At 41.3% G+C, this 129020-nt stretch overlaps 4 protein-coding genes and 3 long non-coding RNA genes across 12 annotated transcripts; 4 read left to right on the forward strand and 3 right to left on the reverse strand.

Annotated features, from left to right (window-relative positions):
* The first annotated feature begins 450 nt into the window (after positions 1-450).
* On the forward strand, positions 451-34204 carry LOC308485819 (cilia- and flagella-associated protein 337-like). 4 transcript variants are annotated; one of them, XM_081021934.1, is made up of 26 exons: positions 451-551; positions 2280-2468; positions 4805-4899; positions 5800-5892; positions 6889-6934; positions 7625-7671; positions 8716-8833; positions 9177-9246; positions 10949-11192; positions 12115-12220; positions 13847-13998; positions 14963-15065; positions 15938-16044; positions 17088-17167; positions 17252-17309; positions 18337-18382; positions 19406-19465; positions 19760-19922; positions 20982-21071; positions 22386-22444; positions 23645-23786; positions 23889-23928; positions 24637-24728; positions 26570-26724; positions 27769-27857; positions 28300-34204. In XM_081021934.1, exons 2-26 carry the CDS (start codon positions 2304-2306, stop codon positions 28454-28456), a joined length of 2577 nt encoding a protein of 858 aa, XP_080878060.1. In that variant the 5' UTR covers positions 451-551; positions 2280-2303; the 3' UTR covers positions 28457-34204. The 4 variants fall into 4 exon arrangements, with proteins under 4 accessions (XP_080878060.1, XP_080878061.1, XP_080878062.1 ...); XM_081021935.1 differs by having other exon boundaries at positions 24640-24728; XM_081021936.1 differs by lacking the exon at positions 20982-21071.
* Positions 34205-34683: 479 nt separating this feature from the next.
* On the reverse strand, positions 34684-62864 carry HSPA4L (heat shock protein family A (Hsp70) member 4 like). The gene is made up of 19 exons (XM_081021938.1): positions 62620-62864; positions 56797-56854; positions 56536-56676; positions 55650-55772; positions 53388-53487; positions 52272-52405; positions 50326-50570; positions 50162-50238; positions 49291-49442; positions 48783-48889; positions 47268-47401; positions 44905-45104; positions 42531-42632; positions 41873-42010; positions 41447-41572; positions 38145-38252; positions 36535-36654; positions 35738-35899; positions 34684-34907 (listed from the first exon to the last, which is right to left on the reverse strand). The coding sequence occupies exons 1-19, from the start codon at positions 62724-62726 to the stop codon at positions 34725-34727; spliced, it is 2517 nt and encodes an 838-aa protein (XP_080878064.1). The 5' UTR covers positions 62727-62864; the 3' UTR covers positions 34684-34724.
* A 32-nt stretch (positions 62865-62896) lies between these two features.
* Positions 62897-64442, forward strand: LOC308485894. Its single transcript, XR_013990826.1, has 2 exons — positions 62897-63037; positions 64019-64442. It is a non-coding gene; the product is annotated as an uncharacterized lncRNA (long non-coding RNA).
* A 717-nt stretch (positions 64443-65159) lies between these two features.
* LOC308485913 lies at positions 65160-75824 on the forward strand. Its single transcript, XR_013990854.1, has 2 exons — positions 65160-65384; positions 75666-75824. It is a non-coding gene; the product is annotated as an uncharacterized lncRNA (long non-coding RNA).
* Positions 74549-90477, reverse strand: SLC25A31 (solute carrier family 25 member 31). Its single transcript, XM_081022047.1, has 6 exons — positions 90138-90477; positions 86414-86541; positions 82939-83056; positions 77413-77567; positions 76233-76358; positions 74549-74919 (listed from the first exon to the last, which is right to left on the reverse strand). The coding sequence occupies exons 1-6, from the start codon at positions 90352-90354 to the stop codon at positions 74719-74721; spliced, it is 945 nt and encodes a 314-aa protein (XP_080878173.1). The 5' UTR covers positions 90355-90477; the 3' UTR covers positions 74549-74718.
* Positions 90478-91503: 1026 nt separating this feature from the next.
* Positions 91504-123980, reverse strand: INTU (inturned planar cell polarity protein). Of its 3 annotated transcripts, none has more exons than XM_081021915.1 (16): positions 123563-123980; positions 115272-115858; positions 108318-108403; positions 107172-107375; positions 105301-105419; positions 104785-104874; positions 104414-104491; positions 102882-103071; positions 100825-100878; positions 98794-98856; positions 98147-98365; positions 97249-97704; positions 96164-96261; positions 94742-94931; positions 92813-92967; positions 91504-92461 (listed from the first exon to the last, which is right to left on the reverse strand). In XM_081021915.1, exons 1-16 carry the CDS (start codon positions 123649-123651, stop codon positions 92350-92352), a joined length of 2790 nt encoding a protein of 929 aa, XP_080878041.1. In that variant the 5' UTR covers positions 123652-123980; the 3' UTR covers positions 91504-92349. The 3 variants fall into 3 exon arrangements, 2 of the variants coding, with proteins under 2 accessions (XP_080878041.1, XP_080878040.1); XM_081021914.1 differs by lacking the exon at positions 123563-123980 and adding an exon at positions 120604-120806; XR_013990781.1 differs by lacking the exons at positions 91504-92461; positions 123563-123980 and adding an exon at positions 120604-120808 and having other exon boundaries at positions 92827-92967; positions 94742-94884.
* Positions 105427-115496, forward strand: LOC308485919. The gene is made up of 3 exons (XR_013990863.1): positions 105427-106652; positions 112081-112232; positions 115383-115496. It is a non-coding gene; the product is annotated as an uncharacterized lncRNA (long non-coding RNA).
* Positions 123981-129020: the final 5040 nt, after the last annotated feature.

Raw genomic sequence — 129020 nt, forward strand, 5'->3', positions numbered from 1 at the left:
GGGCGGGGGGGGGGCGGTCAGCTCAGAGACCAGGGACAGCAGCAGCTGCTGCCTGGAAGACTCCCAAGGAGAGGGGAGAGGAGAAGAGGCTGAGGGGAGACTCCACAAGGGAGGGAGTTTGAAAAAGGGTGAGAGGCTGCCAGCTCTGCTGGCAAGGGGTGGCATAACTGGGTTCCTGAGCCTCATAGGGTTGACAGAGATTGGATAAAGAAGCCGTGGACTCAAAAAGGTTGAAAACCTCTGATCTATGCCCATAATCCTCAAAGCATTTGGTGGGCATGATAATTACTGAACTCAATATAGGAGCATGCTTGAACTTATTCACACTCTGTATCGTCAAGGAAGCCTGAAACTGTTACTAGCATTAGCAGTTCTTTGTTTTGATGTTGCTGCATTGCGTCACCATAACAACTTCAGCATTACAAAATACAGTAGTCCTTTCGGATCATAGTTTACTGGCGAAACAGATTGGAGAGCCCATAAATAAACCTTGCATTGTTTTCCAAAAGAGGCAAAGTCAGTGCTACAGCAGGTGGGATTGCATCCAGAAAGTGAGTGCTTTGCATATACAATTACTCATGAGAAATAAGTCTGATTTTGTTCCCGCTTATTTGCACATAGCAACATAACATTTTCAATCAAAGGCACTGGACCACAAACTCTTGAACAACGAGAAAGATTTATAGCTGACTTAATTTGTTTGGTTTCCAGTCAGGCAGTAATGCTTCTTTTTCAGTTCAAAATCTGTGTGGATCTTATCTAAAGCTTTAAAAAGTGAGCAAACAACATCTGTTGATACCAAAGTGGTACATGTTTTCTATAAACTGTCTGTTGTGGGGAGGAATCATTTTTAAAGAAAGGTTTGCACTAGTGATTAAGGAAGCTTGCAAGTGTGTTTACTGTATTAAAAAGTAATTTCTTTACCAGTGAACAATTAATTGCATTTTCTGTCAATATATGTTCTTAATATTGGTTCATATGTAGCTGCATGTACATATGAAATAATGAATTTGACAGTAAAACATCAGAGAAGTGAAATATAATGGGAGGAGATAAATGAGTGACAAATGAGCCCACTATGTTCTCTTACCAGGTGCAAGGAGTTTTAAAGGAGCCCAGTATAAAAAGCACTCCAAGTTGTATCTAGACTTATAGTGCAATCCCATCCATGTCTATTCAGTAGCAAGTTCCACTGAATTCACTGGGGTAACTTTAAGGGAATCCTTAAATGTTTATGAATTTAACTGCAAACAATGCAGTTAAGCAATCAGGTAATGTGGCTAGGTAGGCAGCAAGTTAACTAAGATGCCTTGCTCCAAGGCTACTATCTGGAAATGAAAGTTGTATTGAAAACCAGGACGTTTTCTTCTGAGTAAACATGCTTATTATGACCAGTGATGATACTACATTGGCTGCCTATTTGTTTCCAAGCACCATTCAAAGTGCTAGCTTTGACCTATAAAACCCATACTCACACCCACACCACACATTAAAAACCTTTCCTCAAAGAATCCTGGGAACTGTAGTTTGCCCTGGGCACTGGGCACTGTAGCTCTTGTGGGCAAACTAGTTTTCAGGGGGAGTGTTATCCAGAATGCCTTGTTTATTCAGATCATCTATTAAGTCCCTACCAATCTGGAAGTGCAATGCACTTCCCATAGAAATCAGTGGCCAAGCTTCCACTGACACGAATGGATACACATTTACCCAATTCTATCTTTTCCTCTGATCTATTTCATCATTTAATGCACTACAATCTCTTATTGCCTCACTGAAGTTTCTTAAGCAATGTTATCAATGATTCTGATCAACAAAATATACTTTGCAAGAGCTTTTATTGCTAGATTAAAGCAAGTCTCCATGTGAGAGGACAGCATTAATTAATGTCAGTAAGAGCCAAACTAGATGCAACACAGGAGGTGTATAATCAGATCTCCTGATGTCTTTCTTTGTTGCTTAAGAGCAGCTGTGTGAGAGCAACAGAACTCAGATTTGAGCTGTAGCATGACGGAGTGAGGGATTTATGCATCTCTTTGCGCTGTTTGTTCACTTTAAATTGTCCTGTAATTAACCAGGGTGCAAGCAGGGAGACCAATATCCATATTTTACAGCTACCCATGTTGTACAAAAGAAATGAGTGTATTAAGCGCCACAGAACAAAATATACTGTATATTGTACAATGAGCATACTAAGGAAAGTAGCTCACAACCCGTACATGTTCCTTTGCCTCAGTTTGTGTGTGTGGCCTTAACCCAAACTTGAATTCTGCTTTGTTTAGCTGGAAGAGCACCACCTAAGGCAAATGTCATCACTTCTCCATCCATCCAGAGTGACAGAAACACCTCACAGAGAGCCACTCCTTTACGTCTCCTCAACAGTGGATGGTCACATCTTATGTGTTGGCCAAGACGGATTGGTTTCCATTTGGAGTGCAAACTTAAAACTGAAGAAAACCTCTCTGATTCTTGTGAGTTTAAGAAGTGAGGTATTATTTAAAGACTGTGATATTTACTAATAATAGGTGTAAGATCTTCCTACTGAGGCTAAAATGAAAAGGAGATTGCTTTTCTGCTGTCCTAACAATCATTATCATTCTCTCCCAACACATTCACTCATGACTGTATTTCTCAAAATGATGTCAGCCAAGTATAACTGTGATGAAATTAACTCTGATAAATGTATATATGCTTGTCTCTACACCGAACCAGATGGATTAAAGGATGATATGAGTTATGTGGGTCTATGGTATCGTCTAAGGCAGCCTTTCTCAACCTTCGGTCCTCAGATGTTGTTGGACTACAGCTCCCATCATCCCTGAGCGCTGGTCATGCTAGCTTGGGATGATGGGAATTGTAGTACAACAACATCTGGGTTGAAAAAGTCTGGTTTAAGGAGCCAAAAGGTTGAACTCTATGAAATACGAGAAGTATTTTAGCAGACCCTGAACTGGTAAATCCACAAAGGTTTGGGAGCATACCACTTATGTTCTTAACGTTCTGCCAAAGGATCAAGTCAAACACATGCATGCACAGAGGCTGACATGCAGAAGGGTTCATATGCCTGTTGCTAACAAAAGGTGCTGCCTTCATTCTGAAAATTGTGGGATAACCAGCCTCATATAACCACCATGCTTAAATGTAATTAATGCATCAAGGGGTTAAGGCCATTGACTAAGTGGTCCTGCCAGACTTAGCTCACCTTGGGAGGGACTAGGTAATCAAGCCTTTGTTCCCCCTCACTCTACCTGAGAAGCACAGCATGTGAAGAGGCTAAGCTGGGGCGATCATTGGCTCTAACAAGCCACTCAAGTTCCTATACCAATAATTTAGGAACTTTCACTACTGTAACCAAGCCAAGTTTTACTGCCTGTGCAACTTTTTCTGAATGCTGTATAGAAAAGTACACAAATCTGACCTTTGGAGAGTTTGTAAGTAAACCATTTATAATTCACCAAACATGTGGTCTTTTTCTATACTAGGGGAAGTTTTGAAACTCACAAAAGAATATCAGCCTATATTTTCACACTTTACTTTGCTGCATGTTTAGTGATTTTAAACTTCAGCTGAGGTTCTGTCACCAAATAATACTTGCCCCAAACCTGGACCCTGGCATCCAAGGAATTCTCCTTTATGTATTTATTTTTTCCACAGCACAAAAAAAGACAATGGGCATTTGTTTCAGAAGGATTAATAAAAGGCAGAAAAGAAGAAAAAGTGAGGAAACGGGGGGGGGGGGAGATGCATATAAAATAGGAAACAGAACGATAAATTATCAAGCAAGTCAGAAAGCAATTTTTTAAAATCCCAGGGACATTAATGAGGAACTCCACAGCGTGAAACATTTTGTGTGTATTTCCATAAGTGAATAGATTATGAACATATGGAATTAATGGGCAATCTCTGTTTAGCTAAATAAATCAATGCATTTTAAAATTCAGTTGGCCAAGAGGGCAGCCGACACCTGGCTGCCCCCTTAAGTGGGCTGGGGGTGGGCTGCTCGCAGCTCCAAGCCCCAGCCTGTGATTGTGTGACCGGCTACTGCCTGCCCTTACCCGAGGGTCCAATGCAGCTGGAGGTGGGCAGTGTCAGCCATCCCCTCCCCCAGCAACGCCTGGAAGATGGCAGCCTCCCTGAACCCACCACGGCTGCGCCATGCGGGAATGGCTGCCCAGCCAGACCCCCAGGTGAACAGATATTTTATTCTGTTAAAAGTAGCAATTACTCCCAGTAAGTTTTTGAACTATTTTCTTATTTATTTGGAGATTTCCTTATTTGGAGTTTGAGAGTTCCTTGTTCGATTAACATTTTTATGTGCCCATTGTAAGCTGCAACTGCTTTTAACTTGGTTGTTGGTTACAACCACACCAACAAATCACAAGTTTTTTCATAGGTTGTTATAGTCAGGGCTTTCTTATTGCTGCTGCTTCCATTAGAACAGCCTCTGGCCTGGTTCAAATACAATGCTAAACCACAGTGTGATTGAGTCAGGGGGAAGAGGCATGTTAAAGCACTATAGTCTGTTAATTTGGCTGTATTTTGGGGAGCGCCAGGCTATTTTTTCCGCTGGATTCTGCCCCAAAGCTTATCAGACTTGGCAGCTGAATGATGCACATCTGCTGATAAATGAGAAGGTGGCAGCACATCCCCAGGCCCCTGCTCCAGTGGCTGACACATGGTTTTAGTAAACTGTATTTTATTAAACCATGACTTTGTGTTCTATGCGAACCTAGCCCAGCGGCTTAACTATGGTTGATATATTTCAGTTTAGATCAGACTTTTGACCATGTTCTCTTTTGGAGTCTAGGATGAAAATGAAAACAAACTACAAAACAGGAGGCTAAAGTGGGTTTCCGACTCTATTTTAATGGCCCATTACAACAAGCTAATTATTGGAACCTGGTATGTAGTCAATTTCTGTGTTTCTAAGTATGATGAATATGCTACTACCGTTTGAAAAGTGTCACAGAAATTTCACAAATTTGTTCATATTTATATAACATGTGAACAGCAAACAAGGAAGAGAAAATTGTAGGCAACACACCTTGTTTGTGTTGATGTTTTCTTGTTTCATTATGGTTAATGCAAACTATTTATAGTTTGCGTGGAGTAAATAGGCAGTAAACTATAAGGTGCTGTTCCAGGTACAAGCCACAGGACTCAGCTATACAGCTGCAAAGAAAACGTTTTGAATGTGTTGTAAATTGCAATATACAATTGTGATACTAGATGGAGATGGTGAGCTATAGCAAATTCAATGCATTTTTCAAAACGATAAAAAAAAAGATTTTCACAATGTTTTAAACGTGTGTAGATTCCACCCGAGTCTCTGTGAGTCTGCTTCAGAATAAGTGTCCTGTAGGTATTTCAGTGTTAATTCACTGCAGGAGCATACCTGTGGTGCTAGTGCTGACATTTTGGATTTTTCTGTGGTTGATTTCAATATGGCAGCACCCATTTCAGAAACATGGAGATTCAGGAGAGAAATGGTATTGGAGTCTCTTGGAGTTCTGTGGCAAACCAGGAATCTTTTCTCATCCACACTCCTTGCTCTTTAGACATCTATATAATTCAGCTGATGTCAAGTAAAGAAAACAAATTATTGTTGTTTAATCAATGCTTAATCTGAATCCACCATAAAATGCAAAATGAATCTGTTGAGTTTTGTCTAACGCAAGAACTAAAACAAGCTGTTTTTAAATCAAAGGTGGAGTGAAAATTGTAGTTTATTAACATCAACTGGCGTTAAAAAGCAACATTTACTGGGCTTTAAAAGTGTTTAATTAACATTGTGTTTTACAGTAACAGAGAGATACGACTCTATGAGCTCTCCAACTTGGAACCGTATTGCCAAATTGTGGCCCTTGAAACAATGCCTCTGTGTTTGGATTACAGGTATAGTTTGGACTCAACAGTCTTACCCAAATTACATCCACCCATTCCCCAGTTTAAATACCTTTCCCGTGAATATAGAAGAAAGAAGACATATAGTTATTTTTTATTTCTAACATTTCCTATATTATATTGAGCTCAGATGAGACTAAAACCTATTTAGGAGCAGAAATACAGAATTAACGCCATCAGATTAACTGCAGTTCTTACTCTGTTGTAATAGCAATGGAAAAACATACTGTTAAATTGTGGGTGAACATGTCAGACGACACAGCGATTCTTTAAACAGCTCTTCTTTATTCAGATGCCAGAACAGAACTAGGCTGAGGAGCTCAGTCAGCCTGCTTATATAGAGCTCCAGAACAATGCAACTGTTTCCATTTTCTAAAACTATCCAATCACTGAACGTCACTTTTCGATCCTTCATTTGCATAACTATCTATAGTATCCCCCTGCTGGCCCAGGGTGAGAACTTCAGTACATAACACATACAATCCAACTGCCTCTGTTTACCAGGGACAGCCTGTCCTTTCTTATGCTTGTCCCAGTTTTTCTCCTCTTTTATGCTTCTGGGGACTCTGCTATACAGCTGCAAATAAAATGTTTTAAGTGTGTTGTAAAGTGCAATATACAAATGTGACACTAGATGACGATGGTGAGGTATGGCAAATTCAGTACATTTTTTCAAAACGTTTTTTAAAAAAGCATTTTCACTGCTTTTTTTAAAATACGTGTGTGGATTCCACCATGGAGATGCCTTGTTTAAAATTTCATTCATGGAAGCTCTTCAGGGTTCAGCTCTGCCCCGCCAGCATTTCTAGAAGTTAGACCTCAGAGCGGGGGAATAGACCTATCTTGGCTTTTGTACACATGTATTATTCATTGTATTTGTATTCTTCCTTTTCTCCAAGGAGCTATGTATTAGCTATGATCAGCGTAGAAGCTTTATTTGAACAAATTACAGACAGGTTGTATAATGCTTTTTCTTCCTGTTTAAAGTGTTCGGGGAGAAGGTGAATGCGTGATATCATATGGTGACGAGCAGGTATGTTGATAAGGTCTGGTATGTTTTAATTCAGATATAAACTGAGAAAATGGCACAGCTAGAACTTTCTGAGTTTTGCAGTTTGTTTCTAAGAAAGGTATCCACAACTTGTAAAAGTGAAACACGCAAAATATAGGTTTAAATATAATCAGAGATATTTTTTGCTGTTGGGCATTCGCTGCAGGATATAGACTACCCTCCTCCTCCTCCTGTTCTTTTAAAAGGTAAAGGTAAAGGTACCCTGACCGTTAGGTCCAGTCGCGGACGACTCTGGGGTTGCGGCACTCATCTCACTTTATTGGCCAAGGGAGCCAGTGTTTGTCCGCAGACAGCTTCCGGGTCATGTGGCCAGCATGACTAAGCTGCTTTTGGTGAAACCAGAGCAGCGCACGGAAACACCGTTTACCTTCCCGCCGGACCGGTACCTGTTTATCTACTTGCACTTTTTGGTGTGCTTTCGAACTGCTAGGTGGGCAGGAGCTGGAACCAAACAACGGGAGCTCACCCCGTCGTGGGGATTCGAACCGCCGACCTTCTGATTGGCAAGCCCTAGGCTCAGTGGTTTAGACCACAGCGCCACCTGCTGTTCTTTTAACCAATAGTTAAAAATGACCTTAGGCATATGTTGTAGTGGTAATAATGCTGATTATAAATCTGGGTACTGATATGGTGGCATTCTGTTAAATACAGGGCTGTGTTAATATCCTGTTGATCAGTTCTGTGGCAGAAACACTGAGGTACGTGACAGTTTGACCAGGCCTATGTGGATTTCAACACAAAGTGTTACCCTATTCCCAGGCAATCTTTCATCATCTCTGGCATCTCCAGAGATGGGAAAGACTGGGAAAGACTGTAGTCTAAAATGCTGGAGAGCCTCTACCAAACTGTGTGGACAATACTGAGGTAGATGCACCATGCCTTGCTTCAGAAATGGCTTCCCTGTAGTCCTTTAAAAAAATAAAAATGGTCATATCCACACCATACATTTAAAGAAAATGACTTAACCTAAAGAACCATGGGAATTGTAGTTTCTTAAGGGTATAGGAATTGTAGCTTTGTGAACTTAACTTCCCAGGATTATTTGGAGGAAGGGGTCCATGTACTTTAAATGCCCATTAAATGTGTTTTCAATATAAGGTGTGGATGTGACCTTCCACTAACATGGCTGCAATCCACACTGGATGGGTTTGGATGATGTGGAGTCCTCAAAAAAGCATCACCAGCCTCTGCCCACAGAATGATGTCAAGTTCACTCCTCTCGTGTGCACTGGTGGAGGAAGAGGAGTGCAGGGGGAGCGCACCGCCCCTGGCAGTGCAATCCCAGTAAGGTATCATCGCGGCTGCTCCCCAGCCTGCGCTGGGCACCCCGCCCCAAGGCGTGCTCTCTGACCCTGCGGGTGGCATGCCCCACCCCCAGGATGCGCACCAGCCCCGTCCCTGCCTGCTCTCTGCCCCCCGGTGCTGAAAAATGAAGCTCCACCACTGCACGTGTGGAGCTCCCAATTCTGCCCACCCAAAATTGTGGGCAGAAGAATTCCCACCAGCGGTAGCCCATTCTGGAGGTAGGGAGAGTAACAGTTATTTGCACATTTGTTGACACACTTTCTTAAAGCTCCTTTAAAACAAAACAAAACAAAATCTATTGGGGCATTATTGCATCAAGAGAAACTTTACAAGAATAATTTCCTAGATTGCTAATTCAGAATAGTATGTTTGGTGGTGAATCCGATATTGTCTGGGTTTCATACTTCCATCCTAACAGTGTGTGTGTGTTCTGATAGGAATTGGACAAAATATCCACCCGTGGAAGAAATCCCAACCATTTCTTCCAATGCTATTTATGAGCAAGAAAGTATCACCTTCATTCGCTGGAAGGTTCATAATGACTGGGTGACAAAGGTAAGAGAACTTCAGACATTTGTGCTGTCTTCTACGTGTTCAGCTACTATCTTCTTTCTGTTAACTGTGAAGGATTCAGATAATTATTTCCCATGAGCAGGTGGGTGCAGTTGTTTGCATCTGCTTTGAAGAGGTTTTTGAGCAGTATTCTTATTTCACGATCCCACCATATTATTTGTAAGATTATTTCTGCACAGCACATCTTACCTCACCTGCTTTTGGGAAGGTTGTACTTCTCCTTCCTTTCCCAGATTTGCCTTTGTTGCTCCATGGTATTTGCCTGGGATATCCTTGGGACACTCTGAATTTCATAGGATTTTCCTTTGCACACTTGCTATTGCAGATTCAATATATCCCTTCCATGGAATCCATCATCTCTAGTTCAAATGATGATTGCACTGCACTGGTTATAGGTAAGTTGGGCATTCTCTAGCAGAATAAACATGTCAGAATTTGAAGTTGAAGTAAGATTTGCTAAAAGATAGCGGTCGTTTCTCCTTCACTTTTTTTTAAAGAGGATAGTTTATTTTAGTTGATCTCATTGTTATCCAGCCTATCTTCCAAGGAGGTCAGGGCAACAGATGTGCTTTCTTCTGCTCACTCTCTATTTTGTCTTTTCAAAAGCACTTTCTGCGTAGAGTAGCAAGAAAGATAGGGACCGACCTAAGGACTCAACCAGAGTCACATGACTCAAATGGTTGAACAATGTTTTGAACCCAGGTACTCTTGGTTGTAGTCCTCATTCCACTATGTTATTCCTCCCCAACAAATGTGCAGAAAATTTGTTCATAGAAACACAAAGAGATGCCTTATACCAAATCAGACACCTGGTCCATCTATCTCAGTATTGTCAACAGTAATTGGCAGTGGATCTCTATGGTTTCAGGTCAAGAGTGTTTCTCAGCCCTACCTGGAAGCTCCCAGCAGTGAACCTGGGAGTAGAGATGGAAGGATCAGTTCAGTCAGTTTCATTTCTCTTTGTTTCTCAGTTGCGCACCCCGGAAATGATGTCTTTCAGCTTCTGCCTTCTGGAAGAAGGTACAGGGTTATAAAGACTAGGCCATCGCCTACCCCTTCCTTTTGGGTATTCTGTTAAAGGAATCCGGCGGTCGTGGATCCTGTCCGATGCCCTGCTGTGGCTGGGGGCCATGGCATGACCCCTGGTGACATCAGGGGAGAGCTTACAGTTGTATTTGCATCAACAGGCTCCCCCTATTGGTGGTTAACCCCTGTTAGACTCGCCCCTCCTTGTGGGCGTAGTCGACCGTTGGTGTTCTTCCAATGCCTAAGCCAATACCTCTCACATGCTGTAATCAATAAAGTTGTGGCCTTTTCTAGCCCATTAACCTTTAAATCTGTGTCCGTGTGTCTTTCTTATCCACAAGCGGGGGGGAGGAGGGTCCTCGAATCGCAAACAGTTTCTATTCAAATGCAATTTTGGTTTTAAACGCAGTGTAAGGTAGTCTCTATGGGAGTATCTTGTATTTAATTATGGGGTATCAGAGTTTTTAGAGGGTTGACCAGGCTGGGATAGCAGGCTTGTTGGTTTTTGAATGTCTGATGTAGATTTTTTCAATTTCGTTGTTCTGTATGGGACAATGACAATAAAGATTATCGTATCGTATCGTATCGTATCATGTCTCCCAGTCTTAAATTCAGTTGTCCACATTTTTCAGCAATTTGCAGTTTTCCTTCTTAATTGTTTTTCATGAAAATTCATCAGCATTTTAGTATGAATTTCTCCTAATAAGCACACTTGCCCATGAAGTTTTGACTAATGTGCACATTTTTGCAAGCAAGTTCCCTAATATATGCATTTTTGTAAATATTCCTTGGTTGCAGAACTGCATTGGATCAATGCAAATTTTGAAGGATAGCTGTGTTTCAGCTTGCTTATTGTTTTGGAAAGTGTGAATTTGATAGATTTGGCTTTAAATGCACACTGAATCGAATTTCTCTTCCCTGGCGACCTGGAACTTTGCGTGGAAAGCATATTCTCTACCACCTGAGCTTACAGCCCTTTCCTAGGAATGGAATCAATTATCTCTCTACCTCGAGAGCTTTCAGTTTGTCTTCCTTCCTTTCCCATGCAACTCTTCTATTTTCTTGTCACAGGTTACGTTAGCAGAACCAAAAATGTGAAGCATCGCTTGAAAACTCTGATGGGTTCCAGCACTGTCAGCCATAACAAATTCGCCCCACCAGCTACTGCTTCTCCAGCAAGGCGCTTTCAGTGTGATGAATCTGTTTTTAAGGTGCACAAAGGAGTCAAGACCTTTGACTTCTGCAGAGAAAGCAATATTCTTGTGACTGGTGGTTTGGACCGGAATATCCGTCTATGGAACCCTTACGTCCCTGGGTAAATAAAGCTAAAATGGGTTAAAACTTGCCTATTTCTATCCTTTTGCTAGCTGATGGCTTTGAGGTATTTTTTAAAAGCTATCATTATGTTGTTTCAATGCAAACGTTCTTCACAGAGGAGCAAATCTTTAAAGAATAGTTCCAAACCGTAATGTATATATGTGCATGTGTTTGCAACTGCAGGCTCTTACGTTTCAGCCCTAAACATATGTAAAAGTGAAAATACTTTGTGGTGTGAATATAAGCCACCTCCAAATATAGACTTTACCCGTAAAATGAGACCCCTGCTTCTCTGTCTTAGCCCGATTATAGGGCTTTATATAAGCCACATTGGTGGGGGAGGGAAGTGCAGCCTATATTCAGACCAATATGGTAAGTCTTTTGGATGGATGCTGCTGTTATCTATATAGTGTGCATGTTGCTTCTACACAGAGTGCATCAGAACAGGGCCCTGCCCTGAGGAGCTTACAATTAAAAAAAAAAATAGTGGAGGTAGGGAAGCAGGTGGTTGACTCAATGACAATTAACCTTCCCCGTGACAAAGTGTTATTAGATGGATTTCACACATGCCACCCAAAAGCACTTCTGAGGCGCTCTCATGCTATTCATGAGCATACATGGCAGACAGAAATGCAGTTTTCAATGCACTTTTAAATGGATTGGTGGTTGTGCAGGAGGTATATTCACAATTGCATTTCAACCTTACTGTGAATGGAAGTGCTCATAGCTGTCAACTTTCCCCCTTTTTAAGGGAAATTCCCTTATTCCGAATAGGATTCCTCACAAGAAAAGGGAAAAGTTGACAGCTATGGGAAGTGCTTTATCTTATTAATTTTAAAGAAATCTATAGGCTCTCTGATGCTTGATTGCTGAGCAAATTACTCCTAAGTTAACCAAAAATATGTTTGCCACTACACTAGGTGGCCGATTGCAATACTGCGAGGACATACTTCCCCAATTGGTTTCCTATGCATTGCTCATGGCAGTACAAATATTTTCTCAGTTTCTCTGGACAGCACCATCAAGGTAAGGGTTTTGATCGGCAACAAACTACTTGGTTTATTACTACTACTACTAGTAGTACAGTTTGTATACCACCCTTCATCCAAAGACCCCAGGGCAGTTCACAACAGAAAGATGCAAAAAGAGAATACAAAATACATAATAAAACAAAAACAAACCAATAACCTCAACCCACAAACACATAAAAAAGCCATAGAATGTTCATCAGTCAACTAATAATAATAATAATAATAATAATAATTTATTATTTGTACCCCGCCCATCTGGCTGGGTTTCCCCAGCCACTCTGGGCGGCTTCCATAGAAACAAAAAATACACTAAAATATCACAGATTAAAAACTTCCCTGAACAGGGCTGCCTTAAGATGTCTTCTGAATGTCAGGTAGTTATTTATCGCTTTGACATCTGATGGGAGGGCGTTCCACAGGGCAGGCGCCACTACCGAGAAGGCCCTCTGCCTGGTTCCCTGTAACTTGGCTTCTCACAATGAGGGAACCGCCAGAAGGCCCTCGGCGCTGGACCTCAGCGTCCGGGCAGAACGATGGGGGTGGAGACCCTCCTTCTGGTTGAAGAGAAACATTTTTGCCTGGCACCTGAAGATATGTAATGATGGCACCAGGTGAGCCTCCCTAGGGAGAACATTCCACAAATGGGACAGAATGTCACCATATGACCACATAGCCTGGATTCTGTGGATTGTCTATAATAAGTGTGTCTAAGTATGGATCTCTGTGTGCTCTGCCACTGAACTATCATGCCTCCTCTGCTTGCATCAAACACAGAACAAAACCTGCACATCCCTGCAAAGGCTTCTTCAGTGTGGTATCATCTGCAATTGCCATGGTGTCATATGAAATTGCCAGTCATGCTTGTCTCGTGTGCCAGATGGCCTATTCATCCCAAGCAAGGAGTCACTATAATGTCCGGGGGTGGGGGCGGAGATGTCACAACTCGGGCAATCAGACACACACTGAAATATTTGCAAATGTAGGTTTGGGCTTTTCTCTCTGTGTGTGGTTTAGATTCCCAGATATAGGATTTTGCAACATACGGTCTACCTAACACCTGAAACTGGCATGGAATGTTTAGTAGTGTCAGAGTCAGTGATCACTGCTAAAAAGTAGAAGGAAGGGTGGATGGAGATAATGGTAGCCATAGAATTAAACCTCTGCACAAGCAGCTACCTCTTCCTAGAGGTACAGTTCGCACTTCCAGTGTTGCAATATGATTGCTTCTCAATTTGCTAGAAAGGAAGTAACGGCTGGAGGCTTCCTTAGGTGTTCGGTGAATCCATTTTTCTCTCACACAATTTTATCCACATGTGTTATTGAACAACCACAAAGTGCTAATAGGTCTTATCAGTCACGAAGAATGGCAAATCACTGTTTTCACTTGTAAGATTTCACTTTTCTGAAAGTTCTGCCTCATGGAGCTCAAAATCTTAATATCGTAATACCTGGGAAAGGATCAGGGGAGATATATTTATATATTGTGACAATCTCAGGAGATAACTGGGCTGATCAATTTATTTTTTCAATCATTTACCATGGGACAGTTTCTGTGCTATCAGGGCAATAGATTTGTGATATGGATGACAGCTTTTCTGAACTCGTATATTTCTTCTCAAAGGTCTGGGATATTGAAGACCATTCCTGCCTCCTCACAGTCATGCCCAAAGCCAGCCAAATCAGAGGGGAGATGGAAGCCTGCTACTTTTCACCTGACTTGCGAGCACTTTATGTTGCAGCTGAAACTTTTGGGCTCCTACAATTCCAATATAAGTAGGCAAACAATATACCAATCTGCTGTAGACATTGAGTCAAGCACAATCTATGCATAGTTCCTTCTATGGGCAGTGTGTTTGAATGTTACTATATAAAATCAAATGGGTGGTGACCAATACATTGCTCCATGTAGAAGAGACATCAAAAACACATATGTTATGCGAGCACTAACTTGAACAGCATTTTTTAAATCAAAATTTACTATAGAGCAGGGTTTCCTAAACTTGGGTCTCCATCTGTTTTTGGACTACAATTCCCATCACCCCTGTCCCGCTAGCTAGGGATGATGGAGGTTCTAGTCCAAAAACAGCTGGATACCTAAGTTCGGAAAACCCTGCTCTAGAGCAAGGCCCCCCAACGCCACTGCCTGTCATTCTCGTTTTGACACTCGAAGTGGTCAAAACATCACAAGCAAATAAGAAGTCCTAATTATGGCCCCACGTGTATCTCTCTTGGATTTAGATAAAAGCAGGGTCAGATATTTTCCTAGTCATGTAGTTCTCCAAGACATGGCATTAAAAGAACTGTAAGTGCCTGCCGTGGAAAATATACTGAGATTAAAACATGCCCATATGCAGGCCATTTTCAGATGACTGGTTTGTGAAGCCATGAAACAGTGCTCTCCTTTGCCCCTTCTCTCCTCCTGCTGCAAATCCTTGTTTGCATGAAGCCAGAGTTTTCTGTTGCATCTGAACCAGGTACTCTGGGTGAGTGTTAGTATACAAACCAGGAAAGTGAACTGTTACCTGGCATTAAGGTAGAGCGTCCCCAGTTTGGATGTAGCAGGAGACTCTGGTTTAATGCACATCAGGAGCTTCACACTAAAGCTGGGTCACCTATCCTATCCATGGCACTCATGCACAGCTTCATAAATCATGGCTTATGAACCCTGGGATAATCATCTGAACACAGCCCCAGTGTATTTCTCCTCTTCGTCATCTTGTGTTGTTTTCTTTTTCAGGGAGAATCAGAACCAAGACTCAGGCACATCCCATAATAAGCCTATCTTTTGCTGCCAGTATAACCAGCAACTGCAGCATGTGATTAGTTGCTCAGAAGACTCCGTAAGTAACCCTGAGACTATGACCCAGTTTGTGTGCAACATTCCTGGCCTTACAAACCATCATTTATTAGCCATAGAAGTAGTATCAACCCTAACCCTCTTTGCCCTTTCTTTTGCCTTGCTTTCCCCTTTGTGCTGGCTTCAGAACATTGATCCTGGCCTCTTTAAACTACAGCTTCTCACTATGTCCAAAATTGTGGTTTAATATCAAGTTACTAACTAGGCTTTTACAACTGTGGTTTAAGATCTTGATTTGTAAACCAACTTTAAGACACAGTGCATCGTTTCAGATGTCATGGAGACCTGTAACTAAAGCAGACCAGAATCAAAGTGCTGAAGTTGGCACATGAAGGGAAGCAGCATTGGTGGAGAGCATGTGGGCCTAATTCTCATTCCCAGTTTAATAAACTGTGGTTTATTAGTCCAGAAAGGCTATGTCTGAAAAGGTCCACTGTGGCAATGCTGCATGAGAACCCTTAAACAATTTAAAACTTGTTTGGTTTCTTGGATGTCAGAAATACCTGCTCTCCCTATAGGAATTAAACATATTAATAGTTGTGGCAGAAATCACCTTTCTGGGATTTCTTGCCATACCCAAGTGGCAGCAAGCAGGGCTTGAAAAGCCAGCTTTAGGAAAAAGAGGTGGGTTCTGATGCCTTTACTCCCTGCTGTCCCAGTTCAGATGAAACTTTTGCATCTTCAACAGTTAATGCTAATTTTATTCTGAATTTTAGAAATAGTTTATAGGCATCTTTTCTTGTGACCTTTAAGCTTCCTCATCTCCTCTCTTTATGTTTATTTATTTATTCAGCATGAGAGAAGAGAGATCAATCCTCAGTTCCCCATTCCTATCCCCTTTATTTCTTCTAATAGGTTATAAAAGTGTGGGATCTTAAAACTGGACAGCTGATTGTTAAAGTGTGTGAAGCTCACGGAGCAGCTGCTGTAACTTGCATGGCCTTAGATACCATTGGAAAGAGGTATTCAATATCTAGTTATCATCAGATTAACAGAATTACACCTTCTCACCTCCAAATGTCACACCTCCTCCACCAGGGTTTTGGAGGCAAGGAGGTATAATTTGTTGAGGCTGGCTTGTGTCGTATTTGTTGCTATTTTCTGTTGTTTTAATTTATGCTGTGTTTGTACCGATGTCCTAATTGATTGTAGAAATAGGTACTGGTGTGTTTTAATGCTTTGCACACCGCCTGGGGACTGTATTGTGTAGGGCAGTGTAGAAATATATATGCACATGCACTTGCATCCATGCACACTCACAGAGATAGATATACAAGAGCAGCCAGCAGGGAGGGGGCAGCAGCGCTTACCTGACCTCCCAGGATGTGTGTTGATTCAGCTTCCTGGAAGGTGGAAGAATAAGGGTGCAAGGAGGTTGAATGCATTGGTACTGCACCAATCTCCCCGCCACCTTGTCCCATTGCCTCCTGGAAAGCTGTGGAGATGCTTCTGGCAGGTAGGTACCACCAGCCACACCTGTAGATACAGGTATAGTTGAGTTGTGTTCTCCTTACACCTTATTATGATATTCTCCAGCTGTCAAACTTAAAGCTCTTTCAGAGTTAGTTTTTTTGGAGGGAGGGTAATAATATTCAGGTAGGAAAACGTTTCTGATGCATTCATGGAATGAGCAGATGTTAAGTTTATCAATGTCTGCTCTGTTATCTATGGACACCTCCCCCCACTCCCCGCCCTCAAGCCTACTTTCTCACTATTAGCAGGTCTAGGGAGTTCTTGTCAGCAGGTCCCCTGTTGGGATGGTGAGTCTTCAACAGATGCCCAACCATGCCAATACTTGATCCTGAGCATCAGAAGATTGATGTAGATATATGTGGGTGGGAAGCATCAACAATGCAGTGTTCACAGCATGATCAGCAGGAGGTACAAAGCCAGTAAGCTGAATAGACAACAGTTTTACCAACAATTTTCTATACTGTCAGTTGTCATTAATTCAATTGCCAGTTTGCAATTCCATTACAACGAACAGTTTCCTCCTGCTGTCTAGGTTGATCACTGGTGGCGCAGATGGCAGTCTGAAGAAATGGGATAGCAGCACCCTTGGATACATGCATACCATTAAGCAAGGTAGAGAGCTAATGGCCAGCCTCTTAGTTTCTCTGATATTTCGCCAGCAACTGCAACATGATCATCATTTGCTCTCTCTTTCAGCTACCAGTTCAGCTGATGAAGTCACTGCTTGCACCTATGCTGACCTTTACGACAACAGGTACAAAGGATGTTGTTGTTGTTGTTGCTATTTTAAAAATGAAAAGCATAAATGGCTAAGAAAATACAAGTAAGCTGGGAAGAGGTCTATACCGAATGATCTTATAAGAATAATTTGGACACCTGCAAGATGGACGTTTCAGACAATTCAGCCAGTTGAAACACACACAAACTCTGGCAGCATAGAAAAGTATTGAACCTAGCATGGAATCTCCTGCAGTTAAGGCAAGTTATCCAATAAGTCTTCAGGAAAGACTTTGCATATTTTGTATGTGATTTGCATGGGTGGGGAACCTGTGGCCCTGCAGATGTTGCTAGACTCCAGTTACCATCGTTCCTGACCATAGGCTATACATGCTGGGGCTAGACTTGAAGTCCAACAACATCTGGGAAGACACAGATTTCTCCTGTGCACACTTACTTGGCAGTAAGGCAAATAAAAAATAGCGAGTTTTACCTCTGAGTAAGAATTTTATGGGGCATACTTGCAGCTGAGTGTTTGGGTTTCCAACCTTAGTGTTTTAAACTTACAGTGGCACCTTGGTACTTGAACGGCTTAGTTGTCAAATAAATTGGCTCCTGAACGCTGCAAACCCAGAAGTAAGTGTTCCAGTTTTCAAACGTTTTTCGGAAGCCGGATGTCCAACACAGCTTCTGCTTGAGTGCAGGAAGCTCCTACAGCCAATTGGAAGCTGTGCCAATTGGGTTTCAAACGGTTTGGGAGTCAAACGACTCCTGGAATGGATTAAGTTCAAGAACCAAGGTACCACTGTAGTGTGTTTATAGCCCTTACACTTGCTGAAAATAAATGTAACATTTGTGAAGGTGGGTATAGGTAGATTAAGGATGATAAATCATGCCAGTCAGCGCATAATAAGCCATTGTTTAGCTTCTGGATTCTTGTATACATATGAAAATCAGTGATGCCACACTGCTTATGTAGTTGTTTCCTTTTGGGATTCAACACAAAAGGGGTTATATGAGAATTGGCTTTCCTCTTTAAATAACACGTTTCAATTTTTTAAAAGATACATCATCTCTGTTGGATGGGGCAGGAAGATCAGTATTTTCCTAGTAAGTATAAATTAATGTTAAGTTTAGTTGCTCCACTATAAGATGTTGGGAAGGCCAAAAATGGGAAATTTTAAGTGTTCCACAATGAACTCAGTAAGAAATTGGAAGTCCAGAATAACTATACCAGCATTGTGCACCGAAAGAGGACAGGCATCTAATATGGAGAATGACTTGTTCAGGATAATGGACATCTGTCTGAGCAGGTTTCTGGAATTTTTTTTGTCCAATCAGTTCATAGAGCTTTTCCTTACAGCCAATGACTTCTTTGAGTAGTAGGAACAGTTCCCATTCCCTCTTAATACTGCAGACATGAACAGAAAGTGTGGTGTCTATATGTGCATAAGTATGATTGGTTTATTGAAGGCTATTAGTAATGACAACTACATGTTCAAAGGCAGAATGCTTCTAACAAATGCCAGGGAGCACAACTGGGAGTGGGGTGTTTCCTTCAAGATATCCCATGTAGGCTTCCTCAAAGCATCTGATGGGTCACTGGAGGAAGTTTTGGGGAATGATTGTAGCTCAGGGACAGGGCACAGTCTTTATGTGCAGAAAGTCTTAGGTTCAGTCACCAAGTAGGGTTGGGAAACACTTCGGCCTGAAACCAAGGTGAGCTACTGCCACAATACACATCTGGTTGGATTGATGGTGTGGCTTGGTATTTCCTATGCTCATTTCTAGTATGATGACAGATTATATGGACCTTTGGTCTGACCCAGTTGGCTGTTATTATGTTTCTAATCTCTATTATATGGCTCCCCCCCCCAAATCAGAATTGTCTTGCGTCAACAGCTGATCCTGCCTACCCCATGGATGTAAATGAAAGGCAAAGTTGTCTGACAATATTTTTCAGTTTCTATAGCTTCAGCATTGCCTTTTTCTAGAAATATGAGTAGTACCAGTAGCACTGCTTTGACATACATTATTAACCTATGTTTAAGTAAAAAAAAATATTTTGTTTATCCATAAAAGAATTATGAATCTCTGGAACCAAAGATGGAACTGAAAAAAATTTAATTTCAGGATATTGATGATGAAGTCGTTGAAGGATCATACCCACAACTGGACTGGATTAGAAGTATGGTAAGACATTAACTTGCAGTGAGAAATGGTAGTTAAACATGAATAAAAATTGAAAAGATTTCTATATGCATTTGCTAAGAGCAGGGCAGGGCCACCCAAATGTTGCTGAACTACAACATCTGTTATCCCTGCCTATTAGCCATGCTGGATGGGACTGATGAGACTTGGGAGACCAATAACATCTGGAGAGCCAGAGATTCTCTACTCTTAGTTTAGAGCATAAGATACACCCCATGTGTGCTTGATAGGGCAATGACGGCATGATAATGACCACTTTGCCATTGCACCATGCAGGAACAGGGCCACAAGGACGATATTTTATGTGTAGCTTCGTGTCCTCCACATTTCTTGGCCACTTCTAGTTTTGATGGTGAAGTTCTCATATGGAATCTGGTATCAGGACATCTCTGCATCCGTCTTCATGCTGTAGACAGAGCAGCAAGGGAAGGAGAAACAGGTGAGCAGGATTAGACCTTTTGCTGTGCTAAAATAAACGCTTAAAAGAACTCACAAGGTGTGGTGAGAGAAGTGAAAAACAAAGAATGTACAGTGTCAGTAATGAAAATGTTTTAAAAATGGATTTCTTGTCTGTGCCACCACAAATGGTAAAAAAAAGGATCTGTGGTAACTGGAGTAAATTGCACGGTGGGCTACAACCACTGCACAAACCTAGCTGACCAGGCAATAACCACTTGGAAGACATTTAAATATTATTCTGTGTGACAGCCACAGTATGTGCAAATTCCAGCCCCCATTGCTGTTGCTACATATTTTAAAGGGGAAAGTGGCTATGTTGATACACACAGGGGTTTTTTTTATCTGGGTCTCCATTTCCAAGCGCAAAATGTTGAGTTAAAAGAACTTAGACTCCCAAGTCATTTGGTGTGTTTTCAAATCACAAGATGAACCAAGTAGATTGAGGAAGCTGTGAGCAAATTTTACTATGTGACAAGGTGCTACACCTTTACTTGACGTACGGCAACATCCTCCCACACAAAACAATTAAAGCCACTCTCCAAGGAGTGGTAATCATATGCACAGGTGGCCTCCATCTGCCTCCACTACTGACACCAGTCTCCCTGCCTGCTTCCATAGTTGGTAATGTGCACCATCTCAAGCCTGGACTGAGAGGGCTTCATGTGAGAGTTTATTGTGGGAGCGCAGAGTCCACACAATGGAAATATCACCCAATTGCCTGCCTCTGTGTACCTGCAGGTATATGTACCTGTGCCATCAATTGCGGATAACACCTCATGCATCCGATGAAGTAGCCTGTTGCCCACAAGAATGTATGCTGTAATAAATTTGCTAGTTTTGATGGTGCCACAAGACTGTGTGAGAGAGGAAGTGTCTTGTGGAGTCTCCCACTGTACCTGGGCGAGCTGGGCTTGGCTTTATAGATTACAACACTGAAATGCATTGCTGACAAATACCCTGTGCTGGTGTGAGATTGTGGAAATACTTTGTGCTGGATTGTGCTGGAAATGCTTTCATGGTTCATTTTGTCCCCTCCCAGAGGATTTAACCACCAATAAAATCATTTTCCTCTTATCAAGGCTGGAAAAGAAGAAAACAGCTGCAATGTTAGTGGCTAGTGGACCTAGAGGTAAAGACAAAAGTAAAATAAATAAAAAAGTAAAGAGTGTGGGGCTGGGGTTCAGAGGCCTGCATATGCTCAGATCCCATATTCTTTTCACGGCTCCAGGTGCTTACCAAAAACCTGCTCACAGATTGGGGAACCTTTCAAAATGGCTGCCAATGCAGTGCAAGGGCTGCAGTCCAAAGGGTGTTTCAGGGCCAGGCTAGGCAGGACACCATTCATACAACCATCAATTGTGTGAAAGGTTATTTGGGAGGCTGGGGGCTTGCATTCGTGCTGCATTCCTCACACCATACATTTAAATAACATTGTTTCCCCACCCCCCGAAATCTGGGAACTGCAGTTTACTCCTCACAGAGCTATAATTTCCAGCACCCATAACAAACTACAGTTCCTGGGATTCTTTAGGAGAAACAAAGCGTTTTAAATGTTGGTGTGGATGTGATCCGAATATTGTCATTGGGAGAAAAAAAAAACTCCCATTGCAGCCATTAGAGCTTTCCTCCCAATCCAAATATCAGGCAAGCAAGGCAGGGAGGTGGGTGGGAACACCCCGATGGCACCTGAGGCTGTCATAAGTTGCAGCACTTGTGACTTTGATGGTGCAGCACCGTGGCCAAGAGACTGAGCTACGAATCAGATGGAGCCCCCAGTCCAAAGTTCACCTCTGCCATTAACTCAATGGCTTTAGGTAAGAGTCTCTTCCTCTCTCCTTCAGTACCCCACCATTTGCAGTATGGGAGAGAATAATCCTGACTTACTTTACATGGTTACTGTAAGGATGACAATTAGCTAATGCACAGGAAGCACTTCGAAGCACCTGAAAGTGATACCCAAATACAAAATATTATTAAGAGGATGTTGTTCAACCATTGACACCATGTTATCAAAACATGGCAATGCCGCTTAAGATTAGTGCTGTTGAAAGAAGCACTCATATCAAACAGACATTTTAGCAAGAGAGATCCTTTCTTAAGAAATTCAACTCAATTTTTTTCCCTGCATATTGAGAAGAGTCTTTAGAAATGTTTAAATGACTTGCATCAGTACCTAGATTTGTGGGAGGATGTTACTCTGTAGAAGCTTTCTGAAACTGTCTTAGTATAGAACCCATTGTGTGACCATTGTAGGGTGAGAATGAACATTTCAGTACAGAGAAAAAAACCAGAGGTTTCAGAGTTTCTAACAGAAAGCCAACACTCCCCACCCCACCTCCAACCGCAGGGCAGACTTCTTCTACTTTAAGGGGGGAACACAAAAAAATCTCATTTTCATCTATGTGATACTGTTATTGATACTGTGATTGCTGTTATTTCCCAGGTTATATTGCATTCTGGAATATATATGGCCGTGGGAGCCTTTTTGCTTATTTCTCTAGTGTAAGTGCTGCTCATTTTCTGGAAAAATGTTTTACATGTTACTAATTTCCATTTGTAAGGCCTCTGTATGTTTTTATTAGTGCTGTGAGATTCCTAACAGTTTGGAAACAAACAAAATAAGAACTAGATCTTTAAATAATTCATAAGTGGAAGTGGCACACATTCATTTAGGTTGCAATCCTAAACACCAGGGCTGGGTAGGTAGTAGTCCTCCAGATGTTGCTAGATCACAACTCCCATCTTTGCAGACCACTGTCCATGCTGGAGTCCAGTAACATCTGGAATGTCATAGGTTCCCTATCCCTGCTAGCTACACTTACTGGGGGAGTAAGCCCCGTTGCATGCAGTAGGATCGACTTCTGAGTAAATATGCATAGGATTGCTCTGTGCATTAGGGCTTTGCCTGTATCCTCTTCTGACTTTTCATATGATGGTAGTCTAAGCATCAAGGTGAACCCAGAGACAGTGCTAGCCCAGGGCATTTTGCGATCAGAGACAAAGGACAAGATGCCACCCTGCTGCTTCCACATACAGAAGCTAGCTAGACTGAGAGCTGAATCTCGGTGGTATCCCTCTCTGAGGGCAACAGGTTACTTTAGGAGATACAGAGTGTGGGGCATGCACAACCCTATCCCCTCCAACAACCCTGTTTGCATAACAGAAAACCATGGATTGGTATTACATTAGAATCAACCCAGTATGTAACATAATGTGCAATCAAAATAAAGAGTAAACAATATCCTATTGATAGCTGGGCTGGATCCATGCATTTCACATGTTTGCTTGGCTTAAGGACAACCTTAAAACGTAGGCACTTCTTGCCTGCGTGTGCCGAAATTGCACTTAAAATCTCACCACATGCACCAACTGAAATGCAAAACTAATCATTCACCAAAAGTGACACAAGTAACGAAGTGCTCCTTAGGGTACAAGGAAGCTTCAATCCAACACACCCTTCTAGGCAGGGCTGGGAGTGAGTTCCATTGAATTCGGTTGAATTTATTTCTGAGAACATCATCACAGAATTATGCTGTTAGTCCTCCCTCTTGAGAGTAAAAATAAAATAATGCATCGCTTAAAAAGGACATTTCCGCCACAACTTTAGTATTGAAGCTTCTGCAATCCAGCTTATTTATTTATTTATCTATCTATCTATCTATCTATCTATCTATCTATCTATCTATCTATCCTTGCTTGCAGTCAAAAGAGAGATCCACAGTCAGTGACATGGCAGTTGATGACAAGGACTTCCTCTTGTGTGCAGGAGACCAGCTGGGCTTTCTCTATATCTGGAACATTGCAGAATATGCCATTAATGGCCCAGAAGCCAAGCCACCAGTTTGTAAGAGAAACATTTTTATTCAAAACCCAAATGTTTCATATTTGCTCCCAAGTGTACAGTATGTCCTTACCTTAGTCTCCCCTCCTCCTTCTTTTCAAATAGTACTTCACAGCTGGAACACTCACAACTGCAGCATAACCTGGTAAGACACGCTGAGAAACACAAGGCCCCTGCGGAAAGATTAGGAGCTGGCAAATCCATTGGGGACAAGCTCCCTTTACATACGTCTTAGGCCCCCTTCTCATGGTGCACTGGTGTGGCAGGAGGAACTGCTGCAGTGTAGCTCTTTTGCCTGCATTGTCTGCTTGGGTAAGAAAGCACAGACCCTGTAGAAGAGCAGTGGGGAGCTGGATTCAGCCAGTGGATTGGGTGCTTATCTCCCCCCCCCCCCATCCCCGTGGGCCAACTTTGAAAGGCACACAACATCACAACAACATTTGAAAGGCACATGACACCACAATGTCATTAGGTGACTGTTTTTCCCTAGCACCATGCAGGGTGCCTTGCAAGCCACAACAATCAGCACTGTGCTTTGCAAGTCCCGAGCATCAGCTAGTTGTCTGCGCTGGCAAAGTACTGTGTATGGCACTATGTACCGGGCTTTGTACAACCCCCCTTTTGGCTTAACTGCGTCTTTATTTGCCCCACACGTGACATCATATATGATGTCGGTTGTTGGGCATGTGGGTATGGCTTGGCATTGAGGAGTTCTACGAGTATTGCCATTCTAGCTGTGGAAAAAACTTGAGAAACAAGATGTTTAAGAGAGTAAGGAAATTCCGCAGCAGTGCCTATTTTCAGAGCAGTTGTCAATATAACAAACTAAACCCATTTTCTTTTTCCAATGGAGTAGCATCAGCCTTATGAATGAGCACCAGCTTCTCCTCACTACTTCTTTAGACTATAATGCAAAGTTGTGGAGCCTAAAAGGGGAATATATAGGTAAGATTTAATTTTAGATGGAAATACATATACATTATTACACACCACTCCAATCACCCAGCAGTGTGAGATTCCAGGCGCTTATCCAGGGTTCATGTTTCCTTTTGGTAATGAGGTACAGTGGACGCTGTGGTTTCTTTGATATATGGTTTATTTACACATATATACAACTTAAGCCTACAGTGGAGGGGTTCACAGCATCAACAACCCAAGAGAGTATTGTTTCCTCCATAGCAGCAGCCTTGAATTCAAACAGAAATCAAACATCGTGCTCTGTCTTTCTGCTTTTCTTCTCGGTCACAACACAACCAAACTCAACTCTAAACTCTAGCTTTTGGCGTTCTATCTGTGAGTTGAGGGAGGGGCCCTACCTATTTGCTGTATTGCACAGAGCCCCCTTAATCCTATGTTCTCTTAATGGCCCATCACCCAGGCAACTACCTCATCACAAAGCTAGCCTGGCTTACATTTTAACACTTGTTGGACCCAGGAATAAGGTGGTGTTGCACGCACAAACTGATAACTATACACACACACTGCATGATCTGTCTGCAACCCACATACCCCGATCCTGTTTTTGCCACATCAAACTTTCTCTGATTGCATCTGGAACGGAACCATCACCACTGCATCATCACGGAGCAGAAGTCTATCAATTGCTACTAACCATGATGGCTACTGCTTCTCCTCCACGGTTGAGGCAGTAATGCTTTTGCACACGTCGCTGGAAAGCATAGGGCTGGAAATTGCTCTTGTGCTCGGGTCTGGCTTGCAGGTCTCCCACAGGCATGCTCATAGGTGTCCACTATGCGAACAGGATGCTGGTCTAGGTGGGCCATTGGCCTGATCTTGCAAGCTCTTGTTATGTTCTTATGTGGTTGTTCATTCCCTAGGACTGTAACAGTGGTTTGGGTTTTTTGAAAGCTTTATTTTGGGTTGTATCCAATCAAGTTATTCAGTTAGCAGGTCTTCCACCTGCACAATGGGACTTCTTCTTCCTTTACTCTCCTGTTGTCCTCCCAAATCTGTCCTGTGGTTTTCTCCAACCCTTTGGAGCAGATTGGTTGGGGGAGGCAGGGAGCAGAAATTTCATTGCGCAGGCAGATGTTTTTATCTAACAGGGCAACTTGGTTGGATATAGTCCTTTGTCTACATGCAAGTAAAAATTGAATATATGCATAACAGAGAAGATTCTGAGGTAGTCAAGTATAGCATTTTAAAGTACCGTATTTTTTGCACCATAACACTCACTTTTTTCCTCCTAGAAAGTAAGGGGAAATGTCTGTGCGTGTTATGGAGGGAATGCCTATGGGTGGCGGGGGGGGGGGGGATCTGCTGCAGTCGTGAGCAGAAGATCCATGGTTCCCCTTCCTTCCCTCCTCTGTGGCTCGCTTTGAAACACCAAAGCGGGAGAAGAGCCGCTGCCGGGGATGAGTGGGGAGGAGGGAGAAAAGCAGAGCCTGCTTGCTTTAAAGGAGCAAAGTGGGAGAGGAGAGGAGCCTTCTCCCCTTATACCCCTCTTCTGCATTATTAGCAGCATCCTTCTCCACATACCCCACACGTGCTCCTTGTCCCTTGAGTGCTTTTCCTTCCCTCCCCACTTAAAATGTGGTTACAAAGCATGGATCCACATGGATCCTCAGGATTTTTGCATTGGGCTACTCCAAACTGTCAGATCACATGTCTGTGGCCACAGCATGAACCACAAAAATCATACATCCACTGTTTCATTTAGAATATTTTTTTTCTTGTTTTCCTCCTCTAAAAACTACGTCCATGTTATGGTCGGGTGCGTGTTATAGAGCGAAAAATACGGTAACTTTACTTTTTTTTTAAAAAAGGTACATTTGGTCAAAGAGAACCATGGAACATAAAAGAGAAGTCATCATGGGGACTATCAGAATCCAACCCGAGTTCAGAAACTACCTCTGACTCTTTTGGACAAGATTCTACAAGAACCTTTGACACACTGAAGAAATCCAAGATGGATGCTGAGGTAGGAATATTATCATCACTGGGCAGTATTTGAGTTTTATTTAGAGCAGACACATTGAAATTAATGAGCATGACTAAGCTAGGTCCATTAATTTCGAAAGGTCCACTATGATTAAAAATTAAGGTAGCTGAGTATCTCCCATTGTCTTGTCTTTTCATTAGCATTTGGCTTCATTGCCAACTAGCTCCTGTCCCCAAACCAGGTATATTATATTCCTGATAAGGATAACATTGCATGTATCTGATGAAGTGGCCTGCAGCCCATGAAATACTCAACAGTATACCCCCCATCCCCAAGCTCAATAGCTCTTGAGATGTGAAACTACATAGCTTTTTCAATCTGGGCAGATCTGCAATTTTTGTAAGTCTCTGATAAGTATAATGAAAAATATGAAGAATCAGAAAATGGGATAAAATTTAATGTAGTGTTCATTGAGTACTGTATTGGTCCTCTGCCTTCTTCTCAGCTCTTTTTATGGAAATGAATGCTTTATGCCTGCTTGACACGTGGAGGGACTGGAAAACAGCATAATTTTCAGAATATATATATATATTTAAAAACTATTATGTTGGCTTATCCTGGTTTTGCTACTTTTTTTGCCTGCTCCAGCAGCTTCTAGTTCTTTGTAACAAAATAAAAATAAAAAGTAAATTTGATTTGAAATTGTCTAAAAAACCCTGTTCTTTTAATATACCAAACATAATGGCTAAACACATTATACACAATACTTTGTTAGTTTCGGAACAAAAAAATAACATTTGATCTGTAATATATGTTTTATAGAAAGTAATTTACTACCTTGCAACCATTTTATTACCCTTTCTCAGTCCTACTGCTACTATCACCCTTTGCTTCGAAGCTAAAATTATACTGCACAATTGTGTCACCAACTCACCCCACAAGCTCTTTCTTCCTTCTGGGAAAGCCTTGTAATTATAGTTGCTGTTTCACCAAAAACCTTTATTTTCTGGGAAATCATTGCCCCCTGTGTACTTTGAGGGCACTTCTCTGCCCAGCCTAAATGATTGGTATGTTATCCCATAGATGATTTGGGACACTTGCACTTCAAAGATGGTAACAGATGATGAACTTGCTGAAGAACTGAAGCAAAGGCAGATAGACAGACTACACAGGTGTGTACAACTTGGATTTAAATCCTCTTTATTCACCGACAACATACTGGCCCATACTAGGTTAACTTAACAGATATGCGAGTCTTGCATGGCGTAATAGAATGCTGCACTTTATAAAAGACACAGGACAACTGAAAATTAAATTTTGTTGACAGATGAGTCCATACTCAAGTGCGCAGTCTGTGTGTTTGATACAGTAGCAACATGTATTTCAAAAAACTGCTTTTTGCATCTACCATTCCCTTTGTGTGCCTTGTTAGTAGTTTCCCAGAAATTATTGGAAGTGATCTGCAGACTCCTAGCTATCCATATAATCTATTCTCTCCCCATTCCCTCACCTAATTTCCCAAATTTAAGGAAGAAGTCTTAATTTTGTATCATTTGGAAAAGTATCCTTACAACTACTAGCCAGAAAGAAACCAGCACACCATTTACCTTTCAGATCAAAGCAGTTCCAGTGGAAACCTATTCAACATGACGCAAACCGAATGAATTCTTATCGCTCTCTTCCACTGTGTGAGTTAGCCGACACACAACTTGCCTTCCACAAACCAAATCTAGCAGCAGAACTTGACGACCCATTTCAGTTGGAAATTTAACAGCTTCTTGGACAGGCTGCAGGGCAGAGGCAGCCTTTAAGCAACCAAGCAACTTTTCTCAAATGTATGATGTGTAAAAAGCAAGCAGAATTTATAAAGTGTGCTGATGTGGTTTTTTCTGACCAAAGAACTTTGATGGCTGTTAAGAGATCAGTCCTCTTCGTGGACATTAATCCCATTGGTTAGGACAATTATTGTATTACAGTAGCAGATTAAGCTGAAACTAGTGACAATAAAAAAGTCTCAGGGGAACATCACTTCTGGTTCAAGAAGTAGATTTAAATATTTATTATAAATTTTTACACACAATCTCTGGTAAATTAGTGTTGCCACTTGGAAATCAACTGACATATTCATCCATTTGTGCATGATGTCACTATGAAGGATTCCATCCCTTTACATATAAACACTTTGCATACTTAAACACTGCTATAAGGTTATTCAAGCTGAACACACTCCTGTCCCATGGAGACACATTTACATAAGAAAACACTTGCTAAATATAAAATGTCTGTAGAACCCTGGCCATGGCAGCTGATTGACTTTAGCTTCAGCTTGTTATGGTGAACTGATTTCCCCAATTCACACCTTCATTTTTCTGTATCTTGAGGTACATTTATGAGAAAACTAAATGGAGTCACTTTGCAGCTTACAAGAATTGTACCATTTTGCTATTCACAAGTTTATCCTAACAAAATAGCAAATGGTGGTTTTTTTAATTGGACAATGCAATTTAGCAAGCTTCTGTCCTCCTCGTACATACTAATTTAATATATTCACAGGAACCCATTCCAAATTCCAAACTATGGAAATGAATTTGAAATTGCAAAGATCATTCTTCATATGATTTTACACTTCTGACTTGAACTTGCTAGCTGGCAGCCTTGGGTATTCTAACTGCTGTTTAAAGTAGCTCTTCTGAAGCAAGGCTGGAAATAAAACAGTCTTGTTTTGGAACCTTAGGTATCTCTGTGTGTGTATTGTGTCTGTGTGCAAGAAAGGAAGATAGCAGGAAAGTTTCCACTTATACAGAAAGGTAACTCAAAAAACGACAACATTTGTCTGTAGGATAACAGCTCTGTAGAGAAGCTTGTACTGCGAATTATGGCCTATTAATCTGCTGATTTTTGTAAGATACCTACTTAAATTAAGTAGCAATTAGGAATTAAAATGGAGCGGGGGTTTAGATGAAAAAATTGTGGGAAATTGCAGTCAAACATAATATGCATGATTGCTAGTTACTGCATGAATGGGTTAAGAAAATAGAGCTGTATTCCCAGACTTGGCTATGTCACACACCCTCTTCTCTGATGTGCTAGGAAGCGAAGCCTTCTCTTCCTGTTCTCTCTCTGATCAAGGAGCAAGCTTAGAGCACGAGTTTGAAGTTTTCATTCTGTACATTCTGTCTTCTCCTTGCTGCTGCTTGGATAAATGAATGAATCTGACTTTTTTGTAAGTAAAGCTTTTTAAACTAACAGTGTGTGGTTTGTTCATTGCCAGAGGGGTAAAAAGAAAGGAGTGATGTATGCAACTAAATGGGTTATGAAAAGGGTTTAATAGCCTATATTCCCATGCTATAGTGTTGCTTGACTTTTGTGAGTTTAAACTCTGCTACTGGAGGCTCTCTCCTGCTGGAGAGTTCATTCAGCCCTGCATTTTGAATCCAGGCACCCAGCCGATTCTTTTATTCATAGCCCCCCAAGGATTCATACCCCCCCCCCAAATTAGTATCAAGGCCTGCATTCCAACTCAGTTAAATAAATACCTATAATTAAATTGTAGCCAATTTAAAATTACACCAAATTTAAGTGAGAAACTAGCTGCTTAAATCAGGCATAGGCAAACTCCGGCCCTCCAGATGTTTGGGACTACAACTCCCATCATCCTTGATTTAAATGGTGGGTTCCATTTTTTTGAGGTAAGGGCCATGGAAGATGAAGGAATAACCAGTTAACATGAGCAGGCATCAATGCAGAAGGACATGACATATGGAGTGAAATTATAATTCCTGATGATTCTAAACAGGTTCAAGAAAATAATCTGATGCATTCCAGTAAAACTGGCCAAGACTTATGGGCTACTGTTTTATAGACAAGTGTGGGTGGGTGGCATGACTATGAATAATGAATCTATAAAACTATAATTACTGGTGCTAGGTGGAGATGAAAATAGGAGCTGAACAAAAGCAGGCAGTGTACCACTAATTTGCTGTTGTGAGATAAGAGATAACTCATGCATATAAACAACTGGGGGAGTAAAACAAAGTTGCTAATTAATTTTTTCCCCATCACTCATGTTCAATATCATCCACAACCAGAAGTGGGCAGAAAGTAGACAGGAGGAAAAAAAGCAGACTATGCAAAACTGCTCAGTCTGCCTTCCTGATATTCACTAAGCACTTTGCTCATGTGTTTTTCATTCTCAGTAGCATGCAAATACCCCATCCCAGACACATTTAACTACACTAACATACTGATAAATCTACTGGAGTCACAATGAACCACAGGAACATGATGGGGAAGAAATTCATCTCAGACACAAGGCACTATCCTCTATTAAGCCTAAACTGGAGAGGCCAAATCCATTCTTAAATAATGTTTTAAGAAGATACTTAGCTCTACTGGTTATGTGATACTGTGCCTCATGAGTTCTAGCACCAGTTGACATACCATTGTGACTTAGGGTACATACTGTATCAATCAGTCCATGGTCTAGTATATTAACTCGTAAAATGTACTTTAAAATTACTCAAAATGGTAAACGTAAGCCAAACGTATGAACAGTGCTTTCGTTACATATAGTCTGCAACTAAGAAATAATGTTCACTCAGAAACAGAAAGGTGTATAAAGCTAAACCCATGCCGTAAAATGTAAACAGATGCATTGAAAAATCTAGCATTTCTATCCCAAAAAGAAAGAGTCCACGTTCACAAAGAGGCTTTACATATATATCACACTTTAATAGGCTGATTTTGATTTAGCAGCTTCCCCTGCAAAGCACTCAAGCTACTTTGAAGATAAAGTGTGGAAAAGTGTGGAAAACCCCTGGGAGGCCAGCTTAGAAACTTTTTGAATGAATTCTGGGCAAACTCCATATGCCTACACTGCTAGATTACTATTAATACAAACAAGGTTCCATCTTTGTACCATTTCATTAAGGGAATATTTTTCTGCAACAAATCAAGGGATAAAGAACAATTGCAAAAGTGTACAACCTCCTTTCTCATCTGAGCAACATTTCCTTAAATAATTTGGTGGGAACCATGCTTCATCCCTGAAGATATGAGCAGGGGGTTTCTAATGCTGTAACAGACCTTTCTTTTCTGCCATACTTTTCCACATCAATATTCTAGCTTGGACATTTTATACACAGCTCTCTGTAACCAATAATCACTTTAGTATCCAGAATTCATTTGTTTAGAGTAAGTCATTACGAAGTCAGCGTGACGTACCAGAAGCTGAATTCAGAATATGCTTGAATATGCACATGAAAAGTTTACCTCACACTGAAGCTGCTGGAAGTCAAAGGAATGGTCTCATCCCATGAATGCCTGTGCTAAATTGACTGCAAGGACATCACTAGTTCCACATATAAGAGAAAAATACAGGTCAAAAGAATGTAGCAAAATTGCATAATCCATTATCCTAGGTATTGGTCATAAAAACAGTAATTGGCTGCTTATCTGTGATTTGACTTCCTTTGGGTTATCTATCAAACACTGTAAAATTGGGTTATGCTCCACTGGTATCATAAGACAGACTTATGGAGGGGCAAATAGGAGAAAGTGACTCCTAATCCCTCCCAATAAAGCAGGCTTCCAAGTATCTACCAGTGTACAAAGCCTAACACAATAATAAGTTTAATTCTTCCCTTCACATTTTTTAAAAAAACAAGCATTTTATCTAGCTGGCAGACTGGCATAAAACGGGGTAAGCACTAAGTTTTCTGCAAGCATCTCTTGGCAAGGAGGTAGGAAATCCACCACAGACCCAAGCTCAAGAAAGGATCCTGATCCATGGAAGACTGAATACTGAATGACCCCCGTCTTCTTCTCCCACCCAATCCCGTTTATTATTCAATAACAATGTCTTGAAAGATAGAATCCACAATTGCCCCTAAATGTTGAGTAATTTCAACTGGCTTCTTCCAGTTGACAAGGAATTCCACTTGCATGAGCTCTTGTTATCGGGGACAAAGAGAAAACATCTGCACCACTCATTATTAAGATGGCAGTAGATGAATTAGTTTGCTGAGGCATCTGAAAGGGGTGTGGTACACTTGGGTGCTAAAGCCTCCTCACTGTACTCAGTAAATCTTAAGAGTGTTTAAAACAAGCAAACAAAACCCCCTTTCCTTGCATTGTTCTGGTACTTCTAAACAGACCAGATGAAGATCTCTGTTATTCACCATCCTGTTTCACAGCCATCCCAAAATCAACCTATTGGTGTGAAAGTTGCAGAAAGGAGTGTACAAGAAAGCTAGGATTCCACATGTCCAACCTCATGGTCCCAAGGGAAGATCAGAAAATGGCTTAAGCAGCAACATAGCCTTCTTTCTACCCTGAAGAAAGATGGATAAAAGCCTGAAAAATGAAGTCCAGTACAGGAATGTCTGGTAAAGTCAACCGAAGTCAAAGCCTCAGAAAAAACCTGTCAAATCCTGGACAGAGAATTTTGATAGCATTCCAAAAGGGCCTCTTTTTTGTGAAGTCTGCCTATCATCCTGCAATCACTTCGGATTAGTACCACAGAAACCCTAGAGAATGCTAAAACATTTAGTAACATTATGGAGATATTGTACATTGCACAACTAAAAGAAATTCTGCCTACAATATTCACTAATCTGTTAAAATCTGAGATGTGGAGAAAAATACAAAACAGAGTGGAGAACCTTCCTGCATGGAACCTGGTGCACAAAAAACTGTAAGAAATGACTGAATAACTTGAAAAATACTGTAATAGAACTTGCATAGTAGTTGTGGAAAAAGAGAAGCAAAACTCTGCTAATGTGACAAAGGCAACATTTAAGCCAAAAACTGGGTTACTCATGAAGGATGTCTGTTCATTACGAGTTCTTTTGACCCCAATTTGCTCATATTTCAAGGTAGTTGATTTATTATCTCCTTTGATTAATTTTTAGGCTTAAAACTGTAATAGTAGAATCAAGTTTAAAGCAATGCAAATTTGGAACATTAGTTGCATGAATGTATCTTTGGGCTGAGTTTTTTATGGATGCCAAAGGATGCTTGGGACCATTGCTGACAGATTTTTGTTGTGACTTTTGTTGTGTTCCTTTTCTAAACACAGAAACAAAAATAGAAGATAATTTGGCCAAGAGAAATGGTAGAAGTATTTCAGTAAGGAACACTGACAGAGATCAATTACCAGTTAATGTGTGTGTATTTTCCACTTTTAATTCTGAGGAGGACATATTTAAAGAACATGCATAGGCAGCATTCAAAATTAAGCTAAATTAGCAAGTCTGGAGGTAATTAAGAGAAATGAAAACATGAGTGAGTCCCCAGTTATGGCCTTCAAACTTTCACTAACGTTTCATACTATTACAACTTTAAACAGTGTCCTCAGCATCAACACAGAATATGATATATAGGACTGTGTGTACACGGAGACCATGAGCTTTATTTTGAGTCATGTTGCTAAGGCTTATGACAAAGAATGCTGCTGGTATGAGCTCCTTTCAAGCCTTGGATGTTTTGTCTACAAGGTTCTTACAGTTTTCATGGTACATCAACAAGATTAACTAATTTGCCAGCTAACCTCTATTTTAATATTTAAATTAGAACAGTACAACAACTAGAAAAAGGTCAGTGCTTCAAGTGGCAATATTTAAGCCACATCAAATCCAATATCTTCCAAAATAAAGATGCAGAGATCTAGACTTCAGCATCAGTAGTGCAATACAGTGGCCTTTCCTGAATAAAGGAGCAGAGGCTTACCCACAATAAAAGCTTTAAATAAGGTAGATTGTTGTCATTTATATAGCAATTCTGCCTATTTGATATAAAATATATCGGGAAAGCTTAAACTGACTTTTACAATCTACATTCAACTAACGCTCCACATAAGCGGTATCATGGAATGAACAATGGGAATGCACTCAAATAGAAAAACACTTTCAAACCTACTGCAAAGAACAAAGGACAGAAAGTTGACTAACTGAACATCTGTAGTGTGAATCAGACATAAAAGAAAGATGGACCCTCTGATTACTTGCACTGTTTTTAATGGACTGAAAGAAATGCAAAACTTAGTCCACATCCATTTCTTCAGATGATTTAGGCTGCTGGCAACTGTCCTCTGATTTTGTGTCAGCACCACTCTGTCCATTCATTGGTCCATTGTGTTCACTAGATTTTGACTGATCTTCAGACAGTGGCTCTGCCTTGGGCTTAGGCTTGTAAATAATAGGGTTACATAAACTGTCCAGTTCCTGTTATTAAGATGAAGAGGGGAAAAATATGGTAAGTTGGCAAAAAATACGAATGTAATGGATTTCGATGTGGTATTTGGGAGGTATACCTGCGGGTAATTATTTCACTAAAGAGCTGCCCATGACTGAAAGATTCTGGTATTAAGCAACTGTTTACAAATCAGCTTGAAGAGCCTTCAGATATTGGAAACTGCTACAAATCTTGTTAGCTAAATTATTATCTGCTCCAATTGTTGAATCATCAAGCTTTCTGCAAAGTATGCTAAATGGCACACATAGGAAATTGCTTCTTGCTTATCTAGAGACAGAAATTATCCATTGCTAGTCAAAATCTGTTTACTGCTTTGCACATTTTCAATCAATCTAAATTGTTGCCAAATATCAGAACACAGGGTTTTCAAAACAGATATATGGTTTTACCTGCAATATACACAGGCATGCGCACAGACATACACAAAAACACCTATATACCCTTTATGCACATTTAGTGTAAGAAAAACAACAGATGCTCCTTCCATTGATGGAGTGAAACTTTAAGATCCAGGCCAAATCCTTCTGCATCAATCAGAGCTTTAGCTGATTTTTGGTGTCACCATACTGAGACACTGTGATTCAAAGCCCTGTGTCTACAGATGGGTGACATTATCAGTTATGGTAGATGGAGTTCACCGTGTACGGATGCTAAAGAGTAACTGTACTACTGATATCCTTTTTATTAACTTTAACAGAAATGTTTGTTATCCCCTTCTATTATTTGGAATATTCATTTATTTCTTGGTCTATCCATATTTATATTAATCCCATTTCATGCACAGAAATTTCACATTTACCTTAGATTTCGCTGTTATTTCTGCCACTTTCACAACAGGATCCTGGGTGAGACTCAGCCTGTTTTGTGCATTCATTTTTGAGTTCAACCAATTCATTGCTTCACTGGTATACTTTTCAACTTTTTCCATATCAACAGGATCAATGTGATCATATTTTTCATCCTAGAGGAGGAAAAAAATTGTTATTATTGATAAGTTATTTAAATTCAGAATTCAGAAAGGTAATGAATACATACGCTCATTTCTGAAGTCATTCCAGACTATTATTAAGGAAGCATAACTATGGTTATGTATGATGTGTGAACTGATAAATCATGATTTGCAATCAGCAAGCAAATCAGAAAAATCAGAATACCATATTCATGGGCCACATCCAATCTATGAGCCAGGAGTTCTGCATCTCTCCTCTATGCTACGGTCTTTTCCAAACAGAACAATTTTGCAAACTTGAGTAATTATATATTAAAAGGAACTCTTGGTTTGGAAATGCAATTTGTGAAAAGTCACTCCATCTTATTTACTGATGGACAAACAAAGCTTAGACATAAAATATATTATCAATTGTTACATACCACAGAAGAGATGTTTAATTGTGAATATAGTATGTTAAGGATATGAAAGAAAAAAAATCAAGACACTACAAGATAAAAAAGAAGACATATTTGTTTCTCTTTAAAGGAGACACATTTTACCCTCTTTCAAAATATTTTGTTGACAAATAATTTGTAGATTAGATAAGTTATACAGAAGTTCAATATAGTGCTATTAAAACTATCCTGTAAATCTTATGGACCTACCTTATTTTTGTATCCTTCTACAGCTTTCATAAGCAGCTGGAGTTTCTTTCCCAAATCATTTAATGCTTTAGGCCTCTCTTCATGTTCCATGTATCTATCATGAATAGGACCGCCAAATTTCTACAACAGAAGAAGCAGAAGTTGAGGTATTTAAAAAGTATTCCCTAAAAACTGGAGAAAGCATGAATAAAGGTAGCATATTTTTGGAACTATTAAGCAGAATTCCTTGTAAACCTACAGGAAAAAATAATGGCAATCTGGGGAAGCAAATGAACTAGTTACTTTGCTGGGGAAACAGAAAAGTGGCTCACATACCAGCATTAGCAAGCCTCTACTGTATTTAGAATCAAAGGGTTGAATCCAGAGTTGCAGAGCCAAGCTCTACAACCTGACTGCTCTTGTGGGTGGAAGGGGATATGCTATTTCCCTCCACAATCTGCTCCAGAGTTCAAGGCCCTCTCAAACAGCACAGGAGGTGCAAACCCCTCCCTACTGCTTGCAGGAGTGCCTAGTAGAGTGGGAGCCTCTGCTGGATCAGACTCACTTCTGTGAACAAGAGGCGGCTTTCTGTTCCTAGAACAGCAGGTCTGGAACCAATTCATGAAGTTAGAGACCATCAAATTCCAGCTAATGCTCGATACAAGAAATCCAGAGCTAGTATATCCCCAACTATAATTTCATCTTACCAACCTTGGTTTGGAAGTGTATGAGACAAATGCAGGGAAAATGAAATTAATCATCAACAAGTTGCTGTGACACACATTATCAGCACCACAGATGAGAAAGTCTTGCTCAGTGAGGGAGTAATACAAATCCTGCCTAGGTGAAGGCATAGCTGGACAGAACTTGAAAGGGGGCATTTTCTCTTGCTGCACTGAGATTATGGAACATCTTGCATTGTAAAGTGCAGCTGGTCCCCTCTCTCAATGTTTTTCACTGGTCCTTGAAGATAATTTTATTTTGGAAGGCTATTATTTTAGGAGCAAATGAAAACTCAGTTTCAATGTCATGGTAAACCATAAGCCACCTTATCAGAGCCACTCTGCTCCTTTCCTGGTGCAGGAGAAACAACCACTGGTTTAGCATTATGTCCACACTGGGAATCAAGGCTTGTTTCAGTCCAAGCAAATCATGATCTCTAGCCAAGGTTTTTTGGGGGCTGGTAGGGAGACTTGCAAATACCTATGTGCCTCTGGTCCCCTGGTTCTTCTTGCATCTTCTACCAGGAGTCACAACAAAAAACAGGCTGGGTGTAAGCCTCAACCCATGAAGGACTAACTACCTGATTGTTTTTTTAATTAATTTTAATTTTATAGTCAGTCACCATAAGGTACTTGGGTTGGCAGGAAGGTGTAATATATTTTTCTACAAGTGTACAGGTTGAAGGCTTAGTTTTTTTACTGGGAGGTATGCGAAAGAAAATGCTCAAAGTCCGTATGAAGCTATAGTACTTGCAACTACTCCATTTAATCAACTTTAATTAATGTTCTTGTGACATCTTGAATCTCTTGCTGTCTCTGGTCAAATTTCAGTGGCTTTAAGACAGCAAAGCTACTAGTCCACATATCTACGACATTCAATTATTACACTTCTTAAAATACAGGTCTTACTTTCATTTCCTGAAGTTTTTCCACATATACATGTTTTGGTTGGTCTTCTCCATCTTCATAAAGCCAGTTTTCTGTGTCCTCCAACATTAAAGTTATCTTTCTTGAATCCTAGAAAAAGCAGTACAAAAAGCCTTGCCATTTTGAATGAGTGAAAATAGAAGCTATCTGTGTAAGAATGCATTCAGCTACAAACACTGATATCCAATACTGACACTGTAACAATAATGTGTTATAGGAAATTCAGTTTTACAGAATTTTACAGAAAAGGGGGAAACAGTTCCAGCGCTTCACCTATAATGGTATTAAAAACTAAACTGGAATGCTAACTGGGTCCCATGCATTATGCTAAGGTATAGAAACAGCTAGTAGAAATTGAGTTTTGTTACAATTATTCCAAGGGCATCGTGTCCTTGCTTTACCCCTCATAATTTCTGCATAAACATTTAACTCAGCCACAGCCTGAATGACAGGACAAGGTAAAGCTAAGTAAATTAAGTCTAATGGTTAATTAGTCAAGCAATGCATGAAGGCTATAATTCCATTTAAGCTTCTCTCTGAAATACCCTGCTAATTTATTTTAGTGTTGCTGTAGTTAAAATGTAGTACATTTAAATCTATAGTCATGCAGAAAGCCAAACTAATTTATTTTTCGCCATTCCAATATATATATTCATCAAGTGATTTGTGACAAATGTAGCAATAGGAAATGCAGGAAAGTCAACAAAATGGGGGGGATGAAATTCTGAAGCTGTAGCTGAAATGCATATAGCTCAGAAACGATTTTAAATTGATAGGATTGAAAGTTAAAAGCACACCCATATATTTTGAGCTTGTATGTTATTATAAAAGAACTGGAAGCGAAAATGACATGTGGCTTTTCTCTAAAAATGAAAGATACGTTTATTGATTCTTTATTACTTCACACTTTCCCTCATATTTCAAAAAGGAACATTTATGTTTTAGGTAATATGCAAATGTATTTACACTGAATCAATACATCAAATTATCTTTCTTTTAACTAATTACTGTAGTCAACTAAAAAATCAGTTTCTGCTACTCTAAAGTATGCCATGTTAACTTTAGAATATGCTGTACAAATATTGAAAGTTATTCTCCAATAGTCCACTAAGTATTTGATCTGAAATATTTGATTGACGTTTCTTCCTAAAGCATACTTCGTATGACTTAAATGTTATATTCAAATTCAATGTTTTACCTGGAAATGATTATTAGAATATTTGTATATATTAATGTTTGTATATATTTTATGACATGATGTGATAATAGGAACTTCCCTTACATTACTTAGATTAGAATATAAGAAAAAACTGAAAGCAGTTAAAACAATAAACATACATGCTTCAGCATGCATAGGAATCTGGGTACGGTTCCTGTTAAAATTACAAATTTCATTTGTCTGCTATTTTATTCATTCAAGTTGCCCTGTTTGATTAGCATTGTGTATATTCATTATGTTACTACTTTTATGCAAAATGGATTTCTCAAAACATAAAGTCTTGTAACAGTGGGAATTTTTAATATTCTAATATAATATAACTCCAAAATCAATTTTAAGAATTAACTAATGGGACCAGTTTAAACATTACAATCCTGTATTAGAACTTCAAAAATGCAAGTAAAATGCTGATTTAGGGACCATTTGGATCCCTTCCAGTCGGGATTCAGGCCTCATCATGGGACTGAAACTGCCTTGGTCACACTGGTTGATGATCTCCGGCGGGCTAGGGACAAAGGTGAGAGCTGTTTCCTAGTTCTGCTGGATCTCTCAGCGGCGTTTGATACCATCGACCATAACATCCTTCTGGACCGTCTTGAGGGGCTGGGAGCTGGGGGCACTGTCATACAGTGATTCCGCTCTTTCCTCCTGGGCCGTGTTCAGAAAGTGGTGGTGGGGGATGAGTGTTCAGACCCCTGGGCTCTCACTTGTGGGGTGCCTCAGGGTTCTGTCCTCTCCCCCATGCTTTTCAACATTTACATGCAGCCACTGGGAGAGATCATCAGGAGGTTTGGGCTGGGTGTTCATCACTATGCGGATGATACCCAGCTCTACCTCTCTTTTAAATCAGAACCAGTGAAGGCGGTGAAGGTCCTGTGTGAGTGTCTGGAGGCGGTTGGAGGATGGATGGCGGCTAACAGATTGAGGTTGAATCCTGACAAGACAGAAGTACTGTTTTTGGGGGACAGGAGGCGGGCAGGTGTGGAGGATTCCCTGGTCCTGAATGGGGTAACTGTGCCCCTGAAGGACCAGGTGCGCAGCCTGGGAGTCATTTTGGACTCACAGCTGTCCATGGAGGCACAGGTCAAATCTGTATCCAGGGCAGCCGTTTACCAGCTCCATCTGGTACGTAGGCTGAGACCCTATCTGCCTGCAGACTGTCTCGCCAGAGTGGTGCATTCTCTGGTTATCTCCCGCTTGGACTACTGCAATGCGCTCTACGTGGGGCTACCTTTGAAGGTGACTCGGAAACTACAACTAATCCAGAATGCAGCAGCTAGACTGGTGACTGGGAGCGGCCACCGAGACCATATAACACCGGTCTTGAAAGACCTACATTGGCTCCCAGTACGTTTCCGAGCACAATTCAAAGTGTTGGTGCTGACCTTTAAAGCCCTAAACGGCCTCGGTCCAGTATATCTGAAGGAGCATCTCCACCCCCATCGTTCTGCCTGGACACTGAGGTCCAGCTCCGAGGGCCTTCTGGCGGTTCCCTCACTGCGAGAGGCCAAGTTACAGGGAACCAGGCAGAGGGCCTTCTCGGTAGTGGCGCCCGCCCTGTGGAACACCCTCCCATCAGATGTCAAAGCGATAAACAACTACCTGACATTCAGAAGACATCTGAAGGCAGCCAATGTTCAGGGAAGTTTTTAATATGTGACATTTTAGTGTATTTTTCATCTTTGTTGGAAGCCGCCCAGAGTGGCTGGGGAAACCCAGCCAGATGGGCAGGGTACAAATAATAAATTATTATTATTATTATTATTATTATTATTATTATTATTATTTAAAGAGGTGAAGGCAAAGATCTTCAAGAGCTCTGCAAGACCTATGCCAGACTAATCGCCAGAACTCTCCAATGTGACAAAGACTTATGCCTTCAAAAACTTTTCATTTTGTTATATGTGCTGTTTAATGAAAATACAGTAGGGTGAATTCAATGCTATAGTGCAGCTGTGATTTAAGGCACACTGCACTTTTCCGACATCAGCTACCCTCCTTTTCTTTCAGTATGATTTGCCAATTAAACAGATTCCTCATGTTATAAATACACAATGATTCTTACATCTTCAGTGATGAATTTTTCATAGACACCACAGAGCTTGTCTCTTAGATCATACACATACTCTTCAACAGCATTTTTGGCATCATTTTTTTCCTTCTCCAGCTTGTCTTGCATTACCATCTTCCCCTGTAAGAAAATTTTAAGTCATTTAAAATCTTGACAAGTACAGAGATGTTATTTTTTTCAAATATGTTTTTGGGAATCTTCCACAACAAACCTCTTCAGACTCTGGAATCTGTTGAACTGAACCAACCACAGTGTCATGTACTCTAAACTTGGTAAACTTATGAATAATAATAAAAAAACAATATTCCATCACTTAACTGTAATAGATTTACTATTATAACTCAGTTTCTTCTAATTATTTTATTTAATCTAGAATTGAGACATCTGCTGTACAGACATGGAATAACTCTGTATCCTTACCTCATTTTCAATGTAGCAGTTAATAACGTCCTGTCCCACCTGTCTGTATAGGTTAACCTGGATAGGTAGATCAATACTCTTGATCTTTGCTTTAGTTTTGCCAGACTGAGCTGTGTCAATCTTGTCTCCTGAAGCAGTCTGCAGAATTACACATTGAAATATATGTCAACATTCAGAATATTTGAACCCAGTGTACAAAAATGTGTCATATAAAGATTTGACGAAATACAATTTTAAGATGAAAGATCCACAGAAGGATAATATTACTGTTTAGCATCTGCGGATGCTGCAGGATTTTTTGGATGACACTTAAGTCAAGCAAGGAAGCTAGTTCAAGCAATGCTTAAATAGAAAATCCTCTTAGAAGCGCTTTAGATTAACAACCAAAGAAGAGCTACTGCATCAGTTTCTACTGAGGGTGTGTAAGGCTATCTTAATTCTCTGTGTCACAGGATGCACTTGAAGCCCATTAGCGCATGAATGAGTGTTTAATGCCTAGATAGCAAAACTCATGGCTATATTTAAGTAAGTTATTGCGGACTGATCACACAATAGTACAAGGGTATTTCCCCATCAACTTCTTAGCAGTTTTGGACAAGAGCCATTCCTATTCTAAGATTTGAGGTCCTCAAACTTATCTTTGCTATTTCATACTGACCTTTCCTTCACAGCTTATATGATCAACTTCCTCATCGCCTTGATTATGCTGCTCATGTTGGTTCTTGTGATTGCCATCATCTTGATCAACCTGCATTTTAGCCTATAAAAAAGAAAAGTTTTACCTCCACACTAAACTTTACAGGAAGGTGTACTCTAGTCATCTACATAGCAGCTTTGTGCAATCAGACAAGATGTATCAGTAAAAAAAGCACTTTACTTAACTAGTGCTTGTTTACTTGAAGCACATAACTGTTACTCTTAGCATAATGTTTAAGGCTTCTCAAGCCTTGTTTCCTTCAACATGATAAAGGCAAGGAAAACATATTCTAGATCATGAAATTCTAAATGGTGGCAATTAGATTACTCCCACAATACTGGAAAACAAATGAAAGACGACAAGAGGATGGAGTTGATTAACCCCAAATGAAGACAAAACTTTTCAGAACTATGGGTCCTGAATCCTTTCATATTCTATTAGATTCTGGTCGTTGCTCAGTGGGGTTTAACACACTAACTAGCAGGGCCACCACTGCATCCGCATTGCTGGATGTGACAGAAGAAGGGGACAGGTGGATCTCTGTATAAATCTTGAGATGATGAGGCAATCTGGTCTGGATTGAGCCTGATGCAGCCACGTGACAGGAGTGGAACCAGCCTGGAAACCAATGAATCCTAGGCCAACTCAGTCCCCTCCCATTTCAGGGCTTTCTGCTGGTTTCTGCCTGGCCATTTGGCACCTTCACCCAATCCAACTTCTTTCTCCTCTCCAAGGCCAGTGTAAAGAGGTTTAAACTGCTCTGCCAAATGCCTATCTATCTTATAAATACAACATTAGTGACAGTTTAGAAGTAATCTGATTTTTTTGACATACACTGTCACAATATATCAAAGAAGCCCAAAAATATAATATAGAAAAAAACAGCATTGCAACTAGGGACTTCCTCTAGCTTACAAAAATAAAAAGCTGAGTAGAAAAATGGGAAGATTTAAACTCAGCTATAGTGGTAAGCAGGAGTACGGCAAGAAACAGATGGTGGAAAGAACCTACGGTATAGGCCCCAAACCTAGCAAACTAATACAACAAGGAGTCACAGAGGGATACAGAAGCATAAGAACTCAGGGATAGCAGAGCATTCATCCTGTATATGAGATTTCAGTAAATAAGAAATTTAGGCAAGTATTTTTATACCGTTTACTAGTTTTGAGTGTCTACACTGGCACCAATAGCATGCTTCATTTAATAATTAGTTTTGAAGCAGTTAACCAACCACTAGATGAGAAGTAATTTTTGCTAAAGATATTGAATTATCTTATAGAATATTAAGATGTAAATATCACAATATTAAAACCAAGACTGGTAGTATTTTAATTCCGAAATGCATAGCTATTGCCAAGTACTTAAGAACTTCCTTTTCTGAAAAGATTTCTTTCATTTATGTCCCACTTTTCTCAGAAAAGGAACAAACTGAGGGGAAAGTATCTTTGCTATCTTAAAGCAAACTGAATGCTACGTATATAAACAAACCTCATCCTCAGAGTCAAGGAAGTCATCCTCAATTATGAAAGCTAATTGCTGATATGCATCATAGTAGAAACAGAAGATAATTAGTTGGTACACCACAGAAAACAAGACTTAGACATTAAAAATGGTTACTTTTTATTGAGAAAAGCATTTTTCTACTTAGTATTCAGGACATTTAAAATTTTAAAAACTAGGTTTAGCAGATATTCAGGTTACTTGTATGCCTCAAAGACAGACAAACACAAGCATCGACTGCTCACCTTCAGTAAGAATTTGTTTTAGTAAAATGTTTAAAAACTTCCAGAATGAAATTTTAAACATTGCAAGCCAAGGAGGCACTGCAAAAATTTATAAATGGGAATCTATTTGCGGAAACTGAAGTTTAATCCAAAGTGAGTATTAGTGTGCACAGCTGGGTTATCGAGCTTATATATGCATATGTGTGTTTGTGTGTGTTTGTTTGTGTGTGTGTGTGTGTGTGTGTGTGTGTGTGTATTTTCACTCCTGCTTTATTAGAGGAATCATGTATTTTGGTAAAAGGAAAATAAAAAATAGAGCTACTGAAAGCAGCTTGTATTAGTGCAGGTGAACTGCCTACAATGACAATTACAAACTGCAGCTTTATGAGCAAGTATGGATACCAGAAAAGGATCAGGAGAAGTCGGAAACGGAGTTAATGGTGGACAAAGAAAACTTCAAGGGGACAGGAACTTACATAACTTTTAAATATTACTAAAAGCTAAGGGGATACTTAAGCAAATAGATTTTTCAGTACATCATTAAAAAATAAAGTTTTAGTAAAAATTAAGTTCTACTTGTAGTTGTGAGAGGATTTCATAGTTTAACATACCAGCTCCTCTTTGCTTGGATTCTTGCAAGGCAATTCTGTGTCCATAGCAATATCGCTTGGATCACCTTCTGCATGTTGCTTCTCTATCACAGATGCATTAGCCACACTGAAGATTCCATGGACATTAACTCGAACTTTCACTTTCACTTTTGAATTGTCACCATCATGTTGGGGTCCAACGTTCTGAATAACAAAATGACCTGAACAATACAAAGCAGACATTGGACATTGGCTTGTAGACTTGTTTTTTTGTGCTAAGCCCTCATGATTACTTACATTTATTTACACATTTTTAAAAAGTTAATGTTAGCAACTAGCAACTCCTAGATTACAACTTGTTCATAAAGATGCTTTATGAAGGCTGCCTCTGATCAGAGGCACCTATATTGCTTCTGTCCCCAACAAGGACAAGATAAACTCTTGAAACAAATCTACAGCTGAAAAGAAGATGGCACAGTAGACAGAGTAGACTCACCAGCAATGTGCATTGTAATGTGATGTGCGCTATTTAACATTTCAATATTCTACAAACTCGAACCAGAAGATCTATTTTGCCAGTGCTCACAATCTAATTAAATTACTGTGGGATTATAAACACATTGAGTGACATTTGACTCAAGCTAAAGGACTTTTGCTCTTGAAATGGGTTCTGGCTCTGTATGTACTGGTTCTGTTTCTGCACTGATCAACATTTGGAAACTTCCTGAGCTATGCAGAGGCCTGTCCTAGCCTTCAGGGCACATGCACAGAGGTGCATAAGTCCCTGCCTTCCTGGTAAGCTCCTAAGAGCTCAAATGTTGATCTGCCTAGGCATACAAAAAGACCACGAAGTATTGTCTGTTACTGCACCCTGAGACAGATGAGTCAGTCATCACATACTCCTGACAGGAACTGACCTTCTGAACTTATGCAACTACACTGTAGAAAAGAAAAGCTTTAATTTAAAATAATATCAAGGTACCACTATGATTGTTTAATCTAAAAGCAATGAGCCCATGTAGGTAAGAAAAGCTGTTTCAGCTCCCAATTGTAGCTTCATCCCAGACTGGAATACTCAACGATTGCTAGGAAAAAGGAAATACACCAAGGAAGATATGCCAGAGAAGCAGAACACTTACAGATACAGGGAGAAGTCAAAATGGCCCAGAAGCAAATTATAACCTCTACCAGCAAAATTAGAAGAAAGGAGGGAAACAGCTGCATGGCTTGATGGCCTTAAGGATGTGCCACTCCACTGCATTACACAGCCAAGCCAGAACATATTAATACTGAATGGAAGCAGTCAATGGAGGCCAAACTGCATTTTAAGTGGCTTCTGCCTTTCAAATGACAGTGTTGTGCCTCTGCTTTGACAACTATTAAAAAAAGGTAAAGGACCCCTGACAGTTAAGTCCAGTCGCAGACGACTTTGGGGTTGCGGCGCTCATCTCACTTTACAGGCCAAGAGAGCCGGTGTTTGTCCGCAGACAGTTTTTCCAGGTCATGTGGCCAGCATGACTAAGCCGCTTCTGGAGCAACGGAACACCGAAACCAGAGCAGCGCACGGAAACACCATTTACCTTCCCGCCAGAGCGGTACCTATTTATCTACTTGCACTGTTTGGTGTGCTTTCGAACTGCTAGGTTGGCAGGAGCTGGGACTGAGCAATGGGAGCTCACCCCGTCACGGGGATTTGATCCGCCAACCTTCTGATCAGCAAGCCCAAGAGGCTCAGTGGTTTAGACCACAGCGCCACCAGCGTCCCTTTTGACAACTACTATATTCATGTTATTTCCCTCTGCCCACTGTAAACTCGCAGCTATCATTCCTCAGCTAAGTATTGCTAGAATTTTGCAGTACATGTTGTTTAAATTATCTGTTGAAACACTACTGAGCTTGGAATCCAAGAGCAACTTTGGGTTCACTCAGAGCCAACCCATGGAATCTTTTACTTTTAACTTTTAAATGGCAGGTACTTCTTGCCGTATCAAACTGGTTTTGAAAATTTCTCCAAGAGACTTGCAATGCAAGCCTGGCAAGACACTGTTCAAAAAACACTACAGGCAAGACACTGTTAAAAAAACCGAAATCAAAAGCTCCCCTGGGAATGAGGATTGTTACGTTGTTCTTTAAATACAGAGGCCTGGATTCAAAGGGAGAGAAATACAGTCTTAAGTAATTGAAGCAGAAAAGCTAAACATTAAATATATTTAAGGACAAAGTGTAAATGAAAGTACTGTACATGAGCGGATTCAAAGACTGATTCTGAGACTAACCATTTCTTAATTTTGTTATACTAGTATTTGAGTATTTGAAGCAATGGTTCTTTTTCAAAGTTAGAACATACTGTAATGCCATGCTCAAGAAGTAAAGAAACAAGTTACCTATTCTTGTATCAGGATAAGGAATGTCATGTGGATGGGTGTAAAATGCTTCCAGCTCAAAAGGCTCCTTCTTGTGGAAAGTAATAACTTTTGAGAATGGAGCAGCGTGGTTTTTGCAGAACACTTCACATTCACTACAAAAAATAAAATAATCTTTATACAACATACGAAAGTTTGTACACCATATAAGTTACAACAACAATAAAATATCAGACATTTCAGAGTTTCATTCATGAGTTTCGGAGGTGCAGGCATTTTTATTTGCAGGCATTTTTACAGTGGTGCCTCGCAAGACGAAATTAATCCGTTCCGCGAGAGTCTTCGTCTAGCGGTTTTTTCGTCTTGCGAAGCAACCCTATTAGCGGCTCAACGGATTAGCGCTATTAGCGGTTTAGCGGCTATTAAAGGCTTAAAGGCTTAGCGGATTAGCTGCTAAAAGGCTATTAAAGGCTATTAAAGGCTTAGCAGATTAGATAAAGGGGGGGGGGGAGCAAAAAAAAAACCTCAAGACTCGCAAGACATTTTCGTCTTGCGAAGCAAGCCCATAGGGAAATTCGTCCTGCGAAGCAACTCAAAAACGGAAAACCCTTTCGTCTAGCGGGTTTTCCGTCTTGCGAGGCATTCGTCTTGCGGGGCACCACTGTATTTGCATGTGTTGACTCAAACTCAAACTTTTTTATTTGCATATGTTGACTCTATAATTCAACTATATCCTTTCCCCAGTTCTCCTGTATATTAAGAGAGTTTGTGGAAAGAAAGAGGAGCAGATGTTATAAGAAAGTCCTTGGTAGCTGCCCAAAATTTGTTGTCACTACTAACTTTACCTAAGAGGTGCAGGATCTCATCTCAGATATCATACTGAGATTTGGAGATGCTTGTGGTACAACTCCAAAGTCCAGCACAAGGTTAAGGACAAGTCCCAATTCTCCTCCTTAGTTTGGAATCAAGAAGAAAAGAGCTTGGGGTGCTCTCTTCCCAGTGATGTTAAGCTTCAGGGGTGCTCCAAGTACCTCTGATGCCCAGGATGGCTGCATTTCCCCGTGCTCCTCTTCCCCACTATGAATACATCTCATAAGAATAAAGCTAGGGGATGGCTCTTTATGTCATCATGAGTTTCAGAGGTGCTCACACTACAAGAGAGAGGAATGCTTGCCAAGGTGAACATCGCAAATGAATCTGTATGATGTGCTCCTGTCCTAGTTTCCTTCCCTAGAGAGCTGGAGGTTAAAAAGATCCCTAGTTATCTGTATAGCATAGGTCACACAAATGTTTTCCAGCATGTGTTAACTATCTAGCTTACTATGAAAGGACACAAGACCATGTTATCAAGCAAAACAGGAAGAAAGAAAAGCTCTTCATGGGAATGTCTATGTCAAAGTGATTGTGTATCTCTGCTTTGCTTACATCCAATGCACATTTTTAGAAATTTCCCTGTATTACAAATAGCAAATCTAACTCATCTATTTACTGACCCTTTGACACACTATCGATTTGGAATGTTGCTCAAATTCTTACCCTGTCCCCTCCTCATAAGATGACTGCCACCTCAGAGTAATTGAGTATGGAACAACATCTGTGATGGAAAACTCACGGACTTTAAATGCTGGAGAAAGAATTGCACACTAGGAAAAAAGATAAAATATCACTAAGTCTTGTGATTATTACATATTTGCTTTGTGTCTGGCTTTATGACCAGCAACATACATTTAATTTCACAAAGTAATGATTTTCATGAAGACCTGTTTACACTAGCCACCAGCACAAAAAGGATATGCAAAGAACAAGAAGAGAAAGAATGGCAACTCTCTTCCCCAATAAAAAATATACTCAAAATGGAAATTACTACAAAAAAATAGTGTGAACAATTAAAATATGGCATTATACCAGTGCCTTGCAATTTTCACTATGATGGCCTGGTCCAAATCCCACTATAATTATAGCATGTCTCATTGAGGTCAAATTACCAATCCCAGAAATATTAAGTAATATTGCTGACTAATGAAATATTGTTAAGTAAACATACCTGCAACGCACAGCCTCTTGCAACAGCTTCATCAGCATTAAGTGTGGTACTTATCTCCTTGCAGAAAAATTTACTAATCTGCTCCTTCACTGCTGGAATTCGAGTTGCTCCACCTACTATTTCTATACTGTAAATATCTTCACGCTGCAGTTCTAGTAGACACATAAGCAGACAATTTGCTTCCATAGTTAGAGGAGAAGATACTGCAGTTTTTATACTGGAACTCTGTGCCTGGGGGAAAAGTACTTAGGGAGAGGAACGATGTGTCCCTTTTGCTGTTAAAACTGGCACTCCACGCCATGACTGTATACATGACTGCAGCAAATATTTCTTTATTAGGGATTGCCACTGCTGCTCACATTGCTTGCCAACCCAGCCTACCTACCCCACACTGCCACCCCCTCCCTTTACATCTAATCCAAACCCCTTCAACCTCCCATCCCTTTGACAAACCTTGTCCCACAATGTTTGCCCCTAACTCTCCCATCACCTCACATGTGTTGGGCCAATGACATGTTGGGACAGCCCCATTGTCGTCATGGCAGCCATGAAGTCCTGAGCCACCCCAGTCAGTCAGATTGGCATGGATGTTGAAATCCCCCAAAACCAGAAATCTGGGGGTCTTCAACATCACCTCTGAAACCAGCTGTCAGCTCAGGTAGGGAGACTGCTGGGCAGCAAGGTGGGCAGTAACCCAGCAGAATCCCTAATCTGTCCTGATTGCCCAATGCCAGGAACACTCTAGTGGTATATAAATTTTAAAAATAAATAATGTAATAATAAATACTGGTCAGACTGACAAACAAGAACTTTAGCTTGAAGACAAGAAGAAGACAGGTATTCATAATAAGCTGAAGCAATTTTCACTTACTTGCTTGTTCCATCACTGCTCTCAAAGGAGGTTCTACTCTGGCCAGAAGCGATGCACACAACTGTTCAAACTGAGCCCTGTTTAAAAGGGAGGAATCCATTAAATATTATGGACAGAAATGACTACTTTTTTATTTAAGCCTTATACAAAACTGAACACAATACCTGTTCATCTTACTAGAGACATCAATGTCATTCATGAAGCATTCTATGTTCATGGGAAGATCAGAGGCATTGGCACTCATAAGCTTCTTCAGTTTTTCACATTCCTGATACAGACGCAGCAGTGCTCGAGGATTGTCCTTCACGTTTAGTTTATACTTTGATCTGAACTCTTCGCAGAAGTAATCTACCAAAGCCTCATCAAAGTTTCTACCACCCAAAAATGGGTCAAATGTAGCAGCCAGTACCTGTGAAGTTAAAGATGCAGCATGATAGTGGTAAGGAAAGTAAGTTATTTAACACTTTTTAATACTGTCCTTCATACCACCACCCTTTAGGGCAGTTTAAAACACATGAGTTGCATCAAATGCTGTGTGAGTGAAGTTCTTCTTGCACCATGTGACTTCTATTCCCTCTGTTCCCTCTATGTAACCCCAAATCTGCTCCAAAGGGCCCCCCAACCCTCTGGAGCTGGTTCTGATTGTGGGGTGGGGATGGAAGGTACAGGAGAGGAAGTTATGTTATAGAGCAGTCTGTTGCACAACTGGAGCTGCAGCATTGGATACAGACTGTAAATACCAATACAATAAAAATAGTCAATTAAAATCTAATATATACAGTAAAAACAGCAAGAACCACAGTAGCCAGACAATTCTCAAAGGCTTGGGCTCAATGACCAGCAAAGACCCAGTTGAATAAATATTTTAGGAGGTGCCAAACATGTTAAGTTTATGCCTCCCAGGAAGTTAGTATCGTGCAGTAAGTTTAATGCAATGCTTACTATAAACATCTTTTAGTAGCAGTCCAAAAAATGTTAACTGTTTTGCAAAGATGGCAGAGATTAAAGCTATGATTTGCTTCTAAACCTCTTAAACCAAACAATTGGTATCCATGGATAAAGAAACAGATAGCTGATATTTCAGCTTCTGTTGCCTTCGTGAAAGTTGGATCAAACATGTATGAATCTCTTTGTGGCTTTAAGATTTAGTCTTCACTATCCTCTGCCAAAAAGCTGCAGTAATAAGAGATAAATGGTGTCCCTGTGTGGTTATGGAATGGACTTATGGTTTGTGCAATGGGACTTCACCTTTTCCCTGTCCCTGTAGCCTCCTGTGCATTCCTAAAATTTAAGGAGGGTGTGAGGGAACAGGAGAGAAGTCCTGTCACATAAGTGAAAATTGACTTGCATTATGCTGGATTTTGCCCAATATATTGACATTTCAAACTGCTTTTGGCTCACTTATTTTCTAAGAAGTTTTGAAGATGCTTGTTACTCTAATGGGAAATACAAGCATTTTAATGTCTAAAATGCTTACTAATACACTTAACTATTTATAAGCTAGGGACAACTTATTCAGCTACATAAAGAGTGAAATGCATTCAAGTTAGATACCAAGCCTCTAAAGCAGGGTGGTAAAAGTATTTTAATCTAGGGCTGCATTCCTATGTGGGTAATCTGTTGGGAGTCACATGTCAGCAGTGTTTGGAGTCTGAGCAAGTGTTGGCAAAGTTTATGGCATGAATAGCTTTCCCTCCCTGCCCCTGCCAATGTGGTATGATAGGATTCAAAACCAAGATTTGCACCTGAATAAGAGGGGATGGACATATTTTGACTGCCACAAAGTAATACGAGGATGAGTAGATGGTTTATATCCTGATGCACTGGTACTAAGGACAGGATTTTGGAAAAAATGTTATACAGCCTCCTTCAGAAAAGAAGTTTTTGTTATTGTCATGCCACAATAACAAAAAAACTAGGTTAGGATGAAGTAGTAGGCAAATCATATTTCTTTATATGCCTTTCAGAAAGGACTGCCTGATCTAAAGGAATGGTCATAATACCAGACACTGATTTGCAGCAGCCCATTATAGATATGAATTACTGGTAACTGTGATAATTTCCTATGCTTCTTTACTTTTCTGAATCACATATGAGTTCAATATTTTACCTTTAATTTTCCTTTGTTAAAAGCACAAACAGAAATTTGGTATGCAGAGTGTCCCATATCAACAAAAACCACATTCCTTGGTCTCTCCTCTGGGGTTGGTAGATCCTGTTTATAAATTCCATAGGCCAGTGCAACTGCAAGACAGTAAAGAATAAATTTTGTGAAACTTAAGTAGCATTAGAATACTATTATGAAATACATTATAGAATCATGAAAAAACTAAAAAGGCATTAGGTATATATCTTCAGGCTCTTCCAAGAAGTCTGCTTTACTTGCATTAGAATAATCTATTATCTTCTCTAACAGAAAAAGGGACTGTATTCAGTGTTATTTGTGTGGAGTTCTGTTTCCTGCTCCCAGCATACCCTCAAAATCTTATCTGGAGGGTCTGCCAAACCTTTGGACAGAGGAGGGGAAAGCTTCATTGTGCAAGCAGGTATCTGTTGTGCTAGCAGAACAACAGCAATGGATAAGATCCAAACCATTTTATATCTAAATACAATCAGTGTCTGAATTATCCAATTATGGTGTTTTGCACTTGATTTCAAACATGCAAAGACAGAAAGAACAAACGATTCAGTGTAGGCTCCTATATTCCAATGTCCTGCTGGAATCAAAAGGCTAGGTAACCACTGAAGCCAGAATCCACACATGATCAGCAATTTTGTCTAGCTACTATTATTAAAACAGACTGAATGTGTCATCAATAGCTTTATGATGGTAACTGTAACAACTTAGAAAGTTCTGTGTATTAAGATCTATCCAAAAGTACATGTAAGTATTTAAGTGGCATTTTGGATAGTGCCAAATTAAAAGCCATCATGAAGAAGTGACATTTTAAACACTCATCTTCAAAATGTTTTGATTAAAAACGTGAAAGGAGTTAAATGAGACATCTCAGAGTAAGATTAAAAACTATGATGGATTTGCATATACATTGCCTTAACCTCCCACCTCTACTATAGATTGGTTTACTTGTAAACAGGCTGCCCTAGGGGGTGATGATGTAGTGCACCATTTCAGCAATTGCTCTGGTTTACATCTTGACACTCAATGTAAATTTGATTCTAAACTAAGCTGTATGCTATATAGTAATAATCAAAGCCACAAGTTTACCTGCTGTAGTTTCATTCATTAACCTCAGGCAGTTTAAACCTGCTACTTGCGCAGCTGCCATTACTGACCTTCTTTCAGCATCAGTAAAGAAACTTGGGATCTGTTGAAAAAATGTTTTATTAGCTTCACTGCATTCCTTTTTTGCTAATGAATTTCACACAAGGCATATTCCAAACATCTTATTGTATTGTAAAACTCAAAAATACTCCATTTAAGCAGATATAAGTCTATTAACGCATAGTACTTAAATAGTTCAATTCACATTCCAATTAAGTAGAAATGCTGAAATCACTACAGTTTTAGGTTTTCAGCATTAGTAAGTACAGGAAGACTGGTCCTTATCCTGAAAAACTTATCCATAGTCCAGCACAAGGGAGACAAAAGAAGGACAAGACAATAGGTGTAAATAGGGAAAGAATATCCATTTATTTCAGTTGCATATACTCAGGTTTAGGGTATAGGGACATTTGGTGTGTGCCAAAAGCCTAATGAAATATGGGTTTTGAATTTCAAGGTAGCTTAACTGAGGTGTTTGGGAAGCAGTTCAAGGTATAAAGAGCTGAGGAAGGAAGAGTCCTTTGGACCACAGAGGGCAATGGAGCTTAAAGAGTAAAGAACACAGTCAGAGGTGCATCAGGTTATTAGAATGGAGAAATATAGAGGGACGGACAAGGATGTGAAGGGCTTTGATAGAAGGGACATGGAATGGGCAGAAAAAGTAAGGACTTAAGAAAGTGAGTCACAGAAGGAGTGACAAGAGAAGAGAATAATGGTTGCAAAGTGCTGGATAGAAGTCTTTTTGATGGTGCTCATGCTGGTGTTATGTTATGACTATGCATGGAAATTTATTAAAGGAATCAAGTTTGTTTCTTAAATATTTCTGTTCGAACTGAATCTAGATTCAAAATGAAAATTACTACCAAGCCAAGTTCAAGGTTATTGTATTAATTTACAAATTAGGTCCAGAGTAGCTCAGGGACTGCTTGAACCCTTACATCCCAGCTTGATCACTGAGAACATCTACAGGAGTGTTGTTGGTCATTTTCCCAGTTGGTGAGGCTCATTTGACAACAACAACAAAATCAAGCCTTTAATGTTAGCCTATACATTCCTTTACATTCTTTCTAGTCAAATGTAACACAAAGTGACAAGAGTGTTGTAATCTAATAGTGATATTTGCAGAAGTGGTATATTATGGAAGGTAATATCATGTACACATCCAGTCAGATTCTAAAAGCTTGGTTCCTGGTTGAATTCAGATTTCTTACTTTTTATCCAAAGCTGCATGAAATACTTGATTCTAGTGGTTACCAATTTACTAAACAAAAAAGTACAGCTTCTATCAATCTGTCACACTAAAACTACTTCTTGTCCATGCATTTTGATGCTTCTTCTATATCAAAGGCTGGTTAACTTGACTCCCTGAACCTGGACTCCTTTCCCACTGAAAAGAGGAAGCAGCCGTGCACCATGTCAGATATTGGCTTCATTTAACACTTAATGCTAAGCCACAATTTATTCAACAACTCAGGAATCATCTTGCAGATGAGCAAACAAGCAACAGCTTGTTTCTCCAAAGCTTGACTTGTTTTCTAGCTGTTCTTGCCTTGAGCCCTTTTATCAGAGAGCATCTGGAGTGGAATGGTTAAAAAAACCCCAAAGTTTAAGCAAGGCTGCTGGGTTCATCATTGTTAAAACAAGCCATGGTTCTAAAACCAAGAGAAAAAAACCCAATGGCTTCACAGTATGGTTTGTTGACAGAAAAGAAACCATAGTTAATCTGTTGGGCTGGGCTCACATATTCAAACAAATCACACTGGTTAACCAAACCATGGTGTATCATTTTGTGTGAACAAGATCTGTCTGTCTACCAAGTTAAGTATTAGCTACTCAGGCTGCCCAAGGTTTCTAAGATTGCAACATGTGACTTACCACCGAGCTAGTCTCTCCCTCTTGCATCCTTGTTCATAGAGAACACAGTAAAACTAAGTAGGTCAACCTTCAACTTTACCTGAAGCCTGTCTTTGAAAAGATTTTACAGCACTGAATACAACAGTAAATGAAAGGACTTCTGTTGCTCACATTTCTATAAGTGTTACCAGCTGGAAAAACTCAGAGAAATTATGGTAAATATTCTGCAAAGCATAACCATCTTAGCATATTTATGTTTCCTTTTAAGCAATATGTTTCATTTTGATATTCCCCAATAGAATACAACACAATTGATGTTAAGCATATTAAAGTCATAAAATGCCAACTTACTGAAATTACACAATCTGCTACAGGTTTCTTAAGTGCACTTTCTGACGTATCTTTAAGCTTAACCAAGAGCATGCCTGTAACCTGTTCAATTGCAAAGGGTCTCTCCTCATCCAAGTATCGTACCTGCAACAAAAGGAAAACAGTATCCATTAAAGCACACAGTGCCCCAGAAGTGTTACATTTTATCATAATGTGTTTCCAATAAATGTTTAATGCAATCTTCCAAAATATTGCCATAACATTTAATAACCCTCTGAACTACAATATAAAATGCCCCATGGACGTATCAGATATCCACTCAAGATATTTTGTATGCATACCTAAAGGTAAATCATGCATGTGACTAACATGTCATGAAGGTACATTAGGCAGATGAGACTAAATGTACACTGCACAGGAATCGACAACCAATCACAATATGGGAATTCTGACTTACAGTGTTACAGATATATACACTTACAGTGTTCACACACACACACACAGAACATTTTAAATAAATAAAACAAAAGAACAAAAACCACAGATAAGTCTTTCTTTGCTGCCAAGAGGATCTTAAAGTAGGCATTAGGAAAGGTTCCTTAGGGAAATATTCCACAGGTGACACACAACAATCAGAAAGGCCCTCTTCCAGTTGCCATCTGCCTCATCTCCCATTTGAGGAGTGCCTCCAAAGATGCACAGACAGGTTTACGTGAGCAGGTTCAGTATCTCCATTATACCGTCTGCAAATATTCAGATCTATCTCATCAAATCATCAACACTGCCCTGTTTTGGCATTAAACATTCTGGCAAGTCAAACTGAAGGGATCATTTGATAGGATGCACAAAACACCATAAATATTAACAGTTTAAATGTAGATATTGCAAGACGGGCTGGAACACTCACCTTTACTCCAACACTCCCATTAGGCAACTTCTGAAGCTCATAGGGCAGTTTGGCTCTTTCAGCTTTTATAAAAGGATCATCAAATGCTCTCCCATGCAGTTTTTTGAACCCATGCAATGTATTCTTAATATTTGTGATAATCTGTTGAAGTATAAAATTGCCATTACTAATTTCCAATGTTTATAAATTCTCATGAGAATCAAGAACTGCTGCTTGGAATGACAACAGCTTTCACTAAAGTACTAATAATTTAACGTTTACCTGGCTCTTTGCTGCATTTCCAATAGTCCGGGCTTTAGCTCCTAGTGATATACAAGCTCTGAAATATAAAAGATATTCAATTTTCAAATGAGTCCAGAAAAGAATAAACAGTCAGTTGGGGAGACTTATTTCTGAAACAATCAGATTTTCTTTCCATCACACACGATTAAAGTTGTGTCATTAGTTATCTTAGTAGCAAAACCATGCAAGTAAACCACTGTGGTACTAGAACAAATAGCAATCACACAAACAGACTGAACTCACACCTGCATCTCAAAAACTCAACCATTAGCATAATTTGCAAAGCAGAACCTTGAACTATCATCTTGACACTCTCCACATGTATTCAAATTCAGCCAACTTGCTTTATTCATCCATCCTTAAAAGGACAGATGGTCTTAATCTCAAGAATCTATCTCAGAAATTGGTGAGCTAACATATGGAGAATTCTATGTAATGCATTCTAGTAAGATTGTCAAATTTACATCTTTTTCTAACAAAAACACAGCTCCTTTGGAGATGTCACAAACAAAGGAACTGGGTAATACTGTTAGTTTAAAGTACACATTTGCCTGATAGTATAATGTTAGTTAACGACTGCCTCAGTTCTGTTGTATATATTGACTTTCTTCAGCCAGAAAAGTAAGTATATGCCCAAGACTGACTAATTCCAGCCTTAGCCTTTTTTCATTTTTTCCACATGGAGTGATGCACCACCCTCCATTTTTTCAAAGAGGCACAGTTGCACTTCATAGCCAAGAACATGGATACCCCCTGGTGTGCAACCCAAAGCTAATTCTTGTTTTAATTGCAGACAGTAGTTTTTCAGCAATGTGGGATAGGAAATTAGAGACAGTCTTTGCCCACAGTACATTTTGCTTGCATATTGCATGGCATGATTTAAATTAAAAAAAAATAAAAAACTTGTACATATTATTTTCCACAGTTGTTTTCTTGCTGCCCATTACTAAGAATAATTATAGTCTCAGCTATATATGCCCCAATAATGCCTTTTAAGCACTTCCTAATCAATTCATGTCTAGTTAATTTACAGCTCCTTATCAGCCTAAAGAGCAGAAGTCATTCTTATCCTACATGTATGATCATTGTAAGGTTTATAATAAGGGTTTTTAAAACTCTTGACCACTTTAAAGTTGGTGCAAATGAGGTCCTGAAATCATTGTTTATTATTTCCATTTATTATATTTCTATCCCACCCTTCCTCCCAAAGCACTCAAATGACTGGGAAATTACAAATATCTTGTTTATTACAGTTATTTGGTTCACTGGATGTACTGCACCATGGGATGCATTGCATCAATCTACAGCAACTTCATTTCACATGCATTGATTATTTGTGCAGGTAATCATCCTCCTTCACAATTGTCAAATCCTTAAATGATAGGGAGTTTTAGGAGCAGATTTTTACAGGGTTACTTCCTTGTGAAGAGCATTCCCAGTTTTCAGCACTACCAAGCCTTCCAATGCAGCTTCAAAACAGCAATTGCAAACAGTATCTTACTTCTGTCATTCCAAGTGTCACAACAAGAATGAAGCCATAAAACCTAAACATCCAAAACCAGCCTTATACTAAAAAGATCTGATACATCATTTGGGACTTTCTTCTTTAGAGTAGCTCCTTGAATGTTTGTATAACTATGAAAAGGCCAAAGTGCTAAATTTTAGGAAACCTAAGGTCGAGATGCAGAATACCAATAACTGTATGTTCTCCAGGAGCTAGACTACATCATCAGGTCTAATACAAATCAGAAAATTTTGGGCTTCTTTGACCTCAATGAACTGCATAAGGCTCGAAATAGAAAACATGGCATTTTGAGTTAGTTTAGGAATACCCCACTTCAATTATCTTTTGATCAGGCATGTTTCCCAAGATTATGGAAGCTCATTTTGTATTATCAATTTAGTGGACTAGGATTCTTAGGATATAAGCAGAGATTGGCTAAATTTTATCTCCAGGAGCTGGGTTCTCCCATTGTACTAGGGCAACCCAGATCATGAGCTTCCTACCATGGTACTTACACTGTTAAGTTTAAATTATGATTTTACAAGAGCTATATAAGAGAGCTTGGAAACTTCATAGCATGAGAGATCTGTTCCTTTAATGGTTCCAACAGTAAGACATATTTCGGTGCTTTCCTTGGCTAGAATTCCAACAGCCTTGAATAGCTGCATCTAGCAAGTCCTTTACATACAAAAGTTTGAAGAGTGGGTATTGGTTAAGAAACAGGAAGCAAAGAATGGGAATACAGTGGTGCCTCGCAAGACGAAATTAATCCGTTCCGCGAGAGTCTTCGTCTAGCGGTTTTTTCGTCTTGCGAAGCAACCCTATTAGCGGTTTAACGGATTAGCGCTATTAGCGGTTTAGTGGCTATTAAAGGCTTAAAGGCTTAGCAGATTAGCTGCTAAAAGGCTATTAAAGGCTATTAAAGGCTTAGCGGATTAGATAAAGGGGGGGGGAAAGCGGGAAAAAAATCTCAAGACTCGCAAGACATTTTCGTCTTGCGAAGCAAGCCCATAGGGAAATTCGTCCTGCGAAGCAACTCAAAAACGGAAAACCCTTTCGTCTAGCGGGTTTTCCGTCTTGCGAGGCATTCGTCTTGCGGGGCACCACTGTAAATGGACAGCTCTGCCAATGAAGGAATGTAGAAAGTGTCATTCCCCAAGAATCTGTATTGAGACCTGTGTTTTTTAACTTGTTCATGAATTTTTTAGGGATAGAGTAGTGTGGTAGTCAGGCTTGCTGACTAAATTGTTCAGGGAGACTAAAACAAAAAAGGACTGAGAAGAGCTCCAAACTGAATTAATGGGCAGTAAAACAGCAAATGCAGGTCAAGGGAATATATCAACTTCCCAGTGAGGAAATATTACAATATTTGGGGCTTTTTAGTTTAGAGAACCAAACTGCGGGAGGCAGTGGAAGACAGGAGTGCCTGGCGTGCTCAGGTCCATGGGGTCACGAAGAGTTGGACACGACTAAACAACAAGTTTAGAGAAAAGCTAAGAGGAGACATGATAGAAGTTTATAAAATTATGCATGGTGTGGAAGAAGTGGAGAAAGAAAGGTTTTTCTCCCTCTTTCATTAACATCAGAAGTGATGGGTAATCCAATGAAGGTGAATGTTGAAGGATTTAAGACAGACTAAAGGAAGAATAAATTATTCACAGAACTCATAACTAAAGTATGGAACATGCTCCTCCAAGAAGTAGTGATGACCACCAAATTGGATGGCTTTAAAAGAAAATCAGACAAATTCATGGGAGATGCTGCTAGCCATGATGGCTGTTCTACTTTCACTGCTAGAAGCAGTATACCCCTGGGAATCACTGCAAGAACGGGATGCTGGACTAGACTTGCCACAGGCCTGATCCAGCAGGTTCTTATGTTTTTCATCTGATAACTAAGCTACCTTAGTATTATTATTATTTATTGAATTTATATACCGCCCTATACCCAGAGGTCTCAGGGCGGTTCACAGAAAAGTATTCGATGGAGAGAGGAGGAGCAGAAAGGGACTATTCAGCATTTGTCCACATACATTATTTCTTATAATAGTCATTAAAAATTTATGGTAAATTTTCTGTGAAACCTTTCTAGTAGCCATGTAATACACTTATTAAAAAGTAAAGCTATTCCTTAACCTTTAGCTTTTATCCTCAACAGCAATGAAGTCTAGGTATAGATGCAATGCTAAACCATAGTTTAGCACTATGAAAACAAGCCTGAGCAAACGTTGGGCTCACATGCTCCCTACTTCTCCAGAACAGACACCACCAAGAGACTGGAATTGATGGGCATTTAAAAACAAACGGATTCATTTAAATTTCAGATTTTTAAAACAATTCAGGAGCAAACTATGCTTTATGGTCCTAGTATGCTTCAACAAAAGCTGTGAAGGAGGAGAGAGAAGGGTTTGGAGTGCATAAACCCAGGGCCTGCAAGCCAAGGTTCTCCCCAGTAATTGCTAAACTATAATTTAGCACTGTTTGCAAACAGGACCCTAGTATAACTGCTTTTACTCATGTCCACCCCTTATTACTTTTGCTTTCCCATTATTTCAATCCCATCCCATCTGTTTCAGAGGCAGTATCTCAAAGGAGCAAAATGCTGAAAAGAAATATCTTTGTGACCTGGCTGTGAGCATTCAAATACTGAACTTTTGGTCTGATCCAACAAAAAAGTTCTTGCATGAACATTCTAACCTTTCCTATAATCATGTTTTCACATCCTCACTACATTTATGCTATATTTAAGTGATTAATGAATAGTTATAAGCTTTCCTAGCAATAAGCTTGCTTTTCAAAGAGACAGAAAGCCAGCAATTACAGATCCCCTGCTTTTTGTTATGTGAATCCCTAGTTTGTGCTAGAATAACTACACAGAGATACTGCTCATTTACCACTTCTAGCTGTAACCCATGGAAACAAGGGAGAATGAGGAATCTCCACCTACTCTTGCATACTCTGTTATTATACGTACAGCACACCAACTATTCACTGACATCACCTTCCATGCCCTACATCCAGGTGAGGGAACTGAACAAGTAGTAACAGGTCAGACAGAAGGGTGTGGGGTGTAAAAAGAGAAGAAGAGCTGCGTCAACTTTTATCCCTTCTATCCCGCCTTTCCTTTTTATCCACACAACTCCAATATGGTGAATTCAGAGGGTGGACTGTAAATGTTGCACATTGCTGCAATCAGAATTACCCCTAAACTGAGTATTTTATTTTGTTCATGTAAAGTATTATAGCCACCTTTCAAGCTTCTGGAAAGACTGTGTCAACATTGAAACCTTGGGGTTATTTTTGTTGTCGTTTAGTCGTGTCCGACTCTTTGTGACCCCATGGACCAAAACATGCCAGGCACTCCTGTCTTCCACTGCCTCCCGGAGTTTGATCAAACTCATGTTGGTAGCTTTGAGAACACTATCCAACCATCTGGGGTTATTTACCAAGTAGGAAAATGCTTTATTCTTTCCCCCCGTCCAAACTTAATTAAGTCGTATAGTGAAGAGCTCACAAAAAGAACAGAACACTGAGTAATGCACAAAATAATTCCCTCGGGATTATTTGATGCTGTAACCTGCAAGACACAGGGTTTCAACCACGGGGTTGTGATCGAGTTGCACACCAATACTTCTACCATTTAAAAAAATGGAGAGGGGGATTATTTTCAAAGAGAAGTAAAATTCAGAAGGACGATGAGATGGCAAAAGACCCCCCCCCCCCAGGAAAGATATAAGCACGGTTTCTAAAACAGTAAGTAGGAAGAGGGTCCACAGTCCCTATGATAGGTTGAGGCTAAAAGTGGGTTCCAAGCCCTTAAAGGCTGAAGGAGATCCAGACCTGTCATCATAGTGATTAATTTCCGAGGGAGGTTAAAACAACAACAACCCCCAGACCGTTCTCTTACGGAGAATCGGGGGTGCGGAGCATCACCCATTTAAGCGAGATGAATGCAATCAATCCTTGGGAGGGGGGAAATTAAAAGGACGGGGGTGCGGCGAAGAGAGCAAGGGGTACATGAATGAAAATGGAGGCGCCCGGCCGTCGCGGGCAGCGGCTGAAGGAGAGAGAGGAGAGACACCGGCGCCCGGCCGTTTCTCATTCGAAGCTCATTATGCGGTGTGGAGATGGCCGGTAGTTGCTGCGTAAGGTGAGGAAGCCGGTAGTTATTTGGGGCGGGGGCGGGGGAAGCGTGCCGGGAGCGGTAGTTGGAGGGGGGCCGCTTTCCTTCTCGGGGCCTAAGACCAAATGACGGTTGGGAGGCCGGCGGCGGCGGCGGCGAGAAGGCCGGTTACTCACGGGGTGCAGCGGTCGCTGTATTCGTTGGCGATGGTCTCGATGCCGCCGCTCCTCGCCACCGCGATGTAGCAGTTCTGGAAGCCCAGGTCGATGCCCACCACAGACATGGCTGCGCCGGGTGTGGTCCCCTTTCTTCCTCCCCCCGCTTGCCCGCTGCTGTGGCGGCGGTGCCTCGTCGGGCGGGCGCTGCTGTCGGCTGCGGCTGTTGCTGCGACGCGGTTCCTCGCTCGCTCTCTCACTCACTGCGGAGCAACAGCCACCAACCGGCACTTCCTCGCCTCTGCGCACGCGCGCCCACACGCGCCCGAGGCCGCCAAGCGGGGACGCCGCGAAACTCCGGCTGCGGCATTCGGCTCTTTCCGCACAGGCTCTCCGGCAAGCCTCCCCGAGTTCGAGAAAGATCTGGAAAGGGGGCAAGGTGAGCAGCGGAGAGGGGAGCAGCGCGCGCAGGGAGGGGGGGGGGGGCGGTGGCCTCGGTCGCCATCTTGTGGCCAGATGTCAGTACTGCTGTTGCTGCTGCTAAGGTGGTTTGGTCGCGCGGCAGGAACATGTGACTTTGGAAAAAGTATTTCTGGGTGTGGCCTAACATGACAGAGGCCAGCCCAGCAGCCCTAGATATTGTTATGCAGAAATAAATTAAGCAACGAATTGAAAATCCAGAGAGAGAGATTGGTTAATTATTAAAATGGCGCTCCCAGGCACCTGATGAGCAAATAATAGCAAAAGGGAAAAAAATTAAGAGAAACACTAGAACTCAATCGTGTTGCATAAGCAAACAGATGTTAAGTGTTCCTATTGTCCAAAAATATATATTACTTACACAATAGTAATAATTAAATTTTGCATCTTGGGAAAACATGTTTGTTAGTCGGGCGACAGGGTGGAGGTGGCAGTTGCTATGCAAAGTATACATTATGGTGTGAAGCCTTTGGCCTACAATTTACTCTGACCAGAAACATTTATGGAGTGTCATGGATGAGGTTTTAAGTGAAAACAGTTCAGGGAACATGGGCATAGCTAGGATTCCAAGGTTGTTGAGCTTTTTTGAGAAATCATGGGTAAATATACCGCTCAAAATAGGACATTATGGGGGGAAGGCTTTGGGCTTTGGTTGGGGGGGGGGGCAGAACCTCAGTTAATTGAGTACTTTCGATGCTTTTCAATATTTTTTTTGTGGATCTGGGGGGGGGGGGCAGCTGGTCCCCCCTGCTCTCCCTTGTCAGGGGATGACAGTGGAGGTTGGTTTGTTAGGTTGGGTGGGATGCTGCTCCACCATTGCCCATATATCGAGTCCAGCTTCCTGGACTTCTTTTTTATAGGCAGTTCTGATTGAAACAGTATGAGGTTATTTCCCGCTGCTGCATTTCCAATTTACTTCCTTCTTCTGTTCACACCACAGCCGGCTGGGTGTGTCTTCACCCAATTATTGCTTTTCCTGCTCTGAACACCCGTCAGTGAAGCTTTCGTTTGTGCATGTGCCATTATTTGTGTGCACGTATCCTGAACTGTTCACACCAATTGTGGCTTCCATTTTCAAATCACACTGAAGCTCGTTTGAGGAAAACGTGTATGGAAGAGGAGCATTTCTCCAAAAGCTGCAGGATACAGATGGATTGGGTCCAACATCATGTGAACCCGGCTTAAAAATCCGGGGTTGGGAGTGCACTGGAGCCACAGTAAATGGAAATGTGGTCACACCCTGTGATTGTAAGTCTCCACCCCAGAGTAGTCCTGGAAATTTCCACAGGACAACTGTGACATAAGTCCTTGAGGATTTGAAGCTCAATGAGTCATTATTTCATTAAACCATGATTGCTTCTTAACTTATCATTTTCTGTAATTACACAGATTGACATAGCTAAGCATATCTTATTTCATGTGGGTGTTATATATTATTCTTCATGTTGTAAATCTGAAGACATGAAAGGGTTTTCCCATTATTAAACAGCATAAATATGTTGCAAGGCAATGGAAGGATCTGTATTTCAATAAAAAGGTAATACAAGAAAGGGGGAGGGGAACTACGTTTTTATTACTGTTTTTTATTGTTATGTATTTTGCTGCATATTTACAATAAAATCACTTTTTTTAAAAAGGGCCAACAATGTATTTTAAGAAGAACGGAATAAAAACAAACATCTTCGCACTACAGAAAAAGCACATTGCCCTGATTTTCAGTGATGAGTTAATTTATACATGTAACCTGAACTCACTACATGCACCAGCACTGCTAGATATTAATGAAAACTAAATTCCAATGATAAGAGGCTATACAAATGTTTTGTTATAAAAAGACACTGGCTGATAGCAAAAATTAATTGGACAATAATATAAATTAATAGATTATCCATTCAATTCATGTCTTGATTGTTCACACTCAACCCCCATCCTCAATACATGAGCAACAAAGATCGCACAGAAATCTTATAGATCTTATCAAAAACTTCTGTGATGTGTTTTGGGGAAGATGTCATACCATTGTGACATGAAACATGGTAACATTCTGACACATGCAGTGTATCACTGCCTCATGAACTAGACTCCCTTTGCAGGTGGGGGGAAATAACCTTTACAATGAGCAAACCAGAAAGGTATTTCAGGTGTAGTTTTATTTCAGTCATCACCTTCCTTGTCTATATGTTATTACTTCAGGACTTTGCATAGCACTTTTCTGATCAAGGAGACCTGAATCCCACATCACTTAGAGGTTGAGGGCAGTTTTGTTCTATTGATTCCACGCCCTTTAGAATCTTCCACACTGTTAGGTAAGCAGCCAAAGGAATGCAGAATAAGGAATGTTCAAGGCTCACTGCTGTCATAGCAGCAGAAGTATTTGCTTATTATGGTTTCCCTAATTCAGGTATGGGGAACCTTTGGCCCTCCAGATGTTACTGAACCACAACTTCCATCATCCCTGGCCATTGGGGACATATGGGGGTTGTAGTTCAACACCATCTGGAGGGCCAAAGGTTCCCCTCACATGCCCTGATTAATCACAGCATGGTCTCTTCCTGACAGCAGGACCAGACAAGCTCTTGCCCCTTTTACAGCTATTCAGGCCAGAATCACAAAAAAGTATATATCTGGTAATTGTTCTATGCACACACAAACCCTACTCCCATTTGTAACTGATGGACTATGTATTTAATTTACTTTATTAAAAAAAATTACCTGCCCTTCACCAGGCCCTTCACACAGTGGCGACAATTACAATATATGAATGTAATGAAGCTGCATTCTATTGAGTTAGACTATTGGGAAATCTAGCCCAGCTCTGCCAACTCTGACTAAAAATAACGGCGGTTTTTGGAGGTCTGCGCAAATGCACTCTGCTGGACCCTCTGTTATGCTGGTGGGCCATCTCAGGCTCACTTGGGAATGGTCATAGGCGCCATCTATGTGGGGCTGTTGGGGCCCCGGCACCCACAAATTTTCAGTGAAGGGGCTGCCCCCCAAGTTCTACTCAGCAGCACATGCATGCCATGGGGCGGGCGTGTGTGACGTCAGCACACCTCAGGCGCCCTGGTGCACTTGGCAGTGGTGGTGCGGCAACACTCAAAGAGAGACCTGGAAGTGGAGCTGCCATTTTAATTTACTATTATGCTCAAAGAGTGCCTAGGGTAGTGACACTCTAGAGCACTTGAAGTGTCTTGAAGACCCAGAAATCCAATGTGGTCTCAGAACAGTCTGCATTACTCAAATGCTCTTGTGTCATCCAGAGTATGTCACAAGTAACTATGTCATAGAAATCTATTGTGAAGAAAACAATTAAAAGTGTAAACTAGAGAGAGAGAGAGAGAGAGAGAGACAGAGAGAGAGAGAGACAGAGAGACAGAGAGACAGAGAGAGAAGAAAAGAAATTTCCACACCCGGTGATCTAGCAAAGCAGCGATTACTAGTCAGGGCATGTGTCAGAGGGATTTCTGTAAAACATGCCGTCTGCATCAAAGGAACAGGTTTTACTTCCAGTACTATCTTGTAGCAGTTACCTACACTGCATAGCAAACCAAATACTAAATGATCAGGCCTGAAATCAAGAGGTGATTAAAGGAGTAGTCACTAGATTTCCATCATTAAATCATTATTTTCCCTTTTCTGATACATATGTCAATGAACTAAAGTGGCCTCTAAGTGTTGCTGCACTGAATAAAATTAAAATGCAGTGTTTACAGATTTATAGATGTGTATGAGAAGTGCCAGCAAGGGAATAAGGAGGCTAAGCTCACCAGAAAATGTCATGTTGGGAGGGGCAGCTACATGATGCTGATAGTTTCCCCAAAAACATTGCTTTAGGGACCATCATAGGTAGCTGGGTATCTTACTTGTATTTGTCATTTTCTAGATACATTTTTCGTGATAATATTTGTTGCACCAGGTTGCTCACAGACCAGAACCCTTTTTACAACAGTTGAGGCATTGCTTGTTCATAATCAGGCGGAAACTGAATGAAAATGGAGGTTCAATGCAGCACTTAATGCTCTTATCCATGACAAAGGTATTTCTGTCATGTTTATTCACAGGTCTTATTTTAGCAAATGTCCTTTCCAGTGCTAATTGGAAGTGTACTGGTAAGCGGGTCCTGCCTGCTTGAGAGTTTCTAGTTGATCTCAATGGGAGGAGTCATGAAGAATTATCCAAGTATCAGTTTTTCTTCCTATTGGTTTCCTTGATCCAACTTTTTATAGTCTATAGTGAAATACCACTGTTTCACTATAGACATAGACCAGCACCATCAGGCTTCTTCCCCTTTAGCTGTTATCTAGGGCAGCCATTCCATCAAACTTCCTCAGTGGGAGAGCTGTGAAGCAGAGTTAATTTCATCCCAGCTCCATCAGGCACTTCCTGCCCATGTGAACTGTGCAGGCTGGTCACATACCCTCCAAGTGTCCCGATTTTCCCAGGACAGTCCTGGAAATACAGATTACTTGGTCATATATACTACAGTGGTACCTCGGATTAAGAATTTAATTCGTTCTGGAAGTCCGTTCTTAACCTGAAACTGTTCTTAACCTGAGGTACCACTTTAGCTAATGGGGCCTCCCGCTGCCACCGTGCAATTTCTGTTCTCATCCTGAAGCAAAGCTCTTAACCCGAGGTACTATTCCTGGGTTAGCAGAGTCTGTAACCTGAAACATCTGTGACCTGAAGCGTCTGTAACCCGGGGCACCACTGTAATTGTGTATTTACACATGGGGTACATGGGATGTTAAAGGAGGGGTAGTACCTCTGGTGGGAGACACATCTGGGATAATTTGTCCACCTTTGGTCTCCACCCTGCATTCAGCTCTCAGCAGTGGCTCCTAGAAGCCGTCATGTGCGGCAGTCGCCACACCCTGAGAATGGCTTAGATTGGCTGGCTAAACCAAGGGAGGGTAGACAATGGGTCTCAAACCCTGGATAAATTAGGAACTTCCCTTTGCATGCGGCAGTCTCCAGCAGATTGAGCAGATGAGACCAATAGTGGGTCCAATGACAAAGACAGTTTCTGCCTGTGCTGCAGAGGGAAGTGAGGGACAGATGGGGTTCATTAACCTGGGAGGGTAGCCCATCTAAGAGAAGGAAAACTCTGATCCTAAACCTCTGCTGCCTTGCGGAATATCTCCAGGAGAAGAAAACGCTAAGGAGTAAACCCTACATAAATTGGAGTGAAGTCCCTAAGACTGTTGGATGGAGCCTTCTACATAAATTGTAGTGGAGTCCCTAAGACTGTTGGATGGTGCCTTATATGTTTTCTTCTGGCAACTCCTGCAGCCCAGCTGGTGCCAAATGTACTGCTCTGCTTTACTTTAAACCACATCAGTGAGGCCAAGATGGGGGTCTTATTGTCTTGGCATCCCAGGACCTCCATACACACTGCCCAGGTTTGCACCTCGAGGTCACTTTGGTACTGCTAACACAGAGGTTTGATTTCAAGTACTATAAGACACTAAAAGATTACTTGATACAACCTTTGATGGAGGTCAGCAACGAAATTATGGAGGGGAAGAGGGCGCCGGAGTCGTGGAAGGAAGCGTTTATCACATTGATACCAAAGTCGGAAGCTGAAAAGACACAACTTAAGAACTATCGTCCCATCTCTCTTTTAAATGTGGATTACAAAATATTTGCAGACATTTTGGCAAGTAGACTTAAAAAAGTTTTAAATGAAGTAATTCACAAGGACCAGGCAGGCTTTCTCCCAGGTAGACACTTGTTTGCTAATACAAGGAACATTATTGACATTTTGGAACTTTTGCAAACAGATATAAACACAAAAGCAGTTTTAATCTTTATAGATGCGGAGAAGGCCTTTGACAACATTTCCTGGAAATTTATGAAGGGAAATTTAAAAGAAATGGGAGTGGGACGGGGTTTTGAGAATGGGATTGAGGCGATATATTCAGAGCAGAAAGCTAAATTGATAGTTAACAATGTGGTTACAGAAGAGTTTAAAATTGAAAAAGGAACATGACAAGGCTGCCCTTTTCCCCTTTGTTATTTATCTCGGTTCTGGAAGTGCTCCTGAATATGATTAGAGGGGACCGGTTGGTGGAAGGAATTCAGGTCGGAGAGAAACAATATAAGCTTAAAGCTTTTGCAGATGACTTGGTTTTGACCCTGCAGGAGCCAGAGTCTAGTACGAAAAGAGTATTACAACTGATTCATGATTTTGGTCGGGTGGCGGGATTCAAATTAAATAAACAGAAAACTAAGGTTTTGGGGAAAAATTTGACAGATACAGAGTCAGAACGGTTTCAGAAAGAGACAGAATTAAATGTGGTTAAAAAAGTTAAGTACCTAGGGGTAAACATAACAGCAAAAAATCTAAGTCTATTTAAGGATAACTATGAAAAGTGTTGGGCAGAAATTAAGAGAGATTTAGACAGTTGGACAAAATTGAAACTTTCTTTGCTAGGCCGAATTGCTGCTATTAAGATGAATGTATTGCCAAAGATGTTGTTTTTGTTTCAAACACTTCAGGTTTTGGATAAGACGGAGTGTTTTCAGAAGTGGCAGAGAGATATTTCTAAGTTTGTCTGGCAGGGCAAAAAGCCCAGAATTAAGTTTAAAATATTAACTGATGCGAAAGAAAGAGGGGGCTTTGCCCTGCCAGATTTAAAGTTGTACTATGAGGCCGTAGCTTTCTGCTGGCTAAAAGACTGGCTACTTCTTGAAGACACTGATGTGTTGGATTTGGAAGGGTTTAACAATACTTTTGGATGGCATGCATACTTATGGTACGACAAGGTTAAAATCAATAAGGCCTTTAAGAACCATATTGTCAGAAAATCACTGTTTAATGTCTGGACAAAATATAAAGACTTGCTGGAAAATAAAACTCCAAGGTGGCTTTCACCTTTGGAAGCTAAGGCCCGAAAAAGATCCAATATGGAGGCCAAATGGCCAAAATATTGGGAAATACTAGAAAAAGATGGAGACAACTGGAAATTGCAGAGTTTGGAGAAAATGAAGGATAAAGTGCGAGACTGGTTACATTACGCTCAGATTAAAGAAGTTTTTAAAAATGACAAGAAACTAGGGTTCCAGGTGGAGAAATCGAAACTAGAAACAGAACTGTTAGAACCAAAGACTAAGGTACTTTCAAGGATGTATAACTTGCTGTTAAAATGGAATACACAAGATGAAATGGTTAAATCGGCTATGATAAGGTGGGCGCAGGACATTGGGTATAATATCATGTTTGAGGACTGGGAAAGGCTGTGGAGTACTGGGTTGAACTTTACTGCATGCAATGCTTTGAAAGAAAATGTAATGAAAATGATATATAGATGGTATATGACCCCAGTCAAACTTGCAAAAATATACCACCTGTCTGATAATAAGTGTTGGAAATGTAAAGAGAGTGAAGGAACATTCTTCCACCTCTGGTGGACCTGCCCTAAAGTGAAGGCGTTCTGGGAAATGATTTATAATGAACTGAAAAAGGTATTTAAGTATACCTTCACAAAGAAGCCAGAGGCCTTTCTTTTGGGTATTGTCGGCCAAGGGGTGGTAAAGAAGGATCGGACATTTTTTATGTACGCAACAACAGCAGCAAGGATACTGCTTGCAAAGCACTGGAAAGCTCAAGATCTACCCACACTGGAAGAATGGCAGATGCAACTGATAGACTATATGGAACTGGCTGAGATGACCGGCAGAATCCGTGACCTGGGAGAGGAGAGGATGGAGGAGGACTGGAAGAAATTCAAGATTTATCTACAAAAATACTGTAATTTGAGTGAATGTTAAGCAGGATGCTAGATCATAAACAATTGAGCACCACTAAATTAGATGATTTAAGATGATAAGTGAGATTGAGAAAATATAAACTCTTTTGAGAATTACAAGATTAAAATAAACAGATGGGACATAAGATTACAAACAAGATGATAAATTGCTGGCAAAAAGTTATAACGATGAAAGTGGGAGCGGGAGATGTGAGGGAGTCCAAAGAAGATGTGAAACTGTGTTAAGACATATGTTATATTGTCTATTATATCTATTTGTATTTTAAACCCTAATAAACATTTATTAAAAAAAAAAAAAAAAAAGATTTCACAGCCGGAGGTGCACTCCATTGTCTCTCGAGACATACGGATGCCAACAAGACTGACACTTATACATACACTTTTTTAAAAAGTTCCAGTATAATGTTATAAATGCACAAGCAAATGAAATTGCATTCTCCTCTTTTAAAGCAGGAAAATCTACACTGTTAATGAGAAAGCGCCTTTAAAGGCTGTCCTAGAACTGCATAGAAAAACAAATGTTCTTATCTCTTGACAAATACAGCCTATTCTGTGAGAAAAGCTGCCTTTCTGAGGGCTTCACTAGGGAAGACTATAGATATAATGTGCCTTGCAACCTCATCTCTGCCTGTGCAGCAGGCTGTAAACCATTTTACCAGCATATTCAGTTCCAAACATTATGCCTCCCTTAAGAGCCACAACTGAGTAGCAGTGCTTATGAAAAACAAACCACTGAACATAACACCTCGTACGCTCATATACAATTCATTCCCAAGGAAAACAAGTAGGCTTTTGGTGTGTTGCCATGGTAACCATCCTGTAGAATTTCTGGACCTTTTGCCCTTAATGGTGGTCATGCTATTGCATCAACGTATTACTGCTGCTTTCATATTTTGTGGTTCCTTCTCTCCTCCAATGTCCTATAAAGGTTGCCACTGAACTGTTATGGTTTACATGAGATTTAAAAAAATGTAAGAAATACTTTCCAAGGTCCACAAAGGTAGGCAAGGGGGGGGGCGTTTTCAGAGGAGATGGAGGGAAAGGGAATCTGGGCGTCCAGATTCTTAAATGGTGGACCAGGGCCCACAACTGATCCTCATGCCATAGCCTACCCAGTGCCTCCTCACACACTCAACCAGCCCTCTGGCCATGCCATAATTTTGGGTTGAACTGAAGCCTGCACCAGCAACTCCCCACACACTGAGCAAGGGTTGTTGGTGAATTTGGGAGGGGTGAAGGCAGGTGCTTCCTTCCTCTGAAGGGAAAGGGCCATAGGATGTGCTAAAGGAAATAGTGAGTGCGTACAATTGTTAATAATGTAAAGCTGCTTTAGGAGGAAGGACAGAGAGATTAAAGGAATTGACAGTCTGGGTGTGGAGAAATAAGGTACAAATTGAGAGTGAAAAGAAAAAGGGGAAAGAAATTATATTTGAGTAAAAATACTTTTGAAAGGCATAAGGGATACAGAATAAAAAACTCTGTCCAGATAGAGACATTAGATGAGTAAGGTGTCCCTAAAATGAGCATGTCACACTACAATCAGGGCTAATGCCCATTCTTGGCGTGAGGAAAAATTAGTTATGAAATTTTGCCAAAATTAACAATTTACAAAGAGGGATTAATTATCAACAGAATTTGATGTCCATAACTGGTGCTTATGCCAAACTCCTCCTCTACCCAACACTATTTGGCTCCACCCTTTCCTTGCCATTTTGCCACTTAGTGGGTTCCAATAATTTCCACCCCTCTCAAGTGTGTCCTGGAGGGTAGAAACTTTGAGAACCTCTGCTCTGCTAGATTCTTCTGCAGTTCTACCACCTTTCATGTCAAAGAACCTTGTGGTTTTCTAAACGATGGAACAGGAAATAATGACCCATTATTTCCAGGAGGAACGAGAGTGCCATCACCTAAACCCCACGTTCCAAGACCTCTTTTGGACTTCCTCTGAAAGTAGGCATATGCAAACGTGGCATACTGAAGTTTTGTCCTCTCTGAAACACGCTTTCAGGGTGCTGCCAACTGAGCATCTGTTATCGCCGCAGGTTTCTTCTGCAAGCGTGAAAGGAATACACCAGGGGAAAGGATTCTCCTGCAAGCTTGTTGGCTAGTAGTATAAGAATTAACACACTCCCACCATCTGTTGAATGAGAAGCAGATTTTTTTTTCTTCCTTAATTTTCTATTTCAATGTGGTGGAAGTCAGCCATTCAGCTGGCAACCCTGAGTGCTTTTTTACATTTGATTTGGTGAAGGAGTGGGAACCCAACCAGCCTCGATTTCACATTGACTTAATGGTCAAATGTTGTTTTGTATATCCCCAAGGTCGGTCAGGGTTACATATCAAGCTGGGCAAATCAATGTTGTTTTCTTGGGCATGACTAAATAATAGTAGCTTTCAACTCTTTCTCAAATTCTTCAAGGCATGTTCTCTAAGGTATTCTCTGGCCTGTCCTTCTCAGACTGGTAACACCCGGGTTACAATACTGTAACGCACCACTTGTAAAGCAGCCTCTGAAAAGCACCATGGAAGCTTCAACTGGTGCAGAATGCCATCCCTAGACTATTTACTGAAGCTAACTGCTAAGGATACATCACTTCAGTATGAATATTTTTCACTGGCTCCCATTTTGCTTGTTTATGGGCTCAATTCAAAGTGCTGTTTTTGCTCTTTATACTCTGTGGCAGGGATATATAAAGGACGGTCTTCTTCCACATGAACCAGACAGATCTTTTTCTAAGGCCCTTATTTTGGGGGCCCAACCACAGTAGGCATGTGGCTACTGGAGAAAAGGGCAACTCCCTTCACAGGCATATCTTCCTGGCACCTTCTTTGTAATCTTTTAAGTGTCAGATGAAGTTTGTCATGTTCTTTGTGCCTTTAATGACTCATAGTTTCTTCTCACTTCTGTTTATGTTGTCTTTATCTGAGTTTCTAATTACCCTCTCTATTGTTTTATCTGCTGTTTTAGTTAGCTATCTCTTGTTGTTATGTTTATTGCATTTTACTACTTCACATTGTTAGCCGCCTTAAGGCTATTTGGCAAAAGGCCGGATAGAAGTGCTATAAATACGTATGCAAGCAAGCTGTCTACTAAGTACCATAAGCTACATCTATTCATAGCCATTTGCTTTCCTCCACATATCTGTAATTTACACCAGAGCAATTCTATTAACTTGGAAGGGATTAGTGTGGAGTTAAAGATTTGAAAATTACAACTTTTGCAAGAGCTCTGCTACCTTGATGGCTGTGGATATTAAACTGCCTCATAAAAACAGACGGATGTGTGTCTTGTCAGGAAAAGCACCTCATTTCTGACTGCACTAATTAAAAAAAATCTAAAATCTGGTGCATGGATAGGGAATCTGTGGCCCTCCAGATGTTGTGGGACTACAACTCCTATTATCTCTGATCATTGGCCATGCTGGTTTGGGCTGAAGAAAATTTGGACATCTGAAGGGCTGCATGTTCCCCAATGCTCTCTAGTGACTGGTGCTGACCTTGCCTCATGGAAATCTAGGTTCCAACCTCAGCTCATTCATGAACTCAACAGGGTTTTGTCACTATAAGTTGCCCAATTGTTAGATGAAAATAGCAGCAACCTTGGTTTTGACTTGGTAGTGAAAATGAGTGACACAACAAATACAAGTGAAAAAACGAAAGCCAGGCATTTGAAAGGAATGCACACACACAAAAACAAGTAAATGCAACTCTTTATGAAAGGAAACAAATCACGCTTTAGCTGCCTTCAAATCATTAGTGTAAATGATTAGCAGACCCATGCAAAACTTTTGATTGTTCTTACAGTACTCATCATATAATAATGAATGACATTTTTAACAGTAGGGACAGGTGACTATTATCAGTGACTTTAGTCAGATGATCGGCCTATTGATGGATCAATATTAAGAAACTCCTTAATTTTGTCATATAGGACCAACACCAAGGCACCGCCTGTCCCACGAAGTACATTTGAAAAGGCTCCCCGAAAAAAGGCATTTAATCCTTCCTGGTTGTATATCTTGAAAAAGCAGTCAATGGTTCCTTTGTACTGACGTTCAGCCTCTCCACTCTGTGTTAAAATAATTTTAAACAAAGACAGATGATTGGAAAATGTACATGCTTACTATGTGGCAAGGGACTAATCTGGCATTTGGTATTTTTATAATTTTCAGACTAAGGTCTGATATATAGTATTAGGCATTTTTGTAATTATAAGTCTAGAAACACCTCTCACTAATTTTATCTCTGTTTCAATATAAGAACCTTAATGAGTAAATGCTTCCCTGATGTAGTTCTCTGCAGCTAAATTTAGCAAGTCTGTGATCTTCTTGTGATGTTTCTTTTAAGCTTCAGAGTTAAACAAGGTCATGTCATTCCTCAGGGTGTTTTGAAGCATGCTGATTCTTGGATAATGTCTGAAGCATATTTTTGGAACATTGTTCTTCACTGCCTTTTCGCTGAACTTCACATGGTTCCCCACCCCCATCACCAACACCGACAAGTACCAATCTAGAAGTGTTTAGATTTCCCCAAAGTTGGTAGTATGGTTTTTTTGATAGATATTTTAAAAAATGTGTTTGCATCAAAATATTTACACCGGAGAATTTTCTTAATCTATTTTTTAAGATAGATATTTATATTGAGATAGTCAAATAGTATTCCATATAAATCTGTAAGATATAAAAAATTAATTTCTCTTGCTTTCAAATTGGCATACTGTACTTCCTTTTCAAAAGTCTCTAATGTTGAAAAAAAATCCAGAAGGAAGATTACATAAAATTACATAAGTTGTTTCTCTTTTTGTAAATAAAACAGCTGTCAAGCAGACCCATTGCTGAAATACACAGCAGACCTTCAAGAAAGCACACGACAGAGCTTGCGTTCTTTGCACCACAGGGCGACAACAGGATGGTTACTGCCCCCTTACCCCCAACAGGAAAAGAATAAAAATAAATGTATTTCTCTTAACACAGAGACACACACTGCTGCTTTGAAATTAAATCATGAAAAAGGAAAATCACCTGGTTTGCTCAGCACATCAACAGGCAAATACATGTTTCTGACTAGCCAGCTGGGCAACCACACAAATCTGTGGTCAAAATGTAGGGTCCACATACCCAGGTAAATGCTTCCCCTCCCCACCTGAGAGAGTCCTGGTGATAGCACTTGTTATATGTGACATGCTATGTTGTGCAATTAGCTGATTGATAAAAATGGCTGCAGGAGCCTCTGCAAATGCAAATTGAAGGATGTCAGTGGGGGACAGGAGAAGAGTGTAGCTTTGAAATTTTTTAATATTTCCCCTCCTAGAATTCCCCCCAGGACTCTACCCTTCTAGATAGGCCTCCTGTGCTTAGACACCAGCAAGTATATGTTGTTTACCTGCATCATCATGCGTCTTCTGACAGTGTCAAAGGGGTATGACAGTATGCCAGAAAATACAGTCACAGCTTGAGCTATTGCAAAAGATACGACAAATGGTGTTTCTTTTGGATTTGGCAACATTCCCTAAGAAGAGAAAAGAGAAATAAGAATTCACTGGGGTATCTTGAGAATCTAAATGGAAAAACAGATGCTGTCAAATCATTATATTGCTTCAGAATTTCCTAAGTGCATTGTATTTTGAATGGATTATTTTACATGGTCAGTGTAGTTGGAAACATATTCTTTTCTCCTTTTGTTTTACACTTTACACATGGCAAACAAGCCAAATGGTTTTTTTGGGGGAGGGGGCAAATAACATATATTAAGATTGCAACTTAAGCACATTTAACTTGTGTGATTGCAGCTTTACACGCTTCGCAGCTGGCCAGCTGATATCATACAAATTAAAGACACACAAGACAGAGCTTTTAGGCTCTCAGGCTTGCTTACTGGGCTTTGGGAAAGTCTCAAGTGGGCTCTGGGAGGCTCCTGCAAGATCTCTCGCAGTCCGAACGAGACTGTCCAGGAGCCTGGTTAGCATCCCTTAGAGCTTAAAAGCCATTTCTGTAGCAGGAAATCACAAGAGATTTACTTCTAAATAAAAATGCACAGGATTCATCTGTGAGGCACATTAATTAACTAAATAGTATAAATGTTTTATCTATACATATGAGCATCCCCATGTCCAATGAATACACTGAGATCTTGATTGTAAGGGCTGCCCAATTTAACAGTCAATTTGCTTTCTCATTTTAAATCAACAGGGCAGCCATTGTGAGCAAAGGAGCATCATATTGCATCAGACCTTTGGGCTTCAGGAACCAATTAGCAAATTGGGATGAATAAATGTGTAGAAATAATTAGCTTTAAAACAAGTGTTATCATCAACCATTGGTAACCACAGAGCTCCTCCGGATCATGTAGTAGATTTATTAAATTTATAAAATAATAACCAACTAAAGGAATACAAACCAAATTGGGCATGTCTTTTTATTTTTAAGTCTTAGCTCTCTGTTTCTGCAATAGGATTAATAATATCTTAGCTGATAGGATAAATACTGTAAAATGCATCCATAATAAAGGTGACAAATAATCCTCTTTTTTAATGGAAAAGGGTGAGTTTGATCAGAAAACTTACTTTTATGGTGTCATAACATCCAAAATAGGATGCCCGATATACAATGATCCCCTGTACTGAAACACCAAATCCTTGATATAGGCCGGTAATGCCATCTTTTTTTGCAATTTTACCAATACAGTCAGCAAGGCCTTTGAACTGTCGCTCTTCCATACCTAAAATGAAAGACGAAATAACAAAACTAGGGGAGCACTTAACTCTAAGCATTCCCCACAATGAACAGGCGAACTATTACTATTAATTCATTTTTTTATCCTGTCCTTCATCCCAAAGGAGCCCAGGGAGCCATATAAGGAGCCATACAACAGGTAAAATATCATGAAAAACATTTTTCAAAATAAATACAACAATTTTCAGCTGCTGAAAACCTACTACCCATCACATACTAAACAGTTGGGTTGAAATCCCCCCCCCCCCCCAGGTTACATCAAAATGATGGTAATTGTTATGTACTGAGTTGAATAGGATCCAAACTGTAGCAGTCTGATTGGTCCTAGAACAATAGGATCCAAAAGGCAGCAGTCTGATTGGTCCTAGAACAATAGGATTCAGAATGCAGCAGTCTGATTGGTCCTAGAACAATGCAGCAGTATGATTGGTTGGCAGGAACCACCCAATCCTGCTCCAGATAGAAGTGAATCCACAACCTGATTGGCTTACAGTAGAATTCCAGAATTAGCCAATCATGTGCAGCCCATTGTGTAAATAATGTATATAAAGCAGATACTGTGAGGGGACATTTATTCATTCCTCCTCACCACTATGAGCTGAATAAAGAGCATGAAATCACTTTGCGACTCTGAGTATATTTCACTGGCGACGAGGGTGGGATCCCGCTGAGCTGACTGCCACACACAGCACCGCAGCACCGCCAACTGCCGCACCGCTGCCTCGCACCGTGTATCCAGGCTTCAGCTCCGGGGCACAAGGAACTCAGAATGGCAGCCAACAGCAGCTTCTCGCCATTCAACCCAGCATCTGGAGACTGGGAAGCGTACGCCTCCCGTTTCACCTTCCTCCTAGAAGCCAAAGGGGTCACCGACGAAGAAGACGCCAAGAAGAGGGTGATATTCTTCAGCGTCTGCGGAGAGGAGACGTTTGAAATCGCCCGGGCTCTCCTTGCGCCTGAAGACGTCGCTACTGTTCCATACAAAACAATAATGGAACAGCTGAAGGGGCACTTTTCGCCGCAGCCCTCAGTGGTGGCTCGTCGAAATGCCTTCTACGCAAAGCGGCAAGCCCCTGGGGAAACCATAACTGGGTTTGTGACCTCTCTCCGCCAAGCCGCCCGGTTCTGCAACTTCTCAGAGCTGGAGAACATGCTTCGTGACCGCCTCGTCGGTGGCCTGAAGGATGAGAAGCTGCAACGGCGCCTCTACGCTAAGAAGGACCTAACGTTCCAGGTCGCTCTGGAGGAGGCCCTGGCAACAGAAGCTGCCGAGAGGTCGACCCAAGAGGCACGGCCGAGCCTGCCATCCCAACCGAGGGTCCACCATGAAGACCTCACCGACGACTCAGGATCCGACAGGGAGGAGGTGCACCGAGTACAGCAGCGCACTCAAGCAGCGCACAGACCACAGCTGCCTCGACGAGAAGGAGGGAACTGCGCAAGCTGCGGGGAGAGTCACGAGAGGAGGACCTGCCGTTTCCGCAACGCAGAGTGCAGGCAGTGCAGAAAATCGGGACACATCGCCCGGGTGTGTCGGGCTCGGCCCACCCGACACCAGGCATCAGATGACCAATCCAAGAGCCCCAGGTCCCGGGGCCCAACGCACCAAGGCAACTCGACGGAGCTCACGGACTTCCAGGTATACCAGTTGCCCCACCCCAACGTAGAGAAAATTTATGTAGAGGTACAGATAGAGGGGGCCCCATGCCGCATGGAGCTTGACACGGGTTCAACTCTATCCATAATCTCGGCAAGGACCTTAAGGAAACTGTGTCCCACTGGGGGTCCCAAACTCAGGCCGGCCCCATTCACCCTCCGGGACTTCCAGAAACGTAAGGTCCCCACAATGGGGGTGGGGACCTTCAGGGTGCAATACCGAGGGCGGACGCGGCAACTGGACTTGCTTGTGGTCAAGGGCCCCTACATTAGCTTACTGGGATTGGCATGGTTTGGACCACTGGGGCTAGCTGTCACCGGGGTGAACCACACTAGCTTACAAGTGGACGTGGACGCCATATGCAAGGAATTTCCAGGGGTTTTCGATGGGAGATTGGGACAGTATACGGGCCCCCCCATTGCGCTACAGCTTGACCCCGCAGTACGACCGGTCAGGCTCAAGGCCCGCCGGGTCCCGTTCGCCTTGAAACCCCGTATAGACGAGGAATTGGACCGACTCGTAGAGCAAGGAGTGCTGGAGCCGGTGCCTAATGCTCCCTGGGAAACCCCAATCGTCACACCCGTCAAGCCTAATGGTTCGGTCCGCATCTGCGCAGACTACAAATGTACCATAAACAAGGCCCTCACGGCCCACGCATACCCAGTGCCAGTGGTCAGCCATGTCCTTGCCACCCTGGCTGGGTCGAAAATTTTTGGCAAGCTGGACTTGGCCCAAGCATATCAACAGCTGCCAGTAGATGAGGCCACAGCAGAGGCACAGACGATTGTGACGCACAGAGGAGCGTTCAGGGTAAAGCGGCTGCAATTCGGTGTCAGCGTGGCACCAGGCATATTCCAGAATATAATGGACTCTCTCCTTAAAGGGATTCCTGGCGTCACCCCCTTCTTCGATGATGTGTTGATTGCCGGCCCCACACCAGAGGAGTTTGAGGACCGCCTCCGCACCGTTCTGCACCGTTTCCAGACGGCGGGTCTCAAGGTGAAGCGGGAAAAATGTCTACTAGGAGTGCCTCAGGTGGACTTTCTGGGATTTATGGTGGACGCAGAAGGGGTCCACCCGACTGGGGACAAGGTACGGGCCATTTGTGATGCCCCAGCGCCCAAGAGCAAGACTGAACTTCAGGCCTTCTTGGGACTATTGAACTTTTACCATTCCTTCCTTCCCCACAAGGCGGCGGTAGCGGAGCCCCTACACAGACTCCTGGACAAGCGGGCCCCTTGGGTGTGGGGCCAGCGCCAGGAGGCCGCATTCCAGGCAGTCAAGGACTTGCTTGTCTCAAACTCGGTCTTGGCACACTTCGACGAGAGGCTGCCGGTGGTGCTAGCATGCGACGCCTCACCCTATGGCATTGGAGCTGTCCTGGGGCACCAACTCCCGGATGGAAGAGAGGTACCGGTGGCGTACTTTTCCCAGACACTCAACACAACCGAGCGGAACTACTCGCAAATCGACAAGGAGGGTCTGGCAATCGTAAAGGGAGTAAAAAAATTCCATGATTTCTTGTACGGGCGGCCCTTCACCGTGGTGACTGACCACAAGCCGTTGCTTGGCTTGTTTGCCCCCGAAAAGCAGACCCCCCAAGTGCTGTCTCCTCGCGTCCTCAGGTGGTCAATTTTCCTTGCCAGCTACCAGTATGCACTGATTCACCGACCTGGGAAGGCGATGGGCCATGCGGACGCCCTCAGCAGGCTACCACTACCGGAAACAGGCCCTGACCCAGCACCTGCACAAGAGGTTATGAGCCTGGAGCTGCTTCCCGACCGCCCCATTCAGGCACAAGAAGTTGCACACCATTCCAAGAAAGATAGGGTCATCTCCCGGGTCCTGGACTGGGTGTGGAGGGGATGGCCCAGCAGCAGCCCCGGGCCAGAATTCGCCGGCTACACAACCCGCAAACATGAACTGTCGGCCCACAAGGGGTGCCTGTTATGGGGAAGCAGAGTCGTTGTTCCCCAGCCCCTCTGCAAAAGGGTCCTCACAGCCCTACACGAGACACATCCAGGGGTAGTAAGAATGAAGGCCCTTGCCAGGAGTTATGTGTGGTGGCCGGGGATCGATGGAGAGATAGAGGCCTGGGTCAAACACTGCCAGGCCTGCCAAGAATCCCGCCCAGACCCCCCAAGGGCCCCAGTCCAGTCCTGGGAGTCCGCCCGAGCACCATGGTCACGCCTGCATGTGGATTTCGCTGGCCCCTTTCAGGGGAAAACATTCTTCATAGTGGTGGACTCCTACACCAAATGGCTGGAAGTCGCACTGGTACCGTCCACTTCCACGTCCGCAGCCATCCGGGTACTACGCAGGCTGTTTGCAACCCACGGGCTCCCTGACACTCTCGTCTCAGACAACGGGACTGCATTTACGTCAGGAGAATTCCAAACCTTCACAGCGCAGAACGCCATCCGCCACATCCGTTCGGCGCCGTTCCACCCTGCCACCAATGGCCAAGCAGAACGCATGGTGCGGACCACCAAGGACACCCTTCGCCGCATGACGCAAGGGGACTGGGAGTACTGCCTTGCCACATTCCTTCTAGCACAGCACAGCACCCCCAGCTCAACGACTGGCCGGAGCCCCGCTGAACTACTAATGGGTCGGCGCCTTGCAATCAGATTGGACCGCCTTCACCCCGATAGAGCTCAGGATGAGGTAGTGGTGGGGGAAGGCAGGAACCCCCGGACCTTCGAGGCCCAGGACCCAGTGTACGCAAAGAATTTTGGGGCAGGCCCAGCATGGGTACCCGCCACAATCACCAGGGTCACTGGCCCCGTGTCGTACGAGGTGCTAACGGATGGGGGGCAATGCTGGCGCCGCCACTGCGACCAGATACGGCGACGATTCCCGGGAGAAAACCAGGAGGAGGACAGGTCAGAGGAGTCCCAAGGGAACAGCGGGGCAGTGAGGCCCATAGAGCAGGAGGGGCCAGCAGGAGAGGCAGAATCAGTAAATACAGAGAGGACCCGTGAGGCCGAAAGGACACCGGAACCAGAACCACGACTGAGCGAGCCGGTTGCACCAGACCAAACAGCCGCATCACAGCCAGCATCCTTGGAACACGAGCCAGAACCCGGAGCCCGGACCAGGGAACACCCCAGGCCACAACGCACACGTAGGCCGCCGGCATACCTTGAGGACTATGAATGCGACCTCCCGGGCAGGACTGGAACTTAGAGGGGAGGGGTGTTATGTACTGAGTTGAATAGGATCCAAACTGTAGCAGTCTGATTGGTCCTAGAACAATAGGATCCAAAAGGCAGCAGTCTGATTGGTCCTAGAACAATAGGATTCAGAATGCAGCAGTCTGATTGGTCCTAGAACAATGCAGCAGTATGATTGGTTGGCAGGAACCACCCAATCCTGCTCCAGATAGAAGTGAATCCACAACCTGATTGGCTTACAGTAGAATTCCAGAATTAGCCAATCATGTGCAGCCCATTGTGTAAATAATGTATATAAAGCAGATACTGTGAGGGGACATTTATTCATTCCTCCTCACCACTATGAGCTGAATAAAGAGCATGAAATCACTTTGCGACTCTGAGTATATTTCAGTAATGGAGGGAACAAATGCATATTTCTAGGAAGGGAACTCCATAAACTGGGGCACCACCACAAAGAAGGCAGAAACACAAACTGCCAGTCTCAGCACACAACCCTTAAAATATGAAGATGAAGCTCTTACCTTTTCCAATGTCAGCACCTAACCGGGTCCGTGCAAAGTCTAATGGATATACCACACACAATGAAGTTGCTCCAGCTGCTCCACCAGAAGCCAGATTTGAAACAAACCACCTCCCGAACTGAAAAGGAAAAACTGCTGAGTTCAAAAACAGGGTTTGTAACAATCCTCCATTTTTTAATACAAATACCTGAAGCAAAGGTGCGATGACACAAGCCTGAAATTACTGGGGTTTTTTGCATTCCCAATGGTGACGCTTGAATAAATCAACAGTGCTCTATGGAACTTAGATTGAACGGCAACATTTTAGTTGAGGGAATTCAATATGGAGTTTCCTCTTGCAAATTCCCATGAGAAAATCCACAACTTGCATTGCAAAGGGCGCACCAAACTCAAGACTTGGTGGTGAAACTTGGCTTGTGTGTAAAACAAATTTTAGACAACCTGAGGCTCTTTCACAAAATCCATCCCAACACAAATTGTGCCATGAAAATTGAGTAACAAAGGCACTTCAAAGGGAGGCAGAAAGATGAAACCAGTGAATTAGGTATAATTCATCAAGAGGTTCAATGTAGTCTCAAACCTGTAGTTTGAAGCAGGACAAAGTTGTTGTTTTTTAATTATTACACTCATGATAATTGGTTTACCAACGCCAGGATGTCTGTGTTACCCTCAACCGTTGTATGAATGACCAGATTAAATTATGCAATTATCACTGTCACTGTACTTACTGCATTTCATTTACCTGTGACCACATTGTTTACCTTCTCCCCTTCCCCATGTGTGTGTGTGTATCTATTTATACACACATACGTAACTCAGGATAACACTTCATTCATCTGATGAAGTAGACTGTGGTCCATAAAGGCTTCTGCCATAATAGAATATTTAGTATTTATGGTGCCACAAGTTATTTTTGAATAACTAGGTTAAGGCTGTGTTTTGAAGTAGAAGATTTTTTTGGTTTCTTTACATTTGAGGGAAGGTTGAGTGGTAGTCAATTGAGTTTTATCAGAGTAGACCTATTAAAATTGATGGGCCTAATTTAAACGGGTCTACCCTTAACTTAGTTAAATATGACCCAGAATCTTTTGGTACTGGCATTTACAACTTTACAGTTTCAATGGGAGTTATTACACACAACTAACTTAAGCTAGATGGGAACTTCAATATTCAAGACACACATTGTTGAAACTATTTATTTGAAAATATAACAGTATGATAATATAAAAAATCAAAAAGACTTTTACCCTTTGGAGCATTTATATCACAAAGTATGTCAAGATGTATTTCATGTTCTTTCAGAGTAAGAGCTTTAAAACTGAAATGGCTTACATATGAATACTGACAGAAAATAAGTATGCAATGCAAGGTATTAAATCCAAATGCAGAGTATTTGTAAATGGTTATTAAGCATGAAATAGTACCAGGTGCTTTAGAAAGTATGATTCTGGCAATGCAAGAAGGCACTGGGAGGAAATAAAAGGAACCAGCTTGTTAGAAAAAAATCCCTTAAAAAATCCCATGACAGTATCAAACAAAGATTACATAGCAATAAAAGATGTCCCCAAAATACATATATAGTATATTATATGGCCTTCATGGATCACTGCCTTGCCGTGGCGAAGGGGCTTGAATAACTCAGAGAAGCTATGAGCTATGTCGTGCAGGGCCACCCAAGATGGACAGGTCATAGTGGAGAGTTTTGACCAAACATGATCCACCTGGAGCAGGAACCGGCAAGCCACTCCAGTATCCCTGCCAAGAAAACTCCATGGACAAAGACAAAAGGCATATGAAGACAGAAGTGCCTGGTGTGCTCTGGTCCATGGGGTCACGAAGAGTCGGACACGACTAAACGACTAAACCACAACAACAACATATGGACTATAACAGCCATATGCTGAGGTGATTGTATGTTGTTTGATCCCCCTTCTCAAACTGTGGAACGTTAGGGCTGATTCACAATGACCGCTCTCCACATCAAATGGAGGGTGCCCTTAGCATGCCTGCATGAACCCCCCTCGATCCTACGTGACTCCTGGCAGAGCACTCCTGGACCGCCTCTCCAAGTCGCAAACCTTGAGGTTCCTACCAAACCTCAGTTTAAAGTATCTATCGCAACTGGGGAGGCGTAGCCAGGGAAGCGGATCAAGTAGGGTTGGGTCCCCTCTTTAAGCTGATTCACAAAATCCCCATCACTTGGGATCAATTCACACATTTATTTTGCTCCATAAGAAATACTCCCATGCACATGGGAACGATATGAATCAGAAACAGACAGCGGTAATTTCCACAGCTGCAACAGCGCCTAAAAATTCTGTGTAAAGTACAATGTCACCTCACACTTTACTTTGATGTTGAAATTACGGCCTCACACATTACTGTGCATGAGTGGGGGGTTTTTTTTGGGGGGGGGGGGACAGCAGCCCAAACAAATATCTAAACTAGTCCTGTTGCTGAATGTGTGAACTGTCTCCACTGATTTTTCTTTTTTTTAAAAAAATGTACTTATAGAGCTTGATTTGCAATGGCACTTTCACATGCACAAATTTTCATGTTATGCTGCAGTCACAGAGTGATGAACAACAGTGACGTGTAAACCTGCCCTTAAAGACTGCCTTTTCAGTATTCCTTTCGAAGGAGGCAGCTCTGCACTCTGATGGTGTCCTTTGAAAATACATGCATCTACCTTTACAGATCAAAAAAGCAGAGCTGGGGAACAGTCAGTACCATCAGTGCTATTAACAGAAAACCATTTCCAAACTGCTGATTTACGCCTCTGCATACCATGCGACTGGTCAAGTCGAACAGGTTTGGAGAGCTCCAGGAATCAGTGAGAGGATTGCTTGCTCCACTTACTAAGAGCAATTGCTTTTTTCATTTTGGCTTAAAGTACCAGCTGGCCTTTTTTTTTTTAAAGGCCTAATTCAGATAAAGAATGTATACTGAGCTTCAAGTAGAAACATCCTACACTAATAAGCTCATTCTTCAGAGTACAGACTTGCATTGCTCAAATAGCACCATTCACAAACAAGAGGAGGTATCAGCAGGCTTCAGTGACCTCCAAGGTTTGCAGAAGTACAAAAACAAAAATCACAGTAAAAACTCTTAAGATGTAGCCCCAAAATATCCCAATGGGAACTGAGCATGCACAGTAATTTTGGGGCACTGGCCTACTTGTAGGGAGGAGAGCAGGAATGAAGTATCTTGGAAAAGAGTTGGCAGTAACCCTGAACATTTTATTGCAAGTCCCACTTGTCACATATGATGGGCATTAATATTGTTCACACAATTACTCATATTCATTGGCTTTTTTTCTTAAATACAAATCCCAGTGCCTCTTTTATACACCACCTATTGAAATGTACTGTATACTATTAATAATTCAAAAGGATATCCCAATTTCTTCATGTTTGGACCAAGCGAAATGGTTTTGGACACATCAGCAATAAACAAAATGTTAGACCACATTTACCTGTTTATCTTTATCCACTCCAGCCATGAAAATCTGCTTGTATTTGTCCTTAAAAGCAAAGTTTAGGGCTTGAGTTGGGAAGTACCGGATAACATTGGCAAGATTGCCACGCCAGAAGCTGGCAAATCCTACAGACAGAAGATTAAAAAATGTACAGTTGACATGATCTTAAATTGTTACTGTTGCATAACTACATGTTCATGTGTACTGAACTTGGACCTATTCATATGCTTGAAATGGTACTTGTGGAATAAGTGAATCCATAAAGAGTTCAATGTGCAGTGATCATCCAATTCTTTCACCTCAAATCTAGCTCCCCTATAATTAGGTACAACTGTCTCAGTACTGATTTTTTAAAAAGCAGAGAGAGATGCAAATCCTGGAAAAAACGGAAGCTCAGATTGATAGCAGCAAGCGGGATGCTATTAATCTTTTAAAGAACCAGAGTTAGCAAATAAACAGCAGGAAATAGAAAGCACACTGTGATGGTAAGGTAAAGGAAAAGGTAAAGGGACCCCTGACCATTAGGTCCAGTCGTGGCCGACTCTGGGGTTGCGGCACTCATCTCGCTTTATTGGCTGAGGGAGCCGGCGTAGAGCTTCCGGGCCAGCATGACCAAGCCACTTCTGCTGAACCAGAGCAGCGAACGGAAACGCCGATTACCTTCCCGCCGGAGCGGTACCTATTTATCTACTTGCACTTTGACGTGCTTTCGAACTGCTAGGTTGGCAGGAGCTGGGACCGAGCAATGGGAGCTCGGTTGCGGGGATTCGAACCGCCGACATTCTGATCGGCAAGTCCTAGGCTCTGTGGTTTAACCCGCAGCGCCATCCACGTGATGGTAAAGCATGCTAAATCTGTGTGTTTGATTGCCATCAAATAGACAACCTAGTCTTAGTAAGATAGTACTGTACTGTACAGCTGTTTTTTAGGCTATGTTTTCACCACCAGAGGGGGTGCAAAACCTATTTTAATAAGGAGTGGTGGACATTGGAGGAATACATGCATAAATTTTAAATAACCAGAATTAGCCAAACGATAATTATTTTAGACATTCTCACCACTGTGCTGTTCAGGCTCAGGTGACCTTACTAAGACTCAGGTGATGCAGTGTGTTAGTGCCTTAATAAGTGAAACTAGATCAACAAAAGGAATTATTTTGGAGGAAGAGTTTTGCTGAGAGCTGGGGAAAGTGAAGGCAAAACTAGGCTTTGAGGAAGATCTGAAGAGGCAAAAGAAAGGGAGATAGGCAGACCTGGATTAAACTACATATGTATTTCAAGAGGAAATACCACGTATAAAGAGCAGCATTTGAGAACAGGAAAAGTCGAACAAAGGGACAAATGGAAATGTTGAGGACCCCAGAAGCCATGGTCTCACTGCAGGAATGTAAAGAGAGCTGAAAAGGAGCAGGAAGCCGAACAATACGAAAGCTTGTGGGCACCAGTTAACTGGAAGGGAGAAGGAGGGAGGAAGAATTATTGGAAAGATCTGAGAATCTTGGTTAGGTCAAAGAGGGCAATTTTACAGGATGAGTTTAGATCAGTGGAAAATGAGTTTAACATGCAAGTAAGATCTGTTTAAGACAAAAAGTTGTCAAAGGATGGAAAAGTGTTGCATCTGCAGGCACCAAGGTAAATAATGGCAATCAGTAATGGGCACTCTATATATTCTGATGGAAAACAAGGCTTCTGCAAACATTCAGTACGATGAAAGATCTTTACTGTTGTGACCACTGCAGTTCAGTACAAGTTGTAAGGAGAGGGCTTACACTGCAGGACCAAATATTTAAATTTAAAGTGATAAGGAAAGTATTGCTTCAAATATCAGTGGCTGTCAAGACAGGAGTGCAAAAGATTGTTATGAAAAAAGTTAAAACTAATGTTTTTGCTAATAAGAGCAAGCAGGGCATGTTTCCTGTTTTATTCAGTAGCTTGGCAGACCATAAATGAAGGGCATACTTCCAACATTTGATGAAGAATAGTAGATAATTATGTTCATTTTTGTGTTCATATTTTATTAAAGTTATGTAACTGAATGACATGGAAAATAAAAGTCTGAGCAGTTGGTAATCCATATTTCATTCAACTTATAGAACAAATTTTAGCTTGCACCCAACATTTAATATGACAACCTTCAATCTGTAGTGTTTAAACGAAGACAACGAAGGCATTCATTCTCAGAAGAACATCTTCTATCATGTAAAATAACTCTAAAACGGGAACCAAATGTTTCAAGTTAAATGCACAAAGGTATCACAGTTTGAGAGTCATCAAGCCATGGTAAGAACTGCCAATTGTTTTGAAATATCTTCAAGATACATATTCCTTTACTAGGTCCAAAAGCTCACTTCACATTTAGGGATAACACATTTGTATTGTCCTATTTCACCTTACTACCCAAACACTAGCAGTCTAGTTCTACACAGGTTGGTCTGGTATGTCCTGCGGAGTTCAGTAAAACATTTCTTAATAAAAGTGGTTTAGAACTGCAGCTAAAATGTTCAGAATCTTTGTTTCATGATGTGGGCTCCAAATAAGCCAGGCTAAATATTTTGCTGGTAAAACAGACACTGGAGGCATGCTAAACTACAGATTTAGTGCACATTAACACTATATACACACAGCAAGGAATCAGATCCGATGCCTATTGAATTAAAGGTATATGGAGGTACTTGGAACTAGTTGTTTAGTGGATTTGTAGTTTTAGATTTGCTACTTTCCTAATCAAATCAGCACTGTAGTGGGGATCTATAAACACAAAGAACTGCTTACACTGACAATTCTAATTTAAAAGTATGAACATTCGTACAAAACACCCCTAGAATTCACCATAAATAGAGTAGCTGCACAAAAATACACGGCACAGGTCAGTGTACAATGTTATAATAATTATTTGGAGAAAGATAACCACCTATGAGATCTTCAGCTATTATTCCAGGAAGTCAAATTAAGTTTCTATCCTACGCAATGGCCTGGGAGTAAGTCCCACTGAACTCAGTGGGGCTTTGCTCCAAGCAGACGTATCTAGGATCAGGCTGCATGTGTGGTGCAGTGGGAGTCTTGTATTTCTGTTGCTTAGAGAAGTAGGAGTATATATTACAGAAGAAATCCTTGCTTGCTGGGTGAATATATTCCCTGTTAGCTGAAATGTGAGCATGTTGTATTAATTTTGCATGTGTAGATAGGTCAGTATGAATTAGGGAAACCTGGCGTGGTGGAAGCAGCCAGGAAGGTGATGGGAGTTGTACAATCGGGGGGGGGGGGGGGGAAGGACGTAAAAAGGATATTATGCACTATGTACTCTGGAGTGTGCAACTGTTTGGTCGGAATGAAAACAACATAGGAATATGGAAGTTAGGCCTTATTGGAAGCACACAGCCATTAAGGAAAGATTGGAAAAATGTAAAAGCTGGAATATTGCCTTGGAGAAAACACACAAACACACACACACAAACTATTCAGAGTGTTAGTAATAAGTATTTGTTTTGTGCTAGGTATTCAGAGAACTTAATAGCACATTTCCCCACTATCTTTTACAACCACCTCAAAAGGGTAGGCCAGAATTATTAGCCTCTTATTGCAGCTGGTGGGGGGGTTGGCACAACAGAATTGCCACTTATTTTGTTCACAGTTGAGGCACTATTTAAACAAGGGGCAAATGTTTGTGGCTCTCACACCACACCAACCCTTCGAAGAGGGCTTATTCTTTGGGGAAGACGTACCTTGCTCCCGAGGGATGCGCACAAAACAGTCTACCATGCCTTTGTACTGCTGGTCAGCCCGGATCTGCTTGGACGAGGCCTGGACCTGCAGCAGCAGTTTCACGCGCTCAATGGGCGCTACTGCAGTCTTGGAGACAGCTGCCGCCACCCCGCCTATCATGAGGTCTTTCCCGAAAGAGACAGGGTCGAAAAACTGCTGCCCCTCTGCGGCCAGCATGTTGTCGACTGGGTGGGCACAGGGGTTTGGGTGGAAATGGAAGCCCCAAGTGGCATCCCCCAGCACCAGGCAACACTTCTAACTGCCACTGCTCAGGAAGAGCCAATGGAGTTCCCCTCCCCCAACCGGATCAGAAGCATGCATTCTCAAGCCACATGACCTGGCAGCGCCCAATCACGAGAGCCTCTCTTCCTGGGCATCCCTTCTCCAAGAAGATTCTGGGCCTCCTGGAGATGGAGGTTAGCAAGGGCCTAGCATTATGAGCAAGGAATAGGAACCTCTGTTAGCAAGGGCCTAGAAACCAGCAAAGCAAGCACCGGGAGAGGGACATTGCCTGAATCACGATGATGGGCTCCTCTGAACGCAGTTTCTCCAACCAAAGGTTAACAGGTGTTCAAGCTCTGGCTGCCGAGCAAAAAACAAAAGTTTGGCTGGCAAGATATCCCACAAGGCCTCGTGGAATGCATTTTAGGACTAAAATATTTCAGACTGGCTTTAAAAGGCAGCAGCACCGTAACTCTAGGGCCTAACTCAATCAATCCCCACTTAATTCAGCATTTCTTGTTGCATTTCTTAGAAGAGGCTTTCAGCAGTGTTGTGGGTTCTGTAGTTATGCAACAACAATTTAGCGTCCAAAATTTAGTGGTACAAAAGTTAAGAGGCCACAGTGTCCTTATTTTTATTATTTTGGAGAATTACGACCAAGCAAACCCACAAGGCTGTTAAGATTGCCTGAGGCAAAGATGGGGAACCTCAGACTAGAGTTCCCGCCATCCCCAATTGTTGGTTATGAATGGGGTTAATGGGAATGATAATCCAGTATGTTTTAAAAGGCCACAGGTTCCCCATCCCTGGCCCAGGGGATATTTTACAGTAAGAGAAGTGATGTTTCCAGTGAAGTTATGCCATAATTAGTAAACATTAAGGATGAATGCAGTAATGGGGAATCTTGTGTGAATGATGCAAGATTCTTCTGCCAGCCCCATAAGATCAGCCCACAGTTAAGTAGATGCCCTTAACCCTCTGCAGAGGCTTTTGTGCATATAGGGAGCTTATGGGGAAGTGGAAATGCTGGTTGTGTGACCTGCCTGCTGCTTGTGAAATGTTGTATACAGTCCCATGAGAGAATATAAAAATACACAGGACACGTTCTGCAAATATGTCTTTATTGTAAAAAAATAAAATAAAAAAGTTTATACAAAGTTTTTGAAAACAAAATGGTTATTTACTTCTGATGTTTGCCGCAGAGCATCTGCAATAAGGGCAATGTTACTTTATAACAAGTAATGTTTATTCATTCACATAATTATACATAACATCATTTACTGTATAAAATATTATAGCCCTTTAATGTAAGGTAGTCTTTTTCCTCTCAACCCCCCCCCCCCCCGCCCCCTGTGTAAGATAAAAATCAGAAAACGTTCAGGGTTTTTTTTCACCCCCACTGATCTTTAATACATTCCATAGCATGTTTAGAATTCTGTACCCTATGTAATATATTAAACATTACACTCCCTTAGTTGAAGTCCAGAAGTGTGTGTGTGAAACTGAGGTCTTTACGGCTGTTCACATATGCACAAAGTGCCCCACAGATCGCTGCCCCTGCCCAACTGCATTTTTAACCTGAGGAAAGTATAACATGTTTTGAGCTTTTAAACCTTGCAAGAAAGAAACTCAGCTCTGAGAATACAGATCTACATATGGTTCACATGTACAGATCCTTCTTGATCACAGTGCTTACGTGCAAAATTTGTTGCAAGGCAGTAAAGAGAAAATACCACTTGCTTAGTTTTTTTAAAACAAGTAATTTGAAAAGTCAGTCAACTCAGAATACTGTTGATGACATTCATGTATTATTATAAACATTTGAAAAGTTATTCATCGAGATTATTCTAGAGGAAGACTTCAAAGAGCATCCAGGACAAAACCATAATTTAATTCTTATTTGTGTGCCTTAAGTGTGTTGGAAGGTTTATGATGTATAGCTAAACAAATTTACAGAGCTAAGCCAAAAGATAGCTTAAAAGCCAGTTCAACAGCAACCTCTGTAACTGAGTCATGAAAACAGACATAAAACTCCCGAGGCTTGGGATCTATGAAGAGTCTCCTGTAAAAAAAAAAAAAAAGAACTTTGTGTCAGAATAAGATCTTTAGGCTATTCTAAAAACAGTCCGTGCTTTTGTAAGGGTTTAATAAAGAACTAAAAATGGAATAACTATACAGCAGTACGTGCTGAGCTTTCAAAATGTTCTTTGCTAGGTATATTTATGCACACTGAATTGATCCTCTGCTACGTTTTCATCCTTCGTGGTACAAAAGTTAAAAATAGATAGCTGCATTAGGGAAGTGACTAAGACCACCCATGTAAAAGATGCTGAATTACAAACTTTGGAAAACAGAAGTTTTGAGGATTTGGGCAGTCCATAAAACAGAAAAAAGGGTATTATTGCTCACTTACCCCACAACCCAGTACATTATAGTTGGTGGAGGTTTCTTTTGGTCCGTCCAGTTGTCAGGAGAACATTCAAACAACACCCCATGTTCTTTCACTTGATGTAGGCCAGAATTTGCTTTTTTGTGGTCTGAACTTCTATTACCTGCAGTCTTTTTAGTCTGTAATGAAAGACAAGAAAGTAAATGGGCAATGAAATTTGAATTAGCATTATGAGCAAGGAACAGGAACCTTGGTTTCACTGTCTGTGATAAAACATAGATCAAATATTTTCTGAAATGTTATGACTAAGGACGTTTTTACACCTTTTGATAAATAGCTGTCCACACTGGCTGAAGTCACACATCAAATTCAACCATCGTTTGTTTTTAACTAAGGGTTAATGTGACCATACAGTGTACTTGGTGCACACTCCTGAAAAGTGCTAATTTTGCAGTGTCAAGAAACAAACCAGAGTCTGGCTTTTTGTGCTGTCTGAACGTGGGATCATTGTTCGTTTCTCTCCAAACAAACTATAAGCAGTAAGACAAGAACAAACCTTGGTTACTGCTCATGGATTGTTTGAAGAGAGCAACCACGCTCAGCACTATTTTTCTATAAAAACAGGTGCCAGAACTCACCATTACCACTTCCCTTGTTCTCTTATAATGGCAATGGCACCTACTTGTGAAGTGCCAGAACTGAGTTCTGGCAAGTTCCGGCTGAAAAAAAGCCCAACCATGCTGGATTCAGACATTACAAAAATCCAGATTCTGGCTTGTTTCCTGGCACTGCTGTACATTTCAGCAGCATGCATCAGCACAATGTGTCTTCACATTAAATCATAATTTGTTTTAAACTATGGTTTAATGTGATGTATGAACCAAGAAATAGCTGTCTACTCAGCTACAGCTAGAATTGAAAAGAAATTTTCAGACTCAGGAGATATAACATTACTCTGATTTCTCTTCGAAGTTGAATGTTTGCTTCCAAAGTGACTTTGCTGCAGACATAAAGAATAAAACTAGGCATGGTGCCTCAGCTAAGGAGATATATATAGTGAAGAAAATGATAATTAAATATACTTCTCAGCTAGATTTTCTTACTAAAGTTAGCAGTTGAAAGAATTCGCTTAAATCACATTTTATCCACTTTGTTTGGCTCTCAGCTTATAACAAAAAAAGTTTTATCTGTGTTACATTAAAACATTATGTAAATACATGTCTATTTTTGACATAATCACATGCATCAAATTTGAGATTAAGAATACATATAGTAAAACAGATTTAATTTTCATACATAGTACTGACCATTGTGCTAAAGCAGTCCTGATTAAAGAAAGTTGACAATGCAGCAGCCTGGTTCAGGTGTAACATCAGACCACAATAACCAAATCCTCTCTTGATTTCATGAATGGTAGAACTAATCTTTCCAGGGAGCTTAAATTCTGTGTCTCAACCTAACACAAATACCATAGTTTTTTGATACAAGGACATGCCATAGCATGCTCCAGACTTAGTGCTCCCCTCTCTTCCTTCCATCCTCTCCTTGTACTTATGAACTGTAGAAAGGTGTGTGTAAGCCCAATACTTGCTACAGCTCATTATTGTAACAAGAAACCATGGTTTGTTGTCATATCTGAATGAGACAGAGTGAATTACTTGGAAGTACAGACTCTATAAACTCCACAAAGTCTGGCTCTGCCGTTATTTAAATTGAGATCATATTTCATTAATGAACAGTTAATTTTGCCATAGTAATGCAGTTAAGAAGTTAAATTTATTTTAAAAATTGAATTTATCCCCATTTTAAGAGAAAAGAGTTATGCTGCAATCCTATACTCACTTATCTGGGATAAAGTCCCATTGAATTCAGTAGGGCATACTTCTGAGTAGCTATGTATTCCCTTGTTTGGAACAAAAGAGTTTCCCCATAATTAAAGATAATGATGCATACTTCACTTGTTATAGTTTGTTGAAAAATGGAACGGATGGAAAGGCAACAACGATGGAAATTCTTGATGAGCTGGGGATGGATAGTTCCACTCAGCTGTGCGACTTCAGCATGTGTTGGAGTGATAAAAATTCCATGCATTGTTTCTAGAGAAATATAGTGGAAGAGAGTGTTTTCAGGACCAGATGTCAACCTTCAAAAGCAAAAGAAAATAGTTAATCAACCATCACCTTTTTACAATTAAGAACACAAATCCTACTGTGCAAAGCTGCAACATAGTAAGAAATTTTCCTAGTGCGTGGCTTGTTTCTATACCAATTAATTGTGAACATAGATAGTGCTTTATTGAAATAGTCATGTATGTTCTGTCCTAAGAAGCTGGTGACTTCTCTTAAGATTCCAAGCTATTCTGTTTAGCTGAAATTAAGTTAGATTTTTTTTTTTTGGTAGGATTTGGCATTTGAACCAACTTGTAGCAGGGTCACAATTTTATTCCTTACAGTTTCAAAGAATTTGGTCAAATTAAGCAGGGAAACTCTAATTTTGCTGATAGTCTACCTGCTGACAGTAGAAACAACCAGCTTTTTGGTTGGATTGTCCGTGGAGGAAGAGTGGTTTAAGACAGCAGATGAAATCAGCTGTTTATTCTAACTGTCATTATTAATGTTGGACCGATCTTTGTGTCCAGACCCTGAAAGTCCCTCTTACTTCTCAGCAAGGCCACTCCTAAGCATAGTCCATTGTGGCCCATGCCCAAGCACGAGATGACAGCAAGATCCACTCTTCACAATCTCCCACACCAAGCATAAAAAGTTGCCCCAGCAAAAGTACAGGGAACTGGGCTTAGCGCAAAAGGATTAGTCGAAACAGTTAAGTTATTTAAAGCAAGAGTTTATAAGAAATGTGCAACAACAGCAAGAAACCTGTACCAGTAACAATTAACAAATATTTTGCATGGGGGTTTTTTCTGGTCAGATTCAATCCTAAATAAATGTAATGAAATACTGCAATGGTTTGCACACAAAAAATATGCACACTAGTGAAAAGCTCATGTTTTTATACCAGATTCCCAAGGAAAGCCTAGCAAAGAGCTCTTCATGCTGCCCCACATAGCTTAAGTGGGGAAGGTGAAGAAAGCATGGGGAAGTTTCCTGTGTGGAGGTACATGGTTAGTGGCAATTCATTCTAAGGAAAAGTGTGTACACTCACAATAGCACACTGGCTATGCAATGGCTGTACACCTTAATGTAGTTATAAAGATAGGCTACCAGCCACACAAGGACATTCACAGCTTCAGAAACTGACCACTTTCCAATAGGCAGTCTAATAACTGGCACACCAGCCTTATTTTTATATTTGCATACATCCACACACAAAATATTAATGTAGTCAGAAGCTAAAGAACAAAAGTTAGTAACACCTTACTTCATAACATTATACAGTTCAGCTTCCTTATCTGTAAGGTTCTTTTTGAGGGTTCCTAAATTAAAAGGATTTGGAAGAATATTTTTCTTTTTGGCGATCTGAAAAACAAGCAGAATTAAAAGCTCATAGTAGGTGTGTGATTCAGATTTTAACATACAAGTACCAAGGCTGTTATTAAAAATATTAAGCTAGTTGAGCAATTCACATGCTTTCTGATCCTATGCTGAGCTATCAAGTGACATGCTACATTATTTTTGAAAGATTTACGGTTATTTTCAAAACTGTAATTGTTTTTCAAAACCAACTTGAACAAATCTTCTGTTACAAATTGTTTTGTGCTCTTTATTGGAGAGATGGACGGTTGTAGCCAACGAAGTCATACTTTGAGTAAACCCAAAGAAATAATGGACAATACTAATGTGTGTTCACAGATTTCAAAGCGTCTAAGTATAATTTAGTTGCATACAACTCATAGCTTTTAGCACAAATACGTATTATGCAGTTTTAATAAATTTTGCGGATCAGACTAAACTGATTTGATGCCAATCAGAATTAAAATTTCATGCTTGATTCTTGTTGTTTAGTTTGGAATTTAGAAGTACTGTACTTCCAAATGTGTATTATTTTACACATACTTTTGGTTAAGTAGTGTGAAAAAACCTTTGTAGGATAGGTGTTGGGGGGAAGCCATGTGAAAGAAAAAGGAACTCAGCTGGGTATTTATTGAATACTGGCAAGAGAGAGGAACACTTTGGTAACTTCATCTCGCAATGACGGCATGCAAAGCACCCTTGAAACAGGGTTATACAACTATGACAAAAACCTTCTCATTAGAATACATGGCACACCCATATACATAACTCATTTTTGGCAACTCTCACTTCTCCAAGCTGTGCTTATGGATGGAAAATGATTTAGGAGTTAACCCAAAGGAAGTAAGACTGGGAAGCTACATCATGGACATGAACCACATCCTCCCCTTACACTCAGGAAGTACTCCTTCAGCTTGCTTTCGCTGTTTGTGCCAACACATTACTATGTGGGAAACATAATTTTAAGAAATTTAGGGAAAGAAAGAGCATTACCGTAAACAGACTATTACTTCCATCAAGTCGTCCAGGACCTTTCAGTTGCACAGGATTTGTATTAAGGTTCCCACTTCCAGCTTCAGGGCTGTTGCTATCATTGTCAGGCATCCCACTATTTCTTAAGGGACTAGGCTTACGTGTCCTTAAGGAAGAATCACTAAATGACACTTTTTTACTTGCAGGAGTGCCTGCTGTGTACTGCAGTTTGTTGAGAAAAGACAAGCTGGTCAAGCTTTCCAGTTTGTCCCGCGATGCAGGGAGGAACCAGTCTACACAGGATAGCAGTGGAGTGGAGGGTGATTCCAAACTCTCATCTATGCTGAGATCTAGTCCATCCAACTGAAGGATAGTTGCTTTGACCTGATCCACATATATGCAATCTGGCCCCGGATTTCCAATGGCCTTGGAAGCACAACCTCCTGCTTCCAACAAGACACTCAATATAAAGTGCCTCTGAAAGAAAAAGGGAACAATAATGTTAGTGGGATTCCATTTTTCAATGTCTGTGACATTCAAAAGTATACAGAAAAGCCAGAACAAGCAAGAGTCAAAATCTCAGAACTCAGAGAGCAAAGCAACTACCAGACATAAAAAAAAAACGTGATTTATGATGACAGGGATGGTGGCAACCAAACTTTTCTAGTGGTATAGTACTGCAACTGAGTGGGTATTGTATCATGTCAATACCCCGCTCAGTGGAGTATGTGTGCATGTGTTGTGGGTTACTTGAAGCAGGACCTCCTTTGTTGACCTGACACAAAATATACTTCAAATAACTTGAGCAGACAGGAAATGCTCATAAATGACATATATGGAACTTTAGCACGTGCTCATTAGAGCATGCATTTTAACAGAAAAACAGCTGCAAATGTACCAAACCCCCCACAAAACTTACCAGACCAACTATGAGTAAAAAGTATCTTGCTTTGGGTTCTTCATACCCTTCAGAAGATGCTTCACATGCCTGAAGATGATGTTGTGGAAACACTTCTCGCCATATTACTAACTGACCAATGCGCTGTTCTGCTGCCAAGGGCAAGAGGCAATAATGCCTGCTATATAATGCAATATCAATCAAATCCTCCTTTGGCAAGTGATTACTAATTAAATATCCCTGAATTAAAAACAAAGAGACAGCACAGATTCAAGATATCATATATAACCAGTTTCTTTATTCAAAGAGTTTTCTGCCTGCAAGGGTTTGGTTTTATTTGCAAAAGAAATCATAGCAACCAGGGAATGTTGCCACATTGCCTGTAACCAAGCAATGAATCCACTGGATTCCCAAGAAATCCAGCTTTCATTATATTTAAAGGCAAAACCTCCAACCCCAAAGGCTGCAAAGTTGAACTTTGAAAAGATGAAGCCATTACTTCATAAAAGCTCTGAGACTTGGAGGTCTAGTATAAAGTTTTGCCTTTTCATATCAAATTATTCCCACTTCCATGGACTTAGGCTGCATTGCATACCATACATTCAAAGCACTTGATTTCCCCCAAAGAATCCCAGGGACTGTATGCTGGTAAGGGTTCGATGTCTTACCTTGTAGAAGAGACATGAGCCCAAAATTGTATACTGTCGTCTCATGTCATAGTAATCTTCCGACTGTAAAATAAAACAATTAAGGCACCATTTCAGATTTCCGCTAAGCAATTTGAGGATTATACAACACAGTACTTTAATTCCTCAGGATACTTTCTTTAAATGGCCAGCAAAGGTCTTCCAATAGTGATACATAGACACTGAAGAAGTTTGAAACTTCTTTCTAGAAGTTCTAATTTGTCACAAAATTACCAGCAATTTTGTCAAGCTGATTATAACTAATATAATACAATTTAGATTCATTTTCAAAAGCTATCTTTGTCAGAACAGAGTTCTTTTGCTTTCAAAGTTGCAGCTCTTGCCACTAGAGGGACTTCTTCCAGCACAAACAGCAAAACAGCATAGCCTTTCATATGTATAGTATTTCTTGAAAACTTGTGAAATCATGTTTAGAATAAAAGCCACAAGGGGAGAAAGTAAGTGAAAGAGCTAGAATAATTGTTTTCTTTATGCATCAGATGTACATATTTACTTTACTAAATCAGATCTACTTTAATTAAAATGAGTATTAAACGCATATTACATTTACTTCAGAATAACTAAATCACTTTTTGGCACATTCAAGTTCCCTGAAGCAAGTTTTAAAGTTTCCTGGAGAAACTGCAATATTTTATTATTAGACAGAAATAATAAAATATGTCTAGAGCTCAAAAGAACGTATCACAATGATTACAGCATGTACACACAGCTTCTGTCAGTATATGTAGCACAGGCACATACTATTTACTAGTAATATATTCTGCAGCAACCATTGTACAACAGATAGCTGTAATAATCCTCAGTTTTTAAAATTATATTTTCTTTTTTCTGTACTGTTTATAATGGCTTACAGATAAGTAAACATAGATATACTTCACTGCATCCCACTACAGAGCCTCCCCCCACCTTCCCTCAGTGGATCCAATATTGGCTAGCTGTCATCAAATCTCATTGGTGTCCAAAGGGAGAGACAAGCAAGCATGGGCTCTGGCTGCTCTTGAAAATCACCCTCTCTCAAAGGCAATGACAGTGAGGGAAAGCAGAAGCCATTGCTTGCCTGCTTTTCTCTCTACCTTGAAGTTAGGTTGGGGCCCAGAGGAAAGGGAACAAATGGGAGGTGGCTGATCCTCATAGAATCATAGAGTTGGAAGAGACCACAAGGGCCATCGAGTCCAACCCCCTGCCAAGCAGGAAACACCATCAGAGCACTCCTGACATATGGTTGTCAAGCCTCTGCTTAAAGACCTCCAAAGAAGGAGACTCCACCACACTCCTTGGCAGCAAATTCCACTGTCGAACAGCTCTTACTGTCAGGAAGTTCTTCCTAATGTTTAGGTGGAATCTTCTTTCTTGTAGTTTGGATCCATTGCTCCGTGTCCGCTTCTCTGGAGCAGCAGAAAACAACCTTTCTCCCTCCTCTATGTGACATCCTTTTATATATTTGAACATGGCTATCATATCACCCCTTAACCTCCTCTTCTCCAGGCTAAACATGCCCAGCTCCCTTAGCCGTTCCTCATAAGGCATCGTTTCCAGGCCTTTGATCCTCCCCTTCTGAGTCAGAGGAAGAAAGCCGCCAGAAGGAACAGCTAGGCCAGGGGTCAGCAAACTTTTTCAGCAGGGGGCCAGTCCACTGTCCCTCAGACCTTGTGGGGGGCCGGACTATATTGTGTGTGTGTGGGGGGGGAATGAACAAATACCTATGCCCCACAAATAACCCAGAGATGCATTTTAAATAAAAGGACACATTCTACACATGTAAAAACACACTGATTCCTGGACTGTCCGCGGGCTGGATTGAGAAGGCGACTGGGCTGGATCCGGCCCCTGAGCCTTAGTTTACCTACCCATGAGCTAGGCCATGGGGCTGCAGATCTCAGGCAGTGTCTTCCTGCTGTGACAGGGGTTTCAGTGGGCTTCTAGCAGTGCCCCCGACTGTGGCCCTGAAAGAGCTAACGAGTGTGTGTAAAAAGAAAAAAAAAGGTTCCTTACTAGTTCTGCAAAGTCTGCCGCCTCCAACTCACTCAGAGCTGTATCAATTTCTACCTGAAAAACATTAGCAAATGAAAACATTAAAGCATTAAATTTATTCCAAATAAATGACGAAGCCTCCTAGGCATCTCTCAGTATTGAGACAATAGTACACAGTACAGAATCACCAACAGATGCATATGGCATTTCAGAACCAGAGCAAAATCAGGTTCCAAACTCTTGTAGATTGCTATAATCAGGGTCGAAAGAAAAGCACCCAGTGGTTGCATACTTCCCCCTTCAGAATTGAAAGAAAAATATTCTCTCTCAGTCTCCTAAACCCACTGTTTAATATAATAGACATGCCAATCTCACTATTTTCATGGATTAAAACAAGGCCTGAAGTTCCCTTGAAAACTGGCAAAGCTTTAGTATCCAGCTGAGTTATTAGAAAAAATGTTTTTCACTCAGGATTTAGTTTTTGTCTCTATGGAAATTTTCCAAAACATTCTCACACATTACCATTGTTTCACCCAAGAAGTGTCAAACTTGCACACTTCAGGATCTAGTGCGTTACAGTAAGTTTCATTAAGAAAACCTTTTATTTATAGATCTTCATAATCATTCCATAAGGTACCAGCCAAAAATATGTTCCACAGTGAAAAGAGCTTAATTTGTAAGAAAGCACTTCCTGCAGAGTATGTGAACAAGATATCTTAGTGAGAAAAATTAGGTTTAAACCAGTACTGCCAGAATTGCCAGCTACACAGTTGGTGTTCAAATAGTTAGTTTCTCTGTTCTTCCTAATCTCCAACTGAAAACACTTCCTGTCCCATGTAGGCAATCAATTTTTCTCAGTTTGTGGGATTTTTTTGTTTTGAAACTGCTGCTAGCCTTCCACTTAATAATGGGATAAGTAACTTTTACGGCAAAATTACTCTTTTAACTGAATCTATCAAAAATATAAAAATTCGCACTACAATTGTATCACTCCAAAACATAGAAAAGGGGTATGCTTTTAACAGACAATATTATGGGAACTGAGTTGCGCATAGCGACCTTTTAAATAATTATTAAATAATTATTAGTGCATTCACTTCACAGGGCTAAGTATTCAGAAATACAAGCCCAAATATCTTCTGAGCTACACATTTCTTTAGAGCTGCCCTTTAAACCTCGGATTTACTACTGAAATTCATACATACACTACGCTAGGTTGTGAGAATGAAGTGTGCCTGATTTAAAAGTTTTGTTGTAGTGGGCAAAAGTCTGCCCTGCCACTCCCTCTTATGCAGGTTTGTGTCCCCCTGCTGCCACTGAGAGAAGCAAAGCTTCATGAACTTCCTTCTCTTGGTTGCTGGGGGTGGGGCAAAGTATTTCTCCCCTTTGTGTCTTCTGCAGGGTTCCTTCTCTCAGTGGCAGCAGCAGGAGCCTTTGTCCCTCCCCTGCTGCTGCAAAAAGGAAGCCTTACGTTCATGTTCCGGCTTCTTACCTTCCTCTTCCTGGGTAGGTGAGGTGGCAGGCCTTTCTATGGCCACTCACCTCTTCTAATAAGCAAAACTGTCAGGCACACCACATCAGGGCCTGACTTCTCCTTTACGTTCTTGCTGGTCCAGCAGGAATGTAAAAGAGGAGGAGTTAAGCTGATGAGTGTACATGCTCAGCGAGAAAGGTGTACATGCTCAGCGAGTGATCCCTTACATTCTGGCTGGGTTGTGCTTAATAGAGAAGATGGGTGGACAACCACCCACATCTTATAATAAGCAGAACCTGGCTGGACCATAAGGAATGAATGAGCTTGTGCTTCAGCTGTTGCTCCTCTCTCCTCTTATCTCCCATGTCGTGGGTTTGTCATGATAAGATGCTGTTTTGCCACTCCCCTAATCATCTGTCCAAGGCACGTGCCCCCTCTTACCCCCCCACTCAATTTGAGCCTGAGAGTGAGAACACACCGTTTTAGGCAAGAGTTGTGCCTTATAATATGTGTAATATATGAAGATTTCTCTATGCACCTTGGGTTCTTCAACCTTGGGTTCTCATCTGTTAATAATTCTCTAAAAAGCTGTGGTCAGGGTTACCTTAATTTCTTGTGGAAGGCACAACCACCGCACTCCTGGAAAGTTGTATAAAAGCAATGCACTGCAGTTATCATAGTGTTGAGAACTAGGACTGGTACATGAGCGGAGTCTGGCAGGGTGAAGGGCTTGCTGGAAGAACAGGTTGAAAAAGTGATCCAACCGAGAAACATTTCCTACGTGACAAAAAGCACTGAACAAACATAAAGCAAAATTTAGAACAACAAGAAATGTCCTTCCATAACCTGTGTGCACAGCAGAAATTGTTTTATGGCAGGATACCACAATTTGACTTAACTTTCTGGAAGGCAGAAGGAAGCACAAGACAGCACACCATAATTTCCCCTTTCATGCTATTTGAACTTCAATAGCGTTGTTTGCATGTCATGATAATTCACAGTTAAAACTCTAACTTAGATATATAATATACAGCAAGGAGAAAAGTGGATGGGATTGGGGCATTCATGGCAAACCATTAACTATGCTGTTTAGAGCATGAGATTCAAAAGGTATAAAAAGGAAAGGAACTGGAGGAAATTTCAGTTATGCACATTTCAGCATTTCACACACATTATTTTAGCCTTCACTTAAATTACAACTAAAATTAAATCTTTGAAGACAATGACACATAATGTTTAATGGGAAAAAATACCACTTAAGGAAGTTTGACAATTAAGAGGTATATTAATAGTTGAAATATAAGAAGTGACTAAAATGTTTTCTAAAATTTTACTGGGGAACATATTTTACAATGTTTTAGACATTGACTGTGATCCAAAGAACCATACAACAAGTTCTGCGCATCTATGATACCTGCCTAGGGTAGGAGGGAGTTAGGCTTGGAAGAGCTCCTGGTTGAAAATATAATCCTCAAGCCCAGAAGCAGGTGATTTTTACTAGCCAAAATATGAAAAATGTACATCCCTTTGGCCTCACCCCCTGCAGCACCTTTTCTATGGTTACAGTATCCAAACAACTTTGGGGCTTGTGTTTCTCTAAAAGGATCTCCCTAGGCCACATAGTGAAACATTCAAATGAAGTTTGAGCTATGGAATGGGGACGTACTGTTCAAAGAAAGTACAAACAATGTCACAGGGCATATGCAAGAATTTAAACAAGCATGGAATGTCTTTCATTCCAGTTTATGATTATGATTATTATTAAGTGGCATCTGGAAAGTAAAGTGAAATATGAGTAAGTTATGATGCTCAGAACACAAAATTCATTCTGTCACTGAGAAATGAAGTAGGATAACCTTTAGCAAATTATGTCAAAGAAACACATAAATTACACATAGCCTTAAACTGCCCAGCTAGTTCTGTATACAATAAAGCTTTGAAATTGAGTTTCTCACTATGCCGCTTCAAGGCAAATCATTTTGGAACTGCAAGTTTGCAAATAAAGGGACAGGGATTTGTGATCCAAATGAAAATTCTCCTGAAATCAGGTTTCAAGCAACACAACATCATATCCAAATCCCAAATTTGCAAAAGGATTAGTAATTACAAAACAGTGTATATTTAGGAGTATTTTACCTGTCCAGAGAGCCATACATAAATTTCAAAGTCCGGACAACATCTGCAATCATGTTCCTTAGCTGAGAGAGAGGGACACTGTAAAACCAAAACAACTCCTCTAAGAATTGTGCTAACATAATACAATGAATACAGATACAGCTGAATGACAAAATGAGCACAATCCAGGAAAAGGTAATTAGTTGAAACTAAGTGTCACTGAAAGTAATTGAATGCTAGCTCTGAATTTAGGATTACCAGCTGTTACATAATGTCAGAAACTATCTACATTATCCAGCAACAATATAAGAGAGCTAGTGGCTTATTTTAGACATTACCACCACCACCACCATTTAAAAATGTCACTTAGAAAAAATATCTCACAAATTTACCTTTCAGCTGGAAGGCCAATTACAAGGAGATTATCCGATTCCTTCCAGTAAGCGACATGGATCAGTTTTCCACATAAAAACATTGATGAACTACAAAACATCAGCACACAAGGGAACAATTTATCATGAAAGCAGCTTATAAAGAAATATATAGGCTAGAATACCTTGCCCCATAACTCTGATTAGCTGGCCATAGTGGCTACATAGTAAAATGGTTAATTCTGTGATTTTGAGCTTATAATTAGGGGGAAGGTTGGATAGAGGGGGGTGAACTCTAGCATCACCAATAACAATTCAAGTTTCTTTTTCCTGATTGGTAATGTGGATGTTTTTGGCTACAAAGTTATATGATTTATTTTTTCAGTCAATGTTTTATTATTTCTTTATTTGCAAATTCCACAAGCAGCATAATTTATATGAGACAGTTAAACATTACTGATGTAAAACTAGTATATCTATAAAATTTGTGCCCACAAGGCAAAGGAGAGAAAAAGGAAGGAAATAAAGGACTCTGACCTGATTATATGTGTTCCTGTCATGTTTTCCAGTATGTCACACAGCGTAAGAAATATTCCTCTTACACTTTTCATTTTTTGGGAAGCTTCTGATATGGGATATTGGTAAAGAATTTCTTGCTGCCAAAAAATGCCAGTTTGTGTATCAGTTAAGAAAGAATGATTGATGAATTATATTTTAGCAGGTTTTAGCAGCCCCCCCCCAATCTCCTACATGAAAAACTGCAGATAATGTTGCTTTAAAAATATCTCTGTGAAAAGCATATACTATCAATAGATAGTTCTATTTTGTTTTCTTACAATTACAATTACTGTATGTATGAGTTGTAATGCTTAATTTTGTGGGTGATATTCAACACTAGTCTGAAATAAACTGAAATATGATGTCACCTGTTTCAGGATACCATTGCATAATTATCTAAACCTTTTAAAACAAGACTCAAGATTCAGATTTAAAAGTCAATCTTAGGCATATTTATTTGGAAGTTAGTCCCACTGTGTCCTAGTAAGCTCGTTTAGAATTGCAACCTTAATTATTATTCTTAACTAATTTAACTGTGTCCTGGAGGCTCTTTCCCTTTTTCTTTCTAGGCAGTACCAAAACCCTGTTGGGAAATTGTTCTTTTCAAACTATTAAAAAGGACCTTCAATCTCACAACTGAGAGAACTGGCAAGTCTGTGCCACTTTCATTGAGTTTAATTATCTGTCTTTAAAATGCCCAACTAAGAAGGATATTATTATGCATCAATCTGTCTCAACAAGGGGGGGAAATGGGCTTGTCTTTTTATCGCAATGCACAAAACGGAGAAAAAAACCTTATTCCTTTTTAATGAACAAAAATACTTTTACAAGGTTCATCTATGAAATATCTATCCTCTATCCCAGGGAAAGAAAAGAAAATGCAAAACAAAGAATTTAGCAGCAGCTTCGCTTCTAAATATTAAGTGTTGGTAAGGTCTAACACGTATTGCTGCACCAGATTAGGCATCTTCAAAACAAACTGAAAGGAGTCTTGAGGTTTTAATGGGTACAAAAGCCAGGGATAATGGACTTAATAAAATAAAAGAAATTGTAGTTGTAAACGCAGTGTTTTTTTTCTAAACAGAGCAGTGTTCTATTAACTAGTTTGACAGTAAATAAATTACATTTTAATTTTGGTTGTTTCTAATGTAATGTACTTTTCCTCCAATCAACAGAGCTTGGGCATTATGAGAGCACTGAATGGAATTCTTGACACAGAACTGTGCAGCTGAAAGGCTGCAAGAGCCTCCAAGAACTGGACTCTAAAAAAGCACCCTTTGTTGAAGAGTGTCTTTTCTCAGGGAAAGGAGATAATAGTCTGCTGCTCTGTGGTAAACAAAAAACCGTAGCTTCTATGAAACTCATTCAAATTCATGGTATTAAATCAGGAGCTATCTTATGAAAACTTCAGAATTTGCATACCAGAAAGAGCTTATGAAGCCCGAGTCCTTGGTTTAGATGAGCACTAAAATTCTAATGGTGTGGGCAGCACTTGCTCTGTTAAGGCACACACATCATATAAAGATGAAGCAAGCTCAGGTACACCAAGCTGAAACAATGGCATGTAACATTCATATTAATAGTGCAAGACAAGATTAAAACTAGCTGCAACAGTGATTTCCTTGCAGATTAATTTCCTTCAGCAGTTTTTCTGGGTACAAGGTATCAGTTGCCCCTGCTAAAACATTTTAAAACATTTTTTCACAGCACTAAAAACTAGAAAGTTGCTATTTTTAAAAAAACACAGCAGAAATGCACACACGGTTCTGAGTATTATATTTCTTTATTGCTATTACTGTAGTTCAGTATTAGTAATGGGTTTCAAAATTCTTTATGTTAAGAATACATACCTCATCCTTAGATGTATCAGAATCCAGTTTGAGTGAGAGGTACATAATAATATGTGGTATACTTTGGATAGAGAACTGTGGGTCATTGTAATGGTCTCTCCACAACACTTTGAGCAGATTATTCATGGAGGATTGCGTCTGCTTACATCTTTGTTGGGATGCATCTTTTGACTCAAAGAATGTTGTTTCAAATGTAAGCTTCACCTATTGTAAGAGTTAAAATAATTTAACAGCTTGTACCTGCTAGGTGAAGACCAGTCCTTTAAACTGCTTTTGAACTTAATCCCAAAGTGTGACAGTGAGCAGGTTTCACAATACAGCACAAGTGTTTGGTTTATTCAGAAGTTTTTAGCATTAGCCTGAAAAATAGTCAATTTCTGCTACAGTATAAGAATTAATTTCAATTGCAAAGCATCCAAGTTAAAGCTCTCCAGAGGTTTGCTTTCAGTGATCCTGCTTCTCTTTTGGCTCAGCTTGTTCAGTACATGAGGAACAAGCGAAATATAATACAGCATTTTGGGAAACCTATGTGAGAAGCAATAAAATATTTCTATTGAATACTATCCAATAGCTTTAGAAATGCAGGAAGCATTTAATTCATAGCAGCCATCTGCTATGAAAGGTTTTGTCTGGAATGTTTGAGCATCATGCAAATCAACGCTCTACTAATAAATGGACAGGGAATTCACTAAACAAAATTGCCTATTCCTGTTCAAATGCCAGCATACTGCAGTAACTACAGCAACTCTGAGTCTGGCTAAAAGCAGCCAGTGAACTAGATTCTCACTGGATACCATCCAATGTTTAACATTAGTTTTAACTAACAAGTTCAGGCATAATACCATCTCTTATCCAAGGTCAAAAGACAAAGGGTGATATTCAATGTTAGTTAGACAGATTGAAATCAATGGATTTATGTCTATTGATTTCAATGGTCTATTCCAAGTATGACTTTGCCCTTGGGGTGGAATTACATGCTTCTCCCTCCCCCAACTCCCCCACACTCCGAAACAAAGGGATATATTTTGAGGGGAGGCTGAATTTTATAGAGAAATGTACTTGTATAAATTACATGTAAAAACGCAGACTTCAAGTTTGTATGTTTTTCTTAAAACATTAATTTTTTAAAAACTGAGTATAGTATACCTGCATAGGACCAGGAATGCAAGACAAAACCCTTTCTATATTTTCAGAGTTTACCTCAACATCATTTACTGCGACAAGAACATCTCCTGAAAGTTGAAACAAAAAAATAAGATTAAAATAGCAGCAGGCAAGCAGAACAAGAAAAGAACACACTTTTTTATAAGAAAGTATGGCACAGAAGTTTTTCTGTTAAGAATTGGTTAAGCTACTACTGAACACTGAGGGTTAATTTGGCCCACAGGCCGAAGGTTTCCCACCCCGATGTAAAGTAATTCTTGGAAGGCCCATTGTAAAAAACAACAACTTCCGGTTCCCCTCAAATAACATTTTCTTATTCTGCCTGCTTAGCAGAAGTTTATATAGAGGTCTGACTGACTCTTGAATTCATCTGCCAATCACATTCCTAATCTAATTACACAGTCATCACTGGAAGCAGCAGAGGAATTCTTCAGAATAGTATGTGTGCTAACACAACTAAGAAGGAAGAGCACTGCCATGTTTGAACGTACCAATTCTAGGTTTCTCAGCATCAAGCAAGTTGCTATATGGCGACAGCAAGTTTCTCCTTGAGACAGCATCCAGCTCATCTTTTGCATTTCTCTATTTGCCCAGCAGGCACACATCTATTTCTACTAAATTCAAATCAGACAGCCTGCTCCCCCCCCCAACACGCTGGAAGGGAGAGAATTGGGATTGCAGAGTGTCCCCATGGGTTTGCTGGAAGATTAGCTCTGTCAGGCTTCTCCCTCATCAGCAGCCATTCCATTAGACAACGATGATGATGATTATAAAATTTCTCCACCACCATAAACAGAACACCACCCCACAGTTTAAAAGGCAATAGATTATTTCATTAGCCAAAGGCTAATATAGGAGGGAAAGAGAGTTGGGACTGTAGAACCTCTTCACCTGCTCTGTAGAAAGACCAGCAACTTCTTGAGCCTTCTCTCCTTGAAATTTTTCCATTTCAGTCAGCCATTACAACTGAAAAAACTTTGAGTTTGCTTCCCCCCACTCATCTCCTCCAAACCGTTTCCCTTTACTGCCATGTCTTTTTAGATTATACATCTGAGTCTAATCAGCCCTGTTTAGGGAAGTTTTTAATGTCTGATGTTTTATCATTTTTAAAATTATTATTATCATTAATTCTGTTGGGAGCTGCCCAGAGTAGCTGGGGAAACCCAGACAGATGGGTGGGGTATAAATAAAATTATTATTATTAATGAAATTTGTAAACCGCTCTAGGAATCAATTTTGGCTGATGAGCAGCATAAAAATGCTTTATATAAATCAATAGTGAGTATCAGTGACAAGTGGCCAATATGACATCATCTTGTCTTCTTTCTAAACTTTCTTTTGGAAAAAGCCTTCTGACTGCTGTGGGCTCTCCTCACTTACATCTCTGATTGGCTTCTATGCCAGACAAACCATGGTTCATCAGCCTGAACCATGTCAATTTTGTTACCACTAAGCTAAATTGTTACCCCTGCCCACAGCACCTCCCCACCCAAAAAAGATTCCCTGAAGAGAAATTACCACTAATCAATCAAACTAATATCTCAAAAACTAGAGAGGAAAAAATACGGAAATAAAGTTTCCTGTACTCAGCTGTGGGATTCCATTTTTATTTATTTTGTTCCTGCAGCTGTAACATTAAAATTTTCCATTGTGGCTGCATAGAAACTGAATACCTAAAATCTAGCCACCAGAGTATCACCGTTATTACCTTTTCTTTAGGCAATTCCTTCATAATAATGCATTGCAGGAGTAAGCTGCTCAAAAATGTCATGATGACAGAAGTTGTAAGGGATGCCAATTTTCACTGAAAACTCACAATCTCGCCTCTTGTTAAGGCTCTTGTAGCTCCAAGCCTCTTCACCCACCTGGTTAATATGCCAGGTGTCTTACTTGGAATACAGAAAAATTAATGGGGGGAAATGTTGGATGGCAGGCAATAAACAAAAAGTGAAAAAATGAGTTTAGAATTCCTTGGCATGCTTTAGAAGTTAGGCCTGTACTAGCATAAGCTCTTTGAAAGAAAGCTGGGCAAGCAAGAATACTTATCCACTTCACACTGTATCGGCAATGATTTTAAACTGCTGTTTTTAGATCACAAATAAAGCCTGAATAAAGAACCTCAATAGTTTTCTTTAAAATGGGGGGCGGGGATGACACACTTGGTCAAAAATCAGAAAAAGGGAGAAAGAAATATCAATTTTCAGTACTTTAAAATCAGCTGCACCTGTGGCATTTTTAAAAAATCAGATCAGTTTGAAATTTGGCACTTTCACGGACCTCATCAGATAGCCCATATATGCAAGCTCAAGAATTTTAAGGCTTATAATTGCAGGCCATTGTTTTTCTTACTTAAGTAAAAGGGCACTCCCATGCCCCTTTAATAAGGTACAGAAATAGATTCATATATAAGGTGCACAACAGAAATATGCCACGCAAATTTCAGACAGCTGTCTTAAATAGCGGTCTTCTCAAAATTTACTTATTTGTATTTATTTAACAAAACGCATACACTGCTTGATAGTAACAAAAGCTCCATGTGGTTTATGATAAATATTAAAATTATAAATAAAAACAAGTAATTGGAAACATTCAAAAACAATTAAAATCAATAGTAAAGAAACTGAAAACATTTCAACATCAATGTGTTTGGATATGCTGGCCTAAACAAAAATGTTTTAAGCCAGCACCAAAAAGAATACGCCAAAGTGCCTGTCTGGTGTCAGGAGACAGAGGGTTCTTAAGTGTAGGTGCTGCCACACTAAAAGAACGATTTCTTATAAGTGTGGAACTACTGTGTGGCAACCCACAGACTGAAGCAGCCAAGTGGGCACATTTGAGGTAAAGCGATTCTATAATAAAAAACTGTTTAGATGTTGGTTGACTTATGAATTCTACAGTGCCACTTTATATGCTAACAAATCTTGCCAGTTATGATGATAGCTACCAAATATTCTTACTAAAGATGGCTAAACAAATACACGGATTTCCATGTACCAATGTTGTAATTAGTCAATGTCACATTGTGGTTAGGGAATGACTTCCACGAGGTTCACTGGATAATCTTGAGAAAGCCTTGCCTAGCCCATCTTAGAAAGCTGTATGGAGGCAATAAATGAGAATGATGTAGGCCCTGATCCAGCTAAGGTTAGTTCTGAGTAAGTCCCGTTGCTTTCAGCAGAATATAACCACAACTAATTTTAGCTGAATTAAGGCCAGGAAATATAGTTTAACCTACCGTTCAGGTAAGGGAAGAAAGAAAGAAGAATAAAGAAAAGGAATAATTCAGGTTACAAATACACGAAAGGATTTATTGGCAGAACCCCAGCTAGCGAGATGGCAAATGCAACAAAGTGTTGCCATTTCCCAACAAACACTATGCTAGATTACTGCTCCAGGCTAACTCTTTACCCATAGCAGACCAAGTTTCATTATGTTCATAGCTATTTTATTATGGACCCTGTATCATTACAAGGGTATCTGTCCTGCTGGTAGGTCAGGCAGGATTGGTGTTCTTTTAAGAGTTTTAGCACAGAGGCATACAGCAGGCTTCCTCAACCTCAGCCTTCAGATGTTTTTGGCCTACACCTCCCATGATCCCTAGCTAGCAGGACCAGTGGTTAGGGATGATGGGAATTGTAGTCTCAATTCATCTGGAGGGCTGAGGTTGAGGAAGCCTGGGCATACAGCATAATATCACCTTCATTTTAAGCTGTCCAGTTTAACAAACAGCTTGTTTCTTTGGCAGTAACAACTGCTGTGGAAACACACAAAACAAAACACCATCTGGTTGCATGATTTTCTCCTACGTATCCATGCCTACTTCCATTTTTGGATTCCACTCAGGTCCTATTCCGACTTATTCCTGAAACAACATGGTAGAGAATTTAAAGTTTCAAAGTAAGTGGGGTTTTTGTATGTTTGCTTGTTTTTATAAAACTTTGCGATCACATCAGTGTCTTAAAATTAAAGCTAAGTGTTCATTTTAAAAGCAAGATGTACAGTTCGTTAAAAACTTTTCTAGTTCTAAATACACTACACTAACATATTTCTTTTGCCAAAAAAGCAAAATTTGATCAAGACATTTGACTAAAAAGCAATGTATTTGTGCTTAATTACAAGTTATTTCAGCCAACTATAACAAAATTTGTAACATACACATTTTGCTGTATGCCACATTTAGATCTAAAAGTACCCAGTGTTCACTGCACATCTATAATTTTAAAGTACTTTATAAGGAAATTATATATCTGGATATGAGTTGGCAGAAGATGCAGCTCACTTACCAGTTCAAAGCCAAAGGACTGAAGTATGATAGAAAGAAAAACAGAACATAATATAAAATAGCAGTTGATAGCTTGGGATACTGCAAATATGCTTTTGTTCAATGCTAATATGCTTTTGGGGAAAAAAAAGTTTTAATTCTTCATTGCCATTTTTCCAAGTTGCCATATGCCTAAATGAACCTTCCATAAATGTAAAGTTCATAATCACTCAGTAGCATTCATAATGGATTTAATTTCTGCTAACATTAATGAGATTAGGTATTACATAATACCAGTATAACCAAAAGCAGAAGTGCCATTCAAGGAATTACCGTATTTTTCGCACTATAGGACGCACTTTTTCCCCTCCAAAAATGAAGGGGAAATGTGTGTGCGTCCTATGGTGCGAATGCAGGCTTTCACTGAAGCCTGGAGAGCGAGAGGGGTCGGTGCGCACCGACCCCTCTCGCTCTCCAGGCTTCAGGAGAGCCCCAGCGCCAGCCCCACAAGGTCGGGGGACAGAGGGAGGCGGAACGCCGCCATCCCGCTGTCTCCCGAAGTGGTTTGGAGGCTGACGGCAGGGAGACCCCGCCGCCGGCCCCGCAAGCTCCGGGGACAGCTGGGAGACGCAGCGCGTCTTCCCGCTGTCCCCGGACCTGATCTGAAGGCGGGCGGCGGGAGAAGAGCGCTTCTCCCCGCTGCCTGCCCCGCAAGCTCCGGGGACAGCTGGGAGGCGCAGCGCGTCTCCCCGCTGTCCCCGGACCTGATCTCAAGGCGGGCAGCAGGGAGAAGAGCGCTTCTCCCCGCTGCCTGCCCCGCAAGCTGCGGGGACAGCTGGGAGGCGCAGCGCGTCTCCCCGCTGTCCCCGGACCTGATCTCAAGGCGGGCAGCAGGGAGAAGAGCGCTTCTCCCCGCTGCCTGCCCCGCAAGCTCCGGGGACAGCTGGGAGGCGCAGCGCGTCTCCCCACTGTCCCCGGACCTGATCTCAAGGCGGGCGGCAGGGAGAAGAGCGCTTCTCCCCGCTGCCTGCCCCCAAGCTCCGGGGACAGCTGGGAGACGCAGCGCGTCTTCCCGCTGTCCCCGGACCTGATCTCAAGGCGGGCGGCAGGGAGAAGAGCGCTTCTCCCCGCTGCCTGCCCCCAAGCTCCGGGGACAGCTGGGAGACGCAGCGCGTCTTCCCGCTGTCCCCGGACCTGATCTGAAGGCGGGCGGCGGGGAGAAGAGCGCTTCTCCCCGCTGCCTGCCCCGCAAGCTCCGGGGACAGCTGGGAAGCGCAGCGCGTCTTCCCGCTGTCCCCGGACCTGATCTCAAGGCGGGCAGCAGGGAGAAGAGCGCTTCTCCCCGCTGCCTGCCCCCAAGCTCCGGGGACAGCTGGGAGACGCAGCGCGTCTTCCCGCTGTCCCCGGACCTGATCTCAAGGCGGGCGGCAGGGAGAAGAGCGCTTCTCCCCGCTGCCTGCCCCCAAGCTCCGGGGACAGCTGGGAGGCGCAGCGCGTCTCCCCGCTGTCCCCGGACCTGATCTCAAGGCGGGCGGCAGGGAGAAGAGCACTTCTCCCCGCTGCCTTCCCCGCAAGCTCCGGGGACAGCTGGGAGGCGCAGCGCGTCTCCCCGCTGTCCCCGGACCTGATCTCAAGGCGGGCGGCAGGGAGAAGAGCGCTTCTCCCCGCTGCCTGCCCCCAAGCTCCGGGGACAGCTGGGAGACGCAGCGCGTCTTCCCGCTGTCCCCGGACTTGATCTCAAGGCGGGCGGCAGGGAGAAGAGCGCTTCTCCCCGCTGCCTGCTCCCAAGCTCCGGGGACAGCTGGGAGTCGCAGCACGTCTTCCCGCTGTCCCCGGACTTGATCTCAAGGCGGGCGCAGGGAGAAGAGTGCTTCTCCCCGCTGCCTGCCCCCAAGCTCCGGGGACAGCTGGGAGACGCAGCGCGTCTTCCCGCTGTCCCCGGACCTGATCTGAAGGCGGACTGCAGGGAGAAGAGCGCTTCTCCCCGCTGCCGGCCCCACAAGCGCCTGGGGGGGAAATAATTTTTTTTCTTTATTTCCCCCCCAAAAAACTTGATGTGTCCTATGGGCCGGTCAGTCCTATGGTGCGAAAAATACGGTAAAAGGATACGTACACAAAAGGAAATCTTAACATTGTGCGTGTTTGCATGTAATTCTTTTTAAAGGAACAGTGTTTACTGGATGAGTATGTGTGCTTTAAAGCTACCACAACATGCTTGCTCAGGGAAGAAAAATAATATTGGAACCCAGAGAGGTATTCTATTGGAGATGTTTTACATTGAAATTAGGAAAAATATTAAAACTGTGACCGACCCCCCCCATACTTACTGTATTACTATACAGGCAACAACCATTTTAGGTGTGCCCAGTTGACACGTGATTGCCGACACGCAGGTCCTTTTAGACCTGGAAGAGGGCAGTTCAGAGTGCGCTTATGCCTGCTCTGCCGATGCACATGGGGGCCAGTAACGGAACCCTTGCACAATATGGTTGCTGCCTGCACATGCCGCAGGGACAAGTCTATTGTCAAAAGAGAGCAGAGATTCCTCGATCCATGGCAAGACTACGACCATGCCAACCAATTAAAAAGTTGTCACTTGGACTGAAATAAGTAACCCTTTCACCTCCCACAATACTGGGTTGCATGGCCAGAAATGCATAAATTGTGACACTTACCAATCAAGATGTGACCAGACTTTATTGCTGAGCTTCCTGGTATCAAACCATGTACTACGAGTTTCTCTTCATTGGCACTTCTAGATTCAATACTGTGATTATGTTTTTCAGTTTTTCTCCATGGAGATTGATGGATAATCCCTATTAATGATTCCAGAAGCTTGAACTGCTCTCCTGTCTCAGCATTTGATAGCCTCTTCGGATTTACATAAAGGCAGACATCTTTGTACCATTGCTGGGCGACATCCTCCACCCTCTGACCAGAATGGTGTTTCAGTATGGATGCTGGGCCAGAGGCACGAACATCGCACTTGTCACTTGACATCTTCTTACTAGAATGTTTTGATAAAAACCTTTTATATTTCAATATTTTAGTGAACTTTTCCAGTCTGTGTTCACTCTTTCTATCTTTTTGAGATCGCTCACGAATAACCTCAGCTTCATTTTCACAAAACCTGACACGGTTCACCACAGGCATATCCAGAGAGGTGTCCGGAAGGAGAGTTTCTTCCTCATCTTCACTCAGCTCTAGATAGAATAATTCTCCATTTTTCTGTACGCTATCTAACCATTCAGGTTCAAGGTCACTGTGAAAGACAAGGGCAGTATTAGAATGACAGTGAAGACAGAATGACTTACAATGTGCTTAATTTTGCAGCCCTCTGGAGCTAGTAACATAAAAGCACTTACAAGGAGGGGGATGGGATGAACCACAGACCTCAGTCTAAAGCAGCTGCATTCAACAGAGACCTACTATTCAGACGTGGCAAAAGCATCTATCATAGAAACCAACATTACTGAAGCATTCTTTTCACACCCATGCCTCAATAAGCAACCATACATTTACAAGTGAGAGGTCTCATTTTGATTAAAAGGACAAGGCAACCTGCCCCATCTCCAGTTCAGTCTAAGCACATGGAAAGAAAAGTATTTGCTGTGGCATTATGAGCAGCATGCAAATTAAAACTATATTGCTGGCCTACATTAGAGAAATTTTCTGTTGTTACATCTAAAAATGTTCCCCATTTGACATTTCAGACTGATAAAAGCAAACCAAGAAAGCTACTTTTGCATTTTAAACTTGTTTTTTATTAGTTAAGCAATTTAGAAATAATAATGCAGATTCCCTGCAATTGAATTACTGTGGCACAGTTTGCATATAAAGCTAAATAATGGATTAGTACAATATTTATGAGCTGCAGGAAGCCTTGGGCTTGTTCATTGCACCCTCTTATATCTTGTGTGGCTAGAACAAAGACTTTGGAAATTTTTACTTTTGACTTCCTTTAAATACATACAACTGGGGATCCTGGTTTATCCAATGCTTATTTTCAACAAGCCAGCTTCAGAAACGATGGTTTGACATTGGCTTGTTTTAAAACTGACTATGTTAGTGTTAAATTATCACCCTCGGTTCAGACTCAACAAGCAGCCATGTTTAAAGGACACCAAAAGTCATTTTCCCAGCAAGTGGAGGAGAAGGGAGTGGACGAGCCCATGGTTTAGCAGGATGTGGCCTGATATGTGGGTGTAAGATGGAGTATACAACTCCATCACTCTTAACCCCAATATTTCAGAAAGGATGTTACTGACACTCTGACCTTCAGCTGTCTCCCTATGTCTACAGTCCACTATAAAAGCAAAACACTAACCTGCCCAGCTATTTGCTAACGCTGCATCACAACAACACAGGATCTTTCTGCTTGTGCTCCTTCATGGACTGATCTTTTTCTCCCTAATGTATTGGACACCATTCCCACTTTCTTCAACCAGTACTACAGAACTGTCTCTCTTACTATGTGCTTGCTTCATGGGACACAGCAGGGTTACCAAACAGTTCTTAAAATGTTGCTACTCACAGCTTACCCAATTAAGTTGAATGGGTGCCTATCTAAAGTACCGAAACTGATCACTTGTCAAAATGGAAAGTGATCAAGATGGAGCAGGGGTAGGTTGGTGGGTACAATATAGCCATCTGGCAAGCACATTTTGTTGTCAGACAGACACTACTCAGACAGGCCTAGCAATAGCATACTATGACCAGGGGGTCTGTTTGATCCCAACAGAAGATTGATACTATAATTTCAAGAAAATGGTGGAGGCAGCCTTTATGGTCAAATTTGAATTAACTTCTCAAAACAGCTTCTAGTACATATTAGGTCCTGCATTTTTTTTTAGTGCAGACTTGCAAATTAAGGGTTATATCCAAATAACTCATACGCAGCACAGATCCATTGAAATCATGACTGAGTATGGGTTAGTCGAATACAACTCTATGATTTGTACATAATTAGGAAATTAAGGCTGCAATCCCAACCCCACTTAACTGGGAGTAAATCCCAGGAAATTCAATAAGCCAATTTTTCAGCAGACATGGTTAGGACTGTACTGTAAACCAAGGCCTATTCTACCAGCTCCCTTCCAAGTCTTACATTTCTGATTTTGACGTAGTTAGTGGGATATGGTACTTATCTGAGCACAAAATCAAGTTTCATATTTCCTTGCAACCTACAACTTATTGCATTATCCTACGACTCGTATGATTTTATTAAGAGTCAGCAACTAAAACATCTGTACAAATTATGTGGTTTAAAATGTTACCAATAAAGAGGTACTGGAATTTAGAGCTTATAATCTGTGTTCTGTCACTAAAACCAGATAGAAAATTTCAGATGCCTTAGGATGCTTTTCTATTTTTAAGAGCAAGAGCATGTCAGATTACCAGGAAAGGATGGGAGGGACCTGATAGCAATTAAAATCCTACTCTGAATGGAAAAAATCACAAGACAAAGAAAGGGTTTTTCTACGTGATTGAGAGAAGGAACAGGTTGGAAGGTAATAGCACTATTTAAATGTGCACATTGCTTCTGAGAAAGCCAGACTTCTGTTATACACTCTACATGCTAAAAACCCTGGGGTCTAGCACTGCTGCTGGAAGAGCTGTATGCATTAAGACTTGACATGGGAAGGCAAATAAAGGGAGATTGAATTTATATGAATTGTGATGGGAAAAATGGTTTGTGGGCCAAAGGTGCAGAAAGAAAGAAGAGCACAATGGCTAAAAAAGTTTCCTGTTGCACTTTCCTACTCTTCCCCTGTCTCAGACACTTTACAGGTTGAATACAAATAAATCACCATGCTCTAACCCAGGAGAGGCTGCTAACATTGCAAGCATTACTAGTACTTGTCTGGATGAGGTGCAAAAACTGCTTTGAAGCGTCAGGGTAGATGTGTGTATAGAAATACTGTGTGTATGTCTGGTAGTCTGTGTTTTGTGCTTTAATATTTCTTTGACCTCTGTTGATGCCAGAGTTCAAGGCCTTGTGCTGCTATGTTTGGCAAACCTGTTCAGTGGTAGCTGCTTAGTAACAGGTTCTGAAAGTGGAGAGAAGGTATTTATAGACAGGGTCTGGATCAGGTATATTCATTGTGATTGGTCTTGGAAAAATAGACTCCACTAGGCTAGAGGTTCTTGACAGTGAAACTGTTTGTGATGGGAGTCAGATGAGGAGGGAAGTTTAGGTAAAAAACAGAGAATGTTAAAGGGGACAGCAGAGAGCTGTATATTAACACTATTCATCTCTGGTTTCGATCAGAAGTTCTATCCAAATATTTTTACCAAAATAAGGTTGCACAAGTGGGTTTTTAAAACCAGCTAAACGGTCCAAGCAATTAGAAGTACAACTGGAGCAGCTTTGGAGTAAGAGGCAGATTGTACCTAGTATTGGAACCTAACTGAGTGAATTTGGCTGAGGTGAAGGTTGAGGGAATTTAGCTTGTGGTAAAACCACTTAGAAGCTGGTGTCAGCAATAGTGGCTCTTGCGTCCTTAGAAACTGTCCAATACAAGTATGACTCCAATGTAAATATCAGTATTCCCTTACATACAAAATATTCATTTGATAAATTATCTTAGTTAACAGTTCATCCTATTTCCAGTGTCAGTATCAATCTCACACTTAAGCCTATGATACCAAGCTATTAGATGGATTTAAAAGCATTCTGAAGTAATTGGTGGCAGCAAAAAAGGGATACACTGACGAATTCTAAAGTGGCAAGGAGTTCCATAGATCTTGAAATATAAAATATAAAGAGTCACAAATATCTAAACTTCTATGAAATAACAGCACCCTGATTACCTAGCTCCTGAAGGGCTTGAGGCTGAAGATGAACAAAGAGAGGGTATGTAAACCACAGATGCTACAACTGGGTAGAACAAAAGCAAAAACAGGGCTAGTGAGTGAAGGCTTACATTTTATACTTACACCCCAAAGGGAGGAATATCTGAATTTCTTGCCCATGGCAACTGAACAATCAGCAGCCCTCTTTTTCAGTAAACCTAGCCAAGAATCAACAAAGGTGAGGAATTCCCATCTATCCCATTCCAATATAGTTCATGTATACACCATATTTTTATTTTTTCGAAAAATCATTTTGTGGGAACTGCAGTTTGTTAAGGGTGCTGGGAATTGTGGCTTTGTGGTGGGTAAACTACAGTTCCCAGTTGCTCCTTTACATTCCTTCCCTTATGGTCACTTTTAACCATTTGTCCTTATTTTTATCTTTTTAAGTTATGTATGGTATAATCACATTTTAATTATTCGTTTTTATCCCTTACCTGTTTTAAGTCTTATGTGTTCAGTTTATCTGTATGTTTTATCTTATGCTGGCCTGTGACCAAAATAAAGTTTGATATAGAGACTGAAATAGAGACAGTTCCCAGGATTCTTTGGGGGAAGTAAAGTGCTTTAAATGTACTGTGTGTACATAGCACGAAGAGGCACGAAGAATGTCCAAATGAGACAGGAAGGTTACTGCTGTTTAGAGAGGAGGGGCTCAGCGATTGTAAGCAGGTACATCCATCCATCATCAAAGATCCTAGTTCTGCCGCTTGGAAAAGCTCAGTCAGCAGAGCATGAGGATCTTAATCTTAGGGTTGTGGGTTCAAGTCCCAAGCTGGGCCAAAGATTCCTGCATTGCATGGGGTTGGACTAGATGACCCTTGTGAGTCCTTCGCACCTCTCGATCTTTTCGGAGTAGCAAAGAATAACATATGGACAGATTTTTTAAAATAAAAAAACAGTCTAAATCCCAACATTTGGAAGTAAGAAACAGAAAACGCTGGAATAGCAGCAGCAGGAGGCCCCAATTACACAGCGCCCTTCTCCAGCGTGGGTCCTTCTCCAACCTGTGGGTCCCCTGATGTTGTTGGACTACAACTCCCATCATCCCTGAGCTCTGGCCTTGCTAGCTAGGGGTGATGGGAGTTGTAGTTCAACATCTGGGGAATCACAGGTTGAGAAAGGCTGCGTCCACCCCCTTCTCTTCCTTACTCGGAGCCGCTGGACAGAGACGCAGAGCAGGAGCTTCCGCTGCCAGGCGAGAGGCGGCCTTCGCATTCCTCAGGCTGCTGCGGTTCTCGAGGAATCTCAAAGGGCAACGGCGACGCTTTGTCCATGGCGTCCGGAGGAAGCTTCCCCTCAGGAAGATCCGCAGCAGCCCGCCGCCATGAAAGCGAACTCCGGAAGCCCGAGCCGCAGCACGTGACGCACAAGCGGCTCGCCGATTGGCGCAGGCTGCGGTAACCATGGAAACCCAGGAAGCTCCCTGAGCCCAAACTCTGCTCGTTGCAAAGAGCTGCTCCGCTCTGAATGCTAACAGGAAACGTTCTCTTTTATATACCCTTTTCATTCGTCGCCCTGCCTAATGCACTCGGTTCAGTGGGCCAGATACAGCCCACTTTACCTGCTCCCAGGTCATTTGTCAGTAGATTGCTTTGCAAGGCTACAGTCCTCGCACTTTACCTGCTCCCAGGTAAGGTGCGAGGACTGTAGCCTTGCAACGCAATCTACTGACAAATGAATTCAACAGGATTCAACGGGTTTCCCCCCTCTTAGATAAAGTGGGTTTGGGCGCCTTGCGGCGCAATCCTGCGCACGTGCAAATCCTTGCTCACGTGTAAATTCAGTGGGACTTATTCCTAGGTAGAATGTGCTATGGATCATTGCCCTACAATCCTACGCACGCTTATTCAAATGCAAATTCCAATGCGTTCAGTGGGCTTACTCCCTAGTAAGTGAGTTCACGGTTGTGTTCACTAGAACGTAAGTGCCATTTAACTCTCTGGTCAAACATGCCTAGGACTGAGCTCTTAAGGCTGCAAGTCTTGGAAACTTTTCAGTTGCATTCTTATCTGAGGCACTTTATAGGTCTGGATGATGGGCAGGAAACGTTCCCTCTCCAGCTTGAAAGCAGAGGAAGATCCAAGCATAACTTCAATGGGGAGAGATGTATATAATATGAAGTCAGATGTTATTTGTCAGCAGTTTATAGAGGAATTGCCTGTCATGCAGGTAGTTCCTCCAAAAACTGCTAGCACGTAGCAGTCACTGGGTGCCATTTCAGTTTTTCATTTTAGGTGCCATTCTCATTTTTTTGTACTAGAGATGCACAGCCAATATTTTGACTAGTAAATATTTATCCCGTTCCTCTCCTGTATGCTACAGTTGGGGCTTACAGCCTACACCTATACTTACTTACTTAGAAATAAGTCCCTCTTTCGAACTAAGCACATTTCTAAGAAGAAGGCACACTTTATTTTCTAAACATTAAAAAGAGTGTTCCAATCGTCAGTTTCTTGGATAAATCTCAAAAGGAGTAAATGTAGATTGTGACTCATCAGTGAAGAAATGGAGAAACAACGTGTAATTTTAACAACTGCCATTCTTGGCTTTAATTTCTTGTGGTTATGTTAAGCAATAGCAGTAGCCATGCTGAACTGCTACTTGTATAAGCAACATTAAGTCTCCTGTTACACAGAGGCTACCGTCTGCTCCTCAGCAGTATGTCCAGCACCAGGGTCTATAAATTAAGTTATATGAAAACAGCAAGAGATGATTTCTTTATTGCACAGTCTGTAAGTAAAGCTCACTGGAGATGTCCTGCAGTATTTTAAAGTCTTTTTTGTTGTTATTTTCTGTTCTGTCTAGACTAGGAATTAAAGGCAGGTTATTACAACACTACCATTTGCCATCTCAGTCAGGGAGACAAAGTGATGTGCATACCTTAATCAACAGAGTGAATACTACTCCCACTTATCTTTTGTTTCTGCGTTTGATATAGTGTACTACAGAAATACTAAACTGTGGAAAAGAAGCAATTATCCTTGACACAGAAATTATATTTACTGAGGCTACAGAAGAGGTAGACAACATGGTGCCCTCCAGATGTTACAATTACTCTTGACCATTGAACAGATTGGCCAAAGCTGATGGACGATGCAATCTAGTAACATGGGACCATGTTGACTACCTATGACCTACAGCAACATTACACCAGTAAAGTGTGAAGGATAGATAGCTATTTTTACAATGATTAATTTTGTGTATGAAGTAGATGGAAGAAAAGAAAAGAGTTCCTCTCTCTCCAAAAATAGTCAACTATGTTTACCTTCAGAAGAATTAATAGTCTGTTAAATGATGCTTTCTCAGTAAGTAAAATAAAGATATATATGACCATTCAGTCTTACAGATGTCTAGCTGCTGAAAAATAGGTTGATATAGACACAAAACATTTAAACTCAAAGGATATAAAAACTAAATCCATGCATTAAAATAGTTACATCATTCACTTGCAATTAAGCACTCCATGATTTTGATTTACACTAATCACCACACTTTCCCCAACTTTCTCAGAAAGAGTGTGTATGGGGGGGGGGGCTTCATCTAAGCCGACAATTTTAAGTACTATATGTATCTTAATAAAGATCATTACCATAGTCACAAGTATTTGTGTGTCTCACATTATAATGTGCAATGTGTTGGCAGGCATAAGGGCAACGTTAATGCCTATCAGACCTGGCCAGTGCCCTATGAGAGCTGAGGGTGCCCCTTATAATATATTGCAGACTCCTCTGCTATATGCAGAATTATGACACTGAGCATTTTCCACATATCACATTCCAAGGGGAAGCATTAACTAAGGATGGGGAATCAGTGTGCACTCCAGATATTGTTGAACTCCAAGCTCTCATCACCCTTGAGGCAGGCATGGCCAAACTTGGCCCTCCAGCTGTTTTGGGACTACAACCCCCATCATCCCTAGCTAACAGGAGCGGTGGTCAGGGATATAGGGATGGTAGTCCCAAAACATCTGGAGGGCCAAGTTTGGCCATGCCTGCGACCATTGGCCATGCTGGCTTGGGCAGATGGGAGCTTGAGTTCAGCAACATCTGGACGGCTCCTGGCTCCCCATACCGGCACTTTCCCTTAGTCCACAATGGTTCGCACTCACCTGTGCAGCAGGATGCTCTGAACGGAATCCAGATCCTCCAGGTTCCTGGTGACAGGTCTGGGGATTCTGCGCTTGCTAACGCGGAACATGCTGCGGAAAGAGACGGCGCCTTTTCCTCCTCATTGCCGGGGTGCAAAGCCTCGTTTGCAGAGTCCATCGGGATTCATGCACAATCTTGCAAAACCGCTCCTCGACTCCAGACAAGGTAAACAGCGCAGAGAAGGAGAGATGGGTCGTCGAAACCTACCAAGCTGCTAGCAGCCCTTTGCGTCCGGGAGTTGGAAGCAACTTACTTCCCAATCTCTGGCGTCTGTAGCACCCGGCGATCTCCACCTCCTTCGAAGATCTCACTTCCCCACCTTCTTCCCATGGCCAGCTGCAAGCGGGAGAGAGCCCTAACCTGCCGTTGCAACAGCAAACTACTTCTGCAGATGAAACTTCGCGGTTTGCTGCTCTAGTTTAGCAGAGCAGGTGGGACGCCTGTCCGCCCTCCCTCCTCCTCCTCTCTTATTCTCCTGGGTCTTAGAGTCCCCTCAAACTCTGAAAATTAGGCAGGGCTCGTGCCATTTTAAAATCGAGACACGAAAAAGCTGCAATTTTATGTGAACTTAGCCGGGCGTCAGTCCCATAGAGCTCAGTGACACACACTTGGTTCTGAATAAACGTACTTAATCTCAGGATGCCAAAAATATGAGCTCTCTTGTGATATTTGTGTGCTTTGTTTCTGAAGGGTGTTCATGCAACACAGAAAACAGCATTACAAGTGGTTTAAGCAAAATTGATTTACTCCATAGTGAAAATATAGCTGCCATCTGTGCTATACACTTGAAGCAGCATCGTACTACTTTAAACAGACATTACTTCCTCCAAAGAATCCTGGAAACTGTAGTTTGTGAAAGGTGCTCAGAGTTGTTAGGAAGAGAATCCCTATTCCTCTTCCGGAGCTAAAATTCCCAGAGTTTCCTGGGAAGAGGGAATGATTAACCACCCTGGGAAATGATACAAACAATAGCTTAGCAAACTATATTTCCCAGGATTTTTTTAAATTTTTTTTTGGGGGGGGAGCTTTCACTCTTTACTGTATTTTTATTCAGTACCAAATGTACATTTGCTGAGATGGGTATCTGATTTCTGAGAGGAAAAGGGTAAGAAATATCATATAAAATTAACATTACCCCGTCCTTTGCGCCTGATTGTGAAACAGCTGACAACTGGACTTCTCTTGATACACACAGGGTTGGGGGAATACGACTGTTGAGAATTTGTTCACATTAAAACCCCCGGCACACAGCCTTAGGTGTTTTTGTAGGCACCAAAATAAAATAATAATAATAAATCAACAATTATTAAACACACTCCAGTTAACCTCAGATTCAGGAAACAGCTGCAAATGCCACTGGAGAAAAATGACTGCAGGTCATTTCAGGAAGCAACATGGAAATACACCATAAAAATTTGTACAGCTAGTAAAGAGGTAAAGGTAAAGGACCCCTGGCAGTTAAGTCCAGTCATGAACGACACTGGGGTTGTGGTGCTCATCTTGCTTTACTGGCCAAGGGAGCTGATGTTTGTCCGCAGACAGTTTTTCCGGGTCATGTGGCCAGCATGACTAAGCCACTTCTGGCGAAAGCAGAGCAGTGCACGGAAACGCTGTTTACCTTCCCGCTGGAGTGGTACCTATTTATATACTTGCACTTTGACATGCTTTCGAACTGCTAGGTTGGCAGCAGCTGGGACCGAGCAACAGGAGCTCACCCCGCTGTGGGGATTCAAACCGCCAACCTTCCGATCGGCAAGCCCTAGGCTCAGTAGTTTAGACCACAGCGCCACCCGCGTCCAGTACTTCACCTCATATAGGTGAAATAAGAGGAGTTTGCTTAAGTGTAAGAGGGTGTGTTTTTACATACCAGAGATAATGAGATTAGTAGAAAGTTTCCACAAGCTAAGGTATTTCTTTTTGAGGGTATGGTGTAGTATGAATTAACTCAAGGGGTAAAGTACTTGCATACAATGACAGTGTATTCTAGGTTGACCTTATCTAATTCCCTTTTTCTCCATGCTGTGGATCTGCCCCTTACCCCGTCCCCATCCGTTCACTCTGACCTACTGAGGTAATTAATAATAATAATAATTTATTTCTACCCTGCCCATCTGGTAGGCATTCCTTCTGCAAATATTTCATCATTGCATTTGCGTTGCAAATATTTCATCATTGCATACTTTTACAACAGAAAGAGCGGAGCATATTTGTGATCAGATCAGTAAAGGACAGACAGGTGGTAGTGCAGCCAAGCAGAGCCCATGAACCAAGCATATCAGCTGGCTGGCACTCATGTTAATGATACCAGGCAGGACTTGCGCACCATGTGGACCTAGAGCTCCCATCAGCACCAGCACTACCCAAGAAAGCCTCATCAGCTGTAGTAATGCCACTGACAGCCCAATGGCAACAGCAGTGGGCGCTGAAATTTGTCCCACCATTTGCATGTGTGTGTGATTTAATGTTCCATGAGCAGTGGACTATCTCTTGTTCAGAAGGTTCTGATGCTCACTTTTAAAGTCTTGAACGGGTTGGAATAAACTCACTAGATAATGTCTTGCCTCCACATCAACATACCTGTATATTCAGACTGTCTCCTCTAGGTGACCCCACCATTTGAGGAGAGGCAGGTAGGAAGAACAGCCAGGGCCTTCTTAGCAGTAGACTACTCTTTCCAGAAAATATCACCTAGTACCTACTTAGTTTTCAGTGTCATAATAAACCTTTTAAATGTCCCAGGCCTTTTAATAACTTCTTAATTTGGATGGAATTAGATTTATGCAGCTTTATCTGCTGTGTTTAATATGGGACGACAGAGGACGAGATGGTTGGATAGTGTTCTCGAGGCTACCGGCATGGGTTTGACTAGGCTGCGGGAGGCGGTGGAGGACAGAGGTGCCTGGCGTTCTCTGGTCCATGGGGTCACGAAGAGTCGGACACGACTGAACGACTAAGCAATAACAACATCTGCTGTTTTGACTGTTGCTGTTCTTTTGTAAAATTACAACCCATCCTTTCTATTGAATGTAATTTGCTTGTGTGCGTGTGTGTGTGTGTAAAGTTGCTCTGTTAACCTTAATAAATCCCTTAATAAATGTATTAGACAAACCCCACAAAGATATGTTCTATGTTTGAACGTATAGCTTACAATCATCAATCTAGTTTGAATACTGATTATTACATATGGATTTCCTATATTAATTTACATGCTTAAGTCAAGATCATATGAGTGTTTTTATTGTTAATGTTAACTGACAATGTTTCTTTTTATGTTTTAGTTACAGAAATAAAATTAATTTAACCCCTCAACACATATTTCTTAGAAAAGAGTATTGACTTTGCAATGCTTGCAACTGCAATACTCAAACATGTGAAATTGGCTCAAGTTGCAATTAGAGCACTCAGCCGGTAAGAAACAGCAGGACCTCTGCTTAATTTCTCCCAGAGAGTCTACAACCTGAAACATTTTTATTTAGAGAATCACTCATAAAACAGTCACACAATATTGGCTGTTTAAGCAGGTGAAATACTTTTAACTCAGTAAGACTTACTTTGGAATAGACGTGACTAGAATTCAGCCAACACATCTGATCATGCTAACTTTGTATCTCTATTATTATTGGTTAAAAAGCAAGCCATAAATATATTCCATTTACAAATGCTTTAAAACCCCAATCAACCACTTGAAAATGGAATAATTTTGTAGATTCTTGCTTTGTAGATTTACCTTGCAGCAGGCCACCATTTTGCTATCAAAACACCAATGCATATTTGAGAAGAAATGGCTCATAACATTTTCTTTGTGATGGCCTCATCATCTTCTCCAGAACGTCTATAATGATATAAGGTCTAAGATAGGAGTAGTCAGTGTGCTGTCCTCCAGATGTTGTGGGACAACATTTCCCACCAGCCACCACCAGAATGGCTGATGGTCATCACATTTGCTGCTAAGAGGTTTTCACACATGACATTTAAAACCTTTGTTGTCTCTGTAGTGTGAATGTGAATTCTGTTCTGGTAAATTTCACTGCAAAAGGGTCATGTCTGTTTTCTATCCGAAGCTGACTTTTATTTGCAGATGCAGATGTGTGATATGAGAAAGGTTTGAAGATGCTTTCAGGGTCAAGTGAAGATACCCAAATATATTCAAGGCTGGCTCAAGATAGTTTACTACCTGAGTTGGAATAGCAAATGGTACTTCCCCTCCAAAACAAAACAACAAAACAAAACAAAACAAAACAACAAAACAAAACAAAACAAAACAAAACATGGCAAAACAAAACAAATTTGGGTGCATAGGACCCAAGATTGATCAAATTATTTTGCTACCTAAGGCAGAAAATCCCACAAGCACCTCTTGCCCTCCCTGACAGTAAAAATACAACATAATTAAATATCTAACAATTTGCTGCCCTTCCATGAAATCCAAAACCAGCTGTTTGGGGCAGCGACCTCCCTGTGCCTAATGGCAGAGCCACATATACCAACTCTCAACTGCTAAAACTCATCTGACTCCAGTCATTACCAAATAGGCTCTTAACTGAGAGCAACATGAGATTTTTACTGAGGCAATGTAACTCAGCAACAGGTAGCCTTTAGGCTCAGGCTAGATGACAGAAAAGTCAAGACTATCTGGGCTAGAACAAGCAGTTCAAGTTTATGGAGACTTGGGGAAGGAGTTCAGAACTGTGCTGAAGCAACAGAGTTGTCCTAATGGGTTTGCCCACCTGTCCACCATGCTTTTAAAGAAAGGCAAGGCAAGCTTACTTGCAAGACTCTTGTGCCTTGCAAGATTGCTGAGCATGTAGATGCTCACTACATCAGGGAGGATGAATCTGTCCCCAGCAATGGGAGTGTTGCTGGGTCCTGGGTGACCAGGCTGTGTCTCCTGTCCTGATTCTGCTTCCTCCACCCCTAGCGGTTGAATGATCCCCTATCCTGGATTCTATTGCTTCTCTCTCTGGGAGGGAAGAGGGGAAATGGGAGACCTGCTTTCCCATCCAGAGCAGCCGTATCCTGGGAGAAGGGAGTACTGTACCTGCCTCCTCCAGCCTTTATTTCCCTGTCTCTGATCACCACCATGTCATCCCCTTGTTCCCCCACCTCATGTGTCTCAGCCTGCCACTCCACTTGGCAATGTCTCAGGGCTCACAATAAAAAACAAACTTAAGGGATTTGCTATGGTTGAGAAGGATTAGAAGAAGTTTGCCAGTACCCTTTCCCACAGATCTGTATCACAGATGTTTCCTGTAGACACCAAAATTGAGTACTCTCTTACAAAAGACCAAACTTAAATATTGCTCAAGAGCAGTTTCATTAAAAACCAGAAATAGCTTCACCAAAAGCTGTTTACGTTAAAATAATGGAGACAGCATAAAAGAAAGGAGGAAATTGACTGCTCGGGGTCCTAGCACAATT

This window comes from Podarcis pityusensis, assembly GCF_964106645.2.
Source record: "Podarcis pityusensis genome assembly, chromosome: 9".
Classification (NCBI taxonomy): Eukaryota; Metazoa; Chordata; class Lepidosauria; order Squamata; family Lacertidae; genus Podarcis; species Podarcis pityusensis.

What these genes read in the sequence shown, in the direction of transcription:
- LOC308485819 (XM_081021934.1), top strand. Translation starts at nt 2,304, where the DNA reads ATGTCATCACTTCTCCATCCATCCAGAGTGACAGAAACACCTCACAGA. An exon ending in TTAGTTGCTCAGAAGACTCC is followed by an intron (nt 15,066 to 15,937) that starts GTAAGTAACCCT and finishes TTCTTCTAATAG; the next exon opens with GTTATAAAAGTGTGGGATCT. An exon ending in GCTGACCTTTACGACAACAG is followed by an intron (nt 17,310 to 18,336) that starts GTACAAAGGATG and finishes ATTTTTTAAAAG; the next exon opens with ATACATCATCTCTGTTGGAT.
- HSPA4L (XM_081021938.1), bottom strand. Translation starts at nt 62,726, where the DNA reads ATGTCTGTGGTGGGCATCGACCTGGGCTTCCAGAACTGCTACATCGCG. An exon ending in TCTTATGAGGAGGGGACAGG is followed by an intron (nt 47,402 to 48,782) that starts GTAAGAATTTGA and finishes TATTTTTTGTAG; the next exon opens with TGAATGTGAAGTGTTCTGCA. An exon ending in AAAAATTCATCACTGAAGAT is followed by an intron (nt 38,253 to 41,446) that starts GTAAGAATCATT and finishes TGCTTTTTCTAG; the next exon opens with GATTCAAGAAAGATAACTTT.
- SLC25A31 (XM_081022047.1), bottom strand. Translation starts at nt 90,354, where the DNA reads ATGCTGGCCGCAGAGGGGCAGCAGTTTTTCGACCCTGTCTCTTTCGGG. An exon ending in GAGTGGATAAAGATAAACAG is followed by an intron (nt 83,057 to 86,413) that starts GTAAATGTGGTC and finishes TTTCCTTTTCAG; the next exon opens with TTCGGGAGGTGGTTTGTTTC. An exon ending in AGGTGCTGACATTGGAAAAG is followed by an intron (nt 77,568 to 82,938) that starts GTAAGAGCTTCA and finishes CTTTCATTTTAG; the next exon opens with GTATGGAAGAGCGACAGTTC.
- INTU (XM_081021914.1), bottom strand. Translation starts at nt 120,728, where the DNA reads ATGGACAAAGCGTCGCCGTTGCCCTTTGAGATTCCTCGAGAACCGCAG. An exon ending in TCTCTGTCCAGCGGCTCCGA is followed by an intron (nt 115,859 to 120,603) that starts GTAAGGAAGAGA and finishes TGTCTTTCACAG; the next exon opens with TGACCTTGAACCTGAATGGT. An exon ending in GAAGTAATAGTCTGTTTACG is followed by an intron (nt 96,262 to 97,248) that starts GTAATGCTCTTT and finishes CTTGTTTTTCAG; the next exon opens with ATCGCCAAAAAGAAAAATAT.